General features: G+C 42.3%; 3 protein-coding genes and 1 long non-coding RNA gene across 4 annotated transcripts in view; 2 read left to right on the top strand and 2 right to left on the bottom strand.

Annotated features, from left to right (window-relative positions):
* The window catches only part of zbtb20 (zinc finger and BTB domain containing 20), a 64,040-nt gene extending 21,768 nt beyond the window's left edge, over window positions 1–42,272 (top strand). Inside the window, exons 4-8 of the mRNA XM_042091504.1 lie at window positions 13,461–13,633; window positions 21,438–21,650; window positions 23,650–24,256; window positions 24,752–25,579; window positions 28,231–42,272. Coding sequence (XP_041947438.1) covers window positions 21,477–21,650; window positions 23,650–24,256; window positions 24,752–25,579; window positions 28,231–28,958 — 2,337 coding nt within the window. The 5' untranslated portion in view covers window positions 13,461–13,633; window positions 21,438–21,476 and the 3' untranslated portion in view covers window positions 28,959–42,272. The remainder of the gene's footprint in view (window positions 1–13,460; window positions 13,634–21,437; window positions 21,651–23,649; window positions 24,257–24,751; window positions 25,580–28,230) is intronic.
* Window positions 42,273–55,726: 13,454 nt separating this feature from the next.
* On the top strand, window positions 55,727–79,734 carry si:dkey-251i10.3 (uncharacterized protein LOC553498 homolog). Its single transcript, XM_042091503.1, has 17 exons — window positions 55,727–56,011; window positions 56,182–56,278; window positions 59,735–59,805; window positions 62,437–62,501; window positions 63,139–63,296; window positions 64,552–64,707; window positions 68,937–69,056; window positions 69,241–69,335; window positions 71,136–71,259; window positions 71,508–71,585; window positions 71,843–72,108; window positions 75,251–75,399; window positions 75,526–75,806; window positions 77,932–78,093; window positions 78,291–78,475; window positions 78,586–78,685; window positions 79,136–79,734. Exons 1-17 carry the CDS (start codon window positions 55,968–55,970, stop codon window positions 79,418–79,420), a joined length of 2,436 nt encoding a protein of 811 aa, XP_041947437.1. The 5' UTR covers window positions 55,727–55,967; the 3' UTR covers window positions 79,421–79,734.
* A 5,118-nt stretch (window positions 79,735–84,852) lies between these two features.
* On the bottom strand, window positions 84,853–87,701 carry LOC121708719. The gene is made up of 2 exons (XR_006031745.1): window positions 85,213–87,701; window positions 84,853–85,136 (listed from the first exon to the last, which is right to left on the bottom strand). It is a non-coding gene; the product is annotated as an uncharacterized LOC121708719 (long non-coding RNA).
* Window positions 87,702–123,220: 35,519 nt separating this feature from the next.
* On the bottom strand, window positions 123,221–141,097 carry casr (calcium-sensing receptor). The gene is made up of 12 exons (XM_042092848.1): window positions 140,901–141,097; window positions 140,297–140,603; window positions 139,979–140,190; window positions 139,176–139,479; window positions 138,937–139,043; window positions 137,855–138,107; window positions 137,341–137,574; window positions 136,940–137,063; window positions 136,377–136,635; window positions 128,513–128,726; window positions 126,883–127,245; window positions 123,221–126,537 (listed from the first exon to the last, which is right to left on the bottom strand). Exons 1-12 carry the CDS (start codon window positions 141,089–141,091, stop codon window positions 126,256–126,258), a joined length of 2,850 nt encoding a protein of 949 aa, XP_041948782.1. The 5' UTR covers window positions 141,092–141,097; the 3' UTR covers window positions 123,221–126,255.
* Window positions 141,098–142,412: the final 1,315 nt, after the last annotated feature.

Genomic DNA, 142,412 nt, shown 5'->3' with positions numbered 1-142,412 from the left:
CGGAGCTGTTTTGTAGTTGAGTTGTCTAGGGCTGAAACGATTCATCGAGTTACTCGAATAACTCGATTACAAAAATTACTTGAGGCAAAAACCCTGCCTCGAAGCCTCGTTAAATTCCTATGACGCACACTATACGCGCAGGGATCTGATTGTTCCGGCATTGATTGCACGGACCGTTGTTCAGGAAGCACACCACTAGCGCGTGAATCGTGATACATTCTGAATTTAGCTGGCGCGATGGCGGAGTCAAGATGTCCATAAATGGTAGAGAATGTCTAAAGTTTTCAAGTTTTGGGATCATTACATAGTCAAAAAGGAAAAGAACAAGCATCTGAACCGAAAACATCCACTCCATGCTGTTTCACCAAGCGTCAATAAAGTAGGCTATCTATCAATCTATCTAGCCTATCTATCATCTATCTACGTAGCCTATAGCCTACATTGATGTTGGCTGATTTTAATCAGATACTGTATTTGTAGCGATGTCGTGATATAATGTTTAGCTTTGATGTTTTTAAGTAGTAAACTTATTCACGTTCAATTGCAAGACAGTATGCCTAAAAAAGAACCCCTTCTTATACACACATGCATGCACACTTATCTTCCCTCACGCACCGCACGCGTGCACACACATACACACACACACACACACACACACACACACACACACACAGGTTGCTAGGTTACCATAGCAAATAGGCTCACCCCAGGAATTATTTTTTAGTAGCCTAATGGTAGGCTATTTTTTAGTAGCCGAATAGTAAAATTATTTGTTAGTAGCCTAATGGTAAATGCTGCAGGTGTAGAAATCTACATAAAACAGATATTTACTTTGATGTCAGGTCTAGATTACAGCATGAAACTTGTTGTGCATATTAATACATCAAATTGCTTTCCCTCTTCTCCCTCCCAGCACTTCACAACATAGTATGAACAGCTTTGTTCATGCACAAGAGGCTGCAATTTTACAGGGAGCATTTTAAACATTATTTAATTGTTGGCACTGGCACTTATAAACACTAAATGGGTCAATTGCAATAAATGGGCTTAGTTTTGGAGCCAAATGTTAGAATAAATACCTCTGTGCCAATTGCTTGATCATTTTACAGCCATGTCATTTTCGTTATGCATTATTTGTTTTGGTTTAAAAATGCAAAAAAAAAAAAATCCAAATAATCGATTACTCGATCGATAAAGTGCTAGATTAATCGATTACAAAAAGAATCGATAGCTGCAGCCCTAGAGTTGTCTTATCTGGTGTTGTTTGTAGTTTAGCTGTTGTAGCTGGTAGTTGAGCTGTTGTAGCTGGTATGTAGATGAGCTGTTGTAGCTGATATGTAGTTGAGCTGTTTTAGCTTAAATTGTGAACACAAACCCATAGTGAGATCAGATTTCCAGTTATCGGATCGCCACCTCTGGCCCACTTTCGACCATCATGTTTTAAACTTGCCAGAATATTAAGATAATACCATTGATTGTTTTCAAAATATTTTTTGATAAAAATGGTCAAAACTGTGAGATGAGCACAACGCCATATCTGCCTTCAGACCAGCTTCTTGCTATGTGCATTTCTACTTTTATTTTATTTTATTTATTTCACACTACTTGGGCCAATGGTAACAAAAGTTCATCATGCCTATGATTCAAACATGCATGATCAAATAGTTAGGCCTACTTAAATTGTCTGGTATAAACCAAATCTCCACTATGTGTTTGCCGTTAACATTTATTGATGCAACGTTAGAACATATTGGCTTAACAAGTTACCAGTCCACAACCCACAGAAAATTGCAACAGAAAGTTACACATTGGCTAGGAATGTATAAAATGTATGTCAACTTACTATGTTTGCCTTCTGAAAAAAAGATGTGATGCATTTTTGTTTTTTTGCTGGATTCATTGTGATTCTCCTTACCCCAAGCTTCAAAGAACTCCTCACGTCTGTGACAGGCAGACGTAACACCGCTAAATTCTCAGCTTTAGGAACCCACAATGAACGCGTAACACCAGTAGGCCTGTCACTCTGGGGTGTGGTAGCCTACTCTCTGGGATTTATGCACCAAGAAAACTGAAGTAGCCAATATATTTGTGTCTTGAAATTATGTTTAAAAAATTTCTTAGAACAAAAACGTTGGGTAAGACTTGTATTTTATAAGTTAGTGAAAGCCGGATTTATAGCCGGACAAATAAAGGTAATAATTGCCTACCAGTAGGGCTATTAGTCCACCAGCACTAGAAGACATTGTTTCGATTTAACACAATGAAATAAGACCTATTCTTAATATTTTATTATATTGTTGGTTGGATTAATTCTGTTGGCAAAGAAAAGTCATTTTTCTACACCATGGGTCTCCAACACTCGCTCTCAAGCTCATTCGCTTGCCGCCCCCTTCGAGCTTGCCAGAGGCTGAAACATAGGCTACTACATTTAAACACTATTGTTGCCGCGACTCAAGGCATTTCAGCCTACGAATTTAATAGAAAGTAAATCATGCAAAATGACTACTTTTGCATATAAAAAACTACTTGGCTAAGCAAAAAGGTTTCCATTACAGCACAGGCACAGCCCCTGTTCAATGAACGGCTGCCTTGTCTCGCAATAAACAGCGGTGGAAATACCGACACTTTTTCAACTGCATGAAAGGTAAAAGTGAACCATCAAATACCCCCCAGATTTCAATGCTCATCAGTCCCAACATTTAGCAAAATATTCAAACAGTCCAAAAGTAAATTAAATCCCAAACCAAACCAAAAATGTTATGCTTTTGATAGCCTACCGGTATGCCACTCCAAACGAAACGCATGTCTTAACGCAGGTTAGAAATAATTTAAAAAAGCCTGCCTCGAATACCAGCCTGCCCCAAATAAAGGTGCAGTGCTTTGCGCAGCCTAAGTAATAAGGGTGTCACGATTTTGATTTTATATCGAAATCGATCGAAATTACATCTCAATCTCGAACTTCGAACTTAAAAGTAGAATCGACGATGCAGCCACACCACCAATGTCACATCCAGCATGTATGCCAAGACGCACAAATGCACACGCACGTACTACACTGCAGCGTCAACACTCCTCTAATTTTAGACTGCAGCCAGTTAAAATATACACATCAACCTATGGAAATCAAAGCCCCTCTTGCTACTTTGAAATGACCGGTGTGGAAGTATTTGTTCATTCACGTCAATTAAAACTAACTTAGCCTACTCAACTTAGCAAGTGAAAAGATGATCTAGTTACAGTCCAAAGTTACTTTAAGGCTTAAAATGCACATTGATAAGTACATATTCCATGAACACTAACCTTGGGTCTCTTCGGAGTGTGATGAAACGATCAAATTATCATTCTGTGTTGTTTCATTTCACTATGTTTACGTCTCTGTTTTAGCCTAATGTTGGTTCTGATTACATTACAAACTCGCGGTTGGAGCGATTTCAAAATAAAAAGCGGTTTCAAAATAAAAGCCCCCCGAAACAGAGAAGGAAAAGGCCAAAAAGAGTAAATAACATAAGTAATGCATTAATAGTAATATTAAAAAAAAGATCGAATTGTGACTTTAAAATCGAAAATTGCATCGAATCGAGGATTTGGAGAATCGTGACACTCCTAAGTAAATAAAAGACCCCAGCCATAATTTGAGGATTTACGCTAAGCAAGTAACCTGGATTATTTTATGATGGTTGTTAGTAGACAAACTGGCTTCAGAAATCTAACAGAGTGAATACAAGATTGTGCAGTCTTAGATGGCTGTTGTTAGTGATGTGATGCTGTTAATGGGGAGTTTTACATAGCTAGCGTAAACCTATAGGTTATTATTTATTTAGCGTTCCTATAAGGCTTTTTTTCCTTATCAAAAGTGAGGGGGACGACGGCCGTCTCTTCAGCACTGCGGGGGACATATCCTCCACGTCCCCCGTGCTGTGGTTCTGTTCCAGTGTGATTTTGGAGCTGTGAGAGTTGTGTTCTGTCACTGTGATGGGTGCCATCAGAACCACACACACACACACACACAGTACTGGCCAAAGATGGAGTGGCACCAGCCATGGAAGCTGTGCCAGTGATGCTAAACATATGCATTGAACATGGGCGTAGATTTAGGGTGGGACGCTAAGGACTAGTCCTAATCAAAATTTTAAGATGACAAAATTGTCCCCACCAATATTTTAGCGAACTTATTTGTACTGCTGATCATTCCGACAGCCAGCACGACAATACAAGAAACGTCAGGGTTATCTGACACGCAGGCTACACGCATGGAGAATGCCAATGCACAGGCTACTTTGCAGTGAAGCGAGCAGGTGTGTCAATGACAACGGTAAGTTACCAGGGCTGTCTGCCAATACATACCCCATAAAAGGCCAAAGTAAAACATTTTGATATTCCCTTTGCCCTTCAGCATGTACATGTTTGCCCCTTTTTGTGGTTTGTAGATCAGCTATGCCACCCAAGAAGAAAGGGGACATACAAAGCTTTTTCATTATGCAGAGTCTAAGTAGGCAAACTAGCCATACAAACTGGCGACTAGTAATCAGGCTTTCAAATTCGGATTTTAGCCTACTCTGTAAAATAACATTAGCTGTTAGGATTACCCAGGATATTGTCACAGCTAAACCTAGCTTCTGCAATCTTTCAACCAAAGTTAGGAGTCATGCTGAATATAGGTGTGCCGTACGGAGAGTCGCATAGGCTATAGCACAGAAAAGAAGCCACTAGGCTTCCAATCTTGCAGTGTATTTGTGAATGTACAGTAGCCTGCACAATGCAAAGAAATAAAAGATAAACTAAGTGCATTTCCATAGAAATAAAAAAAAACATTGCGAGACACCAGATATTTCTTCTATGATCTCATCCCATAAAGCTTTTCTTTGACTTGTTAGTTTTTTGAACATTTATTTTATCTAATGACATAGCAAACATGATTAATTGAATCCACATATCCTTGCACTTGTGAAAACTATTTTTCACTAGCCTAAAACAATGAGGTCGCAAAAACAATGACTTCAGACTTGACTTGCGACTCCACTCAAAAGACTTCAGATTCGGACACTTCGAGACTCCTGAACAAGCTGTATTTCATGCAATTATTGCTTTTTTTAATCTAAATGTATTCATGTATTTCTATTTTATTGCAACATACAGTATACTTTGGAAAACGTATAACGAACGGCATGGCCCCTTTGCCATAATGTGCAACGTAACACATGTGCGCACACTCACAGATAAAAAATGCATTGACCATGGCGACAAGAAGTCCTCCCGGAGTGCCTTTTATCATTACTTTCGGTTACAATAACTTCGTGCACAGAGGAAATAAGCGAACGGCTACATGCAAGGTGTGTGGCAACAACGTCTGATTTCATCAGGCATCTCCAAACGCACCCATATAGGTCAGTCACTTAGGCCTAGCATATATCGTCACAGGTGACAAGCTAACCATCGCAAAGTGTTGTGCTAATGCTGGGAACAGGCAGGGATGGGCAAAAATACATCAGAATGTATTTCGAAATAAAATACCTAATAGGCCTACCCTCATTTTAAATGTATCGAAATAAAATACTGAATTTTTGTATTTAGAAAATACTCAAAATACTTTTTTCAAGGAAGTATGAAAGCACTGGAAAAAAGCTTTTTTTTTTATCCCAAACATTGAGCCTATAAACTATACAGTAAAAAACAATACAATTTGGCCCCCGTCATGCCATTTTGGATATACCGTATGCAAGTTCATGTAGTGTGATCAGAATTAAGAATAATTCAAGAATTTCCATTTCCATTTAGTAATTCCATAATTTTACATCTAACTGATGCTTATCCAAAACGACTGACAGAGCTTTCAATTCGGCAGCCGTGGCCTACTGGTTAGCGCTTCGGACTTGTGACCGGCGGGTTGCCGGTTCAAACCCCGATCAGTAGGCACGGCTGAAGTGCCCTTGAGCAAGGCACCTAACCCCTCACTGCTCCCTGAGCGCCACTGTTGTTGCAGGCAGCTCACTGCGCCGTGATTAGTGGGTACCCCACTGTGTGTTCACTGTGTGCTGAGTGTGTTTCACTAATTCACAGATTGGGATAAATGCAGAGACCAAATTTCCCTCACGGGATCAAAAGAGTATTTATACTTATACTTATACTTCAGACCAGAGCTGATGCTTCAGCAAAGGCCGTCACTGAAAAGCTGTGAATGTCGTTGAACACAGCTGTTCTCACATTAGCTGATTGCGATAAACATTAACCATTGTTGCCTAATTACCAATTATTCATTACACCTGTGTGTAGTATCTACTTTTTTTAGTGTTTTTCACATATAGTATTTTGCAGTATTTTTAAAATACAAAAATACACACCAATAAAGTATTTTGATACAAAATACAGAGCCATTTCCTTCAACCCAATAAAATAAAAATGACAAAATACTATTTTGTATTTGAAATACATGTTACATGTTTCAGAAATCTTGACATGTCTAAGTTTTGGGCTGCAATATACAGGTAGTGGGCTCTCTGTTCATTTTAATGAGTAGGCCTAAGCCTAAAGTTACAGCATTTCTATCACAATTGACCAGACTTTCACCTTTGGTCTGCTTTTAACAAAATTCTGGCTATGATTGTTCCTTGTATTGCATCATGAGCCATCACTGTGCCTATTGCATTCTACTGTTGTTAGCCTTAAGCCTAGCTCAGTCATTATGTTATACCACATCGCCCTCCATTAGAAGTGCAATGAGCTGCATTGAGCATAATAAACTGCATTTAGAATTCCAAATTCATATTTCTAGTGAAAACTTTGGTGAAACTAACTCAAAAGTAATACAATAGTAGTGTAATGCCTTACAATTCAGATACATATTATAATGTAACAAATTACTATGACAGTAATGAGTAATACATAATACGATTTTGAAGTAACTTGCCCAACACTGATGACAACCATCACTTTCTATGTATGTCTGTGTTTGTGTGTGTGTGTGTGTGTGTGTGTGTGTGTGTGTGTGTGTGTGTGTGTGTGTGTGTGTGTGTGTGTGTGTGTGGAGGGTCAATCAAATTCTATGATTGCCACTGATGTGAATGATCTCACAAATCACACAAACCAAATCAAGTTTTAAAAAATCGCAAAAGTTTCGAAATTGAAATTCTTCACTTAGTATTGGTATTGAAACACTAATGTTGGTATTGTGACAACAGGAGTTGGGGATGTGTCCCCACCAAAGCTGAGACCAAACCTACGCCCTTGGCATTGAAACATGAACCTACACATTCACACGCAAAGTTGTGCCTGCACGCGCACAGGCACACCACACATTGACGTACACATACTTACTCACACTCACACACACACACACACACACACACAAACACACACAACTGTGTCCAGGACACTGGATGTGAGTTCACAGGTAGAACTGATGAATGTGTGTAGCTGATGAAGACTCAGACCCTCAGAAGGACAAAGGCTGGATCTGCATATGGATGTCACATGCATACTGCATCTCTGTAGTATGAGTGCATAGTGTCCATGCGCACATCCCCATCCAGACGCATGCATACATATCCATACAGATGCAGAGGTCCAAGCTAATGAAATATACATGACATATACACTCTCATGTAATGGGCTTTGTGTGTGCATGTGTGCCAGCGAGTTCTCATGTTGCATATCATTCTAATTCTCTGGGCATATGTGTGTGTGTGTGTGTGTGTATGTGTGTGTGTGTGTGTGTGTGTGTGTGTGTATGGGAATATAATTAGATTTTCATGTATGCAGGTTTGTGTGTTCTTTGTGTGATTTTTATGCATAGATGCAGTCTGAGTGTGTGTCTGAGAGAGAGAGAGAGAGGGAGGGAGACAGAAAGAGAATAGGTTCATCATGCATATATGCATATGTGTGTGTGTGTGTGTGTGTGTGTGTGTGTGTGTGTGTGTGTGTGTGTGTGTGTGTGTGCTAAGGGGTGGAGCTGTACAGAATCCTTTGTGTGTGTGTGTATGGATGGTGTTTGTGTGTGTGTGTGTGTGTGTGTGTGTGTGTGTGTGTGTGTATTTTTGCATTAGTTGCTTAGCGTGTGCTTTGGTTCTTCATGCATATATGCATATGGGTGTGTGTTTGAGACAGAGCTGTGCTTCTGAATTGATTCATATGTGAGGGTGTGTGTGTGTATGAGTGTGTGCCCGGGTGCGCGTATTAGTGCATGTACGCGTCTGTGTCTCCTTCCTTTCTTTTATTGTGGTAACAGGACGGGTGTAGGTGTGCACGCGAGAGGGTGTGTGTGTGTGTGTGTGCGTGCACACGGTAGGGGGTGTGTGTGCGCATGCGTGAGGGTACTTGCTTGTGCGCGTGTGTGTATGTGTGTGTGTAGCCATTGTGTCTGACCTCTTGTGAGCGAGGGAGAGAGGGAAAGAGAAGGAGAGAGGAGGGACGCGGATGAAAGGGGGGAGCACCAGATCAAAGCCTAATCCCAGTCTCCCATCACAGACACACGCGGCAGGCAGGTCTCACGGCGGAGAGCAGACAACATGGCCGACGCTGCTCCGATGCGGACGAAAGGATTTTAAAAAGAAAAAGAAAAAAATCTAATAAATCAAATTAATTTTTAAGGATTGCCATAGTTTGTTGTCTATGCACATATTTCATATGACATATTTCATTGAACATGTTAGTTTCCCCCATGAACATGCTTTACAGCAAGTAGATAATAGATATTAAATGACTCCAGCCTCTGTAATATTTTGCCAGTTAAGTCATTTGGAACATGCTTGGCACACACAGGCTCCTGAGTCTGTGTTCCTCTGCACAGCACACCTGCTCCTTTAGCGTTCCTAGTCTCATACAACATTCAGAGACTCCTTTAGCATTCCGAAACTCCTGTAACATTCAGAGGCTCCTATAGCGTTTAGAGACTCCTATAGCAGTCAGTGTCTGAGACTTTATAGCGTCAAATCTGAAGTCGGTTATGACTTTATGCATTCCAACAGTCCTGAAAGCCTGAGCTTTGTGCCGTTTTCATTTATGTGTTCATTTATGTTCCCATGGTGCTGTGTCACATTAATACAGAGGAATGAAATAAAACCTCAACTTTCGAGCAACATCCCCCCTTCATTGTCCTCAAGAGGTTCCACAGGGCTCTCTACTCGGTCCAATTCTATTGTATGTCACACTACATATTAATCACCAGGGTTGGCCAATAATTATGTAATGATTGTGCAATCATGTTACAAAAACAAGTGGCTATAATCAACCCAGATTACACATTGGGAAAAAAATTATAATCCTATGAATTTAAGTGACATGTTTGTATATGAAAGAGTTTGATTGAATTACCCAAAATTCACAGTTAATTCCCATAATTTCCTTTAATTCCATGAAAGTTTCCAATTTGGAATATTTCCAAAATTCCCCAGCTTAACCAGTGTTTCCCACAGAATTGGATTCAATTTGTGGCGGTAGCTGACTTGGACGGGGGGGGGGGGGGGTATTAAGATCGTCTTGGTAGTGTATACGTCTAATTGAGTGCCTGTCACTTTAAGACGTTCGTGATTAACGCAGTTAAAAGGCTGCTGATGTGTGGATGCAATTCATAACGTTTTCTAAATAGTTAAAATAAAGGTTTGTACTTCTCCTTGGGACAAGCACTTTTGAATTTTGGAAAACACTTTTCCATTTACATTGGGATTTTGCAAACATTCAGTGTCAGAGTCAATAAAATGAGCCCTTCAACGAAATTGACAAGCAGCTGTAAGTAGGCTAAGCATGCTAAATTCGACATCCAAAAAGTATTCTAACGTTAACTTTGAGATACTGCTTGATTGCATGACTTAACTTAGTTTAGTCTCTTTAATGTAGCCTACTATGTTGAGATAAGACCTTAGCAGAGTTAACTTCAATGCAGCAGTTTTGAACAAATTTGCGCAGCATGGTCACGATGCTAAGCGGATTTAATAGCAATTTAGCCGGACGTCTTCTATGCAATGCTTCTATGTGGCAACAACAATCATGAATACTTTGTTAAATGCAGAGGAGGGGCAGCGGGCTACGACAGAGAGTGGGGCGGGGTAAGGAAAGGCTGTGTGCGTAAAAAGCGCAACTCAATGGCAATGCAAGGATTTGATCTTATATTTAATTTAAATTAAATTAAACATAGAATATTAATCTGTGGCGGCCGATTTTGATTTCATGGCACCCCGCCACAGATTAGTCAATGTATGGGAAACACTGTTAACTTCCCATGGAAAGTGTCCGGAAATTTTCCGCCCCCTAGTCTCAAACGTTCCACATATGACTTGTGATCAGTCCAGCCATGTTGCATATCATCACACTGTTGGAGAGTTTCTAGTCTTCTACACAGAACTGTTTGAGTTTCTGGGAGTCCTCTACACAGAACTGTTTGAGTCTCTGGGAGTCCTTTACACATAACTGCTTCAGTCTCTGTGAGTCTACGCTGAACTGTTTCAGTCTCTGGGACTCTTATATGCTGGACTGTTTCCCTCACAAGGCTGTTTAATTCAGTTTGTCGCATGTCACTGAAAGCTGCCAGACATTAATGAGTGTTGTTACAATTTTAAACTGTCCTAAAATTGTGAGAATTGCACTTACTGTTTACCATGTTTTTAGGGAACTTCTTAGGGAAGAAACGCAACACATCATCAAACCATATCACCAAGTGGTATTGTATAATTATATATCTCTTTTGATAATATACCGACATTTTTTGATAAACCGATAAACCAAACCATATCACCAAGTGGTATTGTATAATTATATATCTCTTTTGATAATATACCGAAATTTTTTGATAAACCGATAAACCAAACCATATCACCAAGTGGTATTGTATAATTATATATCTCTTTTGATAATATACCGACATTTTTTGATAAACCGATAAACCAAACCATATCACCAAGTGGTATTGTATAATTATATATCTCTTTTGATAATATACCGACATTTTTTGATAAACCGATAAACCGCCTAGACCTAAAGGCGCTACACATAACTACCATTGGGGTGTCAACTTAGCTCAGCCTGGGCTTGACACGGCGCTCCCTCGGAAATATGACAGCATGCAATCTCAGAAATGTTTTCACAAGAGTTTGGGTAATTTGGTTAAGGCAAAATCTGTGGTGATCGCCCTTATAATTCGCCAGTTGGAATATTTTGACGGTGGTCGGTGGTGCCCCTTTACACACACAGACACACACACACGCTACATAAGTTTAAGAGTTGGACATTCTTTTGTGTTTCTTTTGTGTCTGAAAGATTCAAATAAATACATAGGAGAGAAACTGTGTGTGTGTATGTGTGTGTCACACAGGAATTGTGGTTACTTTATAAACTATAACTTTATAAACACTGAACGTGAAGAGAGACAGAGAGAGTGAGGTTAAAGAAACAGGACACTAATAGAGAATGAACGAACAGTGTGTGTTTATGTGTGTGTGTGTGTGAGAGAGAGTGGTGAGGTCGTTTCAGGGCACAGCGATCCGGCCTGTTTGTTTATCAAACTTGTGGTGATGAGGCAGAGAGAATTTAATGGTGTGTGTGTGTGTGTGTGTGTGTGTGTGTGTGTGTGTGTGTGAACATTTTGTTAATTCAATATATATAATATATATATTGAATATTGAACATATTGTCTGTGTGTGTGTGTGTGTGTACACGAATGTCTTTACCACCTGGCGTGTGTTGTGGAGTCAGAAGCATTTGGGAAGTTACTGGCCAATACTTAAGATAATAACCTCTCTCTCTCTATCTCTCTCTTTCTCTGTCTCTCTCTCTGTGTCAGTGCCAGTGTTTACAGTGACATACAATAACACATAACAAGATTTAAAAAAAGGTGTGGACCGGGCATGTCTCGGGCATGTCTCTCTCTCTTTTCCTCTCTCTCTGTGTGTGAGTCTGCTGTGCATGTGTGTGTAATAACATCTTAGTGTGTGTATCTGTGTCTGTGTGTGTCTGTGCTGTGCACGTGTGTGTAATTAACTCTCTCTCTCTCTCTCTCTCTCTCTCTCTCTCTCTCTCTCTCTCTCAGTGTGTGTGTGTTTTTGTGTACAAACCCTTGATGGCTATTATGAAGTTGAACTTGTGGTGTAATTCTTCATGTTTGTGTGTGTGTGTGTGTAGTATTTTGTGTAGGAGAAAATACAATGAAAACTGTGTGTGTGTGTGTGTTTTTTGTTTTTGTGTTTCTGTTTGGAAGGTATAATTGTGTGTGTGTATGAGGGAGAGCTTGTATGTATGTGTGTGTGTGGAGGGGGGGGGGGGGGAGAGATAGTGTGTGTACAGTATGTGTATGTTTGTGGGTATGGGAAAGAGAGAGAGAGAGAGAGAGAGAGAAAGAGAAAGAGAGATAGTGTGTGTACAGTATGTGTATGTATGTGGGTATGGGAGAGAGAGAGAGAGAGAGAGAGAGTTTATATGTGTGTGTGTTGTGGCTGTTTATGGTAATGTAAGGTCCTGTGTGTGGTTGTTTTTGTGTTTCCGTTCGAAAGGTATAATTTTATGGCCAACTGTCCATTCTACATTCTGATTGAGTGTGTGTGTGTGTGTGTTCATGTGTGAGTACGTCCACAGGTATAATTTGATATAATTCCATGGTGAAATGTCCATCTGAGAAGTGGACATAGTGTCTGTGTGTGTGTGTGTGTGTGTAGAGCTGTTTACGCTCATGTAAGGTCCTCAGTGTGTGTGTGTGTGTATGTGTGTGTGTGTGTATGTGTGTGTGTGTAAAGCTGTTTAATGTAATGTCCTTCTGTGGCCTGTTGGCCTGTTTGTGTATGTTTATGTCCATGGAACTATATGTACATGTATGTCAAACTAAATCTTAACCTATACCCTCCCCAACCCCTGTGTGTGTGTGTGTGTGTATGTATGTGTGTGTGTGTGTGTGAGAGAGAGAGAGAGAGAGAGCGAGAGAGAGTGTGTGTGTGTGTGTGTGTGTGTGTGTGTGTGTGTGAGTGAGAGTGTGTATCTTAACCTGCCTTCTCAATAGACTTTGGCCTCTGCTCATTTCCAGTTAGAACATATTTGCATACATTTGTGTACATTACACTAATGACACTAATTAGGAATGTCATTGGACCAGACACACACACACACACACACACACACACACACACACACACACACACACACACTCATATACACAGTCAGATACAGCTGTACAGATATGTATACTGTACACACACACACAGACACACACACACACACACACACACACACACACACACACACACACACACACACACACACACACACCGACATGTACACAGGCAGATTCCCATGGGGAAATTATTTATCTGATCAAGTTCTGAACCTGAGTTCTGATTCCGGGTTCTGAGCCTTAGTTCTGATCGAGTGCTGTCACGGAACCTGTAGAGATGAATGTATTGGATACACTACTATACACACACACACACACACACACATGCACACAGGTATGGACACTCTAACACTCCTTCTTTCTTCCTATTGTTTAGACCTTGAAAAGAACAACAGATCACCTGAGAGCGAGAAAGAGAGAGAGAGGAAGAGATGCTCTGATCAAAGACAAACACCGACTGGACACACACACATGCACACACACACACACACGTACATATACACCCTCACAGACACACACTCTCAACCTAACACCGTCAAACTGTAACAGGTAAGCCAAATGTTTGCTAATTCAAACACACACACACTCTTGGGGGCAGCCGTGGTCTACTGGTTAGGGCTTCGGGCTTGTAACAGAAGGGTTGCCGGTTCGATCCCCGATCAGTAGTCTATGGCTGAAGTGCCCTTGAGCAAGGCACCTAACCCCTCATTGCTCCCCGAGCGCCGCTGTAGCAGGCAGCTCACTGCATCGGGATTAGTGTGTGCTTCACCTCACTGTGTGTACACTGTGTGATGAGTGTGTTTCACTAATTCACGGATTGGGATAAATGCAGACCAAATTTCCCTCACGGGATCAAAAGAGTATATATACTTTCTCTCTCTCTCACACACACACAATTAAACACACATATTTACTCACGCATATTTTTCAGATTTCATCATTACAGATGTACATACTAAGTATAGTACCATTGTCTCTGAAAACACATACACACACACACACACACATAGAGGGAGGGAGAGAGAGAGAAACAGAGAATGAAAGATGTGCAAGATGTGCAAAATGTGTGCGTGTAAGTGTGTGTGTGCGTGCGTGCACATATGTCACTCTCTCTCCCTCTCAATTTCAATTAAATTCAGCTCATGTACATACACACATTAATAAAGGACAAATATGTGTACAGAATTTAAGATAGAACAGAAATACAAGATAATAATCAGATAATAATCACAAACATTTGTGGTATGTGTGGCCACACTGGCTGTCCAAGATGCTACAAATTTGGCAGCCAGGGGTGCGTTTCCCAAAACCATAGTTGCTAACCTGTTAGTAACTTTGTTGGTTGCAATGCAATTTCCCATTGCCAACCAAGTTGCTAACTTAGTTAGCTAACTCTGGGCAGCCAGGACTGCCTGTGTGAGCAGCACAGCCTCTCCTCTCTGGGCAGCCAGGTCTGCCTGTGTCGGCCTTTTTCTTTCTTTTTTTTTTTTTGAATGGCGAGGTTGTGCTCACAGAGTCTGTACATTGTTAAGGTTTTACTGAGTTTTGGGTCTTTTACTGTACTCAGGTATGAAGCTGTTTACAGAGTTTCAGGACAAGTTGGGTCAATGGGCTCCTTCCCATATCCAGCTCCTGGCTTTTGGGTGCCAAGCAGTGGAGCGAATAGGGGTCGCAAATCTTTATGTGTTGCCAGAATTTGAGTGCTCTTTTTTGAATATTGATAATTACAGGGTACTGGCCTAGTTCTGCCTTGCATGCATCGTTGGGTGTTTTCCTCTGTACCCAGAGGATACTTCTGCATGCAGGGCTTCATACACACACACCTCACAACCATTAAGTGTTCAACCATTCAATGTAATCGGTAATTCTAATTGAACTGATCTTTTGATGGCATAATGCTCGTTTGTCTTTTTCTTGAGCTCCGTTGTGTTTTCTTAATAGAAATGTATCAAAGTTACATTTGAATAATACTTGACAGGTGGATTAGGATCATCATGGCAAATGTAAAGAAGAAGAGAAGTCTTGAAATGACTGCAGAGTCTAAGACGCTATTTCTTAGTTGCAGAATAAAGTCGGTTGACTTGGCTCTCTGCAGAGGTGTGTTCTGGGTATTGGGTTCTCTGGCTACCGACCTTTTGATAATTTTCTGAGCTGCATTTGCCCCAAATATCACTGGGTTTGATTTTGTATATTTTTCCATGCTTTGTTTGTATCAATGTTGGGAATCTCTGTTCTGATAGACTGTTAGTTGACTGTGATCCAATAGTAATGTCAATGGCTTGATTGTGAAGGCTCTCAAAAAGTTAAAGTTTAAATCTGTTATATGTTTATATCTGCCATCTGTTATGGCATAATTCACAGTACCACTGCCTAGAGCTATAGGTATACCGACCAACGGAGTGCCACCGTGGCTTACTATTGACCGTGCACAGACCCAGGCTTCAGCAGAGCCACAGCAGTTCCTTTCCATGTGCATTTGTGGACTTGTTCTAGTTCTAGTCCTGTGGATGAACTGGGTGTTATCTCCTGTAATGAAATTATCACCTTGTGTGCTGACAAGCCCACGCCCAGTCTTACAATTGAGATCTCCACAGATCATACCTTGCCTTTGAGTCTGAAAGTGGACGATGTCTCTCTCGAGGTCAGAGAAGGTGTCCTCATTATCTTGGAGGACTATATTGGGGGATATATATAATATATAATACTATACTGGGGGAATATAAATGGCACAGAAGGATAGATTTTGAGTGATCAGTATTGCTGTTTTTTGTTATTGTTGGCCACAAATTATTTTCTCCCTCTATTCAATGTAAAAGCTATGATTTAAACTAAATGAGCACCCCCCACCCCCGAATTCCTACCTTGAGTTACGCCTTTTAGTTTGGTAGATGGGACGACTAGCTATTTGGGGAGCAGCCAGTGTGCTCATCTCTTCTACAGCATGTCTCCTGTGGAATGAAAACATCCTTCACTGATGAAATTAATTCAGGGACTCTACTCTTTAGACCAAAGACAGATAACCTTAGACCCTGGATGTTTCACAGAGAAACACAAAAAGATGTAATTTAGTCTCTGTACGTTGTTTTATTTAGATTGCATTTTAAAAAGAGAAAAGCACTGAGAGGTTAACATTTGTAATATACCATAATATAGAGAATAACAGTTATAACATATTGTAGTGTAGAGAATAACAGTTATAATATATTGTAGTGTAGAGAGTAACAGTTAAAATATATTGTAGTGTAAAGAGTAACAGTTATAATATAGTGTCATATTGTTTGGAATGAAGCATTTTGTTAATGAATGACAGAGTGAAACATTTGAACTTTAAATGTAAACTTCTACACTGCTCTGTAGATGCGCAGATATGAGGCTGAGCTGAGCAGGCTCCCCTTCTCTCTCTCTCTCTCTCACTCTCTCTCACTTTCTCTCTCACTCTCTCTCTCTCTCACTTCTCTTTCTCTCTCTCACTCTCTCTGTCTCCCTATTTCTCCCCCTCTCTCCTTTTTCTCTCTCCCTCTTTCTCTCTCTCCCTCTTTTTTTTCCCTCTATCTCCCGCTCTTTCTCTCTCCCTCTCTTTCTCTCCCTCTGCCACTCCTTCTCTCCCTCTTCTCTCTCCCTCTCTCTTCTCTCTCTCTCCACCCCCCCACCCTCTCTCTCTTAAGTCCATGTTTGTTTTTTCTCTGTCATTGATTATAAATTCAGTCATTATTGATGTTGGATGTCGGCTGCTTCAGAACTGTAAAACTGTTATGTTACTCAAGCATTGCAATCTTCCTCAGCTGAACTAAAACAGAAAGCAATAAGCTGTATGAAAGTCAGAATCCCAGAAGCAAACTGCTTGTGTTAGGTTCTGAGTTTACAGCGAGAGAACTGCGTCACCTAGGCCCTAAATTGACCTGAATTGACTCCTTGTAACGGGTTGACCTACATTTGTGTGGCTCCCTGATGCCACCCTGTGGCTAATGTAGGAATTGTGAAAGAATAACTTTTTGGCGTAAGACTTTCTGTTCAAATACCCCTGCTATATGACTTCAAATGTTACTATTGTACTATTTCTTGCTTCAGTACCAGTCATACTTGTTGTAAAAATGTTTTAGGATATTTAAACATGCATGCCCTTGGTAACTGTATCAAATGGGCTTGATTATTTAGTGAATGGACTTGCTGGTAGGGGGAACAGTACCAATACTGTATGTGTACTGCAATGCTAAATGCCAGACTGTCACTGTTGCCAAAACATCTAATGGAGCTGAACATATTGTTTATGTTCATTGGTGTGATGCTTAAAATTAAGTTGGTTATGATTGATCACTAGATGGGTTATGATTGATCACTAGATGGCCCAGAAAATGATCCCAACATTTTGTCATATTTGAGTCTAGTTTTTCCTCTACCGCACACATACCATCATCCTCTACCATTGACACAATCATCACAGATGCCATAACCACTGACTCACTCTATCACCTCTGACACCATCACCGTAGACACCATCACCATGGACGCCATCACCACTGACATCATCATCTTCTCTTGCCTGACACCATCACCACAGACGCCATCTCCACTGACTCCATCACTACTGACACCCTTATCCCCGACACTTGACACCATCACCACAAACACCATCACCACGGACGCCACCACCACTGAAACCATCATCCCCTTCGCCTGACACCATCACCACAGACACCATCACCATGGACGCCATCACCACTTACACCATCATCTCCTCTTGCCTGACACCATCGCCACAGACACCATCACCACTGACTCCATCACCACAGACACCATTGCAACAGACACCCTGTACCCCTAGCTGCATCACCACAAGCTCAGTACTGGCTGGCATGGCTGCGGCCTCCAGACTTTGGTCCTCATCACCCTGGAATGATGGAAATAGGTGTTTTTAGTTTTAGCCGAATGGCGGTTCACTAGCAAGCTCATTACCAAAGTGATTTAAAAGCCAAATGATGTTTCAGCAGCATATGCAAAGGATTTGCCAGTTGGTATGTAAAATCTTTGAAGCAGGCACCCCACAGATGTCTCCCTTACATACAGAGACACACACACATTCAAACCACTGAAATAACCATCTAACAAGTGGTGTTGAAACCAGCGATAAAGAGTAGACAATAACTGACATGCTTACTTGCATCTGTTGGTGATATTATTTTGGTGTTGTGCTACTGCCACTGGGGCCCAGGGCACCCAAACGCACCACAGAGCTACTCTGTGTGTTAGTGGGATAGTTAGTGGGAGTGACAGGCATGTGTGTCCTTCATATATATTATAATATTTTATTAACATTCATTTAAAGCTGCAGTTGGCAAGATTTTTTTGATCATATTCACTGAAACCGACACTATGCTCCGACAGAACAACAATAATCAGCCGGTTTTAGAAGGGGAAAAAAAGCACTTCTACTTCCACCTAGAGCCTGTTATTTGTTTTGCAAAAATCCACAGCTCCCGGTTCTTCTGGTCCAATCAGAGCAGGGCTGCGTGAGATCTGACTGTCAATCACAGTCTGGTGCAGTCTGGTGCACACCGACGAGCACAAACTCGATGAGAGGGTGTACGGTGGTAGTGGGGGAGGGGCATTCGAGTTGTAAACATTCAAAATGTTGGCTAAGTCCCCTCAATCTGTCAGACTTGCCAACTGCAGCTTTAAATATGAATTTGAAATTGAAATTAAGGTTGTAGACACTTCACCCCGAGGGGAAATACATGACTAAATGTATTACATGAATAAAGAAAATTATAGAGAAATAGAGAAAACCAAATGAGATACCAGGTGGTTGCTGATCAGAAACTCTTTAAAAAGTAATACAATGAAGGAATTGAAAGTCAAAGCCAGCTTTATAATCAATCAATCTGCTTTATGTGCAAGACATATAGAGGATTGAAATTGTGTTTCTCGCAGGCCCATGGTAGGATAAAACAACAACATTTTCCTTATTGTCAATTTTTAACGTCTCGGGCACACGCTAGTGCAGTGTTTCCCAGAGAATTGAATTCCATTTGTGGTGGTTGGTTTGCAGAATTGACAATGTATGGGAAACACTGTGGTGGTTACCGGGTTTGTTGCAAACTGACGTGAAGGGTTGTGTTCCTGGTGGGAACAACTACCAGACATTGTGGTGTTGTGGAAGTATAAGGTTGTGATGCTGCACCTATGAAAGTGTAACGTTGTCATGTGACTGCATTTATATGAAGGTGCAATCATGCGGCATTTACAGTGCCTATAAAAAGTATTCTCCCCCCTTGGATATTTCCCCTTTTGTTGCTTTAATAAATGGAATCTTTGTTAATATAATTTGGCCTTTTTTTACAATAATTTACCCCCTCTTTAATGCCAAACTGAAATGCAAATTTCTACAAAGTAATGTTAATTCAAAATATATGATGCAGTATAAGCATTTGCATAAATATTCACCCCCCTTAAAGTAACTGACCTAAATCAACAGCAGTCCAGCCAATTGGTCTCACAATTAGTGAAATGGGGATCGCTTGAGTGTAGTGAATGTGTATAGTATAGTAATATAAAGACACCTGCGCCTGGAAGGTCTACTCACTGGTCAATCAGTTTTCCTGGCTACAATTCCACCATGAAGACAAAAGAACACTCCAAACAACTCACAAGCATAAGTGAGGGGATGGATACAAAAAAATGGTCAAGTCATCCCCTGGAGTTCAGTGAAATTCATCATTAAGGGATGTAAGGAATAAGGCTGCCACCACAAACTGAGTTCAAGAAGAAGAACTCAGAAGAGGCCACCAAGGCACCTATGACAACTCTGAAGAAGCTTCAGCAGCTGACATGGGAGTTCTTCATTAGTCAAAGCTCTATGGGTAAGTGGCAAAGCTCTCTCGACTAATGTTTGCCCAAAGACATGTGGGAGACTCCAAGGTCAAATGAAAGAAGGTTTGTTGGTCTGATTAGATCAAAATTGAGCTTTTTGGCCATCAGATTAGGTGCATTTTTTGGCGAACACCGAACACTGCACATCACCAAAAACGCACCGTCCCTAATTTGAAGCATGATGGTGGTAACATCATGCTGTGGGAATACTTCATGACAGCAGGCCCTGGAAGGCTTGTAAAGCTAAAAGTTAAATTAATTCAGCAAAATATATGGAAGTCCTGGAGGACAATCTGATTCAGTCTGCAAGAGAACTACGATGTGGGAGAAGATTTATTCTCCAGCAAGACAATGAGCTGAAGCCTACAGCAAAAACTACACTGAAATGGTTTAAAGACAACAAAGTGAATGTTCTGGAGTGTCCGAGTCAAAGCCCAAACCTCAATCCTATGGAAAATCTGTGGCTGGACCGGGCAGTTCACACCCGATCCCCTTCCAACCGCTTAAGCAGTTTTGCAAAGAAAAATGGAGTAAAATTGAAGTATCCAGATGCGCAATCCTAATTGTGACCTATCCACGCAGACTTCATGCTTTAATTACAACCAAAGGTGCATCTACTCAAAGGAGACTTCAATGGGGTGAATATTTATGCAATTGCTTATTTTGCATTATATATTTTCAATTAACATTACTTTGTAGAAATCTGCTTTCACTTTGACATTAAAGAGGGTTTTTTGTAAATGATTGTAAAGAAGGCCAAATTAAATTGATCAAGATTCCATTTATAAAAGCAGTAAAAGTGGAAAAATCCAAGGGGTGGTGTATACTTTTTATAGACACTGTATCTGAAAGTGACATGTTACGATGTTGCTATTTATATGAAAGTGCTATATTGTGATACTGCATTTATCTGAAAGTGTCATGTTGCGATGTTGCTGCATCGTTATGAATGCCTGCTGTGTGTTGCGATGTTGCCGCATATGGAGCATCGCGTTAGTTCAGGCAGGCCACAGAGTCATGCCCAGCAACTTGGCTAACTGCTCAGCTGACTACCCAGCTAATTTAATCAGCTGATCACTGACTCTTATATTGGTGAACATCATTCAGGGCGTCCTTTTTAATCTGCTGTAGCCTGCCTACTCTGCTGCTTTCTCTGCAAGCCTTTTGCAACCCACCTCCACCCCATCTCCTCCTCATACATCTGACTTATCAATGTCTAGTTGATGACATTGATGTCAGGTCTGTCCTGTACCCAATGGGGGGGTTTATCTTGCTGCTCTCTCTGCCTTAGGCTTTCCATGTTTGCACATGGAAGGGCAGGGGGCTCCCAGAACAGAACCATACCGCCAAATGAAACATTATGCATTACCAATAGCAATCAACCTTCTTGACAAAGTGGTCCTGACTGAACTATAGTAATGTCTGCTGTATGTTGCGATGTTGCTGCATCGTTATGAATGTCTGCTGTGTGTTGTGACCCCTTCAGATCCTCCCCCCGGTGTCCTGTCTCTGAGCGAGTCGAGTGATGAGCGGCGAGCGCGTGCACAGCGTCAACCTGCACAACTTCAGCTCGTCCGTGCTGGAAACCCTCAATGAGCAGCGCCAGAGGGGACACTTCTGTGACGTCACCGTCCGCATCCATGGCAGCATGCTCCGCGCACACCGCTGTGTGCTGGCCGCAGGCAGCCCCTTCTTCCAGGTGGGACACACACACACACACACACACACACACACACACACACACACACACATACATACACACAGAGAGACAGACACACACACACACACACACACACACACACACACACACACACACACACACACATGGCACATATTACGTGTATGTGGGAGACATTTTGAGACTCTCCCTAAATTGCTTGTGCTGAACATTACATTTTGTATAATAATGTATGGTTTACATACAATATGTTACATTGGGGAAGAACTGGCATTTTTCTTCAGTATTTTGGGTGTCTCACTAATGCAACATACATTTCTTTCTAAAGTAGCATGCTGTCTAATAAGTATGGATACAAGGGAATAAATAACCATCAGATAAAATCTGAAAACTGGGGGGAAATGGGATGTTTAGGCTACTGCCTGGGTGCAAAAGACAGCATGCTACTTTAGAAATTCACATTATAATGGCAGGTATTTGTCGACGAACGACAAATGAACACTAATAATTAGGCTATACTTGGGTTGTCTATTGTCTCTACTAGAATTATAGCATGAAGGTCATGAGTGTGTATCCATTAAAAGCCTAGGTATTGTCATATGTCTCTATGTAATGGTTTTGTCTAGAAACAATGTAATTGTGTATGATGAACCAGTATAAGATGGGGCCTCGCCCCAGAGAACTTTAGATTTGCTGCTGGAACTTTGTGGTTGGTAACATGTTCCTAGTCTTGACATCCATCCCAGATTGAAGTTAAAGATGGTACATTTTCTTATATTTACCACACTAGTATATGCGTATGCTTAAGGTTTATTTCTCAATATATACATATACAGTTGTACTCATAAGTATACATACCCCTATGTTAAATTCCCATAGTGGCAGGCAGATTTGTATTTTTAAAGTTATTTCATGGGTCCAGGATACTATGCATCATGATAAAGTTCTCTTGGCTTTTTGGAATTAAAATAGCCCCACATCAACACATAGCCTTCACCATTTCTCACGATTGGCATGGGTTACTTTCCATAAGATCATCTCTCAATGCAAATCAAACCAGCTCTTATGCTAACTGAAATAAAACCATGGCAATCTCTAGGTATCTGCATAGTATACTGGATCCATGAAATAACTGGTCTTTAAAAATAAAAATCTGCAAGGAAGAACATTTATTTATTTACGATACATTATTCATTCACAAGAAAAATGGTGCCCTTAAAGGCACACTATGCAAGAGTTTCACCTTTATGAAGCTAATTTAATGATAAACAAACTTGTAATAAGTGAATCATTCACCTAGCATAGCTATACAGCATAGACGTAGCGAGTCCTTACCGAGAAAACCAGCCAAGAGTGGCGCCCCGCCAAAACTCGCGAGAATCTGAAACATTACCTTGTCAGTAGATATATTGTAAACGTACTAATTACCAACCATTTCATTCTAAAACAATTTAGTTTTTTTTTTAGTATATTTTTTGGGCTTTTTGCCTTTTATTTGGACAGGACAGTGAAGAGTGACAGGAAGTAAGTGGGAGAGAGAGATGGGGTGGGAATCGGGAAATGAGGTCTGATTCGAACCTGGGTCCCCGTGGACACGCGGACCAGTACGTGGTACAGGCGCTGTAGCCTGCTGCGCCGCTGCACCACAGCGCCCCCCACAATTATGTTTTTTAATACTTCAAAATAACATTTGATAAATGAACCTTATGTTTTTGAGTAGCCATAGGTGTAGCTTTTACTGCCTGAAATATCCGATTTTGTTTACCACGCTCGGAGTTTAGTGCTGGGCTGGTGGGTGCCTATTCCCAACCTTTCTCACGGCACATCAACGGTTAGCCCGTTATATAAAATACCTAAACCTGCATAGTATACCTTTAAAGGTTGGATTTTTAGGGCATTAAGATCAATTTCCAAAAGATGATTTTTATTGATCTTTTTGGCTTTAGCATGTGTACAGGGTATGTACTGTTAACTTATGGTCACAATTGTATGAATATGAATATGTGTCCTTGCCTCTCAGGACAAGCTGCTTCTGGGCTACAGTGACATCGAGATCCCGGCGGTGGTGTCGGTCCAGTCTGTGCAGAAGCTCATCGACTTCATGTACAGCGGCGTCCTGCGCGTGGCCCAGTCCGAGGCGCTCCAGATCCTCACAGCTGCCAGCATCCTGCAGATCAAGCGCGTCATCGATGAGTGCACGCGCATTATGGCCGGCACGCCAGGTGGCTTCGGGACGACCTCGGGCTCCACCGGGCACGGCGGCGACTCGTGCCAGGAGACCACGCCGCGCGGCACGCCTGAGTCGGGCACGTCGGGCCCCAGCAGCGACGCGGAGAGCGGCTACATGATCGCGGCGCAGCAGCAGCACAGCCTGGAGCGCGTCTACACCTCGCTCTACTCCGGCCTGAGCGTCCAGAACGGCAAGGACAGCGGCGGCGGGCATCACCAGGGTTACCTGCACACGGGTGGCGGCGGTGTGGGAGTGGGCACCCAGGGCCAGGAGCCCGCCTGGATCGCACGCATCCACGAGAGGTCGCAGCAGGCTGTGGAGCGCTACCTCAGTACCACGCCGGAGAGCTCCGGCCACTGCCGCAAGCAGCCTCGCCCCGTCAGGCTGCACCCGGGGGGTAAGTGGCCGCGGGTGGGGCAGGCAAGGGGGTAGGGGCGGGGCAAGGGTAGGTGCCATACGAAGGCTCCCAGTGAGCACGGCAGGTCCCAGGCAGCTTCCTCCGGGAGCCCAGCTGTATGCTGTTTACGCCCAGATGTGTCACAGAAGCTAAAGCTGAGGCAAGTGAGACTCACCTTTCATGTTAACCCATGCTGACATCTGTCTTTCATTTGCTCTCTCTCTCTCTCTGTCTCTCTCTCCCTCTCTCTCTCTCTCTCTCTCTCTCTCTCTCTCTCTGTCTCTCTCTCCCTCTTCTCTTCTTTATCTCCCCCTCTCTCCTCTCTCTCCCTCTCCCCCCTCTCTCTCTCCCTCTATTCCTCTCTCCCTTTCTATTCCTCTCTCTCTCTCCATCTATACCCCCCCTTCTCTCTCCCTCTCTATTCCTCTCTCTCTCTCCCTTTCCTCTCCCTCTCTCCCTGCCTCCACCTCTGTGTCCCTCCGTCTCCCCCTGCAGGGCTGCACATTAAGCAGGAGTCGGAGGATGACTACAGCAGCTACATGTCCTACTCGTCGTCTGGGGGCGGGGGCCTGGGTGGCGGGGACGAGGGCTCCGAGAGCGAGCCCAAGGGCGAGAGCTTCGACTCGGGCGTCAGCTCCTCGGTGGGCACCGAGCCGGACTCCGCCGAGCATCCCCACCAGCAACATCAGTTCCTGTTCGGGGGCCGGGAGGAGGCCTCGTCAGATGCGGGACGCCCCTCCCCCACCCACCACGGCCCTCCCTCCTCCCTCTCTATGGCGCGCATCGAGGTCAGCGATTCGTCGCCGGAGCGGACGCTCCACGAGTCGGACGGCCCTCTCGGGTCGGGGTCACTGGCGTCCGGCGCCAGCCCCGTGGAGACGCTGATCCCGCAGTCGCCGGGGGCAACGATGCCCTCGGCCCAGCTGTACCTGCGGCAGGCGTGCGAGAGCCCTGCCGGCGGTCTGCGGCTGCCCCTCACGCTCACCAGCAACAGCCCGGTCATGGGCACCGCCGGCAATGCCTACGTGCCGGCCATCTTCGCCGCTCAGCCCTCCAGCGCCTCCAAGCCTTTCCTCTTCAGCCTGCCCCAGTCCATGGGCTCCGGCGGGGGCGCGGGAGGGCAGTTTGTCACCGTACCCCCCGCGCCCCCCACCCACGGCCCGCCGGGGTTGTCCCCGTTCCCGGGGGGAGGGGGTGGCCAGCCCGGGGGTGCCGGGGGGGTGGCCGGGCAACAGGGAGAGAAGAAGCCGTACGAGTGCACGCTCTGCAGCAAGACCTTCACCGCCAAGCAGAACTACGTCAAGCACATGTTTGTGCACACAGGTGAGGGCCTCAGGTTTGTGCACACAGGTGAGGGCCTCAAGTTTGTGTCACAGGTGAGGGCCTCAGATTTGTGCTCACAGGTGAGGGCCTCAGGTTTCTGCTCACAGGTGAGGGCCTCAGGTTTGTGTTCACAGGTGAGGGCCTCAAGTCTGTGCACATAGGTGAGGGCCTCAGGTTTGTGCACACTGTCTGATTGGCTCTGTTTGGGCCTGGTGAGGTGTGGGGTCTGATTGGCTGTGTCAAGGCCTTGTGGGGTGTGAGCTCTGGTTGGCTGCGTTTGGATCAGTCAGATTGGCTTGTGTTTGAGCCTGGTGGTTGTGTGGGCTCTGATTGGCTGTGTTTGGGTCTGGTGAGGTGTGGAGTCTGCTCTTCATAGGCTGCTGTAATAGATTGTAATAGGCTGTGTGCTGCAGATGAGGTGGTTATCTGTAACATGCTGAATGCTGCTGATCTCGTCAGTGTCTCTCCCGGTTTGTTCAGTGGTACTGATTAGGCCCACTTTTAGTGTTACTGATTACTCTGGTGTTACTCAGTACGTTTACATGACACTCGGCGGGAAAAGAACGAATTATTGTGTCCGTGTGACCAAAACCGGACTTTTAAATGTATGTAAAAATGTTAGTCCAACTGACATCAGATAAGTTGTTTTTCTTGCTATCCGCCATGTTTGTTTGTGTTGTTTTATTAAAGATGAAGACGTCACAGTGAATTGTGTACATTTTTATTGGTTATTGAACTGTTCAGCCGCGAACTTGGGTTATGTTTATCGACGTTACTATAGAGATGACGATAGCTGGGGCTGGGGGACGTGAGTCCGAGCGTGTGCAGGCCCGAACTGCACTGTATCACCACTGAGCATAGATAAACAGTAAAATGTAGCTGGGACGGTAGAGGGGTTAAAAAACCCATGAATGAAAATAGCCTATTTATTTCCGGTAGCCTATTTTTGCACCAAAAATATGTGAAAACCATGAAAGTTTAAAAGGAAAAAAAAAAAAAACTCACGTTCCCAGCACCCCCCTAGGTTGTACAAACGCCCCGTTGAGAAACCTTTACCTAGATAATACAGTATAAGCTTGAATAACTCCTGCATTTATACACTCAATTGGACTAAGCACTCTGGGTAACACTACAGTTAGCACAGAGTTCAGCCTTTTTAGTTTTGATGGCAAGCTAACTAGCTTTATGCCACAACGCTACAAAAGTTGCACCTGTTTTCATACATATGAATATGAATTTACATCCCCCAGAATGTCCGTACGAAAATGTTAACTATTTAACACTATTTAATGTCAACTATTTATTTACCTGTTACACTCGTTCGCTAGTTCGCTATTAGCACGCTAATGATGTTAATGTGGAATGTTTTGGTGTTTGTGAACAGGAAGGGGGGCAAATCGCCGTCTAGTGTAACATAGTAAGACATACGGTCATTAAAGCAATTCCCCTTCAGTGAGTACTCATACTCGGATAAGACAGTAATTTAGTCAGATCACCTAGCCGAGCTATAACTGTAGCATGTAAACGTACTGACTTATTACTGGGGGTTATTGGTTACTGGTTACAACTGAGTGATTACTCTTAGATTGGTGTTACTGGTTACTTTTAGACTGGTTAACTGGTTACTCTTAGACTGGTGTTACTGGTTAACTGGTTACTCTTAGACTGGTTAACTGGTTACACTTAGACTGGTGTTACTGGTTAACTGGTTACTCTTAGATTGGTGTTACTGGTTACTCTTAGACTGGTTAACTGGTTACTTTTAGACTGGTTAACTGGTTACACTTAGACTATTGTTTCTGGTGTTACTGGTTACTCTTAGACTGGTGTTACTGGTTAACTGGTTACTCTTAGACTGGTTAACTGGTTACACTTAGACTAGTGTTTCTGGTGTTACTTGTTACTCTTAGACTGATGTTACTGGTTAACTGGTTACTCTTAGACTAGTGTTACTGGTTAACTGGTTACTCTTAGATTGGTTAACTGGTTACACTTAGACTGGTGTTACTGGTTAACTGGTTACTCTTAGAATAGTGTTACTGGTTAACTGGTTACTTTTAGACTGGTTAACTGGTTACACTTAGACTAGTGTTTCTGGTGTTACTTGTTACTCTTAGATTGATTAACTGGTTACACTTAGACTGCTGTTACTGGTTAACTGGTTACTCTTAGACTGGTTAACTGGTTACACTTAGGCTGGTGTTACTGGTTAACTCTTTACTCTTAGACTGGTGTTACTGGTTAACTGGTTACTTTTAGACTGGTTACCTGGTTACACTTAGACTAGTGTTACTGGTTAACTGGTTACGTTTAGACTGGTTAACTGGTTACACTTAGACTGGTGTCACTAAATTAAAAATGTTGTCCTTGTTGTTCGTTTTCTAAGATGTTCTTTCTCAAGACACATCTCAAGAAGGACTATCCATGTTTATGATTGGCTGAGTTGAGTTGATGACTCTGCCCTTCCCTTGTTTCTGACGTATGTTTAGCTGTTGTTAACTTGTTAGTTAGCTCTTCTGAGGTTCTGCTGTAGCTTGTTAGTTTTATTACTCCATAACACCTCTGCCAGTAAACACGGTTGGTCAGCGCTGGCGTCATTTGTTTCTGACCTGCTGGTTTGTGACCCTGTGTGTTTTTGTCTCCCCCTACAGGTGAGAAGCCGCACCAGTGCAGCATCTGCTGGCGCTCTTTCTCTCTGAAAGACTACCTGATCAAGCACATGGTCACCCACACCGGAGTGCGCGCCTACCAGTGCTCCATCTGCAACAAGCGCTTCACGCAGAAGAGTTCCCTCAACGTCCACATGCGGCTGCACCGCGGGGAGAAGTCCTACGAGTGCTACGTCTGCAAGAAGAAGTTCTCCCACAAGACCCTGCTGGAGCGTCACATGGCTCTGCACGCCGGCGGCGTTGGCGCAGTGGGCATGAGCGGAGTAGGCGGCGCCATCTCCGCTGGCGTGGTGGGGGTCACCAGTGGAATGCCGGGGTTGGGCACGCCCGGCGTTGGAGTGATCGGCGTTGGAGGAATGGGCGGAGCTGGAGGGGGAGGGAGCGTGAGTGTGGTGGGAGGGGCCACTGTGATGGGCGGAGCCAGTGTGAGTGGCGTGAGCGGCATCAGTGGAGCAGCATCGGTTGTAACGGGGACAGGGGGAGGGGCGTCCTCCGTGGCCATGACCCTCTCCGACCCTGGGGTGTCGGCCCTCGCCGTGGCATCCGGAGGGCCTGGGTCGGTTGGAGTCGGGACAGCGGTGGGCGTGGTGTCTGAAGGAGCCGCCTCCCACCAGGAGTCAACGACATACGTCTGCTCCGTCTGTCCTGCCAAGTTCGACCAGATCGAGATGTTCAACGACCACATGCGCATGCACGTGACGGATGGCTAAGAAGTCGCGTTTCACCAGCCAAGCAGACAACCAATCAGAATCCAGTCAGCCCATCTACACAACTGAGCAGCAGCAAACCCCAACAGTCAAAGCAACAGCAACAGTGTTCTCATACAAGCCCAACATTATCAGCTTACAGAAGACAACAGTTCAAACCCGGATGTTTTAACAGAAAATCAAAGAAAAGAACTTCAGTTTGTTTTGGACGAGTGGAGATGAAAAAAAATGAATGGAGGATATAAAAACATACCTAGAATGGCACTAGATTTTTTTTTCTTTCTTTTTATCTTTTTTAATTGTCTTAAGAGATCTTTTTGAAGGCAATGTTTGAATATATATATATATATATATATATATAATATATATATATATATTATATATTTATATATATGTTGTTAGCACATGTATGCTACTACTGGCACATTTTTGAAATATTTTGTCTTTATTTTATGATGTTTCCCAGAGAAAAAAACAATGTTTTATGTGTTTTATGTTCTCCTTACAATTTAATTTTTTCGTGTTAAGAATTCCTTCATTGTTGCCTTAAAGGCTGATGCACAGTAACATTGGCTGACCAATCCACTGGTTGGATTTTGTTGTCATCGTAGTTACTAGTCGGCCTCTAAACACACCGATAAAAAAAGGTAAATATTTGTTCATGCTCTGACTGAGCTTAAAAAGGTAAATATTTGTTCATGCTCTAAATGAGCTTAAAAATAAGTCCTATGTTTATTGCAGATTTCGTTATGTGTTAAACACTACCAGAATCTGGCGGGGGGGAAAAAGAGAAACCTAAGATACAAAACACCCACACCACACAAGAAGCCAGTTCTGCAATGCCCTAAAACAGTACAAAGCACTGTAAGTGCAACGTCCACACACACCCAAAGCCAGTTCTGCAATGCCCTAAAACAGTACAAAGCTGTAAGTGTGACGCCACGTTCAACACCTGTGAATGTGCCCAGACACACAGATCGACAGTGTCCATGATCTAGTGTCATAGTATTATTGTACAATACAATATTCCCAAAACATTGCCGTTTTAAAATTTTGCCGTGTAGAAACAAAAACGGAATAGCTAAGAATATACGTTTGGAATTAGCATCCTTCAAATTTTATTTGTAGACCGAACTTTGGATAGCTGAAAAGCATTCAAACATTACTGTGGTATCATGTTGACACAATTTTTTATTACGTTTTTCGACGACACACAAAAAAAAAAAAATAGTAGAAAAATATTGAGACACAGATATGCCTTGTTCATTTTTTCATCTGTGTGGGGATTGTAAAACGTGAGAATTGTCAACACTGGGTTTGTGATTATTGACGATTATTGTTATTGTTGTTACGATAATAATAGTTGTTGCTGTTATTTATTGAGCGTTTGCTGATATGTGGGAATATGTGGTAAAATGGAAAGCAATGTTGCAGCTGTTGTCATGACAATTATGATTGTCATTTTAAAAAAAAAAGTGGTACAATTCGGCTTGTGTTTGTTAGATGTTGGAAAACTACAGAAAAGACAAAAAAAAACCGATTCTTTCACGTAAAATTGAAAGAATTATGCTTTCACAAAATATTTTCATTTTGTTTTTATGTTTTAATTTTGACTTAATTTACAATTATTACCAATAATTAAGAATATTTTATAGTCACAAAAAGCTTGAAGGTCAACTCTTTCCACAGTGTGTGCTCGTTTTTATAAATATCCAAAGTAAAAAAAAGTGGAAAAAGATTCTACATGCTTTAACGCACATTATATTTGATTGGTTTGACGTTTAGTCCTGCATCGCACTGCCACAATAATCCTTTAGTGCAAAAAACACAACAACACAAATAAATAAATCATGACTGTTTCTGAAGACCTCTTCCACTGAAACCATACATGCACACAGTTAAATTCCAGAAGTAAACTGAAATATTTTCCAGCTTTAACCAAGAAACATGAACATCTTTTGAAAATTGTGTTCATATTAAAAAGTTTGATTATAATCAATAATAATAATACAGTTTTATTATTATTGTTATTTCATAAATAACAAAAAATTGACATGAAGTGCGAAGCTAAGCTAATGCCTGCTTTTATCATTTTCTGGCACCTTCTGAAAAATAATTTCTTTGTCTTTTATCCCAAAATAACTTGATCAAAGTGAACTTTTTTGTGTTGCACTTAGAAGTAAAGCAGTCGACCACAAAATATTTCCACTCTTTAATTTTTTTGCAAACATAACTTCTTCTCAACAAGAGATTTGGTCTGTTATCAAATTGTCCTCCATTATTATTTTTTGTTTCAAACACAGAAAATGAGTATCATCACAGGGGTTGGTTGTCCCGAAAGAGCCATTAAATATGGACTGTTTGTAAAATTAAATGTCATTGTCCATTCAATTTCCATGCTGTATTTCATTTGCCCCATGCTCTAGAGAGGCAATCCTTGTTGGAATGCTTTATCTGAACTGCTTAGCGATCAGGGCGACATTAACACATCGGGCCTCTGCCGTACTCCCACCCTACTCCTGTCATTAGAACAAACCCCCGATTCAATCAGTCACCCCTTTCAACAAACCCCCAATTCAATCAATCACCCCTTTCAACAAACCCCCAATTCAATCAATCACCCCTTTCAACAAACCCCCAATTCAATCAATCACCCCTTTCAAATGTTAATTAGTCAAGACATGGACAGCCCACCCCTGTGAAACTATATCTTGTCAACTCTTAGAACTCTGCAATTTTTTTTCTGTCTTTGTAGATTTGACCAAAAATGACCATTTTATGTCCAATTTTACTTTGTTTTTGTTGAATGTAAAACTTGAGAAATAATCCCTTTTCCTGCCTAATAACCAGCGAGAGAGTAGACAGGGCACTGCACCGCCACCCCTCTCTGGTGGGTTTCGTCTGCCCCCAACCCCAACCTTAGACTGTAATAAGGGAAGAGTCCTGTCTGTTTACATGACTATATGAGACGCCTAGACAAGGCAGTACTGATTTGGCTCCTATTTAACAAATGCACTATCGCTGCTTGTTCATTTCTTCCTCTTCAAACTGCTTGACACAGGCTGTCAGAGATGAATGTTTGGCATGCTATAACATATTCCCCCTCCCATAGCTCCACCACCAAACCCCCAATGATTGCAATTCTCATGTACGGCTGCCATTAAAAACATCAGCCAACATAACACTCCTGTATGAGGCCGATGCACCCCTGAGGAAAATAAATAAAATAAGATAAAATTAAAAAACATTCACAACAGCAACATACAACAAGACACTGTCAGATATGCAATTTAAAGACCACCTTCAGGAAATACAGCAGTGTCAGTCAGGCAGAGCAGCTTGAAGTACAGGAAAAGGTTGGCTGGTTTGACTAGTACATGCAGTAGTATTTTCATTTGGGCAAAACTCACATCACAAACCTTCTAATTTTTTTCCAGATGGGTGATCTTTTCTTGATTTTTTTTTTTGCATGCTTAGTGCTATCCCAGCAATTCATGTTTTTGTATTTAAAGTTTAAAGGTTAGCTTCATGTAGTGCACTCCTATCATTTTTTTGTCCAGTCTTGTCCAAACCTTTATCAGTATGCTGAAATTTAGATAGTGAATCATTAAAATGTTAAAAATGCACCTTCAGCAGTTTCATACATTCCTATGTGCAGTTTGGGCAGACTAGCTGAGAGATGTATGTTAAGCCTGATCACCCAAATGCTCAGATGGTCTGATCTGATCTGAGCCCTGGGCGTCCAGACTGCTGCCGCCGCCCCAGTCAGTGAGCAACGTGAGGCTACAGCCTGGGTTCATTGGCAAATCAGTGAGCAGCTTGAGGCTACGTCCTGGGCTCATTGGCCAATCCTGCTGCCACTCATTTTGCCTTGAAGGTGGCACATAAGAACTAGCAAAGACCCCCCCCCCCCCCCCCCTTCTCCAAACACACACATGTACAAACATATTTGGGCTTTTTGATACTTTAACCAATGTGGCTTCTGATACAACAATAATAGACCAATAAAATTAACCTTTTTTTTTTATCCAAAAGCAACAAAAAACACAGAAACATGGAAGATGCCAGATTGGTATCAACAAGGAAATGTAGAGTTAATGTGGGAGATATGCTACATTTTTGCTTTTTTTCCCATTTTATTTGCACATTCACTTCCTAAATGTTGCCTGTGCTTTTGTTTTATAAATGTAAGAAAAAAAACATGAAAATGTGTTGAATTGTTTTTAGTGTTGTCTTTGATTTTCTGCTTTTGTAACTTTTAGTTTTTTTCTGTGTGAGACAGTGAAACAGTGATTTTGTAATTTCTGTCAGATTTTGTTTGTTTCAAGTTCTGTTGTCGTTCATATAAAGGAATATTGTTTTTGAATGGATGAAAATGTAAAACATGAAACAGAACTGTGGCTTGAAAGAAAGACTGTCACCTTTCCTCCTGTTTAACAGGGGGTTCTGTTGCATATTTTTGCGGAAAGAAAATGTTGCATCTACATTGCACTGTTTTTTCGATAAATTTAATACCCCACGAAGTGCACTATTTACTGTTTTATTAATAATTGTGATTACTTCTTATTAATTATCATCACAATGCGATTTATGATGCTGTTACACCGAAAAAGATTATAGTGTTTAGAGATGAATAATTGCAAATATATATTTTTATTTGTTTGTTGTTTTGAGGTTGGAAATTTTCAAGTGAATTTGGATGGGTGACTAGGGGGAAGTTGAGAGGGTGTTTAAAATTATGCTCTTTGTTTAATTGATTTTACTATTTTGAAGCAGTGTAGTTTTGTTGTCAGAGCTTGTTTGTTGTCTGTTATTTTGTCCTTTCTTTGACTGATTTGCCTCTAGCATCACAATTGTTCACGTTTTCTTGCATCTCCTAAACTTACCTTTCCTCTACTTACTTTACAGTTACTTGTTTGGTGGCTTCCTTCTAATCCTGTGTCAAAACTTGTGACAGTAAAAAAAATTACAATGCAGAATAAGATAACACATAGCTTGACTTTGAACATCTTAACGTTAAAACACATTAAGTGTATCATCTTTATAAACTTGTGTTGCTGTTGATGATCAGTAGGGCAGGTTATGAGTGTCGTCGTTCTGGCTGAGTTCTAAACCCAAAGCTATCGATGGAGCTTCCAAACTACTGCCGCCGTAGAGGAGCACTGTTCCAGTCACCGTTGCACCCTCACATACACACACACCGGATCCAAGCCCTTCACCTGAGGGAAATGTTATGTGATCTGAGCATGACCTTAAGTCAGTACAGCCTAATTTAGTACTGATGTTAACTGATTTATCTCAAGTTTAAATGTTATGCACACATGGAGAATAGCCTACAGTTTTAATCCTGGCTAAATTAACTTAAGCTCCACACACACACACACACACACACACACACACAGACAGCTTGAGGTGATTAGTATTACCCTATGAGACTTGAGGTAGCACGCTTGGCTACAGTGCTAGGAGCTAAGTCAGTAACCCAGCTGCTAACTCTGCCACAGAGCCAGGTGACCAGGTGCTATCGAGACTGAAGCCCTGTAAAGTGGGTCCAAACTATGGCGCCACCTTCCTGTGGCTCAACAAAACATTACAAAATTTCCTTGAAAATGAGAATTTCTAAATTCGTGCTGGCAAACAAATGTACGACGAGCCGCACTTCTTGCTGTGGCACTGGTTATCACAGAACTTTGATGTTGTGAGCCATTCTGTACTCATCTGCGGCAACATGCTAAAACGCTAGCTAGTTAGCTTGTGTGAAGTTAACATCCTTGCAAATGTGCCATTAAGATGCAAGCTAGTTAGCTTGTGTGAAGTTAACATCTCTGCATATGGTGCCATCAGGATACTAGCTGGTTAGCTTGCTTAGATGTAGCTGTGCTCTCAGCTACCCTCTGTAATGATGCAATGGCAGGCAACAGGACATCAGAGATGTCTTAGCCCAGCACTCCCAAAGGGCCACCAGCTTCCTGCTTTACACTGGGAAAACCCTATAGGAAGATCAATCAGTCACTGTGCATGTATATATTCACACACATTTTCTCTGACACACACAAACACACATACACACACACCTGCCTTAATTCTAATTCCAGTAAATGCACTATTTGGTTGAAGAGGTGCTTCATTGCTGTCCTACTAGATATCATGAGTTTTATGTCAGAAGATATTTGTGTAGTATTATATAATGACCACAGTAACAATTCAGTGTCCACTTCAGAGGGTTTGGTTGTTGTGTGTTGGTTTTATGAACAAATTGGGTGTTGTTTCAGTATGAACTTCCTGTTCTCCTATTGGTAGAGGACTGGTCTGGTTGAGGAAAGAACGAGATAGAGAAGGGACTTCTTAATATGGCACTTAAAGATAATCATAATTTGTCTTAAATATGTCTCATTTGTAGTCATCGTCTCCTGAAGTTAGCCCCTTTTATTTGGTGTCAAGCGTTTTGCAGATTCACAGTCCTTTGCCAGCATTTAACATCCTATGTAGTCACCTTAATATCTTGTGTTACACCTCCAGCTATGCCTTCCTCCAATATATATGTCATTTGTATGTGTGGGTGGGGACAGGGGTGGGGGGTGTTGTCACGGTGATATGGTGGTCAGGAAAGGATTGTTGTTCCCTTACCTTAAGCTGATGATAATTCACATTCTTTGTCTGGTGTGGGTAAATAGAAGAAAAAAAATGACCAAAAAAAAAAACAAGTAAAAAAAAATGAAGCACAGCTTCTTTCAATGAGTCTGTTGGTATTTCGTATTCCAAGTTCCTTTGTGTTCTGCTGTTGATGACCGGTGTGGTTCAGCACTGTCCTCTGTGCATCTCTAGTTTAGTGTAGAGGCCGAGGTCCATACTCCTCACACGCCATCAAAATTTTCCTTTTCAGTAAGCTTCACAAGTAAATACTATAAACAGCAGTTTGCATACAGTCTTCTTTCACTTTGAAATCCGTCATTTTGAAAAATAATAATAGTAGTGTACACATATATGTACTTTCATAGTCACTCTTCTCATAATACATTTTTACAGCATAGTTTTTCTGTTTTATTTTTGTTCTGTTTTAATAGTAACCATAACAGTAGTTGTACCAGTACCAGCGGGTGTGTAGGGACGTAGCTTCTGTCTTGTGTGGGGTTTTTGTGTCAGGTCTCCTTTCTGGTATTTCATTGTGCTCCGTCGTGATTTTTTACTTCTCTCAGATTCCTTCCTGTTTTGTTGAGGTGATGCACACAGTGGACGTCTTCCTGGATGTTTTTGACTGATGTGGATTTCTGTGTTACCGGCCGTTGGCTCCTTGTCAGTCAGTCCGCGTACAGAGAGGCAAGAGAGGAAGGTGCAGGAGAAACAGCCATGAAAGATACACTTCTCACTTCTGTCTTGGTATGTCTCTTTAGTATACTCTTGGCTTCCAGATTTGCCTGAAACCAAATCCACAGCATGACGTATACCACAGATGTATTATGCCATGTTTGAGTTGGAGTCAGTTTTCTGTCAGGGTGAGTGCCGTACAGACACATACCACGGACGTATAGCGCCATGTTTGTCTGAGTTGGAGTTAGTTTTCTGTGAGTGGGTGAGTGTCGTATAGTCAGTGAGGTCAAACACTGTTCTTTGCACCTGAGATAGCTTGCCTTAATGTTGTTGCGTGTGATGGATGTGGCTTGAGTACGCAAGTGTGGCTTGAGTATGTTAGGTTCTTCTAATTGGCCTTTCTTTATAGCAGCAATTGGCAACTCATTGTCCGCTCACTGTCAGGCACTTTTGCAGCGTTCTGGAACTAAAGTTGGTGGGAGGGTGACCTAACCGTTCTTCTGATGCCTTCAGTGAACCACTGTGACATTAACCTGGACTCTTGTGCCATCATCAGACCAACCTGTCCGATAGGGCCATTCTTAAACTCCACATACGATTAGTTTTGTGACCAAATGTGACATTGTAGAAATGCTGTGTCATTGCGAGTGTTCCTGCAGTACTTCATCTCAAAACTGTGACGTTACACCCAAGGAAATTATTTGGCCATGCCCTGTAATTCCAACTTTATGCAACTTTCCATGACATCATTTTTGAGGAGAGAAAAATTGTTCATAGTAGTATTAACAATCCCACAATTCTGTGTGTCATAACTGAAAGCTCTGGTTTATCCAGTTCTTTTTCTTATTATAGAACAATTATATGTAGAAGCATAAATAATGAATAGCAGACAGTGGAATTTTAAATACTGCATGAGACCCAGACCTAGTCTGCAGACGCAAGTGCCTATGAGAAGCACAGCTATATGCAGGACCCCTAGTGTCGTCCTTCTGTAGCGGCTCCACCCACACCCCACTCACACCGTTAGCAGAAATACCGAGAGAGAAAAGCTGTTAGTATTACCAGTAATCTCCAGAGCCGGACTCGAGCACTGTCTGATCTCTGAATAAGACCGTTTGTGCCCTGACACCCAGGCCAGCTGACTCTGACACACCCCTGTGCTGAATGACCAGTCTAGGGTTACTGGTCTTCAGTGAACAGTTTGGAGCATACTGATCCTGATTGGCCAGTCTGGAGAGACCAGTTCAGAGTATATTTGTGCTGATTGGCCAGTCTGCAGAGACCAGTTCAGAGCATACTGGTGCTGATTGGCCAGTCTGGAGAGACCAGTTCAGAGTATACTGGTGCTGATTGGCCAGTCTAGGGTGAAACATTACTGGTGTTGAGTGACCAGTCTAGGGTGTAACGTTATTGTTGTTGAGTGACCAGTTTAGGGTATAACATTATTGTTGTTGAGTGGCCAGTTTAGGGTATAACATTATTGTTGTTTGAGTGACCAGTCCGGGGTGTCCAGAGTCAGACGGTTGCTGGGTTTCCACTGCCATTAATTGACTTGCTTTTAACTTCAAGAACACTTTTATATTCATCTAAAGAGTAGTGCAAGCAATAATGACCTAACTCACCATAATCAGCAAGCCCGGAAAAAATCCAATACTGTACATTAACGGTGTGAGGTTCTTCACTTACTGTAAATCTCACCTGATCACATGTAAACTAATATAATATCTCTGCCTGTCCTGACATTTAAATGACACCTCACCGACATCTTTCAGAACTATTCTCTTCTAATTCAGAGTATTACATACATACTGTTAAGCCTCTTAATATAATCACTGATATGTTCATATGTAATAATTCACTGCTTGCAATGTAGTAATATAACACATTAAAGGCTACTAACACAACATAATCCAAAGACTAGACAGTTAAAAAAAAAAAATACATATATTTACTTCATTACACATCATTATGTTGTATGATATTCTATTTTACAGTTGTACAATAATATATATTATACATACATATTTTACAGGCTACAGTCTATACCGTAAAGCAGTGGTCAGCATATACAAGAAAAAAATATAAGGTTATTAATGCAAATTTCACATAACTGTGGTGTTTTTTTATGATTATTTTATTACTTTATTTTGACATTGTTTTATTCAGATGAGAGTCTGTTGATCTGTTTCGCTCCAGCCACTTACAAACAAGACTAGTCCCAGCTGAACCCATGTGACGCTGTGGAGGTTTTACAGGAACGTGTCATTGTGTAGGTGTATTAGAATGGAAATCGTATCAGTTAATTAGCATCTGCATTCATGTTCCATTGGCGGTCTCCGTAGCTCCATCTATGTCTGTTATGCCCCTACTGTAGATGTGGTTTGAGAGCCTGACATTGAGAAGGCATTGCACCACTGCTCAGGTCACTAGAGAAGAGTAAGTCAACTAACACATACTGATACCAATTCAGTTTTGCACCCTGACCTTCTTAATCACACTTGCCTAAACGTTTTAGTAGACAATTTATAGTACAAACATTTTTGACATACAAAATCATAGACCCATACACACACACATATACACAGTATTCTAGAAAACACTGAAGAAAAATGCCATTTTGTAAATTAGATTGTTTACACTCCTTATTTCTAAAAAATAAATACTGCCAGCAGCATTTAAATTTAAAAATCTAAAAATAAAAAAATAGGAAATGTCTACTTTCTTAAACTACACTAACTTCCGCAACTTTGTAGTCATACTGAAAAACAAATACAATGCAAAAAGTAACATTTCCAGCATTGAAATCGCCAGCTTGAATTTCACTGCCTGTAGTATTGCTGATTAGTGATTACTGTTGTTGTTGCAACCAGCAATATTTTTGCAGCTTTAACTTGAAAGGCCGAATATTGGCAGAGACTTTAAAACGCTTGCAGAACCACATTTTGAGGGACAGGACGTCCCTAAAGTAAAGAAGTTGTTGAGAGTACTGTTAATTATCAATATAATTTCAGAATAGCCACCCCGTAATATTACTATTGTGTACAGTAATCTGGCCTGTCTTTACTCTACAAATGCTAGAGTAGAGTGAAGATGTTTCTCACATTGCTAGCACCTTGCTCTAATGAATGAGCCACAATCGGATGAAATGCTGCAGTTCTGTTTTTATTGTGTTTGTTGGGTTTTTCGTTTTCCCCTTTGTTTGAAAGATGTCCTATTTTGTCTACTATTCTGACACTACTGTGATGTGTTTTGCAAAACATTAAAGTAGAATGGAACATTGTTTCCTGGGTTTTTGTACCTTCTTACTTATTTTCCATAGGCTGAACAGATTGTGCCACTGTAGGCCTCTTGTGTCCACTGTAGAGCGTGGCTAGGCTAACGTGGCTATGCTAGTTGTACCCTTCAGCAAATATGATATAATATCTGGGTACGTTTCCAATGTAACGAATGCTCACCTGTTTGCTTTCCACCAGCAGATAGATTGCTCTGTTGATTTGCCAAAGGAAGTGAGAAACCTGACTCTTCTTTCTGTGTAATTTGTTGTTGGGACATTTGATTTAAAAAAAAAGAAACTAAGAAAATAGAAAGAAAAATACATGATGCAGACATTGGCTGTCCAGGTCAGATTGATATTGTGTAACACCAAGAATGTCAGAGTATAAGGAAAGTTTGAATGTAGACAAATTGGTTTGTGCTGTGACTTCGGTTACAAACACTGGAAATGATTCTTGGGAGAGGTCATACAATGTTTTGTTTTGTTTTGTTTGCTGTTTGTTTTATTTTTTGCAAATGACCACAAGAACTGCTTTTGCACTTTGGTTGACCTGTAAAAGTGGTGCTGCCCCTTTGAGCTGTTGGTGTTTTCCGGATTAGGCAATACACAACCACATACTTAACCCCCCCTTCTCTGTCTTTCAAAAAATTGTGACGTGGCGTCCCATGTAAGTCTTGGGAACCCGTGTGCTTTTTCAGCAGCCTACATGAAGAGTTTGGCCTTTAAATACCCCATTTACTTAGTCGCTATCTTTCGAAATAGTTCAATCTTTGTGTGACCAAAAGTAATAAACTTTATATTTTTCCCATAACCATATAATTCATAGAAATAAATATTTTTTACAACAAGTGGTAAAATTTTTGTCTTTTCCAACAGCTTTAGTTTACCCTTAAAAATCTAACAAAAATAATCTGACAAAATAGCTGACACACAAAATGACTCAACATTTTTTATGTTTCCAAAATTCCTTTAAAAAATTTTAAAAAAGAAATAAGAAAAAGAAAGAAAGAAATTTATACCCCTGGATAAATATGTTGAAACCACTGTCTAATGTGTCGTATAAACCACTACAAGTTAAACAAATCGACTTAAACACACTTTTAATGGACAGCCTGTTGTGGCAACATTGTCTCCAAAACAAAACACAAAATAACAAAAATTGATAAACAAAGAACTGCCACTTTTATGAACTAGACAAGAGATTTGCACTAAAGAAAAAAAAAATCTCCTGCCCATAACCTGGTCTCATTGATTGGGCAAGGGGGAAATATCTTCCATTTTTTTATTAAATAGCAATATAAAACCAAGAGAAATGTCGGAACACATTCATCAACCACATTCTGAATAAAAGAAAGAAATAAGTGTGCACTGATGATACTATATTACATGTTTTCATTTTGTGTGAAGGAACTGGTCTCTGAGGAGAATGTTTTTTTTTTTTTTGTATTTATTTTTATTGTTATTTACTGTTATTGGCCTTTTCTGAGTGTAATAGAAGTAAAATCAGTCTTTTCCTCGTCTCGAAATGGTGGTTGTCTTTCTTTTCTTTTTTTTTGTTTAACTAAAAAAAACAATCTCCCTTTGTAGGATTGATCCTTAATGCCCATGCTTAACACAGATCCTTGCTTAACACAGATCCTTGTGATATTAAGGGTTCCTTGTGCTGGCCTCAGCATATAGCTTATGTGAAGTTTTTCCCCACGTGCTGGTAATGTTCATGCAGCATACGTGGACATACAGTAATAGACAATCCACTGAATGTTGTTATGGAAAATAATGGAAAATGAAGTGACACAGTTGAGTTAAATTTGAAATAAGTAAACCAGCAGTTCTAGACATGCCACTACAAAAAGTTCATATTTTACCAGTTTTCCTGCAGGAGTGTTTCCAAAGGGAGATTGTATAGATCAACAGCCAAATTCATGTTCGAGTACCTTAATCAGCATGTTATGGACATAATCGGCCTTTCTGTGCTAACTGTGTTTATCAGGCCTGTGGGAAAGATGTCAGGTGAGAAAGGGGGCGAAGACAAATGTGAAATGGTAAAAGTTTTTTCCAGAAGATAGTATTCAGCCTCCTGTGCTTACTTCTTATGTTTCTATCACCAGAGGTATTTGTAGCTTGTGTTGTATTGTTGGTAATCCATCAATAGACTATTTCTAAACTATACGAAAAACTGCTGGAGTTAGTTTTGAGCGAATAAATAGCCCAGTATCTGAAATAATGTGCAGTTTTATTTTTACACCTTTATAGATGTTTGTGTTGGTTTTATTTAAGAGGGGAAGACTAGCAACATTCTTCAGATTTTTCAGTTCTGATTCCTCGGCACTTTTGTTGATGTGACAGTGTGTTTTATTTGTATCAAGGGATTTTTTTCCTTCCGCCGTTGTTTGTTTTTGTCTACGAAACAAAACAAAAAAATAGAACACGTAATAAAATGAATAATGTTTCTCTTGCCAGCGTGTGGTGACTTTTTTATATCTAGAGAATCATTTCAATGTGCCTTCTTCTCTTTTCTCTTTGTAACTCTTGGTGAAGCTATTCGTAGTTAAGATGCTAGCATATATATCTGTAAAATTAATGAGTACCATGGAAAAAAACATTTGGAAAACCAGCTTGAGATCAATGTTCTTTGCACTATATACCCCCCAAATTGCTTTTATCTGGTTGTTTTTTTTTTTTTGTATCGTGATGTGTATTTATAAACGGAAACAAATAAATGAATCAAATTAAAATAGTTGTTTGTGTTGCTTTTTACATTTAAAAATAACATAATTCTGCACAAACATATACACAAAGTCCTTAGATGCTTTTGCCTACTGTCAACTAGAGTTTGGCATCTTGATCTTGATTTTAATAATGTAATTTATTTTGCCTTTATCCTGTCACTGTGACCATACAGCAGCCTATGGCCTAAATGACAGTATGTAACTTGCATTGTGTATAAACAGCTTTAGCTCAATTTTTGATTTCCAAATAAGTTTGTGCAATAAGCATGAAGTAGAGCTGCGCCTTGTTTTTAAGTCCTCTTAAGAAAGGTTCTCTGGTGCAGTGGTCAAAAAGTCTTAGTAGATAGGCAAGGAGGACTACAAGTAATCACAAAAGGTTGGTTTTTAAACCACTGTATTTAGTTTTTTACATATTTTTTCAAAAGTGTTTTGTGGCAACACAGTGTGCAAAAAGTTCAAGAAAGTGCAAAAGTGCTGTACAAACATTTCAGTCAGTGAAGACTATCCTCAGTGCAAAAAAGAGCAGCAGCATAGTGAGGCAGCCTTTTAAACAGTCTAGAGCAGGTGCATCCAATTAGTGGCCAACAGGCCTAGTAGGTCACAGCTCATTCAGATCACATAATTGAACAATTACATCACAATTTCATTCAATGAGTCTACCTTATAGGGCATTGTGATCAGACATATAGAAAAAACAGTACAATAGACACACACGTCAAAAACAATTTACAGAAAACAGGACATTTCCAATTCTTCGTTTAGACCATTTGGATGAAGAGTCTTTAGATAGAAAATATATCTGCATTCACATTGCAATAAACATTTGTCTAAATTTCCACCACGTCTTTTGGGAGTCAAATGGTCAATGCCACAAAATTCCAGGTCCTTCATTGAGTGGTTTCCGCAAAATGTCTCGCAACAGCTGATTTGGGATCAGCCCTGCGAATAGAACTTTTATGCTTATTAATTCTGAATCTAAGTTGTCTAGTGGTTTTACCTACATACTGAAGGCCACATTTTAAACATGAAAGAAGGTAAACCACATTAGAGGGAGAGAAGCTTCACAGAAGAGAACTTCTGACTGCAAATTTGAGGAAAAGTTGGTAAACCACCCTTCTCACCTAATTTGAGGATGCTGATTCTGAATATTTTGTTTACCAAGCTCAATTCTGAGTTCGAAGCTGCATAATCAGCATTTTAACATAAAATAGCGATTATTTTTGCTGATTTTTCCCTAATTTGGGTTGATTTCAAAAGTAATCACTAAAACCAAATAAAAGTGTTCTCTAAATACATGTTTGAGCATTAAAAAAGCCATACTATAGTTTATTAATGTATTTAATGGGAACATGATTACAGTTAACATGTAATAAACTCGGAAATTCTAATCAAAACACAACCATATTTTTTTTGCTAACATAGTGTCACTCGTGGTGTTTAATGCATTTCATCACAATAACAAATTGCACAGATAACCTTCAACTCAGAATATATCCTACAGTACATATGAACTTAGACAGCGGGAATAAGCCTAATGCAGAACTGCATCTACCGTCAGCAACAACTGACAAGTAAATGTTGGTGGTAGAGCCTCCGATCCTCGACATTTAGAAAACAGAGTGGCTCTGGCATAGTGTTGTCATGATACCAAAATTATGACTTCGATACAATACCTGCCATAAATATCTTGATACTCGATACTGAAACGATATCCAAATCCTAAAATATCTGGAAAAGAAAGGACGCAGGTCATTGAGTCATTTGTGTTGAATTTGGTGCACTTTTGGTCAATTCTGGTCAACTTCTAAACTTCCTACATAATTGTGTGTGATTAAGTCCTTTATTGTTTGTTATAGCTCATTTATATTGTGTGATGTTTTGGCAATAAATTACCTTTAAATAGCCAAAGTAGGCTAGATCAAGGTCAGTGTTCAAATTACTGCATGCAAATCACTTACTGTAATGCTATGCAGAAGAGCCTAATCTTTAGGCCAGTGGTCCCCAAACTACGGCCCGCCACCTCATTTTGGGTGCCCCCCCAAAACATGTCCGCGGTATATAGTATCTGGCCCGCATGGGAGTACGACATCGTCAAACTATAACTTCCGTAATTTACTCCATTCATTCTCTATGGCGAGTCTTAACAGTACACATGCAATACTCTTTTTGTCCACTGGTGGTTGTTTTGGCGCTGTTTTGCGTTTGCCATCGAAAACGGAATGAAACATAGGCCTACCTGCAAACAATGCAAGAGGCTGACTGCATTGGTGCTCAACGTATTCTAGAAGTGTATCAATTCATTTTTAATAACTAACTAAGTCAAGTCATATTTCTGGGAATTTCTGGGATAATTATTTCTAATTCGTTCAAATGTTCATACAAATTCACAAGTTCTCATCAGGTGAGTGAAAGTGGTCATTTCAGATGTTTTTGCCTGCACTTCATAAAACTCTCATAGTTTGAGAACTTCAAATTATTTGTAGGATATTGCGTATATCTGAACGACATAACCTGTCATATGGAAGTCCGAATTTAGCCGGTTGTTCTACTACTCCCCCCCCTAGTATTTCCTCCGGACATTATGTAAATGTGCTGTGTCGGAACGACGCGTAGAACATGCGGTTAAAATTCACACCTAGTGAGAGGGCATGTTGGTGACGTTTCTTTTGTGCGTCCATGTGGTTAGATCTGACTTAAATGCCAGTGTTATGATGGAGTGGCATAGTGCTGTCCAGAAAATCTCCGACCTGGAAAGATGCAGACATCACGGAGCTACTGTCCATGAGGGCATACAACATTTTGATAGAACACATGAAGGGAACGGCACGTTGTAGCCTACAACTGCATGGCAAGGCCAAACGAATTCAAAAGACTGTGCGAGATAAGCAGAAGGCGCTGAAAAGGCAGTAGCCTAAAGCGACGTCGTTGACGACAATAACAGGAGTATTTAATAAATTGTTAGCCAACACGGTTTTCTGTTCATTGATAGCCTTCTCATGACCTGCTGAGCTCGCAGATATTTGTTGAGCATATATGCATAGAGAAAATGAAAACGAAGAAAACCCAACTTTGTTCCAAGCTCCTTACGTAAATGCAATAGACACATGGGGAGAGGATGCTTTTGGAAAAAATGTATGATGGCCTTGAAGTCTTGAGTTAGCCTGCTGAATTGGCTGGTAGCCTACCATAAAGTTTGTGCATGCTCTCTCTCTCCAATGCAAACCAGATTCGGGGTTCTATAGCCAAGTAATTCTGGTAGGCTACATAACGTTGAAAACAGATAAATGTGTTTATTCGAAGCACACATAAAAATACTTTAGGTCAATTTCAAGTGCGCACGTGACTAGCCTACTCAGCCTACACACAATAGATTTCTCTTCTTTAGCCTACATAATGCATAGGCTACACTTTGTAAACAAAAAGCAGCTGTGACAGGCAGCGGCCGCATATATTCTGCGTCATGTCTCGCATCTTGTGAACTCTACAAGCCCCCACCCCTCACTCGACAACCACACGGAGATTCTGTAATGTGCGTGTATGTCGTTCACACATACGTCCGTATAAGGTCAGTATTAGGCCCGCAGGTTAGCATCACATCTGAATCATCCGAAGGGTAGGACCTCCGTTTGACAAACCTCCGCATATACTCCGGAGGTTATATCTGAAAGCGCTTTACGTTTACTAATATACTCCGAATCTCTGGCCCTCTCTTAGAGCCAGGCATAGTGAGCTGGCCCTTGGAAGAAAAAGTTTAGGGACCACTGCTTTAGGCCATCTGATGTAGGCTACCCTAGGCCTTCCTGTGTTTATGGGATTTCTTTGACAGTTGCAAAGGGAAAAAGTGAAGATGGTCTCTTTGCTCCCAGTGTAATTTAATAAGTATGTAATAATGGCCTACACCATTATTACATTACATTTGGCTGACGCATTTTTAACCAAAGTGACTAACATGGTAACAGTTAAGTTTTAAAGCAATTCTCTCAACACTTTTAGGACAATTTAAAAACGGTAGAGTACAGTAAGAATAAGTGCATCAGTGAGTGCTGTTTTTAAACAGTTGGTAAGGGTGGTAAGTGCTAGGATCAGCAAAACTTGTAAGTGGTGCTATAAGAGGAGATGTTGTCTAAAGAGCTGGGTCTTCAGGAGTTTTTTGAAAATGGAGAGGGATGACCCTGCCCTTGTAGGAACTGGCAGTGTGTTCCACCAACGAGGAACAGAACAGATGAGAAAAGTTTGGATTGGCCTGAGCGTATCTGTTGCAATATCTGTGTGCATTCCTACATTAGTTCTATTTATTTGATAGTCATCATTTGCTACCACATAACAAATACCAAATAACAATACAAAGGTTTCTTACAATCTTTCCTGCATACTGTTCACAAATTTATAATCAGAGTGAACAAAAGGGGCAACAAAGTCACAAACAGTTCTCCTGGCAAAATTAGAATCCAACATGAAACAGCCGGAACTCCAAAAACAAAAGTATGTGTCTTCGGCCAACATCAGAAGTTAGGCAACGTCAAAAATCCAAAGTCAAGAGAACAAAAAACTCCAAAAAAAATCCAGACAGGCAAAATCCAAACAGAGTCTGTCAAAGATATTCAAACAAATCAGGAAAACTCACAAAACAGGACGTTCCTTGGTTTGGCAACAGTCAGAGAGCAAAGATGACCCACGCACAGCAAGAGACAATCTGACAATGAGGCACCAGTAGGGCAGGGTATAAATAGGGCATGTAATACAAGCAAATAAGAAACAGGTGAGTACAAAAATTGGCGGGAAAGAGAACAAAGACAGGAAGTGGGGGCGTGGCAAAAAGGCACATGGTGGGCCAAAACAAAACTATGCTGTGACAGAAGCAGACCAGCAGAGGGCTACAAATAAACAGAGTCCTAGGGCAGAGTACTGACAGTACCCCCCCTTCAACGTACGCCTCTTGGCGTCAGAGCAGGATGGTTGGGGTGGCGGCGACGGAACTCCTGAATAAGAGTCTTATCCAGCAACTGATGAGTAGGCACCCAGGAGCGTTCCTCTGGTCCATATCCCTCCCAGTCGACCAGGAACTGGAGACCCCGCCCCCGGCGCCGGACGTCCAACAGCCTCCGGACAGTGAAGGCAGGAGCCCCATCGATGAGATGGGGGGGGGGGGGGGGGGCCGCCACAGGTGGAGAGAGAGGGCTGTGACGGACCGGCTTGACCCGTGAGACGTGGAATGTAGGATGTACCCGTCAGAGGGACAGGGGTAACTGAAGCCGGACAGCTGAAGAACCCAGAACCCGCTCGATCAGGTAGGGCCCGATGAATCTAGGAGCCAACTTCCAGGAGTCCACTTTCAGAGGCAGGTCTCTGGTTGAAAGCCACACTCTCTGCCCTATCCGGTAGCGGGGTGCCTTGACTCTCCGTCGATCAGCCAACCACTTCATTTGGGACCCTGAGTGCAGCAAGGCAGCACGAGCTCGTCTCCAGGTGGACTTACAACGCCGGATGAAGGCCTGGACGGAAGGGACAGAGGCTTCTGCTACCTGGGAAGAAAACAGAGGAGGTTGGTAACCCAGGGAACACTGAAAAGGAGACAACCCAGTGGAGGCAACAGGCAAGGAGTTGTGGGCATACTCAGCCCAAGCCAGATGCCGACTCCAGGAGGTCGGATTCCGGGAGGACAGACCCCTCAGGACCCGCTCCAAGTCCTGGTTGGCACGCTCTGTCTGGCCATTGGTTTGTGGGTGGAACCCAGATGAAAGGCTAGCAGTGGCTCCAATGTTCTTACAGAACTCCCTCCAAAAGGTGGAGACAAACTGGGGACCCCGATCTGACACAACATCACAAGGCAGACCATGTATCCTGAAAACATGATTGACCACCAGAACAGCTGGCTCCTTGCCAGAGGGAAGTTTAGACAGGGGCACAAAATGCACAGACTTGGAAAACCTGTCAACGATAGTGAGGACAGTGGTGTTACCATCAGAGGGGGGGGGGGGAAGTCCAGTCACAAAATCCAGGGCAATGTGTGACCATGGTCGGTTGGGAATATGGAGCGGCTGCAGGAGTCCTGCGGATGGTTGATTGGAGGTCTTATTACGTGCGCAGGTTGAACAGGCCCCAATGAACGCACAAACATCATCCACCATTCTGGGCCACCAGAAGCGTTGGTGGAGACAGGCCATCATCCTCCTGACAACAGCATGACACGCCAAACCAGAGGAGTGACCCCACTGCAAGACCTGAGAACAAACAGATCTGGGAACAAACAGACAGTTAGCAGGGCAGTCAACCGGACCAGGCTCCTTCTGCACTGCCTTCTGGACCATCCTCTCAATCCCCCAGGAGACGGCCCCCACCAAACACCTAGTGGGCAGAATAGTTTCAGCAGCCATAGGTACCCCAGGATCACTGAACTGCCGGGAGAGGGCATCTGGCTTGATGTTCTTAGAACCTGGACGGAAGGACAGGGTAAAGTCAAAACGGTTAAAAAACAGGGACCACCTAGCCTGACGAGCGTTAAGACATTTAGCTGTCTTCATGTACTCCAGGTTCCTGTGGTCTGTCCAGATGAGAAAGGGCTTCTCGGCACCCTCGAGCCAGTGACGCCACTCCTGCAGAGCCATCTTGACAGCAAGGAGTTCCCGATCTCCGACATCATAATTCCACTCAGATGGGGACAACCTATGCAAGTAAAAAGCACAAGGGTGCACCTTGTTGTCCCAAGAAGACCTGCGACAGAACAGCCCCAACTCCAACATCAGAGGCATCCACCTCAACAATGAACTGACAGGAGGGGTCGGGGGTGGTCAAAATAGGAGCAGTGGTGAATCGTGACTTCAGTTCCCAGAAGGCCCCCTCCGCAGCTTCATTCCAGAGGAACCTAACAGAGGAAGACGTCAGAGGAGCCGCTATGGAACTGTAGTCAAGAATAAACCTCCTATAAAAATTGGCAAAGCCCAGGAACTTTTGGAGGTCTTTGCGAGACTGCGGTGTGGGCCATTCCACCACCGCCTTAACCTTCCCAGAATCCATCTCCAATCCACCCTTGGTGATGATCAACCCCAGGAAGGATGTAGTGTGCTGGTGGAAAACACATTTCTCCGCTTTAACAAAAAGTTGATTCTCCAACAATCTCTGAAGCACTGAGCGGACATGACTGACATGTTCTGGGAGAGATTTGGAAAAAATTAAGATGTCATCCAAATAAACAAACAAAAACTTGTTTACCATATCCCGTAGGACATCATTAACGAGAGCCTGGAAAACAGCTGGAGCATTAGTCAACCCAAAAGGCATGACCAGGTACTCATAATGCCCCGTGGGTGTATTGAAGGTCTTCCATTCATCCCCCTCCTTAATGCGTACCAAATGATATGCATTACGCAGGTCCAATTTGGTGAAGACAGTGGCTCCCTGCAATAACTCAAAGGCATCAGACATGGAGAGGAAGAGGATATTTGTTCTTGACCGTTATGTCATTCAGGCCCCGATAGTCAATACAAGGCCTCAAAGAGCCATCCTTCTTGCCCACGAAAAAGAAACCGGCACCTGCAGGGGAAGAGGAGGGGCGGACGATACCTGCAGCCAGGGACTCCTCGATGTAGTTCTCCATGGCTAGGCGTTCAGGGGGGAGATAAGGAATATATCCGACCTCTGGGAGGGCATGTTCCAGGGAGCAGGTTGATGGCGCAGTCATAGGGTCGATGAGGTGGCAGAGAGGTGGCCCTAGACTTGCTGAACACCGGCCTCAGATCCAAATACTCCTCTGGGACCCTGGACAAGTCAGGAGGGTTAGGTTTAACCTCTGAAATGGACTCAAGTTGGGCCTGGTGTTTTCCCAGCATAGCCCCATGTCTGTCCAGGACTAGCTTGAGCTGGATGGGATCTGCTGGGTCCATAACTGGTCAGATTGTACTGTCAGGGTTGAACATCAGAAACTGGACCCAAGCGCAGATACTGTTCACAAATTTATTATCAGAGTCAGAGTGAACAAAAGGGGCAACACAAAGTCACAGGCAAACAGTTCTCCTGGCAAAATTAGAATCCAACATGAAACAGCCGGAACTCCAAAAACAAAAGTATGTCTTCGGTCAACATCAGAAGTTAGGCAACGTCAAAAATCCAAATCGTCAAAAGAGAACAAAAAACTCCAAAAAAATCCAGACAGGCAGAAAACTCACAAAACAGGACATTCCTTGGTTTGGCAACAGTCAGAAAGCAAAGATGACCCACGCACAGCAAGAGACAATCTGACAATGAAGCACCTGTAGGGCAGTGTATAAATAGGGCAGGTAATACAAGCAAATAAGAAACAGGTGAGTACAAAAATTGGCGGGAAAGAGAACAAAGACAGGAAGTAGGGGCGTGGCAAAAAGGCACATGGTGGGCCAAAACAAAAATATGCTGTGACAGAAGCAGACCAGCAGAGGGCTACAAATAAACAGAGTCCTAGGGCAGAGTACTGACAGGCTGGAATTTGAATGATAGGAAAGAGCACCAGTGAGATGTTTTAACTAGGCAAGCACAGTCGCCTTTACAGTAAAAGAAAAATACAGTGTAAATCCTCTGTAAAGACTGACAACTGTTCATAATAGTTAGTGACAAAGTACTTTCTACAGAAAAATGAGCAATCACCTACTATTCTATCAATTTATTATCAAGGAATCTATTTTGCTTCTAAACGTCATACTGAATTTTAGCTATTATTTCAATTTATATTTTAATTTTAGCCTATTTTTATTTGCTACTTGAGGGTCATTGGGGTAATTCCTGTCCTGTCCTACAATCTGATACATAAAGAGTATATTAATGCCTTATTTTTTGCAATTCCTATGATATCTGATGGCAAAACCAAAAGGTATGTGAATTATGCTAATTAGCAAGCTTAAAACTCAGAATTGAGCTTGGTAAACAATTCACATATTTGAATTCAGCACCCTCAAATTGTGTGAAATAGCACCTTTACCGACTTTTCCTCAAATTTGCCAACAGGACTTTTTCTGAACGTTTGTTAGCCATCTGCTCTCCCTCTACATTGTTAGATCTGCATGTAATAAGTTTTTTAATCTTGTATTCTCTCTTTGTCACATAACTTGAAAAGGTGTTGACTTTTTTAGCATTGGACAGTTACGGCATGGGAAGAAACCTGTGGCATTGTCCAAACGCTCCTGACGGGTGGATGTTCTGTGTGTATCTGCATGTACCAGTATGTCACGAACATTTTTAGCTCTAGAAAAAGAGAACAGAGGGGGAGAATTAAAGATCTCTTTACCAACATCATCAATTGACAAGATATTCCAATGTTTTTTAACAACATCACATATAAAGTGGCCTACAGGTGAGAAAGTACAGTAGTATTGAACACAAGAGAAAGATTTTTGTCTCTTAGGTCTAGCTTTGTCAAAGAAAGTAGCTTTGTCATTAACCCTTAAAGGTGTAGGTTTTTGAACATTCTAAGTTCCACAACAATTGAAGGTTCTAAAATTCTATGTTGAATTCAATGAACCCAGATATTCTTTAGAACGTTCATTTCTCAACATTCACGTCACAAGGGTTAAGAACATCACGGGGATACCCTCTTTCCAACAGTTTGTTAAGAAGCTTATGGGCCTCTACCTGAAAGTCATCATCCCTTGCATATATACGTCATAGCCTTAAGAACTGACTAAATAAATGGTAAACCTTTTTTGAGGGAAATGGGATGATGACTAGTATAGTGTAAGAGACTGTTTTTGTCAATGGGTTTTGTGTAAAGTGTGGTGTACATATGTCCCTCTTTCAGAATTACCTTCGTATCGAGGAAAACTCACTTGGTGATCGTCATACTCTAGACTAAATCTAGACTGCTTTTTCTATATGTCTGATAACTATGCCCTATAAGGTAGACTCATTGAATGAAATTGTGATGTAATTGTTCAATTATGTGATCTGAATGAGCTGTGACCTACTAGGCCTGTTGGCCACTAATTGGATGCACCTGCTCTAGACTGTTTAAAAGGCTGCCTCACTATGCTGCTGCTCTTTTTTGCACTGAGGATAGTCTTCACTGACTGAAACGTTTGTACAGCACTTTTGCAACCTTTTGTGATTACTTGTTTCTCAGAGTGCAAGTCCTCCTTGCCTATCAAATAAGTTTGTGGACATGGCTCTTCAAGATTCAAGGTTTTTATTAGTTTCCACATGTCTTTATGATTATAGGATTATAGGTCAAAAGTTGAATGAACGAGTACTTACGTCCTTTCGATTTCTTACAGGTTGGGTCGTTGTTGCCCACAACACACTAGCTAATGAATGACGTCATTGACGCATTTGAAAGGCTTTTTAGATCAAATAAGTGACTCAAAAAATACAGTACTCAGCGGTATGTACTTTCTCTGCCCCCTCTTTCGCATGCAACATTCAAATTTCTGGGCAAAAAATTATATCCAGAGAAAAGTGGATTTGAGGGGTATAGCTCCATAGACCTCCATTCATTCTGCACTTATTCGTGAGCGCCCTCATGTGGAACCAGAAAAGGAACTGCAACCAGTTCAGAAACCGGAAGTTTCCCGAGAGTGGCGGTTCTCCCCTTATTAGACACTAGGCTTGTTTGAGATCGACTGAGTCTGACTTTGTCTGGCTTTCTACGTAAACGTGATCTTCAGAGGCTAGCCGGGAGGAGCTACAACAGAGGGCAGCTCATCCCGGACAGACAGGCTACAGTCTGCCTGACGTGACTCGCAGGAGATATCGCAGAATTTTATTTGCAATAAATACAGCAGAACTTTCATTCTTACTCATTAAAATGAGCATGATGACTGACGAAATAAATTCTTATGCTGTAGTTTAAATAAAAACCACTGTTGTCATACAGTTAACAGGCCTGCATTGTAGCACATAAATTTAATATCAAGTGTTTTCCCTATATGTGTGTATCTATTTAGCCAACAGCAGAAAATAACAGAATATCCAAACGTTTTCAGTAGGCAAGCCTACCATTGTTGCAGAAATCCCATATAAGAAGGTATCCCTTCAATTTCTGTTCATTTTCGCATATTCCAACATAAGGAAGCAGCATGAGACACCCGTCAAAATCGTCATGAGGAGATTCCTCCCAAATGGCCCTATCACGTCTTTGAACTGACGTCATGAGGGCGTGTTTCAGCTCGTGCAGATCGTGGAAGGCAGAGCCCGTTTACGGAGAGCCGGATCACTCCCTATTAACTCCATTGTACCTGCAATCTGTTGCAGTTCTGCTAGGCGTGATCACGAATAAGTGCAAAAACAATGGGGGTCTATGGAGCTAGACGGCTAAATTTGTCTCTTTCACCTGGTTGTCGTTGAGAAATTGAAGATTTGATTGTGGTTTCTGCAAGCTCAATATGGATTATAGGTCAAAAGTTGAATGAACGAGTAGTCACGTCCTTTCGATTTTTTTTACAGGTTGGGTCGTTGTTGCCCACAACCAGGGGGTCAAGAGCGTGCAGATTATCTTCGGCATGTTGGCATACGGCATTTTCAAATATGGTGCTGCATGGAGCATTTGGAACCAGCTCCATGCACGAAAATCTGTGTTGGGCACAAGCTCTCATGCGCGTACATGTTGGTGGGCGGTTACCTATCCGGCGGCTACAGCCAAACGTAATTCAGTGCGTATTTCTTGAGGAGCCTATGAGAAGACGTGCATATTATGGTTGTTTATCCATCATATGACAAATAAAGAAAATTGTATTGATCTTGTTTCGTTGTTGTTTGTCCCGAACAAACATAACCTAAACATGATTAAAGACAATAAATTACACAACAGCGGCATAAAGACCTTGTCTCGTTACACCATGGGTCTCCAACACGTTGCTCTCAACCTATAGCTGCCCCCTTTGGAGCTTGCCAGAGGCTGAAGCACTAGGCTACTACATTTAAAACACAATTATTGGCGTGAGGCATTCCAGCCTACGAATTTAATAAAAAGTAAACCATGCATAATTAAAAAAAAAAAACTCAATTTAGGCTACTTCACTATGCACTAAGGTTTCCATTAGAGCACAGCACACGTTCAATGAATGAAGGAAAGGCCTTGTCTTGCAATAAACAGCTGGAAATTCCAACACTTTTTCAACTACACGAAACTTTACAGTGATCATCAAATACCCTCTGGATTTAAATGCCCATTAGTCTCAACATTTAACTATATAATAAAAGTCAAAAAGTAAATTAAATCCCATACCAAAATCGAAAATCGTCTGAGTTTGATAGCCTGGTATGCCGCTCCAAACAAAACGCATGTCTCAATAACGTACAATGTAAGAAATAAAGGTCTGCCTCGAATAAGCCTACCTCAAATAAATACCTGTGCTTTGCAGCGTAAGTAAATAGCAGACCCCGGACATGCAATCATACAATGTTGGACGCCTGGCGATGCTCTGACCGTCTACTGTGCCTCTGACACCGCTGCCTCATTTGGATGGTAACTCCACAGGTGAGCGCGAAGATTGGATGGGCGGGACTTAGTCACTCTCTCCAGTTATATACCTCCATGGCCCACAACACACTAGCTTTCTGCTAATGAATGACGTCATTGACACATTTGAAAGGCTTTTTAGAACAAATAAGTGACTCAAAAAATACAAGAGCTACAAGAGGGGACAGAGAAAATACACACCGCTGAGTATTATATTTTTTGAGTCACTTATTTGTTCTAAAAAGCCTTTCAAATGCGTCAATGACGTCATTCATTAGCAGAAAGCTAGTGTGTTGTGGGCAACAACGACTCAACCTGTAAGAAATCGAAAGGACGTAAGTACTCGTTCATTCAACTTTTGACCTATAATCCCTAGTGAGCTTGCAGAAACCACAATCAAATCTTCGATTTTTCAACGACAACCAGGTGAAAGAGACAAATTTAGCCGTCTAGCTCCATAGACCCCCATTGTTTTTGCACTTATTCGTGATCGCCCCTAGCGGAACTGCAACAGATTGCAGGTACAATGGAGTTAATAGGGAGTGATCCGGCTCTCCGTAAACGGGCTCTGGCAACCCAAGATCTGTCTGCAGGCTAAGACTCCCGCGATATTTTAAGGTCATGTGACATGGTGACACGGTGGTAAGTCCCTCCCCGGTTGACAGAAGTCGGACAGGATTTCTAACCAGTAACAGAGCCCGTCTACGGAGTGCATTGTACCGAATTTTGGTTGCAGTTCCACCAGAGTTCCACTGGGTGTAATCGCCATGAGTGCAGAATGAATGGGAGTCAATGGAGCTAGACGGCTAAATTTGTCTCTTTCACCTGATTGTCGTTGACAAATCTCAGATTTGATTGTAGTTTGTATAAATTCAACATAGGTTATAGGTCAAAAGTTAAATGAACGAGTACTTATGTCCTTTTGATTTCTTACAGGTTGGGTCGTTGTTGCCCATAACACAGCAGTCAACAGCCATAGACATAATATACATATATTGTATATTATGTCTATGTCAACAGCAGTCGAAATATATAACTTCCGGTTTAATTTGCAACGTCATAATTTCACGCCGGAACTAGAGGAAAACACAGCATGGCAGCGTCGGTGCTTCGTGTAGTCAACTGAATGAATACATGTTAAAGTTTATAACCTTGAAAGGAATGAACTTAAAGAACCCTTGGACTTAGGGTGTTAATTTCTCCGCAACCATATTCAAATCAGAGAGGACAGTGATCGGAAGAGGTGCTACAGTTGTGAAGTTTACTTGCACACGTGTTCTACCATGGTCAAAGACAAGAAGAAATCCGTAAAATTCGACTTGCCTAGGTTTGAGACTTAAAGATATTGTAAATATGGTATTTAGATAATTACATTGTTAACGATACCAATTGTTATGGAAAATTAGCCAGAATACCATTATTTCTGGCAATTGCTGTTGTGGGCTAGATCTGGCTGTTTTGGGGATTACGCCAAATATTTTATTCATCTTTTTCCAGCAAAACCACCACTAGTAGGACGATGGACGAAGAATTGGAAAGCGACGAAGATTTCCTCCCAGACAACGAGAATATCATCAGTGCAAGTGAGGATGAGGTAAGTTAGGAAATGTCTTTATTTAACTTGCATACCTAACTGGCTGTCAGTCAGTCTGACTGGTAGTGATGTTACGGTTGATACCGAGGCTCAGAAGCGTGTGTCGAGAACGTCAAGCCATTCCCAGGAAAGCCCTGTATCGAGGCTTGAGTTGTATTGGTAATTTGACGTCAGGCGTGACGTTCGAGGCCTCGTTTGGCTCCACTGCTTCGAGTTGTGGTTCACTTCAGGCAGGACGCTTCGACTATTAAGATGCCCCATACTCGAATACGTAGTCTACTCGCGGGTAGTTGTCAGTTGTTGGTTGGTTGTAGATTAATTTAAAATACTACCCAGTTACCAAAGCACTTTCACTGCCCTCTATTCTTCAAACACACTCAGTTACAAAAGCACTTTGCTCTTTTCTGTGTCATTTTACCCAACGTTAACCTACAATTTAATATAGATTTTTTTTCTCTGAAAGAAGGCTGATTGTAGGATAGGACACTGGGTAAGGGGTTGGACTAGACATCGTGCGACATGGGTTCGATCCTTACTACCTCGAGATAATATATTTTCGCGGATCACCTTCTACTTCATTTGTTACAACTAAATATTTCACTGTAAGTAAGTTGCTCTTTGGGGCACTGGGCAAGGCGTTAGGTTAGGGATCTCGCAACCTGAGTTCGATCCTTATCTCGATTTTCATGAATTTTCACAGATCGCCTATTGACCTCTCCAGAATAAGTCCCGCCTCCGTAACTTCCGTATCCATCCAACTTCCCGGCGTGGTATCATACCGGTAAAACATCTGTAGGTAGCGAAGTTGAAAAAGCTGGTGGGCAGATTGGCCTACACACTTCTGCCATCTAGTTTCCACTGGATTTTTTTTTATTGTCGGTGCCGTTTAAGTAGTATACTATAGACTATACTACTTAAACGGCACCGAAAATAAAAAAATCCAGTGGAAACTAGATGGGAGAAGTGTGTAGGCCAATCTGCCCAGCAGCTTTTTCTACTTTGTCACCTACAGAGTTTGACAGGTACGATCTTTCAAAACGCCATGTTATTTCCCATAGACATTTGACAACCGAAGGTTGGATGGATACGGAAGTTAGGAGGCGGGACTTATTCTGGAGAGGTCTATAGCTACTACTTTGTTAGGCCACAAAGAGAGGAAATATTTCAATACGGGAATCGCTTGTATTCCCCAATGCCTGTACTTATGAATGTATCAAGCATTTGCAGACTAAATGGCGCTTTTTGTATTGCTCTTGTGTTTGGAATTTGTATTAGTGTTGTAATTTTATTGACCAGTAGGTGTCTTAGGGTGCATTCGAAGCCTCGAGAAATGAACCACTTTTTAAAGGGACACCAGGCAAGCCTGATAGCCTGGCGAGCCAGACCCACATTAAAATGTAGGGTCTGGGCACTCACCGTTCGCAGTGCTCAGTCCGAGGGGCGGGATAATCAGTTGTATTTCAAATTCCCTCTGGACGCAATAGGATATTTGTTTTCAAGTAGCAGGGAATTCAAGCCAAACCGTTGCAACTCTGCCATCAATCGTTATGTTAAGCCCACCAAACGACTCTATACACGATTTCAATGCCTGATTAAGTTTCGATTTCTGGAGCTCACAAGCCAACGGAGAGTTGCTAGACTATCCCTGGCAGCAAATTTAATTTGCTGCTGCTAGGGGCGCGTCTAGATTTCTAGGCTACAAGCCGGATGCTTTTTCTCTACGAAACTCCCCCTCGCTCGGTCTGAAGCTCTTTTCCTTTTCTTTGCGTCTTCCGTCAAGGGTTTTCGCTGCTTCTTCGCCGGCTCTGCCATTATACACATGTTTGCAACAATCTCTAGCGTTTCGTTAGCCTGCTTCTGTGCTGTAAACTGATCATGCTTCGGTCGGCGGGTAGGATATACCGAACTTGCAAGTGGGATATTCTTTCTACAGGCAGTAGGGGCGGGCGAGAGAGCCTTCATTCGCCCCATAATGAGTCATTTAACCATATACCGACTTACGAAGATGATTAATTAACACAAAAACGTTGCCTGGTGTCCCTTTAACACATTTAGCTGGAAAGCTTCAAGGTTTCAAGAAGCTTCATCTCGCCATCACTACTGACTGGCTCTCTCCCTTGCTCTCGTTAAACGGGATTTGATTGCTAGCAGAAACCAGTCATAACCAAGAGTTTAAAGAAAAATTGGAGGGTTTGACGAGTATAGTTTAGTGTCAACGTGGGCAGTAGAGGTATTGTGGTGTGTTTGAGGGTGTGCAGAGACCAGTGAAATAGAAAGACACGTCTGTGTATAAAAAAAGTGAAAGCATCAGCCTATGAGGTTGTTTTTTTTTTTTTTTTTTTTTTTTTTTTTTTTTTTTACATTTGTGTGTCTGAGGTCTTTGCTCTGGTTGTGTGGGTCTGCCGTTGTCAGGTGTGTCATTTGGCTGACACTTTTGTCCAAACAGTGTACCTTGAAAACAATCAAGGTACAGTGTGAATAAGAAACAGGATGGAGAAGAATGTCATGGTAAGTGCAAGTTAACTGTGTTTGGTTGCTTAGTGGTGTTAGGAGAGGAGGTACTCATGGAAGAGCTGTGTCGTCAAGAGGGTTTTGAAGAGAGAGGGACGCCTCTGCCCTGGGAACTGGTAGTGCGTTCCGCCATATGGGTGGTTGGTTGGTCAGAGAGTTAGGGTTAATCCCTGGGGTGGTGGTAGCGTAGTGGTTAAGGAGCTGGGCTAGCATGCAGTAGGCAGAAAAGTTGTGGGTTCAATTCCCGGCTTCCACTGTCGTGCCCCTAAGCAAGGCACTTAACCCCGAGTCACTCTGGGGACAATGTAACAATGCCCGTGTTATATAATTGGCATAATGTAAGTGGCTTTGGATAAAGCATCTGCTAAATAAATAAATGTAAATATAACCCAAGGTCAGAGGGTTACATTTTAACATTTTACATTGGTTGCACTGGTGCGCCTAACTTTTTCATTTAGATGCACGGCACATACTTAAGGTGCACCCAACGTTTTTTGTAGCACTGCATTAATCAGTCAGGATCAGAGCTACCAGAGACAGAGTACGGGCAGGTCTTCACAGAACAGGTGTGATTCTTGGACTCTGGGGGCACATAAAATGTATATAAATTGCTTTTATCATAATACAACAGAAGAAACATTACTATTGTCAGAAGGAAGAAAACACAAAATGAGAGAGTTGTGCAGATATCACTGTTATTAGGCTGCTATTGCATGTTGTGTCAACAACAACAACTTTTTGACACAGTGCCTTCATTTCTGCTACACCCCCCCCCCCCCCCTTTATTAGTGGTCACTCAGTGTATACTTTTTACATAACTTTGTTTCTCTGAAATGTTAGAATTGCTAACAGCTAGTGGAGGACACGCAGATAGATACATGTTTACGTTTTGTGTGTTGTGACCTGGTGCTTAGTGTGGTAACCGGGGTGTTTGTTTGTCCACAGGATGCCAGCGGTGACGAGCGCAAACATACCAAACTCCTGGAGGCCATCAGTTCCCTGGGTGGCAAGAGGAGGTGAGTGCTCGCCATGGCAACCACCTCTACACTGTCTGGTTTATATCATAGCATAGTGTTATGCATTACTCCAAAAAGACGGTCACATACCCCTCACCATATATCTCACGATTGGCATGGGGTACTTTCCATGAGATCATCTCTCAATGCAAATCAAATCAGCTATTAGGCTAACTGAAATGAAACCATGCCAATGTAGCACTTGTGTCACTGTGACCATAATAATTACGCTACTAGACCAGTTCTAGGTTCGTTGAGTGGTGTATATTATAGAGATGAGACATGAACGTTTATATAAATAAGTCTGCAGTTTACTAAACAAGAATAAAATAGGTCAGTTAGTAGGGTAGATAGAATTCAATAATATCAATATAAATGGTTCAATGAATATAAGCTTATCAAAGAATATATCAATAAATATTTACAGTACAAGATGTAGGTCAATAAATGGATCAATAAATAATTACAGTACAATATGTAGGTCAATAAATAGATCAATAAATATTTACAGTACGAGATGTAGGTCAATAAATAGATCAATAAATATTTATAGTACGAGATGTGTAATAAATACTTTCAAATCCTTTAAGTTTAATCTTTTCTTGTTTAAGTAAGTTTAAATGGGTTTAAATATGGGTTTATTCTGGTTAGTTTTTCTTTTTAGACCGGTCTTTTCAATTCTGAATAGCTTTTTAGAACAGTTGCTTTAGCTATTTTTGAGCTATTTGTTTCTAGTTTTCTTTCGAGTTATAACTCTTCTTTCTTTAGGGTAACAGGTAAGTATTTTTAGTGTCCTTAAGTTAGTGTGATTGTTTCACTTTACAGAATCTAACTCTTTCTTTAAGGTATAATGGAAATATTTTAAATGTTTCTTTGTGCAATTGCTTCACTTTTCAGTTTCACTTTAACAGGAAAACATAAAAGAAAAAACACAACACATTAACCAATCCACATTCATACATTCACCCATTGACAATCTATTCAGTATCTTTAAATAACTGTGTTGCAACACTTGAAATAATTTCAGTTCAGAGGATCCGTCCAATTTGATTTGTTCAAAAGGTCAGTCAATATCCAGTGTGAATAAAAGAATAGCTCAGTTCAATTTGTTCAGGTCAAACCGTTTCCGAATGCGGTGTTTCAGTCCTTGCCGTTAGATTTCCTTGGGTAGGCTCGCCATCTAGTGTCCACTTGAAATATCTCAGTTCGTATGCTGTCTCGCAATACGCTGAATCATCAAGGGTCCGATCCGTCGTCAAGCAAAAAAAAAAAACCTGGCCGAAACTGTCTTCAAAACCACCGCTAAGATGTTACTGAGTTGATTCTTGATGAACAATATTAGAGATTTATTTGGAACTTAATTCAAGGTGTCTGGATTTCTGTGTCTATCGTATTGATTTTCCGTTAGCGTCTGCTGTTTGTGTTCAAAACTAGCTTGTGCATAGTCTAGCTGGGACAGGGTCTTAAAGGGGCAGTGATATTAAATTAAATGGATGGTTCAAACATCATTGAAAGCATTGAAACTATTACAAAAACAATATTTTAACACGTTTTGTGGGTTCTAATAAATGTATACATAAATAACTTAATTTCTTATTTATATATTTATTGCTCTTTATTCATATAAATATTTAAATTATATTTATATCACTAAGTTTATTTATGGTTCTATTTGAGCATGTATTGCTATTTATTCATATAAATATTTATATTATTTATATCACTAAAGTTATTTACGGTTCTATTTGAACTGTGGGTTACATCAATCTCTAGATATGGTGAAGGGCATGTGATTATGTGGGGCTATTTTAATTCCAAAGGAAACTTTATCAGGATGCATAGTATCCTAGATCCATGAAATAACTGGCCTTATAAAAATCTGCCTGCCTCTATGGGAGTTCAACATAGTATGTATACTTATAAGCCCCTGTATTTAAAGGAAGAACATTTATTTATTTACGATACATTATTCATTCACAAAGAAAATTGGTGTTTTTAAAGGTTTTTTTCCTCATTTCTTAAATTAAGGCATTACGATCAATTTCCAAAAGATGATTTTTTATTCCTCTTTTTAGTCAACTTTAGCATGTGTATGTACAGGGTATGTAAACTTATGAGCACAACTGTATCTGCATTGTATGGTGATGCAATGATTAGCATGACTGTACAACAGTACAGGCTTTAATGCAAGTTCTCAGGTTTGTTTACCACATGAAGCTTTTACAGGCATAGCTTATTACCTTGATAATTTCTGTTGTTCTAGAGACTTTAGAATTCTTAGTTATACTCTTTAATGAAAGATAAAGTGTCATACTAGTTAGTTATACTCTTTAATGAAAGATAAAGTGTCATGTACATTTAGGAGCCTGTTCAGTGACTGTAACCATAGGCCAGTGGGCTACATTAAGTCTAATGCAAGCCAATTAAGATGGCCTAATCCAGACTACTAATGATTAAAAACGGTTCATGTGTTGTAGATCGCTCATGAATGTCAAATCAACTGTGTGCTAGTCTACGAAGTCAAGATTAGCCTATTAAATGACAAAATTGAAGCCATTACATTTCAGGTAATTTATATTTCACAAACACTTCGGCGGAACTATGAAAAGTGTTTTTGTTTGTTGCTTTCAGGAAGAAGTTGGCGGAGAGGTCAGAGGCCAGCCTGCAGGTGTCCGAGTTTGCCGTGAACGCCGAAGGTGGGCGCAGGGAGACATCTCTTCTCTTTTCTATTTTCACTTGAACCTGGGCTGATTTAAGGGGATGTGGGGAGGGAAGGTTTGGCATGTGACAGTGCTGTAAAGTGAGGATGCTGTCTAAAAGCATAACATGAATACTTTTGACTTGTTAAATATCATTAGAACAGAGAATGAGTAAGTGTGTCAGAGAACGGGAAGAAACTAGCGTATCCACCATGAATCACATGATTAAACTGACCCTAAAGCGAAAAGAAATCACATGACTAAACTGGCTTTAAAGCGACCAGGAATCACATGACTAAATCGACTCTAAATCCACCAAAGAACAGCCTACCTGCCAAGTACCTTCGAAAACTGGTCCAAGTTCACCTATAGGTAAATTGATGCTGTTTAGATGCTGTTTTTGTTATTTCGTCAGATAGCACGAACCATGTTCATCAACCTTTTTTCCATGACCAAGACAAGGCGACACTGACATTATTAACACTAACAGTCATATTAACATGCAATATTGTACCCAATGTTAGATTTAATTGTCTTAATTGTGACATTTGACTGTAATTGTAGCTCTTGTTAATCTTGACCTGTAGTTTGTTGAGATGAGTAAATTATGACCTGTGCAACCCTTCCCTGTTAGGCGCTGGGGAGAAGGTGGTTCTCTCCGATCTGCTCAGTTCTGCTACAGAAGCATCTAGAACTGATGGAAGCCTGACAAAAACTCAGAAACAGCTGAAGAACCTGGAGAAACGTCATGCTACTCTAGAACTCCCCCTGAGCCACCAGCAGACAGAAAAGGTAGTTATTGTCTGTCTGTCATTTTTTCTGACTGTCTATACTTAGGGTTGCAAAATTCCGGGAATTTTCCAAGTTGGAAACTTCCATGGGAATTAACGGGAATATATGGGAATTAACGGGAATTAATGGGAATAAACTGGGAATTTTTAATATGGCAAGTTGGTCTATAACAGGGAACTTAAATGTAGTGTTCAAAACCCTATCTTGCAGTCTAATATTAGTTAAAACAACCTGATTTAATGCAATTTAAGTCAAATTTCTACTGAAACTCGAAACTCTACATGCACACAGCAATCGGCATAGGCTGCTAGACATAAAGGAAACCTATGGTGCGTTTATATGCATGGGGGAAAAATGTTCCAACCAATCAGATTTTGTTGTTGAGTGGTGTGGTGTATCTTGGGCAGTTCAGTGTTGCTAGTTTAGCACTCTAGTAAACCATAGGCAGAGAATGGGATTCCCGCAGCATGCTAGCTAGCTTTGTATGTTAGGCTAAGCAAAAATACGAACATACAAATCATATTGCTTATTACGAAACAAAATGTTAATGTTTGTATATGAAACAGTTTGTATGAATTACCCAAAATTCCCAGTTAATTCCCGTAAATTCCCATAATTTCCTTTAGTCAAGTCAAGTCAAGTCAAGTCGGCTTTTATTGTCAATTTCTTTACATGCACTGGTCATACAAAGAATTGAAATTTCGTTTCTTACTTTCCCATGCAGACATAGACATGCTTTAAATACAGACATAGACATACTATGGACATAGCCATAGACAATAAACATTAAATTAAAGTGCAAGACTGAAATATAGAACATGTATGTATCAAAATAGAAATATAGGACATATATTAAAAAAAAATAGAGGTAGTTGTGTTGTATATTTCTTTAATTCCATGATGGTTTCCAATTTGGAATATTTCCAAAATTCCCCAGCTTAACTTCCCATGGTAAGTTTCCGGAAAGTTTCCAGAAATGTTCCGCCCCTTTGCAACCCTATCTATACTTATCTATTTCTGTCTATCTGTTTGTCTGTCTATATCTGTCTGTTAGTTTGTCTGTCTATATTTATCTATTCATCTATTTGCCAGTTTTTCTGTCTGTCTATGTTTATCTATTTATCTGTCTGTTAGTTTGTCTGTGTATATCTGTCTGTCTGTCTGTCTGTCTATTTATCTATCGGTGCTATGTCTTCATCTGCCTGGTTGGCTGTGGGTGTTATCTGTGTGTGTCTCCTCTGTCGTCCCCTCGCAGATCCAACGTGAGGCGGCCTTTCAGAAGGCCTCGAAGGAGGTGTCGCGCTGGGAGAGTACCATCATCCTCCAGCAGAGGGCAGAGCAGCTTGTCTTCCCCCTCAACCAGCAGCCCAATAGGCCCAGACGCATGGAGCAGGTTGTCACCAGCTGGAAGGTACACACACACACACACACACACACACACACGGATATACAAACACACACTCACACACGGATATACAAACACACACTCACACAAACACACACTCTTACACATGCACACGCAGACACATACGCACACAGACGCACAAACACACACAAGCACACCTACACATCCCACTGGAATTGACCTGTCGCTAAGCCCCGCCCCCCGTTGTTACCGTGTGAAAACAAACAAACAAAACAAACAAACCAGACTTGATTAGAAATACATTGTGGACAATGGCAGCTGACAGTATATGAAAACAGGCTTTGAGGACATTTTGATCGATAAGAGGATTTACTTTCCTCCAGAAGCTATCAAAAGGGACTTAATTATGCTATGGAGGGGTGTATTCAAAACTTTAGAATACATACAAGGTGACAAGCAGTTGTGGCGAATAGCCGTGCAAATCACCATGCAAAAACCACTGACGTTAATGCTAGCTAGCTAGCTAGTGGAAGATTGATACTAAGATATGTTAGGTTACGTTAATATTTGATGTAGTATGAATATAGTAGTTGGTTAATGACAGGGATGCAAACAGCGCGCCTTTTGGCGGATGCCGCCTTTTTCACGGCTGTCTGGGGGACTTGTGTGAATCGTGCAGATCCGACGAGTTTGTCTTTGGGGGGGGGGGGGGGGGGGGGGGGGGGGTTGAAGTGTCTGATTTATAATTTCATCAAAGTTAATTCTGTATTAAAATGACTACATAAACACATAGCCTACCGTTACAGTCCATGAAACATAGGAAGTGTAAGACAACACTAAATCAAAAAGCTGCGCACGTAAAAATCCCATTTGCTGCGCACCATTATCCTACTGCTACAAGGCTGCACTTCACTGCACTCACTGCAAGGATTTAAAGTTACATCTATCAGTCCGGGATCCAGTAATTTTGTGTCGCGCCTGGTCTTTTTTGCAAGAAAGGTAAGGTTAACCATATTTGATGACTTCTAATCACATAATTTATACCATTTGCATTGTGTAATGTTTAGGTTGTCCTAATGTGTCATTACAGTCTTTACAATAACTATGCCAGGTTAGTGCTAGTTATACAACAATTGGGTTCTATGGAACTATTTATTTGTTTCTGATTGGCCGAGAGACGTTCCATGAGTTGGAATATCCCTGGACATTTCAACTCAGACTTTGCACAGCTAATAATAAATCACTCCGCGATACAATGCGAAGATTTGACACAATGTTCTCATCCCAGCTCTCCACTATTTCAAGCAATGGGTTACTCCTTAGCAAACCATAACGAAACAGTGCTTCACCACATCTGTGGATTAAGCCACACAGTCAGCTCAATGTAAGTAAGATAAACGAGGATGCTAATTTCTCTTAACATTGCCAGCATTGTGTATAATATGATTGTCACTTGGAGGAGACTAACGTTAGCATAATTAGCTAACCGCTGCTAACGTGCTAGCATCGTCATGTCAGGCTGTGCACAGTAATATAACATTTATTCACCATAAATTAATAAAGTTGAGTGGTTCTGCAATGTAGACAATGTTTCCGCGACATTATTGCACTCGTGATCGTGGGATTGGTCATGGATATTCACACGGCTGTTGTTGCCTGCGCCACTCGGCCTCCGGCCTCGTGGCTATGGCCGAACAACACCCGTGGGAATATCCATGACCAACCCCACTCTCACTCGTGCTATATTGCTTAAGTAGCACACTAGCGCTACATTTTACATGACTAGCAAAAATACAGTTGGATTTTTTAACCTTGTTTGTTGCGTCAGTCAGTTTAGTTCAGTTCCGAACAGACTAGCAGTATTTTGTCCTGTAATATTTTAGTAGCAGCCTAACGTTATATCCAACTCTATCCCCTTTCCAACGTTTAGCCTAATGGTAACGTACTTGTTTAGACTAGCAGCTTGTTGACGTCTAGTAGCCTAATGAGCCGCTGGTCTAGGCTTTTTCGTAAATGCAACCCGAAGTGACAAGTGACGAACTGACTTATTTTCAATGACACCTACAACATAAGGGCGAGAAACTGATGTGTGGGCTTATCCTAACAGTCAGACCGCACTACTGTTGATACATTTTAACTGTACATTTTCGTGCAGAATAACGTTATTTTGGGGCGCATTGAGAAAGGGGGCAAAGTGAAGTGAACTATTTTGCACTCTGTTATGATACTGTCAGGTCTAGGGTAACACTATGGCTAATATATGCAACTTTTAATTTACAGAATGAGAGAATTTGATGAGAGTGAGGCACTAACAGTTAAGAAAGTGGATGAGGGTTGTAAAACAAATTGGAACTGGTCTTGGTTACAGGTTGAAACAGAGATTGAGGTCAAGACAGCCAAACACAAATTCAAAATGTCAGACTTTTTCAAAAAAATTGAAAAAAAGGGACATGCCAAATATACTTTCTGCATAAAAGAGATTAATTATGCTAACAAGGGAGTGCATGCTCTGTTGAATCACTGCCATACAGTGCTATACACACAGAGAGAGTGGCTACCATCATATCTACCCAGTGTGGCCCAGCTCCTCTGTCAAGACAAGCCAGCTACCAGCCAAAGTCAGGCCCCAGCAGACAGAATAAGGGAAGGAACTGGGACAGTGTATTTTCATATAAAGAACATTTTTGTGTGAATAGGGTGAGCCCTGGATGGCAGAGGTGCAGTGGTAATTCAAGGGTGGCATGAGGCAAAACAACCAGATAAACAGAAACAGGCTCAAGATGTGAAATTAGCACAATTAGGGAAACCAGACACAAACACCATACTCATAAATTGAAAGAAAAAAAAAACACAAATACCTTACACTCACATAAAATGTCTTTGTATTTGAATAAAATAATACAAACATATTAAAGTTAATTATCTAAGTTGTCTGTCCCTGGGCTATGCTGTGCTAAAACAAATTCCATCATGGGGACATTAAAATATAATCCATTTTATTCTATTCTATTAAATGAAGATATACAAATATACTCATCCAATACATTTCCCCCCCACAATAACTTGTATCTATGTGCATCTATTTTTGTAGCTGTTAAAATAAGTTGACCTGCTTTTTTGTCTATTTGTTTATTTTCTTTAAAGTTCTCAAGAAACTTGAGGGTGGTATGAAGGAGTGTATTGTGTATGTGAGCAATTTCATCTTTCTAAATCTCAATATTATGATCACAACAAGTGTGGGCAAATTATTAATTACATTTTCACGTGGGGTAACTTGTTGCAGGGCAACAACATAACCGGTTCCATGTCTTCCGATTGGATGATTAATGATCAGTAAAGTTCTCAAAAAACTTGAAACTTTAATGACCTATCAAATGTCGGACACTTAAGTGTGTGATTAGATAAATAGGCACTGGCAGATGCAATAGGTAAATAGATATCTTTGCGTGTTAGCACAAGCAGTAGCCTGTAGGCCAATAAAGGCAAGCGTGTTTGCCACTTACATTTCTGACGTCTGATACTTCAAACTGCTGCAAGTGCATCAAGAAAGGTCCTGCCTTAGACCATGTTAATGGCCAATTGTAGACTAAGATTTGGGGGTGGCCAATCGAATCTCAAGGGTGGCCTGTGCCACCCGGAGCTACCCCTCTGACTCCGCCCCTGCAGAGGTGGTGGCAAAATGTAATTATATGATATTTCCTGTGGGGGCGTGGGCTTCGATAATCTCACTCCTTTTTGACCATACCTCTGTTTGCATCCTTGTAATGAGCATTTTCATCTTGGGATTTAACAGTGAACCTGTGCCCACGTTATTGGCTTAGTAGCCTACATTACGTTGAGCTGTTGCAAATGCGAGAGACGTCCTGTAGGCTACTGCTGATGAAAATATACCCCGTTTTCTAGCCTCTCGGGGTACCAGCTATCAGTATTACACGTCTCCTATGCAAAACGTTTGACCATGGTTATCGTTTTTTTGAGTTAATAAACTCCATAAATAACCATTAATTTGTCATTTTATGCCTGCTCCCTGTTGTTTCCTATGGAGTTATCCGAGCTGATGTCCGAGTCCCATTGAAGCTGGACTGTCATTGGCTCATCAGCGTTCTAAGGGTGGCGCTTAGTGACAGGTCAATTGGTGTTTTTGAGTGATTAATTGGTGTATTGATTGATGTTTTCATTGATCAGACACACTGCTAGAGCAGGAGGTTATTTTTGATTGATTGATTTTGATTAATTAATGGATTGATTGATTGATTAATGTGTGCATTGCTCAGACTCAGACTCCGCTGGAGCAGGAGGTGTTTGCTGTGCTTCACGCCCACCGGCAGCCAACCCTTGACCCCGTGTTGACCCCCGTGGAAGAGGCGCAGCTGCAGGCCATGAGTTTGGAAGAGGTGAAGGGGGCGTGTGTCTGTGTGTGTGTGTGTGTGTGTGTATATGTCTGTATGTGTGCGTGAGTGTGTGTGTGTAAATGTTTGACTTTCTGTTTGCTGCTGCTGTTGTTGTTTAATGATTGTTGTTGTTGTTGTTGTTTAATGATTGTTGTTGTTTAATGGTTGCTGTTGTTGTGGTCCCCAGGCCCAGCTACGACGTGCGGAGCTGCAGAAGGCTCGAGCGCTGCAATCCTACTACGAGTCCAAAGCCAAGAGAGAGCGCAAGATCAAGAGCAAGAAGTGAGCTCCGCAGAGGTCAAAGATCAACCAGAGTACAGTTCAGTTCAGGGACAGGGAGACCTGCTAACCCTAAAGATATCAGGGACAGGGAGACCTGCTAACCCTAAAGATATTGGGGAGAGGAAGACCAGTGGGGTATACTACGAAGCAAGTTAGACATATCTAGACATATCGAAGTTACACAAAGACTTAACTCAGGGTATAAGTTAAAGGTTGTATCAGCGATCAATGTGATCATTTATGTTTGGGCCTTTTTTGGGCCTGAATCGCTGATACAACCTTTAAGTGATACTACGATAGCAGTTATGTGATATATTTGTAAAACTAGGCTTTCAGCTCATCTGTGCGCACAAGACGCACAAGATCGCCTATTAAAAACGATTTCTTCCGTATTTATGAGCAATAGCGTAATCTAGACTGCGGCCATTTTTAGTGTTTAGCCTATAACATCAAACAAATCGATTGTCAACAGATGTTGTATGGTATGCACGTTCATAGTGGCATATTTGCATGCACAACACTGTTAAAGCGCCTGCGAGATCCAAAATGTTTGGAGAGGCAGAGCTCCACCTGTAAGATATTCAAGATAATTGATTGGTCAGTAGGCGGTAGTTTTACACTAATTGAGCTATATCTTAGCACATAATCTGTTCCCGACCAGGTTTGGTTGGCAGCATAAGACACCATGGTGATATAGCGACGCTAAAACAGCCACTTTCGTGTCACAGCATACCCTGGCTTAGAGCACAACATACCTTGCTAACCCATTTATCGAGATTCGTAGTATAGCCTACTGCTAACCCTAAAGATATCAAGGAGAGATTTAAAATTCAAACAAATCTGGAATAGTGTAGACATGGATGTAGAAAATATTCAGGGTAGGGTGTATGAAATACACCCTACACATACACAATCACTTACTTTCAATTTAAACCTTTTTGTCAAGCAAGCGGGCTAGTTGAATAGTCTACTTCACAACTAGCTGTTGTCAAATTGTTAGGGAAGACATTTTGTGATTTAAAACATCACTGTTAAAAATGAGCAACAATAAACAAATGTTGAATGCTATTTCTTGTCAGAAATAATCTGTACAGCAAAAACGAATGTTGGTGGCTATTTAAACTATCTAGCGGGTGTTTTAACAGCTGCAAGAAATAGAGGCGTCATGGCCCATGGTTTGTAAATTATTTTCATAAAACTCCAAGTTGCCCTATCATGACTTCACTCTCCAAACTCTTCACTGCACTGTAGCCAATTAACTGACAGTATGACAGTATAGGCTATTTATTTTCTGTACAATAAACACATTTATTTTTTCAACTTTTGCAATATTAAGCACTTGGCTACGTAACGCAAATCTGCAGGAGGGAGAATGCACGTACGCAGCGATTACACAATGAAAGAATGGTAGCCAATTCACTAACTCAAGACTTCAATGCTCTGCACTTTCTGACATCTTCCATGTAAGTCAACTATCAGCAGTGACGCTGTGCCCAACAGTGCGACTCCTGTTGCAGCGCGCTCACTCGCAAAGCAGACCGCCGCGTGTTTTTCCACATTCGAATTTTCATTTTCACCTTCGAAATTCTGTTCTTTAAAACTATTCAAATATATATTCAAATTTAGAATATTCGTTGCCCTACTTCTTAGTCCATCCATTGGCCATCTACTCAGTGCTGCCTGGGTTTTTGCTGAGTGACCAGAAGCCAAGGCCTTTAGTGTGCATATGTTTTTAATGACCACATATTCATTGTCTATTGGTGCTTCAGTGCTAATGTGTGCGTGTGTGTGATGTGTCAGATACCATAAGGTGCAGCAGAAGGCGAAGAGGAAAGCCTTCCTGAAGCAGTTTGAGGAGATGTGCAAGAGTGACCCCGAGAGGGCCATGGAGGAACTGCAGAAAATGGAGAAAAACAGGATCGAGGTGAGAAACGGGAGAGAACATTAAGAGACGAGATGAATAAAGGTGTGTTTTTTGTGTGTGTGTGATGATGATGCAGATAACTGATAACTGTTTACAAGACTGCTTGTGGTGGGGTTTTTTTTGGTTTGCATTTAGTTTTGCCATTATTTCACTGTTATTTGTTGAACAGGACATTTATGTCCGCCCGTCTCTTTTTCTCTCTGTCTTTCTCTCTGTCTCTCTCGCTTTCTGTCTCTTTCTCCCTGCAGGAGAGGATGTCTCTGAAGCATCAGAACAGTGGGAAATGGGCCAAGTCCAAAGCAATCATGGCCAAATATGACCTTGGGGTGAGTGTGTGTGTATGGGGGGTGGGGTTTGGAGGTGTGTGTATGTGTTAAAGATCTATGTGTGTCTGTTAATGATGTGTGTGTGTGGTTGGGTGGGGGGGGGGGGTTTGAGTGTGTGTTAACCATGTGTATGTTAACGGTGTGTGTGGGTGGGTGGGGGGGGGGGGGGGTTAACAGTGTGTGTATTAAAGGTGTGTGTGTGTGTATAAGGGGTGTGTTTGTGTGTGTGTTAATTGTGTGTGTGTGTGTGTTCTCAGGCTCGTCAGGACATGCAAGAACAGCTCGAACTCAACCGCCAACTCACCCACAAGCCCCTCCCCTCCGCTGAACTCCACGGTGACAGTGACCACGACGATGACAACAACGACCCCACTCTGACCAATGATGACCAGACACTGCCCGACATCGCTAACGATGCATCGGCCAATCAGAAGGAGGGGGCAAACCCCTGGATGAAGATGACTGCTGTCATGCCAACAGCAATGGAGGCAGAACCAAAGAGCATCGTGGTCACGACCGACAGGTAGGGTCAGTGCCAACCGTTTAGGATGAGGACAAACGGTTAGGGTCAGTACCGACAGGTAGGGTCTGGTAGGATCAGGACCAAAAGGTAGGGAAGGAACAACAGGCAGGAACAGATGAGGTGATGACGGACAGGTAGGATGAAGACGAACAGATAGGGTGCGGACAGACAGGTAGGATCGGACAGGTAGGATTCTATCCGTCAAAAGAGGATTGCGTGCCATGTCCATCAATGACCACCACAAGACTGCACTGATAACATATTATATTCTGCGCGATGCGTCTTTTCAGTGAGGGTTTTTGTTAGTAAACAAGCTAGCTATTGAGATGTCTGCTGTCCAGAACCGTGAGGGACCCTGTAGTGTGGGACAGAATCACATATTTGACGTCAGCACAGTGTTAAGAGGCAGGATGCACACAAGACACAGTCACATGTCTGATATGTTCGATATGATCTGATGGGCTCTATATATACAAGGAAGTTTGTCACATGCATATAGTTACTGGAAGTAAGAAATGCAGTGAAATTAAGTATGTAGAGGAGGCTTACTGTAGCAAGCAGTGTGCTGTATGTATGAGGTGATGACAGTGATAGAAAGGCTAGGCAATCAAGGACATGGGTAGATGGAGGAGAAATCAAAAATAATAAATAAAAAGTTCTATGGAGATGTGCAAAAATTGGAGAAAGTCAGATGTGTGTGTGTGTTTTGACGTGTGATGAAATAAGAAAATAAATAAAAGGTCTGTAGCATAGGGAGAGAGATGTAAAAGGGCTAAAATTCATGTAGGTGTGTGTGCGTGTGTGTGTGTGGGTGTGTGTGTGTGGGGGGGGGGTCATGAGTGCTAAGGAGTGAATGAGTGCAAATTCAGTATAGTGTGAATTCAGAGTTGGGAAATGTTTGAGAGTGCTGAGGAGTGAATGTGTGCAAAGTCAGTATAGTGTGAGTTCAGAGTTCGGATGGCCTGGGGATAAAAACTTCTCCTGAGTCTCTCAGTTCTGGCTTTGTGACTACATAGGCGTCTTCTTGATTTCAGCGGTAGGAATAATCCATTGTTAGGATGAGAAGAGTCCTTCAGAATCTTTTGGGCTCTTAGGAGTACTCTTCTGGAATAGATATCTTGTAGAGCAGGGAGTTGAGTTCTTATAGTACGTTCAGCTGAGCGCACTACTCTCTGCAGAGTACTACAATCTCTAACTGTGGAGTTCCCATACCAGGTGATGATGCTACCAGTTAGAACACTCTCAACCGCTGAAGTGTAGAAGGCCTTCATGATGGATGTAGAAACTTTGAATTTCCTTAGCTGACGAAGGAAGTAGAGTCGTTGTCTGGTGTGTTCTATGTATTCTATATGATCTGATGTGTTCTATATGACCTCAAAGTCAAAGTCAGCTTTATTGTCAATTTCTTCACATGTTCCAGACATACAAAGAGATCGAAATTACGTTTCTCACTATCCCACGGTGAAGACAAGACATATTTTACCAATTTAAGTCCACAGACAAACATAACATTCAAGTAAACAAAAAAGTAAGTAAATAAGAGGGCACATATAATAATGAAAAAAAATAAGAGCAGCAAAATTTGGTTGAAATTGTGCATAGACAGTCAATAAAATACTAGTGCAAAGTCAGGCCAATAAAAGGCTTGTGTAGTTCTGTTTGACCTAAGTAAGAAAGTAAGTGACATAGTGGTGCAAGTTATGTAAGAGCAGCAGATGTGTTGTGTTTTCAGGACAACAACAACAAGTTGTAAAGTGTACAAGTGTGCAAGTGTGCAAGTGGAGTAGTGCACGCGGCCATTGTGGGTCCAATGTCCAGGATGTTATGTAGCTGAGGGTGGAGGGGGGAGAGGAGGGAGAGAGTTCAGCATCCTTACAGCTTGGTGTATGAAGCTGTTGGTGAGTCTGGTAGTGCGGGAGCGCAGGCTTCTGTACCTCTTCCCAGAGGGCAGTAGATCGAACAGATTGTGAGCGGGGTGACTTGCATCACTCACAATTTTGGTCGCCTTGCGGGTGAGGTGGGTGGTGTAAATGTCCTTCAGGGAGGGGAGTGAAGCACCAATAATCCTTCCAGCTGTGTTCACTATGCGCTGCAGGGCTTGACCTGATGGTGTCTACAGCGTGTTCCAAATTATTATGCAAATTGGATTTAAGTGTCATAAACATTTATTTTTTTGTGGATGGTATTGTGTCTCAGGGCTTTTTGGGTCATTGAAATCAATCTCGGACACCTGTGATGATTAGTTTGCCCGGTGAGCCCAATCAAAGGCAAAATGTCATTGCAAAGCAGCAAACAGGTACTTGAAGGTACCGCTGGTGCCTCTGGAGTCCCGCAAACCTCAAGGTGTAGGATCCTCAAGAAGTTTGCAAGTGTGCATAAACCTACTATTCGGCCACCCCTAAACAATGCTCACAAGCAGAAACAGTTGCAGTGTGCTCAGGAATACATGAAGACTAATTTTCAAACAGTTTTGTTTATGGATGAGTGCCGTGCAACCCTAGATGGTCCAGATGGATTAGTAATGGAGTAATGGATGGTTGGTGAATGGCCACCATGTCTCAACTGGGCTGAGACGTCAGCAAGGAGGTGGCGGAGTCATGTTTTGGGCCGGAATCATGGGGAGAGCGCTGGTAGGCCCCTTTGGGTCCCTGACGGTGTGAAAATGACCTCGGGTGGGAGGCAGTTTACATCCAAGCAGCAGCTCTGGGAGGCTATTCTGACATCCTGCAAAGACATTAAAGCAGAAACTCTCCAAGAACTCACAAGTTTAATGGATGCAATAATTGTGAAGGTGATCTCAATGAAGGGGTCCTATGTTAACATGTAACTTGGCCTGTTAAGATGGTTTTGATTGAAATAACTTCTTATTTAATTTATATGTACTCCTAATGCTGCAAATTCAACCAATGACCATTTTTAGTTCTTTACAACCTATAAAAGGTCTTGAAACTCTAATGTGCATAATAATTTGGAACAGTGCATTTTTTGAGTTTTTTATTTTTGATAAAAATACAAACCTCATTGTTCAATAAAATGTGTTCTATATGACCTGATGGGCTCTATATGAGCCTCCCGTTTCCTGCTGTTCTGCTGTCGATTGTGTGATCTGACTTAGTCTGTCTGTCTGTCTGTGGTACTGCAGTGAGCCTACAGAGGTGGCGGCGTCGGGAGGAGGAGAGGGCGACGCGGAGACTGAGGAGGAAAGGCTGCTGGGAGAGTTCGCCCGTCGCAGGCAGCTCAGGAAGACGAACGAGGAGGAGGAGGTCGACGAAGAAGCCAGACAGAAGGATGGTGCGTGCTGGAGTGTGCGTGAGTGTGTATGTGGTTATGCGTGCATGTGTTTGAGTGTGTGTAGGTGTGCGCGCATACCTGTATGTGCTCTGATGTAAACCAGTAAAATCTCCACCTCTCCTGCAGAAGAGTCTTCCCAGGCTGCTGGTGGTCCCAGCATCTCTTTCACCATAGCGGAGACCAGCGAGGAGGAGGAGGAGGAGGAAGACCAGATGGATGAAGCAGCTGCATCCGAGCTTAATGCGCTCTTCGGACGTCTGGCCAAGCAAGGACAACAAGATGCTGCCCCCTTGGCAACCGTAGGAGTCGCTTCCATGGATACACTGCTGGATGAGGACACAACACGAGTCCGCACGCTGGAGGAGACGGAGCTACTGACAGAGACGCACAGTGACACCGCCCCCATGGTATGATTGGCTGATTTACATGTCCATCTGGCACCCCTCTAGTGTGGTGTGTGTGTGTGTGTGTTTGTGTGTGATTATTGCTTCTGTGTTGATAGGTCACTGTGTGTCTGAGTGTTTGTTTGATAGTGTATAGTGATTGATTATTAGTGTTTGTGATGAGTGTGTGTGATTATTGATTGTGTATATTGATTATTGCTCTGATTGTTAATCATGTATATGTGTGTATGTGACGTGTACACGTCATTGGCTCAAGCTACTGTTCCAACATGCCACTATTGTACCTATGCCAAAAAACAAAAGCCCATCATGTAATGCCTAAATGACTACCGCCCAGTGGCCCTGACATCAACAGTGATGAAATTCTTCACAAGCTTTTCAAAGCACTTCATTTGCTCATCTTTACCAAGTTCCTTCGACCCCCCTCCAGTTTGCCTATAGAACAAACAGGTCCAGAGACGATGCCATCTCCAACCTCCTGCACACCACCCTAAACCACCTAGAGGGAGGAAAGGGGAAGTATGTGAGAGTGCTGTTTATTGACTTTAGTTCAGCATTCAATACCATAGTCCCCCACACTCTGGTCACAAAGATGAAGACTCTTGGATTAAACAGCACCATTTGCAAATGGGTTCACCGCTTCCTCACTGACCGATCACAGGTGGCCAGGATGGGTGGTCTGACATCTGACACCTTAACCATCAGCACAGGCTGTACAGGGCTGTGTTTTGAGTCCTCTGCTGTATAACATCTACACCCATGACTGCAGAGCCAGCAGCAGTCACACCTCAATCATTAATCAATCATTTGCAGATGACACAGTGGTGGTGGGCCTGAACACCAACAACAATTCACCTTATTCACCCGGCGGCCAAAACGAGGCTAAAGGGTACACTTGCCATTACACCTCAGTCCAGCAGATGGTGGTGGCAATGCACTCCGTTTGCAAACTGCCAAAAACAGGCCAGTGAACCCTTCTTTTTCGGTGAGCTTTTTTTTTTTTGGCAGTTTGCAAATGGAGTGCATTAGCACCACCATCTGCTAGACTGAGGTGTAATGGCAAGTGTACCCTTTAGCCTTGTTCTGGCCGCCGGGTGAATAAGGCGAATGAACAGGCCTATCTGAACCAGGTGGATGAGGTAGCCCAGTGGTGCCAGTCCAACAACCTCACTTTGAATGTCAGCAAAACAAAGGAAATGGTGGTGGACTACAGGAAACAACAGAGCAGAGATTACACTCCACTAAAGATCAGTGGGCTGCCAGTGGAGAGAGTCACAAGCTTCAAATACCTGGGAGTACACCTCACTGACGATCTAACATGGACTGTTAACACCCTAGCACACACTGAGGAAATCAAGGCAAAGACTACTTCCTACGTCATCTGAGGAAGTTCAAAGTATCAACACCCACCTTGAAGGCCTTTTACTCCTCAGCTGTGGAGAGTGTTCTGACAAGTAGCATCATCACTTGGTATGGGAACTGTACAGCCCGTGACTGCAGTGCCTTACAGAGAGTGGTGCGATCTGCCGAACGCACCATCAGAGCACTTCTCTCTACCCTGCAGGAGATCTACAAGAAAAGACTATGTACCAGGGCCCAATGTATTGTAAAGGACTCCTCACATCCTGATCATGGACTTTTTAAAAGACTGAGGTCAGGCAAACGTCTCTGCTGCTACAAGACCAGATAAGAGACTGAGGAGGAGCTTCTATCCTCAAGCAATCCGTACCCTGAACAAGACTATATAAACTACTTTTTTACACACTTGCACATGGACTGTACACACACCACTTTTTATTCTCTCTTGCTATTTATTATTTCTTGATCTTTCTTCTTTCTTCACACTTGCACAGAAAAAGCTGAACACCAAACGAAATGTCATACTTTACATTAGTATTGCTATGTATGTGACAAATAAACCTTCTTGTATCCTTGTATGGACCCTTTCAAGATAGTTCCATTATCAGCATCATAGTTGGCCCCACAAGGCTTCCGTTTTAACATTCCATATGTTATCTTAATGCAGAGGAAGTAGATTGGGGCCCAAATAGAACGTTCAAGCATTGTTTTTGTTTTTATTGTTGAAAGGGTCCATATTTATGGATTATTGCTGTGTCTGTTGGCCCAGGTGGAGTCAGAGGCAGTGGCAGCGAGTGGTCATGGGAATAAGCATGCCCCTAAGGTGAAACGTCGCCAGAAGATCATCGACCTAGAACAGGTGCTGACCAAGCAAGCCAAGAGCATCCGTGTTCCCATGACGGCACCGGCTGTTGAAGACGCCGAGGATGAGGTGAGAGACTGATCCGACGACCCTCTGTGTGCATGTGCGTGTGTGCAAGTGCTGTATGTGTGTAAGAGAGAGTGAGAGTCGGTAATCCGATGGGTACACAGACCTGTAGCTCGTTCCGTGAGAGAGGTGTTGTCATGGTTCCCAGGGAGAGGTGTTGTCATGCTTCACGTGATGACGGTTTTTCTGTTCCTCTAAAGGCCCTGGACGAACAGACGGACGTGATCCGCGAGGCGTTCGCCGGAGATGATGTCGTGTCGGACTTCCTGAAGGAAAAACGGAAGCAGGAGGAGGCGAGCAAACCTAAAGACGTGGACTTAACACTGCCCGGGTGGGGCCAGTGGGGAGGGCTCGGCGTCCCGGTTAAGAAGCACAAACGCAGGCGGTAAGCCCTGTGTGTGTGTGTGTGTGTGTGTTTGCTTCCTTCAAGTTGGCCTACAGGAAGTGATGTCAGTTGACATGACTTGTTGACACCATGGTGATTTTGTATTTTAGCTTCTTGAAGAAAGCTCCGCCTTCCGTGCCCAGGAAAGACCGGAAGCTTCCAGCAGTCATCATCTCAGAGAAGCGAGACTCCTCTGTCGCTGCCCACCAGGTTAGAGATGGAACTACAGGAGGGGCACACGCTCTTCACCTGCTCACCCTGCTACACTTTATCAATCTATGGGAATAGGCTCAGATACCCAAATACCCAGGACTAATGTATCACTAATACCTCTCTTCTTCCTCTCTCCTCACTCTTCCTTCTCTCGCAACTCTCTATCCCGTCTTTGTCTCTTCCCTCTTTCTCTATTCTCTATATTCTCTCTCTCCCTCCCTCTCTGCCCTCACCTCTATCTGTTTACTCTCCCTCTTCTCTCTCTCCATTCCTCTCTGCCCTCACCCATCTGTTTTCTCTCTCTCCATTCCTCTCTTCTGTCTCTCCATTCCTCTCTGCCCTCACCTCTATCTGTTTTCTCTCCATCCCTCTCTTCTCTCTCTCCATCCCTCTCTTCTCTCTCTCCATTCCTCTCTGCCCTCACCTTCTGCCCTCTTCTGTCTCCAGGTCAGCCAGCTTCCGTTCCCCTTTGAGAACCCTGGCCAGTTTGAAAGGAGCATCCGTTCTCCTCTCGGTTCTACATGGAACCCGGAGTTGGCGGTACGAAAGCTGACGGCGCCGCGGATTGTGACAAAGGCGGGCGCCATCATCCAGCCACTTTCCAAGGACGACGTCATGTCCAGCAAGAAGACGCCGGGCAAACGGGGCGCCCCCGACCTCCTCCTGGGCAATGTGGAGCAGGGCAAGGCGGGCCACAGACCAACGGCCAAGAGGAAGAAGCACAAGAAGTGAACCACTTCCCCGCGGCGGAAACACGCCGGTCACCAGATGAGGAAGCCATAGACCTGGCCTGGACTCTAACTGGAGCTCAGAGGTTGACCTTGACTTTGACCTTGCTCTTGCAGAGCCCACTCTTACACCTGACTCCCCCAGACACCGCCCACAAGAGAATGGTAGCTACGGAAACGCCGGATTGAGCTCAGCGTCTTCAGAGGAGGGATTCTTTAGCCCCAGAAACTGTATAAACTGTTTAAAGGTCATGTTGGGGTGGCTGTGGTGGGCTGGGTTTGCGGCAACGAGTTTATTAAACAGATCATAAGATGTTACGTTGGCTTGGTGTCTGAGTTCTGTTGGGATGAATCCACTAATGAAGTTGGCCAACTGCTGATGGCTTTTAATCATTGGCAGGAGTGTATGTGTCTTATGTTAAATCTAGTGTGTGTGTCTTGGACTGATGGTAATGAATCTAGTGTGTGTGTGTGTGTGTGTGTGTCTTGGGATGGTGATGTTGAATCTAGTGTGTGTGTGTGGTGGGTTGGTGGCGAGGCTGAATAGTGTGTTTCGGGATGGTAATGTTGAATCTAGTGTACATGCCCCTGGTTCGCCCCTGAGCTGAGGCAACTAAAGGCCGCTGGCCGCTGTCTTGAACGGCTATACAAGAAAACTGGCCTTACAATGCACTCCATGCTCTACACCGAACATATTCAGACATATAGGGATGCACTCAATGCTGCCCGCTCAAACTACTACTCATCACTCATAACCTCCTCCATGTCCAGGCCAAAAACCCTATTCAGGACTGTGGACAAACTCCTAAAAGGAGACCCCTGAGCAGTGCCAGGCCTTCTTACACTTCTTTGATGATAAAATTAGCCAAATCTACCACTCCTTCAACCCCAATACTATCTCTCTCTCTCTCTCTTCTTCTCCTCCTTCTCTGGGCCCTCAGCTCTCTCATTTCACCGCTATTGACTCCCTCACCATCACTGACATCATTACTAAGTCCAACTAATCATCGTGTCAGCTTGACTCTGCCCCCACCCCTCTACTTAAAGCCTGCTCCACATCCCTGTCTGAACCCATTACATTGATTGTTAACACCTGCCTCAACTCGGGTGTGGTGCCTGCTGCCCTAAAGACTGCTGCAGTTACACCCATTCTCAAAAAAACCTGACTCCGACCCTACATCACTAATAAACTACCGCCCTATCTCCAACCTCCCCTTCCTGGCCAAGGTACTGGAAAGAGTGGTGGCCTCACAACTACACACCTTTCTTAACCACCACGACCTGTATGAGTCCTTTCAATCTGGCTTCCGCTCACGTCACAGTACAGAGACTGCCCTTCTACGCATAGTTAACAACCTCCTCCTGTCTGCTGACTCTGGTTCACTTAACATTCTCATTCTCCTTGACCTTAGTGCTGCTTTCGATACCATCAACCACAATGTTCTAATCTCCCGTCTGTCTGCTATTGGTGTTTCTGGCAAAGCCCTCAATTGGTTTCAGTCATACCTCACCAACAGAAAGCAGTTTGTAACACTTGGTCCACATCAGTCCCCCAAGTCCCCGGTCACTCGCGGTGTCCCCCAGGGTTCTGTACTTGGACCTCCTCTTTCTCATATACATCCTCCCTCTTGGCCAGATTATTCGCAGCCACGGTCTCAACTTCCACTGCTATGCAGATGACATCCCACTCTATTTTACCTCTCCCTCTGACCCCCCACCACGCTCCCTCACTGAATGCCTCTCTGACTTAAAATTATGGATGCAAAACAATTTTCTCAAGCTCAACACAGACAAAACCGAAATTCTGCTGATTGGCCCTAAAAGCATCCTCACCAAATCTCCCCATCACACTCTCAACATTGATGGCTCATCTGTCCACTCCACCCCTGTTGTTAAAAACCTTGGCATTCAGCTTGACTCCACCCTTAGCTTTGATCCTCATATCAAATCACTCACTAAGATTGCTTTTTTTCACCTCCGTAACATTGCACGCCTCCGACCCTTCCTCTCTGATAGTGATGCACAGACTTTGGTTCACTCACTCCCCACTAAAACCCTTCAAAGACTACAATATATTCAAAACTGCAGCCAGGCTCCTCACCCATACCAGACGATCAGCACGTATCACCCCCATTCTCCATCAACTCCATTGGCTACCAGTTCTGTCCCGGATCAAATACAAAGTACTACTACTCACCTTCAAAGCCCTCCACAACCTTGCTCCCCCCTACATCTGCGACCTCCTGACCCCTTACACTCCTTCCCGCTCACTCAGATCCTCTGACCAAAACCTCTTGGCTATCCCCCGCTCCAGACTCTCCACCCTGGGTGGCAGGTCCTTTAGTGCCTTGGCCCCCAAACTCTGGAACTCCCTCCCCCAACCCCTTCGTGCCTGTCTTTCTCTTCCTTTCTTCAAAGCACATCTTTGTTGTATTGTTTTGTCTGTTTGTTATTGTGTTTCCCTGCCTTTGTCTCTGTTGTATTGTTTTGTTTGTTTGTTATTGTGTTTCCCTGCCTTCCTACTATGTAAAGCGACCTTGGGTTTGAGAAAGGCGCTATATAAAATAAACGTATTATTATTATAGTGTGTGTGTGTGTGTCTGTGTCCTTGTTATGACTGACGTTTTCAGCAAATATACGCTTGCCATTCCTACCAACCGACTAAATAACCCACCTCCCGCTGAAAGAAAGCACATTTCTCCAACTTGGCTTTTAAGCCCTCTTACTGCAGCCGGTGGACAACCACCTCCAACCGCTGTAAATGCTGCTCGACGGAGGATGAAAAAATGACCACATCGTCTAAATACAATAGCAAAGATTGGCACTGCTGGTCTCCGAATAGCCGCTGCATAAGCCGTTGGAAGGTGCTAGGGGCGTTGCAGAGCCCAAACGGCATCCTGTTCCATTCAAACAGGCCGAATGGCGTGCAGAAAGCAGTTTTAGCTCGATCGGGCTCTGCAACGGGCACCTGGTTATACCCACTTGTGAGGTCAAGCGTGGAGGCCCCGGAAAGAGCATCCAGCGTTTCCTCGATGCGAGGACGTGGAAAGGCATCTTTCCGAGTCTTGCTATTCAACTGGCGGTAATCCACACACAACCGTGGACTCCCGTCCTTCTTTTTAACAAGGACAATGGGGGACGCATTTGGGCTACAGCTTTCTCGAATTATTTGGTTTTCCAACAATTGTTGGATGTGAGACTTCACCACGTCATATTCTGAGGGGGGTAACCGACGGTAACACTGCCTGACGGGAGTGTTATCGAGCAGAGGAATCTCATGAGATATAAGGCGGGTACAACCCAAGTCCCCCTCATGAGTGGCAAACACAGATTGGTGCTTTAGCAGGAGGGAACGGGCGTGACCCTGTTCATGATCACTCAAGGCTGACAAATCAAGGCCCTCAATTTTTGACACAATGGGATCAGGTGCTTCTTGGTCGTGGACCAGAGCATGGGTTACTCTAACCTCAGCTATCCCCAGGGGCATGCTAGTAACATACACCTCAGTCAAACTACCCAGGATAGAACGTGGGTATAAGAGAACATCACTTGTACCAACATTGACAACAGGAATGTACGCAGTGCCATTAGAAACCTGAACTAAAGCAGGAGATGCCAGAAGACCACCCGGCAACCCAGACGACAGGGGCTCAAAGAGGGCTGACTGACCAGTGCTATGACTAGAACAAGTGGCAGCCTCAAATTTTAGCATCCCTCCCCCAATCCGATGTGCCGACAGTCGACAAAAAAGATACATTGGCCTGGTGACATAGCTGCAATGCTTCGAAAACTGGACTAGGGACCTGTGCAACAGAAAGAGATTCAAAAGGCAAGGTGGCCTGTGGACCAAACAGTTCATAGTAGCACTTACTAATGATATTCATCCCCAACACACCTGGGACATAGAGCGTCCCGGAGGATCTCTCACTACCAACACCCCACAGCCTGGGATATCTTTGTTACAAAGCCTGACATCCAGCTCCAAGTAGCCTAGGTATGGGATTGCCAGACCATTCGCGGCTCGAAGTTGCAGCCACTGGAACTGCCTAAGGCGGTCTTGCCCCCAGGGTTCAAAGTGCTGCCTAAAGAAGGTTTCAGTAATGGTTGACACCATAGAACCGGTGTCCAAAAGACATAGTACATCCACACCCCCCATATTCAGCTGTATGTTTGGACAAGAGGACATTAACTGTGGCACAGTCCCTACCCCTCCCCTTGCTCCACCTGAGCCCGGTTGGCTTACGACGGACTAGCTGTTTTAATTCTCTACGTAGCGCACCATCCATCACATACTCGATGAACTGATCTCGTAACATTACCTCAGAGTTGGGTACGGCGTCGGGTGCAACCTGTCTGATCTTCCCCATCAAACTCATCAGGCCCAAGGAAAACTCCAGTAGGCTCTCACCCTCCTGTTGCTTCCTCGAGAAAGGCTTCCTGTAATAAAACATGCGACTGAGAGCAACCGTATAATTCACGCAAGATAGCTATAACTTTCTTTGAATCTTTCCGTTCATCGGTAGACCGATATTTAATCTCCTCTTTTGCTTCCCCCTCAAGATGGTAGAACAAAAAGAAAGCTTGATAAGCAGGAGCAAGATGGCGAGCCCTCATACAGGCCTGTACTTCCTCCTCCCACTCATCAAAACCCAATCCTGTCTTGCCTGAAAACATAGGACATTTCTTGTCGCTAGGGATAAAAACAAATTTCTCCGTTACTACCCCTGTAGATGGTGGCACAGCTGCAGGTTGAGAAACCGTGGCCTGCCCGGAAAGCCTAGTCTGCTGCTGCAGCCAACTGTCTTTCTCAGCCTGGAGCTGCGCAACCCTATCTCGGAGTTGTTGCATTTCTGCGTCCATATTTCCAACAATTGGTCGCTGCCGTGTTTCCTCATTCATAGCCGCCCCCCCCCACTAACTTACCACCAACTCTTATGCAGTATACAACCCAGTTACCTCCATCAATTTCCCGTCCAGACTGTTGCTGTTTTGTCTTAGTGTTGCTGCCCACCGTATCACCAAAAATCACACACAAGATAATACAACACAAAATGAATTCACAAGAAAAAATAAATAAGTAAAGGAATCCACGTCTTACTTGAAGTGTGCAATCCTGCCGACTGCGCCAAAAATGTGGCAAAGCGGTAAAGTGAGGGGAGTGTAAGTCCCCAAAAGATAGTCAACTACGCCCCCCCAGAGCATTATTATAAATTGCCACCCAGGGACAGTATTACCATCACAAGTATTACCCACACAAGTTCAATGCAATGACAGTAGAGATGAGGCCGTGTCACAATCTAGACAAAACAGCAACGCCTATTGGAATGGACTTGAGTCCTGTGGGATTATGTGACCAAGGGAGGGCGCTCAAGGCCCACTATGACGGTTCTGCACCAGGGAACACAACACACCCACACAACACACCGGGACAAGAGATAAAGTTAAAATCAAAAAATCTTTATTGGGGGGTAAAATTTATACTAAAGGGAAGGGGGGGGGTTCAGTCGTCGTGGCCCAGGAGAGTGTAGAGGCCGGGGGGATAGAAGCTGGAGGGCACTGGGGCAGCGGCAGGTACGGTTCGCCCGGCGGGAACCTCACCCGTGGCTGGACAGCATTGGGGTAGCGGCGGGTACGGCTCGTCTAGTGGGGGCCTCGTCAGTGGCTGGACAGCGGCGGGGCAGTGGTAGGCACAAAACGTCTGGTGGGGGCCTCGTCAGTGGCTGGACAGCGTTGGGGCAGTGGCAGATCTGGCTCGTCTGGTGGGGGCCTCGTCGGTGGTTGGACAGCGGCGGGCACGGCTCGTCTAGCAGGGGTCTCGTCAGTGGCTGGACAGCGGCGGGTACGGCTCGTCTGGTGGGGGCGAGCAAGCTAGTCATCAGTGGCCGGGGCACAGGGCTTAACGCCCAGGGGTTCGGCCCAAGTGTGGGTAGCGGCTGGTGGGCCTGGGGCTGCAACAAGGTCAAGAAGAACACCACAGCCGGTCACACTCATGAGATTAACAGAGGTTGCTCTGACAGACACTTCAAGGCACAGCACGTCACAGCAAGGTCAGAACAATAGTGTTCAAAAACAGCCCAACTAGCATGCAAACAGGTTAGCCAGCACAGCTGAATGGTACACTGATAATACTGTTCGATAAAGGGACCACTTAGCGTCACTGCCTTCGCTTCTCACTCCTGTCTGCCGAACTCCACCCACGCGAAGGCCAGTGTCTCATCCGAGTGCTCAGCGGGGCCAGCTTCGGGGACAGGCTACTGGAGGCTGTATTCAGTGCAAAATACACAACACTGCAATCTGTGAAAACTCACTCAGCACTGCAATCTGTGAAAACTCAAACTCGCATGCACATTTCTTAGTGGGCACAGCAACATGATTATACAGGGGAACAATGCACAAATACAGGCAATCCCAGTAGCCTACGATCACCCAGGCAGCACCGAAGGCTAGCCGATAGCAACGATACACTAGCAGCACATCTCCATGGGTACTTAGCTGTAGCTGCCCTCTTGATTCTCCGTCTTCCAGGGTTCCCGGTTTCCTCCACTGAATGCCTGTCTCGGTAATCGTCTTTTCCTCCGGTCTCCAGTCGCTCGTCTTCACCGTAGCCCAGCCCGCGTCGTCTCCAGTCTCCCGGTCGTGTTGTTTGTTGAATACCTGCAGCATAGTGCTCCCCCTCTAAAAGCACACCAATCATTGAAACGAATTCCTCCCGCCATCCAGCTGAGCTGCATTGGAACAATAATTAAATTAACACAGCGCAAACAGCCTGTGCTACCATGTTTACATTTTGGGACAGTGCGCCGCCATCTTAATCCCGGATGGTTTCGCTAAAACTGTTCCCTACGGGGAAAACTAACACAGATTAGTTCCGCCCCCCATTGGAATGTAGTCACCCCTGTGACAATTATAGCATATCACCTGAAAGGCAGAATACAGTTTAAAAAACACACGCCATTATTAATCTATTATCTCTATTCAAATATTGTATTACATACCCACTCCGTATTGGCAGCACGATCTGTAATTCACGGCTGGGAAATGCAATTATTAGTCCGTTAAAAATCAGTGTATGCAAACAAGCTGGAATCTATGTATGCAGTTAATAGAACATACCTGAGCAAGCAGGGAGGAATTTAACGCAAGGCAGGAATTAGGAGGAGTCGAACGACAACCATTCATGAATCCCTCTACAAAGACACACGCCTACTCAAGCGAGTAGGACGCATTTCACACTGCTCCTGCTTCACCTATCCTTTTAGCAATTTCCATTCTTTTTCATTCTTTTATTTCATTTACAAGCTAGTTTAGCAAAAACAGTGAAACCAGTACATTTAAAATCTGAAACTTTAGTGGTTAGTTTTTTACTTTAAATGAGCCAGCCAAGTCAACGAGCAAAAACTGAACGGCAATTCACCTTGAAGTTGGATTAAAACAAAATGCGCTCCTCCGGCCAGAGACCCAGGAGATCATACCGAAAATGTACTGAGCTAGAACAGAGGATTTCTACTTTTGGAATCAAAGATGCATGCCCTTCCATCAACGACAGATGAACTACGAGAGGCATCTCATGAAGTGAGTACAGCAACTACTGGAAATGCAGAGAATGTAACCCAGCAGTCTAATATCACTGCTAATAGAGCAGATGAATGCATCGACCTCACAAAGGGAAATGTGAGTACAGAGCCTTGGCACAGGCAAGGTGCCAGACCAAAAAACAAAAAACGTAATACAAGAACAGTAATTACCTCAACACCAGTAAATTCAGAGGTTAACTTCAGGCCTCATATCAGAAATACTGACAGATCAGCAAACTACTCCAGGGCTTGTGGTCCTAAGGGAAGCCCACAGCCCCTAACACTATGGAACACATTTGAATGCCTCCGGGACGTGAGAAAGGAATTTCCCAGGGAACAGACCCAAAGCAGGCAGCGATCAAACCACAACAATAGAAAGATGGGCACAGACATGAAGCAGCACTCGACACCTATTCATCCCACAACCCTCGTTCTAGGCGACTCTGCTGTGAGACATATAAATGGGGAAAGGATGATTGTATGTTGTTTCCCAAATGCTTCTGTGTCTGACACAAAAAACAAGCTTGCAGAACTGGTGTCAAAATATGCAACTATCAAGCATATCATTGTGCATGTTGGAGCAAATGACATCTACAGAGAATAGCTGTATGTAAAAGAAGAAGATTTCAAGGAACTTTTCTCGGTCCTATATGAGCTTGGAATACAAATTTTCATCAGTGGCCCACTCCCAGCAGAGGGACGCTTTGTATTTTCCAGACTATTCCGTTTAAACACCTGGCTTGCAAAAACATGCTTTTCAGTTAGGATGAATTTTATTGACAATTTTAACCTTTTTTGGAATCGCAGGGAATACTTCAGACCAAATAGCACAGAGCTGAGTTGGACTGGGGCCAAGATCTTAACCGAATACTATCACCTCTCTCCTGCACCCAACATTTTTTCTGCCAACCTTGAGCCGAGCCTCTGATAAGCGCTCAGTGGCCATACAAACGGAACAAGCGGATGACCTCAACAACTCAGCTAAACCAAAACACTCTGCACAGGCTGAAACAGAGATATGCCCAACCTCCCCTGCTGTGGGGCCCTCTGATAACCACCCGCTAGCCTCCACTGAAATGCAGACCTTGGAGAAACATAAACAACCAGCTCAACAATGCCAAGCCATGTCCACTGGACAAGATCCAGTGGACATCAGCTAAGGAGGCCACAGAACCCAAACACTGCAACTACAAAGCTACAAAAACAGGACACAAAATAAGCCCAGTAGCTATTAAAGGCAACTCAAAATACAGATTGAAGTACACCTACCGCATAAAGACGACAGCCACATCAACCGAAGGAGGAGGGGCACAACAAACACTGCCGTCGCTCCCAGCCACGTAACCGGTGCTTTTTATACATACCTGCCTAACAGCTGTCCTCTATTAGATTGACAATCAGTGGAGTGACGAAATCAGGAAGCCCGAGAGTGTCAACAGCCACTCTACTACAATCAGATAGACTATACATCTGTACAACTAATATTGGATGATACAACATGAAGATTCCATTTCTATGGATTCTTGTGAATATTTCCGTACCCATGTTGCATCTCCTTATTGTGCTGCAGCTACACTGCAGCCAGAGGTCAGGGTAGCGCCAAAAGCGGAGGAGGGGGAGGGGGGCATTTTGGATCAAATTTAGGCTAGCTTTACACGACAACGATCTGAACACAATCCGCAAAAGTGATGTTGCGTTCCCACTTTTTATTTCGCGTTTAGACGAGTGTCTTTGGGTGGAAATCTGCATGCACACGGTGACGCAAAAGTGTGTGAAATAGTATGCATGTCAGGTGGTACTGTGAAGCACTGCCATACAACAACGCCAAGAGCGCACGCATGCGTTGAAACTTCCTTCTACTTCTCTCCGTAGTAGTGCTTCACATCCCAGATTTCTGTTTTCCCAAGGCGCCTGCCTGTATGTGAACCAGACGTGAACGGTAATGTGTTTCTTTTTAATAAACTGCCTGTACACTTACAAAGTTCTCAATGCTTCGGTTTACATGTAGAGACACTCATTATGCTACTGAAAGGACTCCTAAATAGCTATCATAAGCTAACCTAACTCTCGCCAGATGAATTTCGTTCCATTTAGCTCCGCCTAGCTTCACTCACATCCCTCTGGGACCTCTTCCATTGAGAGTGATTTCAGCACGAGATTGTATGGTTGAGCCAATCAGAACGCAGGGCGGGAGTTTCATAGATGTGACATAGCGTAGAAGCGACTGTGAGACTGTCATCAGCGTCACAGGTTCGCTTCAATGTGAGTGGTTGAAGTAGCACGTCAATAGATGACGGACAAGTGGCTTATTCAATCATATACAAGCATTTTTTTGATTAGGCCCAGCCTTCTGAAACACCATTCCAATGGATCGGTTCCAGATGGATGAATGGAGCTAGGCGGAACGAAATTCATCTGGCGAGATTCAGGTTAATCATAAGCAGCTAAGGCAACTTGAATGTCCGACCGATGGAAATAATCCCGACGTTTGTTGTTGTTTGGCTGTATTGCACATGGATATGACGTCAACGCGTATGCGAGGATAGCCAGCGTAAGCAGCTCAGAGCACACTTTTGCGTTTTCAACCCTTTAGATGGGAACGCGACGGTGGAGCGTCTTTAAGATTTCCACTCTGGAGGGTGGGTTCATTTTTTTTGTGTTTTTAAGCCCCCAAAACGCTGTCGCCGTCTAAACGAAAGGCACATCTGATAAAATAGTTTGTCGGTTTCACCCGGGAGCGTTGTCGTGTAAAGCCGGCCTTAATTGAGACTTAATATGGGACACACAATAACAACAATTGTAATGATGGAGGAAATCGGGGATTTTCTTTCTGATTCTTGGTATGTGGCTGTTTATGTTAATGTCAAATTTTAATCTATGAGAAACCGTAGAGACAGAATGCTTTTTTAAATTGCAGAGCGTTATTCCATTATCAGAGTGCTAGATTGAATTTACGAATAGACCTGTTTTAAATAACAATGTCATGTAATTGTAACTGCTTGTCAATCTAGTACTGACAGTATGGCAAAATTATTGAAAATGCCAGGCTTGTTCAGAATGCCAGTATTACACAGGAATGACCATAGCGACCAATCAGTAACCAGCAATACTTTCACTTCCCCTTTTAGTATTGCCTCAGCTCGCTTGGAACCTTGACAGAGGTGATACTAGTACCTGGTACAAGTTTTTCCTTATGGAAAATCAAAAAAGGCGAGTAAAGTCGAGGCGAGTTGAGCAGATACCATTCAGTGGGAAAACCAGCATTAGACTGTTAAATATGTCATGTTTCAAGCCATCCCATCATATACGCAACAAGAGACATCAGTTTAAAGAGATCAACCATATAGAAATAAAAACATAACATCATTCAAGGAAAAATTAAACAGGAATGCAGAACAGCTAAATAACATATGTATTTCCATAGCTAACATTTTGTAGTGTCGGAAGCAATCCAGTTCAGTTCCCCCATCTGAAGGATGCGGCCTTTGTTTAGTTGCGTTCCTCGATCAACGGTGAAGTGTCCTCAGCATCAGAGACTGATATCCTCGGATAAGGAAGCATCCTCAGCATCAGAACGGATAGCCTCAGATAAGGAAGGTTCCTCAGTAACGCTGAAGCATCCTCAGCAACTGAATCCTGAACAGATTTGAGGATCTCCTCTTAGCTGGACATACCTGGGATGGTAGCTGTGTAGTGTTAGTGAAAAGGGGGTGTGGGTGGGAGGAACAGCTGATTTATGACGTTGATGGGGATGGTTCTGTTCTTTAAACAATGGAGACGGCTGGATATGGTGTGAGAAGGCTGCTGGGATAAGTATGGACCAACACACACACACACACACACACGGCAGCCTAGGGATGGCCGATGTTGACTGATGTTGACAGAGCAGGGAAACAAGCACACACGCACACACACACACAGACGTGTCTAGGGATGGTCGATGTCGACTGTGATGTTGACGTAGAGCGGAACTCTCTGGATGGAGACGGGTCTATAGGAACAGGAGTTCAGCCCATTTGAACGCCACATACGTCTGAATGTGTTTTGTGTTTCTGTCTGCTTGTTCTCTTTGTGTCTTGTGCTCTGTTAATTTCAGACTGTCCGGTGGGCAAACCTACTCCTAATTGCCATGCACTGTGATTGGGTTTCCGCCCTTTAAAAGGGGGCCTCCTACGTCACAGGAGGAGCGTTCTTGGATTCTGGGTTGGCCGCTACTACGCCACGCTACACCTCACCGCTGCGCAAGCCACGGGCTCTGGTTTTTGCCCGTCGCGGTCGCTCCTGCCTGTTTCCCGAGTGAGAGTCGAGGATAATGCTGGGGATTACCTGGGCCTACTTTTGAGGCCTTTCGTTTGAGCAGCCTTATTTTTAGTTCGTCCATATTTTTCTTAGTGTTATAATTTTTTGTAAATAAATATTTTTGAATTATACTTCGATTTTTGGCCGTCTCCTATCATTTGCTCATGTCCCATAGAACCCCTAGACTGGGACGTGACAAATTGGGGGCTCTTCCGTTTTTTTTTACTTGTTTCTTGATTAATCGTTCTCTACATTAAATGCCTTTTTTTTCTTTCAGAAAAGCACTGTGATCGTGGAACTCTGGTGAGTTAGACTTTTGATTATTTGTTTGTTTGGTTTGTGGGTTCTGAAAGCAACTCCGGGGGGAGGTTCCTTGTGGACCTTCAATTGGTACGCTTTTGAAGCTACGCCAGGTTTTAGTTCGTTTTCTGAGATTTTTTGGTTAAACTTTTTTTGGAGATGGCATTTTTGTTAGGCTAGTTGCAAGGCTGTTTTTTTACTTTTTTTTCGCTGTGTGCATTTTTTCTGTGTCCAAATCGTTGTTCGGGTTGGACAAAAGGACGTGTTTTTGCCGTGGCTTTGTGTAGCAAAAGCTTCGTTTTTTGTGGCTTTCGATTTGTTTCCCTCTTCCTGGTTAATTGTTTTTGAGCAATAGGCCTGTTCTTTGGGTGCGGAGACTGGACATTCTGTCTATCACAGACCTTTTTGATTTCGTTAGTGGCAATTAGTCAAAATGTCTGTGGTAGAAGAATTTATGGCGAGTCCGTCAGATGTTCTTTTGGCACAATGCACTAAAGAGCAATTAGTTGAGATTGCGGCTCATTACTCAATTTCTCTTTCGAGTGATGATAAAAAGCTTAAGGAGTCTTTATATAAAGCTGTTGAGTCAGGCCTAGTGGAGAAGCCATTTCTCTCAGTGAAAGCTGAAGGCCCTGTTTCTCCGCTAACTTCAGAGTCATCAGCTGCAAGCAATGAGCTCAAACTTCGGGAATACTCATTCCAAGAACGGAAAATGCAGTTAGAGGCAGCAAAATTACGGGCTGAACGTGAAAGCAGAATTGTCAGAGAAAAGGAAATTGACAAACAGATCGAGGTTAAGAAATTGGAGCTTGATTAGAACATGATGAACAAGAGAATGAACGTAGAAGGGAATTTCAACATGAAGAGCACGGTTTCGTGTTGAGAAAACTTGAAATGGACTTAGCTGTTAAGAAACTTACCATCGCCACAGTCCCTTCAGGTTCTCAATCTGATGGTTCATTGTCTAGTTCTCCCGTTCGCTCCAGTGTCAATTTTACTGTGCCATTGTCTGCCCCGGTGAGAGATTCTGATGCCGCCGCTCTGTTGTCTGTTCCGTTGGACGCTTCCGATAATGCTGTCCCGTTTGCTCCTTTGGCTCCGTCTGTGCCTTCGATTCCGCCGAACCAACCTTTCGATGTAAGCCGAAATATTCGTATGGTTCAGACCATTTAGTGACCGCGAGGTGGAAAAATATTTCAGACATTTCGAGCGAGTGGCAGTTACGCTGAAGTGGCCTGTTGAGTTCTGGACTTTGTTGTTACAGTGCGTGCTTACAGGAAAAGCCTACGAGTTACGTAACTGCCACTCCTACGCCTACGAGTTAGTTCCTGAGGCATACAGGCAAAAGTTTTGCGGCCTTCGAAAAACCGCTAGGCTTACCTTCGTTGAGTTTGCGAGGGGGCTTTTGATCGGTGGTGCACTTCCCAACGTGCCCACACTAAAGAACAACTCCCGAGAACTTATCTTGCTGGAAGAATTTAAAAACTGTGTCCCAGACACATTAACCACTTACTTAAATGACCAAAAAGTAACAACGTTACAACGCCGTAACAACAGCGGCTATCTGTGCTGATGAATTTGTGTTGACACACAAAAGTTAATTTTCGTGATTCAGCTCAGTCTTCCAGTGCGAGGCAGAACTGGAGAACTGTAGAGTTTACTAAGTCCCCTTCGAAAACTGAAAGTCGTGAATGTTACTATTGTCATGAGTTTGGTCATCTCATTGCCGTGTGTCCGGTTTTGAAGAGAAAAACTTTGTCTCCAAAGCGGAGAAATTCTAAAAGTGTTGGCTTTGTCCGCACTTTTAGTTCAGCGTCTCCATACAGAGACATCGATTCAGTCTATGAACCGTTCATTTTGGAAGGAACAGTGCCTCTCTCCGGTCGTGAGGAAGACGGTGTTCCTGTCGAAATGTTGAGAGATACTGGCGCTGCCCAGTCGTTTATTCTTACTTCTGTCTTGCCGTTCTCAGATAAAACATACTGTGGCTCCGACGTGCTTGTGCAAGGAATTGCATTAGGACTTCTAAAAGTTCCGCTACACAAAGTGTATTAATGGCAATCATTTTTTAATAAATAATTTATGACAACGCTGTTGATTTGTCCGACACATTGTCACTCGAGAGTCCGTCTTTGTCTCAAGCTTCGGCTAGCGCCGCACCTCGGTCACTGCCTATGTCTGGTGGTGCTGAAGTTCCTTTGTCGCTGTCCGTTGACGGGGAGCTGATCCGTCGTGAGCAGAAAAGCGATCCCTCTCTAGCCAGGTGTCATGCAGCCGCTGCTGGGAAGGGAAATGTTGTTAAGTCTGTGACATATTTCTGGGAAAAGGGCTTTTTGACATCCAGTGCGCATCATCCGGAGTCCCAAGGAGCCCTAGAGAGATTCCACCAGACCCTGAAGTCCATGTTTCGCACACACTGTTTAGATTCTGCAAAGGAGTGGGATGAGGGGCTTCCACTGCTTTTGTTCACGTGCGCGAGACTACTCAGGAGTCGCTGGGTTTCAGTCCTGCCGAGTTGATTTTTGGACATTCTGTTCGTGGTCCATTACGGCTGTTGCGTGAGAAGTGGGGGTCAGAGACCACTGATTAACAGCAGAATATCTTGGACTATGTTAGTTCGTTTCGTGAGCGCTTACACAGGGCATGTGAATGTGCTCAGAGAGCATTGTCATCTTCGCAATCAAAAATGAAGAGTCGTTACGACCGGAGGGCTGTGTGTAGGTCATTTCAAGCAGGTGACTTGGTGCTTTTGCCAATTGTGGGCTCTGCTCTGCAGGCCAAGTCTTCTGGGCCGTATGAGGTCGACTCAAAACTGAGCGAGACGTACGCCTGACAGGAGGCGTAAAACCCGGGTGTGCCACATCAATATGTTGAAATTGTATGTGTGTAGAGAAACTGAGAAGAGTGCTGATTGTCCTGTGCCTATGGTGTCTGTAGCTCCTGTGCTATCCTCCTATTCTCCTGAGGAGGATGGTCTTACCTTCCGTGACGTGCCTGTGTCCTGCCCAAGACTAATACAAAATAATCTAAAATAACGCTGCGTTGCAGGTATAACGTTAGATGAGCTTCAAGGCCCCATTATACTTGCTGCTAACGATGCATACTCATTATGGCTGCCATGCGTATTCTGCATTCGTAGTTATATTTTGATGAGATGCTTATAATTGTACCCATGCCGCAAGTCATAAGTCAACGGGAAAAAGTTCGAGTCAATAGCATGGAAGTCCAAGTCGAGTTGCAAGTAATTTCTAATTTCGTCAAGTCGAGTATGAAGTCATCAAAAACCAATTGACTCGAGTCCACACCTCTTCTTCATACCCACTCCTCTACTGCCCCAATACCCTATACCCACTCCTCTACTGCCCCAATACCCCCTCCTCTACTGCCCCAATACCCCATACCCACTCCACTGTCCCAATAGTGGTGGGTATGTAGCCCCACTAGACTTCTACTGAAAAAATTGGTTTGGTCCCCGGGGGCCACTTCACTCCCCCCAAAATCCTAAATAACTACCTGAACCGTGGCACTGAGGATGAAGACATTTTTATGGTATGTTGGTCTCATGGGCCAACATCAACCTAGCCCATAATCCCCCCCCCCCCCCCCCCCCCCGTGCATTATCATTCTGCTTTAATCGCCCCTATCTTCAGTTAAGATGTTCAGAATTGCACCAAATTTACGTGTATGATTAACCTGACATTCTCTGGGGGTATTTCAACGAAGAATTGGAAATGTCCTGTTTTCTTTAAATTGTATTTGACATGTGTGTGTCTGTTGTACTGTTTTATATGTCTGATCACTATGCCCTATAAGGTAGACTCATTGAATGAAATTGTGATGTAATTGTTCAATTATGTGATCCAAATGAGCTGTGACCTACTAGGCCTGTTGGCCACTAATTGGATGCACCTGCTCTAGCTCATTGCTAGGTTACGGGGACGCTGGCGAGACACGCCGCTCCGTCTGGCATCATACTTTTGTTTGTTTTTATGTAATGTTCGTAATTTTATGTAATGTCATGTTTATTTTTTGTATTGGTTTGTCTAGTTAAATGTTTTCCCTATTTATTAACGTTATTCTTAGTCCTTTTTACTGCTTCTAAGTCAGCTGATGTCGTTGACGTTTGTCCATTGGGAGCTTGCTATGGCTAGCTTTTGCCCTAGCTGGGCATCGGACAGCCTTCCATCCATCCGTGAGCGGTGCTGCACTTCACTGTCTGGTTGAGGGGATCTCTCGGGACAGCTGGACCTAGGCTACTCTGCGAAAGATCTGCCGTGGCCACCGAGCTGTTGCTGACCTGCGAGCTGCCATGCCAACTGCAGACTAACGTTAATGGTGAAGAGCTGCAATCTCACGGAGCAACAAAAGGTCGCTGTTAAAAGTCCACCGAATTGCGGATCTACACTATGGCCCACTACTTTAGACTGTGCTTCCAGTGATCTCCAGACTGCAGTCTACAAGGCCTAACATTAACGTTATCTCCAGACTGCCAGTGAATTCACCGGGTTGGTCAGTTGCTAAAGAACTTTGTTGGCATTGCATTGGTTGTGAAGACAGCTCTGTGCGCAGTTTTCACGGATCATCATTGCCCTTGGACATTTTCAGCTGGTTTGGAAATTGGACTAATTTTAACATCACTTTTCCCCCTTTTTAAATATATTTTCATTTTTTTTACTTTTTATTTGTTTTGTTGTCTGTCTTGGTGTCACGGGTACGCTGGCGACTACGCCGCTCCGTCTGGCATTTTTTGTATTTGTTATTTTTTAAATGTATTTGTCATGTCTTGATGTCATGGGCACGCTGGCGACTACGCCACTCCATCCGGCATCTTTTGTCTTGTTGTTATGGGTCTTGTTTGTGGAGCGCTTTGGGTTGCATTATGTGCATGTTAAATGCGCTTTAAAAATAAAACTGACTTGACTTGACTAGACTAGTTAAAAGGTTGCCTCACAATGCTGCTTATCTTTTTTGCACTGAGGATAGTCTTCACTGACTGAAACGTTTGTACAGCACTTTTGAAAAAAATATGTAAAAAACTAAATACAGTGGTTTAAAAAACAACCTTTTGTGATTATTTGTTTCTCAGAGTGCAAGTCCTCCTTGCCTATCTGATAAACATAATTTGCCACAGTTTTGTTTATTATGTTCACCAGAAAACATTCTATGATGCAGAATTTGACTACAGAAGTTTGTATTGTTTTTGTCAATTATGTGTCATAACTGTCTCTCAGGGTCTAGAAGTAGCAGTTTGCCGTCATGGCATTATTCTTTGCGCATTGAATATGTACAGGGAAGTATTTCCATTTCAGTACATTGCCACATGCTCATTTATTTATTTAGTTTGATACAGTTAAATTTATTTCAAACAACATCATCTTATAAGGTTAGCACTTACAGTAGGGCTAAGGTATTATGCCGGCATTGTTCAAAATGTCAGCATCTACAATGGCGGAGATGACCATAACAGTTAACATCTCCTTCCTTTGGTGAAAAGTATATGAATTTATCTTGTACCTCATTTCTTAATGTGATTTGTATCAGTATACCAATCATCAATGTTTAAATCGGCATACTAACCCAATGTTTTAATAAAATCCCATAGGGGTGAGATATTCACTTATCCAATGTTCCTCCAGAAGGAAGTTGCAGCCATAAGTAATCCAAAGTTTTTCTGCATGGATGTTGTCTGCAAATACTGGCTCTATGTCAACAGAATTGTTGAAGCTTGGCCAGATTACTTGCATATTTTAGCCATGAAGCCCTTGCTATCAGCGCTCCATGCCAAAGCACATGGGATCAAGTGTGAAGTATGTGTTTATTTGTCTATTTATGTATCCTATGTCCTATACTTTACAGGGTAGATGAATAACCCTGTATATAGACTCAAATAGATAAAATGGGCAGCAGGCAACCAGGATGGTGCTGGTTCCACCTTGGGAGAAGTTGAAATGGTCAACTCCTTCCTTTCCAGGACAGCGATAAACACAAAGTTCATTAGCAAAGGAGGTTGGTTTGGACAGGTTATAATTTAAATATTCAGAGAATCCAGAGAAACCTTTTGAACAAGGGACAAGGCTGAACAAAATATTGTATTTAGTACTATAATGCTATTCACCTTATTCAGCCTCGCACATTTTTTAAATTCCACGTTGTCTTGTAAACTTCCGGTCGGCTAGCTACGTCTAGTTAGCTTCATTGGGATAACACGGCAGAAGAGGATAGAGAGGCTAACTTACAGAACGGCAGACGAGGATAGAGAGGCTAACTTACAGAACAGCCGCTCCAAAGTCAGTTTTTTTCCTAACTTCAGATAGGAAAGCTGTATAACAGAAATGTCTTAAGTCACCAAAATCCTAAATAAACGTTCCTAACTTTAGGATGACCCATAATCATAATATATGATGCAAGTCATCTCGATAGAGCTGCTATCTCAATGTATCGCAATGGATGTACTGCTCAATCGGAAGTTCGGAGACAATGTAGGCAAAGCTAGCGCCCCCATGTTTGCGCGCGGAATAAGGTGAATATACTGCATTAAGACCTTTTCCTGTAAAAAATAATTATTATGGGCTAAGAAACTTCTGATAACTATTGTCTGTGAGTACAGTTTAAAGAAACTATTATGCAGGCCCTCCAGGAATTCGCGATGTTGCAATCGCAACAATTAACGTAAATTCAGCAAATCCTCGTGAATTCTGGGCGACCTCGCAAGAGAGATATAACATCCACCTTCTGTCAAGATGATGGATGGGGGGCCCCCTAATTAAGGTCAGAGGTCAAATTATAAATTCGCTGATTCAGGGGGGCGTTACCTTCCAGATCATTCTTGATCACGTGAGGTAGGCGTATCTTATGACGTCATGATGGGGAGGTCTTATTTTCTGCAGGCGTGTCTTATGACATCATACAAAGGGGCGGGACCGTTCTTGTTTTTCTGGAACTTTCAGCAACATCGGCGTAACTTTGCTTTGTGCCTTGAAACCGTAAAAAGTGTAGAGTTTTTTTGTAAAAATGTATAAAAGAAGTAATTTTTTTTAGTTTTTAAAATGTATTAATGTATAAGAAGTTTTTAAAATGTATTATTGAAAAATAAAAAGAAATTAAAATAAAAGTCTGTAAAGCACAACCCAGAGTGTGAGAGGGACAACCGTGTTGAACAGTTAACTTTTGTTGCCGGGGGCCTGTGCAGCGTGCGTGGCTTGCGAGGGCTCTGAACTCGGGGGAGCTTGGGATTCCTTAGGATTCCTTAGGATTCCCCGGGCCTAGTAGCGGGCAGAGGCAGGCAGGCAGGCAGACAGACAGAGTCCCTGGGATGGGACTCTGCGCGCGCGCGAGAGAGAGAGAGCCTGAAGTCTGGAGCTCTTAGTCGCACGTCTTCTCCCTCCGACGGTTTGGCTGAAAGTGACTGAAAAAGCGGGAAGGATTAGGGGCGTGATCAAACAAATGGGGAGGAATCAAAAATGCCTGTGGGCCGGGCTAGAGGCTGACTGTACAGGCACAGCAGGGGGTAGAGGTTGACCTTGCACATGCACATGTATGTTGCAAACGTAGGGGCATTCCTTAACCATCGAGTCACGCTACGTCATCAAGCACGAGGTTCGCAAACACAGAGAGGATAAAAGGAGCAGGTGCAATCGAGCCCCGGTAACCTTTTTAAAATTCTCCTTCTCTGCAGCATCAGCGCGCATAAGAGGTGAAACCTAGGCTAGCCATTGTGTGAAAATGGCTGAGCAGATGCAAACGGGCACTGGGTAACCTTTTTAAAATTCAGCTTTAAGCCTTATGCCCTGCGATTGAAAAGTTCAAGCACAATAGGGGTAGTGTAGGATTACATACATGTAGCCTATGTTGCAAACGTAGGTATTCTTTAAGCATTAAGACACGCTAGGCCAAGCGCAGAGGCTCGTAAACACAAAGAGGATAAAAGAGCTAGAGAGAAAGAGCGGCAGTGCTAGCGGCAGTGAGGAAGAGGCGCTCACTATTGATATGAATGCTGTTGCGGGGCCGTCTAGCGAAGCAGTCACTCCTCAAAACAGGATTTCTAAACCTGACGAAGACCTGGCGAACGCTCCGGCAAGGAAAAAACCGAAGCCCATTTTTACCTCCAGATATCAAGATCCTCCTCCCAACGAGTTAGGAGGAAAAGAGAGATGGTGTAATATCATTTTAGGCTACGACTTTCATTTTCAATTGGGCCAACTGAGTCTGTAGACCTATAGTCTACTGTGACGGGACAGATCGAGGGAGCTCCTCCAAAGGACCCCATCATTTTGAGATCTTATGACTTTAAAACGTGTCAAGGAATCATCGGTAACTGTTTGAAAGGTAAAACGGAGGGAGAAGAGAGTATCTCTGCGGTGTGGTGCTCTGTACCTACAAATGATGAGAACGTTGTCTATCAGGTGTTTTTGTTGCCTGAAGAATGAAGCTCCGCCGTCTTTCTTTACACTCTCTCGTCAAGTGGGTGACGATGAGGAAAAGGCTACAGTGTAAATTGTGATTAGTTCACTTTACTTAAAAGTAAGTAAATTAACTTGGTAAAGTTTGTTGTACTGTATATTGTATAATATTCTGAGTTGTAAGTTCATACGAAAGTTGTTGTTACTCACACACTCACAAACAAACACACACACCCATATGTACATGTATACAGACACACACACAACAAAATGTAGTCATTCAAACTAACTTGAGCTTCAAACTAACTTGCTTGCTTACTTAAAGATTATTAAGTAATTATTCCAGTTGTTAATACACCTTATATAGCACATTAACTTCCACAATTTTGCATTGACATAGAATGTAATGCTAAACTGTTTTCATTCATATAATGACAAGATTTACCACAAACATTACAGAGTGTGCACCCTGCATGTATGAAACTCAGGCTTTTAATACACATTTTTAGTTTGTGCAGAAGGTGATGTTGGAGTTAGCCTTAAGGGGTTGCATGAGAAATGTATGTTAGATTGTGTAAAATACCCTATAGGGTTTATAGGCATATTAAGGCCTGCATCTGCATAATCTATCTTTAATAATCAATTTTTCTGATTTTTCATAAAGCCAGATTGTATTTGAGTATATACTGTAGACATATCAGCCTCACTACTTTAACTAAAGCAAACATTTTATATTCAACAGTTAATATTGAGATTGGATGTCAGTTGTCAATAAAAGACTGCGTCGTTACATTCCTTGTGTCACTGATTCCTTGTGTCATTGTCTTCTGCCTCACACATTCTTTATACATAGCACCGAACCCTCATTACAGCCCCAAAATGAACACGGAATTCCACTAAACGTAGCATTCTACCTTGTTTTGAAGGGACTGGTTGTTTTTGAATGGTCTGTCACTTGCCTAAAGCTAGCCTCTAGTGTGAATTTGGTGAGGTTTCACGTGTACTCTTCAGTTTAGAGATTGAGGCGTCTGATGCTCTGTGTTTCCGTGTGATAGTGAGGCCTTGCTGTTCCGGACAGTATTATTTGGCGACCTTCAACATTTTATCCATTCCTACTTGTGATAATAAACTGTATAAAATAATAAACTCTCTCGTTCAATCCTTAATAATAAGTCTAATAAGGCTCATTTCCATAATGTTACACTTTCTTCATGGAATGGTGGGCATTTCATTCATTCATCATTGCTCTGTAAGCATTCTTGCGTGCGTTCATTTCTGAACAGAATTCACAATCAAATTGACAGATTCACATTGTCAGATGTTTTTTTTTTAAATGTTTATGTGCACTGAGTAATACTTACTTGACTTACTTACTTAGTATAACTTAGATATAACTTAGATATAACTTACATAGATAAGTTCCTTTACTTGTCTTTTCCAGGCAATCGGTTGCCAAATTGTTTAAAGTGTAGTTGTATAGTTAACACATCAGATTTTACAGTGTACATTACTGTGTGTACATGATTCAAGTGTAATCGGATCATTTGGTGTGTTTGTGATTTGACAACAAAATAGAGTTTCATTTTAAAACAAGTGTTTCATTTTGTAAAAGATCCGAGGGATTCTGTTATTTGGCTGTGGCGGCTGTGTGTTAATTGTGTTTTTCGAAAAAAATTGAATTTGAAATTTCAAAATTCTGCTTAAGCAATGGAAGGAAAAAACAACTGTAACAACAGTTCTGCTCACACCGTTCTCTAAAAATTTGCTCCACGATCTTACGAAGCCCCCTTTAGTCAAATAAATCTCCTCAGGTTGTAATTTTAGGCTATTCTCTTTTGACAACTCAACTGTTTCCACAACTTTTGTTTTCTGGAGATTTTAATCATTTTACATCTCTGAATGACAATATATCTTGTTTTATACTTTGAGAATCCCCACATTTTTTTGTTTAGACCAGAAAACCGCATCGGAAATCAGTTTCCGTCCTTTAATAGAGCATTGTTCAATTTCCAATAACCTCATAGTGATGGAAAATCTGAGGGGTCTGTTTATCCGGACAAATAGCAGACTGGGGAAACGTAAGACATGATCAATCCACGATCAATCCACGATTTGAGCGTTACGTTTTTTATTTGACATAGTGATGTCCAAACCTCCTGCACATATCTGTACAGTACTGTGCATATCCGTCTATATGGTTTTCTTATAATCATTTCTTATAATATATTCTGTAAATAAGCTGCAAACATCTATAGTATTCTTACTACTATTATAAAGTTACTGCTACTTCATTGCACATATCTGTAGCCTACATGTTGTTCATACATTGTTCATATGCTATATAGGCCTGCTGCTAATACGCTGCACATATTTACCTTCTGGGTTTACCTTCTGTAAACCAGCTATTCTTTGCAGCTATTTCTTGCACAAACTTTCTTTTCAAAATGGCGGACATAGCATTTTTCTCATTTTTATAGCGACGCAAGGGGTGATTGATGAAATTTTTGGGGGTGTGTCTTACATAGGCATGTTAGTTTTTAACAGTGTTTCATTGGTTGATAACAGTTCAGAGTGTTGTAACATAAAGACATAAAAAGCATCGGGTAGGTGTGTACCGAGTAACTAACTTTCAAGACAGTCAAACCAATAACTTGTCAAGAGTTTCTGGACCTGTATTTACAAGGATGGCCGAATCGCATACACCAAGAGTATCCGTTTCCAAGAAAAGAGTTACGCTCACGTCGGTTAGCAACAGGCTAATGGATCCTGAAATAACTTTTGCACCAAAAAGAGGAAAGCCGGAAACATTCGTAAACTTTTTTCATAAACCGAGCAATGCTCTGGAATACCAATGGATGTTGAGTGATGGTCGCATAGGAGGCTATGTTTTTGACAAAGAAGAATGCAGTGTGAAGCTATATGTTTTGGCTTCACCGTATTTGGTGTTTTCAGAGGGGATGCTACACATCTCATTTTGTGCTGCCGATTGGATAATGTTTAGGGATATTTGGAGTGATCTTGAACTACCTGTTTCGGATAGCACCTTCACAGCATCATGGAATAGTTCGGTCTATACCAAATGTTACCATATTTATGCTAATTGTCTTGAAATAGAACCACAGGGGTTCATTCATCTGTGTAGTGATGACTACAGAATAGCAACATATGCTGAAGCAATATTTACTGCAGAAAATGATGTAGAGAAATTCGTACAAGGTCCTAAAGTGAGGTATCTATGGAAAGACATGCTTGTTTTAAGTAATGTTTTCAAAAAGGTTGATAGATTGTTCAAATGTAGTGTTGGCTTGGATAGATACCAAAGGATCAAGAGGCGTCTTTTCCCGATGCGTTGCCTTGATCTAGCCAACAATTGTGAATCGTCAGCTTTGGAATCAACGCCCCTCGTTTACGAAGCTTAAACAGTGAGCATGCAAAGGGTCACTTCAGTCTCAGCGATAACTTGAAACTTGAAATGGCTGAAGAATATGTTTGACTTAACGAAATGACAGACATACAAGAAGAAGAAAATGCTGAAACACCAATGATTGTCTCGTCAACAAATACCTGTGAATCCTCTGAAGCTACCGGATTTGGTTGTCACTACCTTACAACATCCTAAAGGCGTGTGTGTGCAGCATTCTACAGCATATCATCGCTGAGAAGTTATGTGAAAATTGTTTCGGCGGTGAAGTCCGGATGCCTACTACTAGCAGAAGCACATAGGGGATCTAAAAAACAGAGACTTTTTAAGCCAGAATTGTTACAAGTCATCACAAGTGTTTTCCAGACGTAAGGAATTCATGCAAACCCTCAAAATTCCTGGGGTGCTGCAGAGGCCCTTGTGTATGAAACATTACAATCAAGGAAAACATTGCTGAAGCTCTGGATTAAAGCTCTGGACTGTTGGTGTGAAAAATACTTTTTTCAAAAGATCATTGTGTTAGAAACAGGCAATCAAAAGATTCTGACTTTTCAAGATTCTGTTATAGCCTACCATAGAATTTGCAGTGCTTAATGCCCTTAAAAACAAATAATGCTTGCTAGGTCATTGTCTGAAGACTGCTCTAACCTATTGTATGTAGAGTAGGGGCCTCCATTAACAAACCATATCACGTAACAGTATGTGAAATTTGAAAAAACATATCATAGACAACATATAATAGCTGTATGTACATATACTGTAGATGTTTGTATCATTAATTTGTATGAAAATGTGTTTTTTGTATTTATAGATAGCTTTTAAACTAGTTTGATACTTTACCATTGTAAATGTGTTTGTGTGGGTGACAATAAATGTTATCAAAATCAATATTTGGTGAAAAGGTTATCATGACGGACCCTCTAAATGCGGTTTACTATACACCATCCAGTGAGGGGTCTTTCAACGATAAAACAAGATTAAAAGAAGCTGTATTTAAAGATACAGGTGTACGTTTGTCTGACAAAGATGTCACCGACTGGTTATCTGTCGAGGATTCTTATACACTTCACAAAAATATGCATGTTAATTACAAGATAATTGTTTTGAAACAGTTTCAAGCAGACTTGGTGGATATGCCTATATACTCAAAGTAGAATGATAACTTTAAATATACGTTCACACACATAGACATTTTTAGCAAATATACCTGGGTATGTATGAAAATAATAATTGTATAAATAGTTGAATCCATTTTAAAGGAGGAGGGCCTCAGAAATTGCATGCAAACGGACCGTGGGGCAGAATTCTTCAACAAACATATTTTTTGTATTAAAAGAGACTATTACTTTAATAACTCAACAGCACTGAAGAAACATATTGTAAGCTTATTCATTTAAAACAAATAAAAACTCCCTCTGACGGTGGTGACTTTAGAACTGACTGTGGGCACTAATCTGATGGCGGTGACAGTGGCCTCATTACAACATACAATTCCAAAACTTATACCACTCAAGTCAATAGCTTCTTGCTTAACAACTTTGTTATTTTTTTGGACCAATGGTTAAATAATCCTGAGCACTGAGATAAACATTTTTCAAGGAATATAAGGTACAATTAAGCAATATCATTATTAAAAGTACCCATCATCAAATATTAAATCATCATAGTAAAAACTAAAGTCATTACCAGTAGGAATTATGCATCACTGACATCATCTTAAACCGTCATCTAGTGCCCCTACTCATGCTAATTCATAATAATACATTGTATTGTTCTGAAAACTGGATTGTAAACTGTATTTATGACGTGAAGAACAGATAACAAATAACAATTGTGAGCACTGTGGCAAACATTCAATAAGAATCATATTGGTTCAATTAGCAATAGGTTATCATTAAATGGTGTTCAAATGCTATTGTTCAAATGCTAATTGACTATTGTTATAGATGTTAAGGAAAGGATGTTTTGTGTGTTTTATCTATCTTTTCCCATGTAAATGTTAAGTTTTTTGTGGAAGCCAGCTTTCACAAACATTAGCTATCATTTTCCTAACTAGCAGTGTTAGCTCATAGATATGAGCATAGACTAACATGGTAAGCCAAACATATGCGCTAATTCAAAAAGGATGGTAACGTTATAACATTAGTGTTGGTGAAAGAAGCCTGGTATGTGGATGCATGCAGTAAGCATGATCAGGGCTGTACGTTAACTTTTTTGCAAGTAACACTGGTGCTACAGAGGTTAAAAGTTTTGTAGCACCAGCCATAAATTCTGTTTCATCGGAATAAAATCAATTCAAAATCATCAATTGTGGTTGGGATCTAGGGCTACTGCAACTGGATTGATAAAAGGTCATGTAGTTGTAAAAATCTCACCCGGCTACATTGTGTTTGAGAAGAGCAAAATCTATCAGTATGGTATGATATGCCATGCTATTTTGTTGTTGAATTTATAAAAAACAAAAAAATAATCCCTGTCAGTTCCATGCAGTTCAACTTTTCAACGGGTATCAGAAAGAGAGGTCATGCTACTCCGTCTTCAGTGTCCCGCTGGCGAGACGGTTATCCCCCCTCCCCCACCTCCCCCAACATTCTAAACCAATTGTATGCACCGTATTGCTATGTAGCATGGTAATGGTATACACCATTTGAAAGCTTGGACTCTTGGGAATCCAAACATGACAACTTTTCATGTACAATCTGTATAGTGCTTTACATTGTCAGATTAATCTTACTATGTCTCACTTAAATTTCATCAAAAATGCCCTCCTCCCCCTCTATCACCTTTGGTGCTTCCCTATCTTCTAACTGCAGTGTATATCCTTAGCAATAAGTAGATTCAGCATATTGGGTCTTGACATATTCACAGGAATCCATAGAAATGGAATCTTCATGCTGTTTTATCCAATATTCGATGTGCAGATGTATAGTCCATCTTATACACACCCATTGAAGCAACAAAGAAAATGGAACAAAATGAGACTTTTGTGTAATTGTTCCATATTTTGCGTAGTCATTCTATATCAGAAACCCTGACATACAATTCAAATAGTCTACAAGAAACTTCAGAGTGTTATCTTTCATTTGAGACCAATATTATGCTTCTACACAAAAGGGGTTCATATGCATGTAAGCATTTGATTGTCAGTATGCATTTTGGATAACCAATAGTCCTATGGGGAGTTTCCATAGGGCATTTTACGAAACGCATGAGCATACCTTGGCAAATAATGGTACCCACATTTTCATTCTATATTGATCTACTGTTGCACACAGCTCCACAATACCTGGTGCTAGGGCTCAGTTGTGTTTCTAAGTCGTATCAAGTGACCTAGAGGGTTGAAATGTGGTCAGTTCAGAGATGCTTGTAATCCGACAGAAAAAAAAATCTATATTCTAGCCTTTGTAACTCTGTGTCAGTACAGTTATTCTGATTGTTTCCAAAGAAACTACAGTGTCCAAAGAGGTCAAGCATTTGGATAGGCCCAACTAGGTGGCCTCTGAAGCAGGCGCTGTGCAATTTCAGACAAAAATTTGAAATTGGTATTGAGAATGAAGCGGTTCATTTTTCTTATACGCATTGTAAGTCAGTTCATATATTTTTGAGTAAGTAGAAGATGTGCTGAAGATTTTGTTCCACTAAGATTAAATTCACGTTTAGTTCATATTTCTAAGTTTTTAGATTAGAGTATGTTCAACTTTATTGTCATTGCACGGGTGAAATATTATTTTTCATCTAACCAGCGGTGCAAATGAGAACTGACATGTCAAACATTTGCCAATATTTTTGAGACGGTAAAAAGCTGATTTACACTAGTTATTGCTTTCATGTGGCTGTTGAAATTTATATCACTGTCAATTAATACACCCATATTTCTAACAGTATACTTTGCTTTCAACCCTTTTGTGTCAAGGAGTGTGGCAACCCAAAGTCTTTCCTCCATTTTACCAAATATTATTACTTCCGTCTTGTCTTTGTTCAGCTGAAGAAAATTTTGAGACATCCATTTGTTCATTTGCTCAATACACTGACAGAGATTCTAGGGAACCATAGTCATTTGGCGACAGAGCTGTACCGTTTTTTTCAAGTGTTTTGTAGTCTAAGCTGAACTCTGTTCTCTATCAAGTTAAGTTTCCCTCTATTTGTAGCTGGAAATTCCTGATGTTGAAGTAGTAATTGAGCAGATATGTTTACTGATTTTGTCAATTTTACCTTTGAAAAAGATGACTAGTTGAGAGAAGTTCAGGCATTTATTTTGAGGGGGGATTTGTTAACTTCTTGACAGTTGAAAATAGAAAATAGTGTTATTTTAACTTCTACTGATGATGTTAGAAAAGAAAGTCTATCTTACTTTGCATACGTCAGAGTTATACTGTATGTGCGGAGCATCTCTTTATGGATCTCAATGCGGATCTGAAGTTTGTATTTACGCCATTTTCTTTCGGTCTTCCTACACTCTCTTTTTAGAAGTTTAACTGCTGGATTTTGCTTCCATGGTGCTTTGTTTGTCCTTAACTTTCCTGAATTGTAATGGAGCAATGTCATCCATAATGGTTGCCATTTTTGTGTTAAAGTCATTCAATTAGTCTTCTACCGTCTGAAAGTAGACTTGACGTCTGTGAAAGTGCTTGCTCAAAGAGAGCCATTTATGATTCTCCTTTTTTTGTCATCATAGAAATGTTATTGGGAACATAGACATTATAAAAGAACACAGAAATGATCGGGTAAGGTCAGGTCTTTAACAGTTGTAGAGACATTGAGACCCTTTGTGATAACAAAGTCGAGGGTATGGCCGAGAGAGTGTGTTGGCCCCCTGTACATTAATTCCTTGGCATAATTGTTTTCAGGATTATCCACATGTAAGTTTAGATCCTCTGATATAATCTGATAAGACTGACTGATAAGACAGTCAAACTCTATGCAAATGACTGACAGCATATCACCTAGCTCTTCAAGAAAGACTTTAGCTGAATGTTTTGAAGACATGTAAATTGTCAATAATAAAATCTGAGGAGAAGACTTGCAGTAATGTGTGCACACACAGGTATTCAAATGATGTAAAGTCACCGATGATGACTACCCAGTTGGAAGGATTGGAGTGTGTTTTCTGATTTATTTATTTATTGGTGATGGTATGAACATATTGTATGTTTTTACAGGCTTGCTCATGTTTCCCAAGGCTTGTGCATTGTTTTCTGAGATACTACTCTAAAATGTTGCTAAATGACTCATTACATCATACTTAAAGAAACACATTGTTCACCTAAATTCTATGGTCTATGGCTATGAATCCAAACATGAAAATAAGATAATAGATAATAGCTTCTGCAAAGTTACTGCAATGACTTTGAAAAGTAATTTTGTAAAATCAAGCACAAGATGCAATAGTGCTGGGAGCTTTTCTCTGTAACATTCTCTATGCATTTGTAATGGTGACGGTAAGCAAAGAGTGTATTTTCATCACTCATTGACATGAACTTGAAAGCATGCAAGGTTTTTTGTGTGAAATGTCACTAAGTCAAATATTGCTGTAATATAGATAAAATAAAAGTGTTATTAGTGTTGACCACCTATCATGCATTTTTTTTTCTTCTGCATATACACAATGTGGCTACTCAGGCAAAATATTGTAAATCAAAGTGTTTTATTATTTACACTTACATAAAGAGCATAAGTATATTGATATGAATGCAAAATACTTTGATGTTTTGATATGAATGTGTTTTTAATATGAAGATGATTTAATGTTATCATTTATTGTACCTGCATTCATGCGTAGTATTGTGTATAATGTCACTGAAAGTGATTTTTCTCCCATATAATGATATAAATTTACTTATAGGAAAATATAAAATGAGGAGGTTGCACCAGTACATTGCTGAACAGCCAATACCTTGGTCTATAATGATGTACCTTCAGATTTTATAATTTCACAAACTTTTTATTTTCAAAATTAAAACCTGTTTTATACAAATTCCCAAGAATCAGTGAACTGTATTAGGGACCCTCACAGTCTGACCTCTGCACGATGGACCACAGAGATGAGTGTGGGGGGCACTCTAGGATGGCAAAAGTTATTTCAGGATCCATTAGCCTGTTGCTAACCGACGTGAGCGTAACACTTTTCTTGGAAACGGATACTCTTGGTGTATGCGATTCGGCCATCCTTGTAAATACAGGTCCAGAAACTCTTGACAAGTTATTGGTTTGACTGTCTTGAAAGTTAGTTACTCGGTACACACCTACCCGATGCTTTTTATGTCTTTATGTTACAACACTCCCCCCTGAACTGTTATCAACCAATGAAACACTGTGAAAAACTAACATGCCTATGTAAGACACACCCCCAAAAATGTCATCAATCACCCCTTGCGTCGCTATAAAAATGAGAAAAATGCTATGTCCGCCATTTTGAAAAGAAAGTTTGTGCGCTCCGTTAAGTAAGTAAGTAAGTATTTATTTATATAGCACATTTTACATGCACAGGGTGCAACACAAAGAGTGCGGTAGGACTCGAATACATGCACTGCAAATTTGCCAGTGATTTGTCAAGTAGATTCAACTTGAATTGCTGGGTCTTAGATTAGATTCAACTTTATTGGCATTATGCAGAGTACAAGTACAAAGTTAGCGAAATGCAGTTTGCGTCTAACCAGAAGTGTAAAAAAAGCAGGAAAGTGCAATGTGATATATAAATTATAGACGGACAGGACAAGAAATTGAAAAGAATAGCTGGTTTACAGAAGGTAAACCCAGAAGGTAAAATATGTGCAGCGTATTAGCAGCAGGCCTATATAGCATATGAACAATGTATGAACAACATGTAGGCTACAGATATGTGCAATGAAGTAGCAGTAACTTTATAATAGTAGTAAGAATACTATAGATGTTTGCAGCTTATTTACAGAATATATTATAAGAAATGATTATAAGAAAACCATATAGACGGATATGCACAGTACTGTATGTACAGATATGTGCAGGAGGTTTGGACATCACTATGTCAAATAAAAAACGTAACGCTCAAATCGTGGATTGATCGTGGATTGATCATGTCTTACGTTTCCCCAGTCTGCTATTTGTCCGGATAAACAGACCCCTCAGATTTTCCAACACTATGAGGTTATTGGAAATTGAACAATGCTCTATTAAAGGACGGAAACTGATTTCCGATGCGGTTTTCTGATCTAAACAAAAAAAATGTGGGGATTCTCAAAGTATAAAACAAGATATATTGTCATTCAGAGATGTAAAATGATTAAAATCTCCAGAAAACAAAGTTGTGGAAACAGTTGAGTTGTCAAAAGAGAATAGCCTAAAATTACAACCTGAGGAGATTTATTTGACTAAAGGGGGCTTCGTAAGATCGTGGAGCAAATTTTTAGAGAACGGTGTGAGCAGAACTGTTGTTACAGTTTTTTTTTCCTTCCATTGCTTAAGCAGAATTTTGAAATTTCAAATTCAAATTTTTTTTTCCGAAAAACACAATTAACACACAGCCGCCACAGCCAAATAACAGAATCCCTCGGATCTTTTACAAAATGAAACACTTGTTTTAAAATGAAACTCTATTTTGTTGTCAAATCACAAACACACCAAATGATCCGATTACACTTGAATCATGTACACACAGTAATGTACGCTGTAAAATCTGATGTGTTAACTATACAACTACACTTTAAACAATTTGGAAACCGATTGCCTGGAAAAGACAAGTAAAGGAACTTATCTAGATGAAGTTATACTAAGTAAGTAAGTCAAGTAAGTATTACTCAGTGCACATAAACATTTTACAAAAAAAAAAACATCTGACAATGTGAATCTGTCAATTTGATTGTGAATTCTGTTCAGAAATGAACGCACGCAAGAATGCTTACAGAGCAATGATGAATGAATGAAATGCCCACCATTCCATGAAGAAAGTGTAACGTTATGGAAATGAGCCTTATTAGGCTTATTATTAAGGATTAAAGGAGAGAGTTTATTATTTTATACAGTTTATTATCACAAGTAGGAATGGATAAAATGTTGAAGGTCGCCAAATAATACTGTCCGGAACAGCAAGGCCTCACTATCACACGGAAACACAGAGCATCAGACGCCTCAATCTCTAAACTGAAGAGTACACGTGACACCTCACCAAATTCACACTAGAGGCTAGCTTTAGGCAAGTGACAGACCATTCAAAAACAACCAGTCCCTTCAAAACAAGGTAGAACGCTACGTTTAGTGGAATTCCGTGTTCATTTTGGGGCTGTAATGAGGGTTCGGTGCTATGTATAAAGAATGTGTGAGGCAGAAGACAATGACACAAGGAATCAGTGACACAAGGAATGTAACGACGCAGTCTTTTATTGACAACTGACATCCAATCTCAATATTAACTGTTGAATATAAAATGTTTGCTTTAGTTAAAGTAGTGAGGCTGATATGTCTACAGTATATACTCAAATACAATCTGGCTTTATGAAAAATCAGAAAAATTGATTATTAAAGATAGATTATGCAGATGCAGGCCTTAATATGCCTATAAACCCTATAGGGTATTTTACACAATCTAACATACATTTCTCATGCAACCCCTTAAGGCTAACTCCAACATCACCTTCTGCACAAACTAAAAATGTGTATTAAAAGCCTGAGTTTCATACATGCAGGGTGCACACTCTGTAATGTTTGTGGTAAATCTTGTCATTATATGAATGAAAACAGTTTAGCATTACATTCTATGTCAATGCAAAATTGTGGAAGTTAATGTGCTATATAAGGTGTATTAACAACTGGAATAATTACTTAATAATCTTTAAGTAAGCAAGCAAGTTAGTTTGAAGCTCAAGTTAGTTTGAATGACTACATTTTGTTGTGTGTGTGTCTGTATACATGTACATATGGGTGTGTGTGTTTGTTTGTGAGTGTGTGAGTAACAACAACTTTCGTATGAACTTACAACTCAGAATATTATACAATATACAGTACAACAAACTTTACCAAGTTAATTTACTTACTTTTAAGTAAAGTGAACTAATCACAATTTACACTGTAGCCTTTTCCTCATCGTCACCCACTTGACGAGAGAGTGTAAAGAAAGACGGCGGAGCTTCATTCTTCAGGCAACAAAAACACCTGATAGACAACGTTCTCATCATTTGTAGGTACAGAGCACCACACCGCAGAGATACTCTCTTCTCCCTCCGTTTTACCTTTCAAACAGTTACCGATGATTCCTTGACACGTTTTAAAGTCATAAGATCTCAAAATGATGGGGTCCTTTGGAGGAGCTCCCTCGATCTGTCCCGTCACAGTAGACTATAGGTCTACAGACTCAGTTGGCCCAATTGAAAATAAAAGTCGTAGCCTAAAATGATATTACACCATCTCTCTTTTCCTCCTAACTCGTTGGGAGGAGGATCTTGATATCTGGAGGTAAAAATGGGCTTCGGTTTTTTCCTTGCCGGAGCGTTCGCCAGGTCTTCGTCAGGTTTAGAAATCCTGTTTTGAGGAGTGACTGCTTCGCTAGACGGCCCCGCAACAGCATTCATATCAATAGTGAGCGCCTCTTCCTCACTGGCGCAGACACTGCCGCTAGCACTGCCGCTCTTTCTCTCTAGCTCTTTTATCCTCTTTGTGTTTTTACGAGCCTCTGCGTGTCTTAATGCTTAAAGAATACCTAGGTTTGCAACATAGGCTACATGTATGTATTCCTACACTACCCCTATTGTGCTTGAACTTTTCAATCGCAGGGCATAAGGCTTAAAGCTGAATTTTAAAAAGGTTACCCAGTGCCCGTTTGCATCTGCTTCTTTTATCCTCTCTGTTTTTACGACCCTCGTCCTTGATGGCGCAGCGTGTCTTAATGCTTAAGGAATGTCTGTGTTTGCAACATAGGCTACATGTATGTAATCCTACACCACCCTCTATTGTGCTTGAACTTTCAATCGCAGGGCATAAGGCTTAAAGCTGAATTTTAAAAAGGTTACCCAGTGCCTGTTTGCATCTGCTCAGCCATTTTCACACAATGGCTAGCCTAGGTTTCACCTCTTATGCGCGCTGATGCTGCAGAGAAGGAGAATTTTAAAAAGGTTACCGGGGCTCGATTGCACCTGCTCCTTTTATCCTCTCTGTGTTTGCGAACCTCGTGCTTGATGACGTAGCGTGACTCGATGGTTAAGGAATGCCCCTACGTTTGCAACATACATGTGCATGTGCAAGGTCAACCTCTACCCCCTGCTGCGCCTGTACAGTCAGCCTCTAGCCCGGCCCACAGGCATTTTTTGATTCCTCCCCATTTGTTTGATCACGCCCCTAATCCTTCCCGCTTTTTCAGTCACTTTCAGTCAAACCGTCGGAGGGAGAAGACGTGCGACTAAGAGCTCCAGACTTCAGGCTCTCTCTCTCTCTCGCGCGCGCGCAGAGTCCCATCCCAGGGACTCTGTCTGCCTGCCTGCCTCTGCCCGCTACTAGGCCCGGGGAATCCTAAGGAATCCTAAGGAATCCCAAGCTCCCCCGAGTTCAGAGCCCTCGCAAGCCACGCACGCCGCACAGGCCCCCGGCAACAAAAGTTAACTGTTCAACACGGTTGTCCCTCTCACACACTCTCTGGTTGTGCTTTACAGACTTTTATTTTAATTTCTTTTTATTTTTCAATAATACATTTTAAAAACTTCTTATACATTAATACATTTTAAAAACTAAAAAAAATTACTTCTTTTATACATTTTTACAAAAAAAAACTCTACACTTTTTACGGTTTCAAGGCACAAAGCAAAGTTACGCCGATGTTGCTGAAAGTTCCAGAAAAACAAGAACGGTTCCCGCCCCTTTGTATGATGTCATAAGACACGCCTGCAGAAAATAAGACCTCCCCATCATGACGTCATAAGATACGCCTACCTCACGTGATCAAGAATGATCTGGAAGGTAACGCCCCCCTGAATCAGCGAATTTATAATTTGACCTCTGACCTTAATTAGGGGGCCCCCCATCCATCATCTTGACAGAAGGTGGATGTTATATCTCTCTCTCGCAATTTTGTCCAAACACCGCAACTTTTTTTGCAAATTTGACCAATCATCATGGTTTCCCCGTGAAATTTCACCTACCACAACAGTCCCTCGCGCAGAATATTGAGTCAGATGCCACACTCACTTCTGCAGACACCAGAGACTGCCCTATAACTTGTTCACTCCTCTGCAGTTTTGATGACAATACATAGAAGGCTAACGTTAATGATCTGCTTTACTTGCATCTCTCAACCTGGTGTTGCTAACCTACCTAGGCTATGAAAGTAAGTTAATTAAGGCCTACTTGGTTTACTGACATTTGAGTAGGCTACAGTATGCAACCCATTGGCAAACGTTTCACCTGGAGATGTATTACAACATATATGAATGTATTGAAACATAGTGACATGATGCCATCTCTTTAGGGGGCTGTCTTTTTTGGACAGTTCTACGAAAGGTTATACTGCTTTGTGAATTACCCCAGTCAAAGAATTTACACAAATAAAGTAGCCTAGGCCTACTTTGATTTTCTGTAAACCATACTATTTACCTTTACTTATCCTTTTTAATAAGCATCAAGATGATCAGTGTGATTTTGGTCTTAGGCTACTAACCTTAATTGCCCTCAATTCAATTTTTTATGTTTTTAAATCGCAACTATTTTTGCAATTTTCACTTCCTCCCGCAATTTCTTCGCAACAAACAGCTAAAAAAACATCGCAACTTCCATCGCAATTTTTTAGAAAAGTTGTCGCGAAATCAGGCATTTTAGATCGCAACAATCTCAAAAAATCCTCGCGAAATCCTGGAGGGACTGATTATTTATCCTGTAGTATAGCAGCTATTTTTTGCAACAAAAAAATATACTAAATACAATTTCTTTATTCATCTTTAACTGTCCACACAGACATGTTGACGGTGCAGGTCATGGATTGGAATAGGAGAAAGGTGGAAAACATGTGCAACACCTTGTGCACAAGATTTCGTAAGGTAGGTCATGAACTTGAATTTGGACCATATTGCAACCCAAGGGAGAATTGGATAATGTTTAAATGACATCTTTTCCCCTTTTTTCCCACAGACACAATTGAGTCTTCAGAGGGAGAGGCAGAGTCTACTGTAGACCATGGAGACAGAGTTCTCTGCAGGTGATGGAACTGTGGAGCAGTGGGCCAGAGATGTCCAGGACTAGGCTGAACATGGTAAGTATACCCAGCCATCTTCATGACCAAGCTCATCTACTGTAAACAACTGTAACCATGGTCATAGATTTGCGTGGGGACCGAAGGATGTGTCCACACCAATGTCAAATTCCGACTGAAATGTCCCCACCAATATTCAGGTTGAAATGGGGGGAAAGCGCTCACATGTGCGACACAAAGAGTTAAATCATTTCTCACTTCAGTGCTGCGGATCATCTTGTACAGATCTTGTAATGTGCAGCCTAGCCTATAAGGGTAAATCACACTGATTTGAAGTTAACTATAATAACTACCAAATTCGAGCAAATTCGAGATTCGCTCTGAAAGTCCGTCTGGCCAAGAACCCATTCTAGCCCATTTCCAATTTTCCTAGGTCGAGGCACCAATCAGAACCCTTGAGGCGGGCTTTACACGATGACGATAGTGCACCCTGTTGAAGAAGCCGTTTTTTATTTATTTATTTATTTATTTATTTATTTATTTTTAAACAACCATGGCTGCTGCCGCTTGTTTGAAGCTGATATCAAGTTGGTTTAAAGGGACACCAGGCAAGCCTGATGCTTTTTCTCTACGAAACTTTCCCTCGCTCGGTCTGAAGCTCTTTTCCTTTTCTTTGCATCTTCGGTCAAGGGTTTTCGCTGCTTCTTCGCCGGCTCTGCCATTATACACACGCTTGCAACTATAAGCGTTTCGTTAGCCTGCCTCTGTGCTGTAAACTGATCCTGCTTCAGTCGGCATGTAGGATACACCGAACTGGCAAGTGAGATATTCTTTCTACAGGCAGTAGGGGCGGGCGAGAGAGCCTTCATTCGCGCCATAATAAGTCGTTTAACCATATACCGACTTACGAAGATGATTAATTAACACAAAAACGTTGCCTGGTGTCCCTTTAAGACAGGGAGTAAGAAGTTTCTTAACTGCTTCCTTATGTTGGAATATGCAACATTGTACAAACATTTATGTAAGGAATACCTATGTGATATCTGCAACAGTGGTAGGCTACTGAAAACGGTTTGATATTCTGTTCATTTATATGACTATAGTAGAGGGAGGGACAGAGGGCAGATGTAAATTGCTAGTGACAAAATATTAGCTTTCAGTGTGGCACGATGTCTTTGTAAATTAGCCTACGTTTAATTAAAAAGTGGTTAATTCTTCCTGCTTCTCCCTACAACCAGACAGTGTTGCAAATTGTGTTTCCGTCACTGTCTCTTTCGTTGCTCTGATTGGTTTTTGGCCTGTCCTATTGCGTCCGAGGCATTTTGATCGGCGTACAGTACGTTTGAGAACGCCCTTTGGAAATGGGCTGTGAACCAGAGAATGTCTAATAAGGGGACAAATGCCACTCTCGGAAAACTTCCGGTTTCTGAACTGGTTGCAGTTCCTACTGTGGTTCCACATGAGGGCGCTTGTCCACGAGTGCAGAATGAATGGAGGTCTATGGAGCTGTACCCCTCAAAATCCACTTTTCTCGGGATATAATTTTTTCCCAAATTTGAATATTGTATTCGAAAGGGGAGGCAAAGAAAATACACTTGGTTGAGTATTATATTTTTTGAAGTCACTTAATTGTTCTAAAAAGCCTTTCAAACGTGTCAATGACGTCATTCATTAGCACAATGCTAGCGTGTTATGGGCAACAACGACCCAACCTGTAAGAAATCAAAAGGACATAAACACTCGTTCTTTCAACTTTTGACCTATAACCCATGTTGAAGTTATATAAACTACAATCAAATCTGAGATTTGTCAACGACAATCAGGTGAAACAGACAAATTTAGCCATCTAGCTCCATTGACTCCCATTCATTTTGCACTCATGGCGATTGCCCTCAATGGAACTTTGGTGGAACTGCAACCAAAATTCGGTACAATGGGACTTAAAGCAACACCAAAGAGTTTTTTGTACCTTAAAATAATGTTTCCAAAATCGTTTCAGTGGTTCATCAACTCGTAACAGGGTGAACGGCGCTTAACGGCCCTCTATCGGCTATAACCGCACTATGTAAGTTTGCCAGATCGGGTAGCGGATCTGTAGTTCGATGGAATGAGACATAAGAAACTACAAATTTGACTTGCATCTGATGTCGCAATACATCATACTTTTATAAGTCATGCAAAATATTCTACCTTGTCTGTGGACATCGTTATTTGCAAAGCCGGTGCTGGATAAACACATAGCGTGTGTGCGACAGAGGGAAAGTTCTTTGGTGTTGCTTTAATACGGAGTGGCCAGGCTCTCTAGACGGACTCTGCTGTGAACGAACCTTCCCCAGACCCACTCTGTTACGACTGAGAAGGGTCTGGTTTTAACCGAGCTACACTCTATACGCAACACATGACAAACCATACATCAGAATAAACAGCAGACCTTACCGAACACAAAGGTGTAACGCATTCCCGTGTATAGTTAGCTGTTCCAGAGTAATCTGGTTTTGAAATAAATTGTAGCAAAATTCAACATGGTCTTTTGGCTTTAAGCATTTCTTAAAACTGAGCTGTGCTTACATCGCCTAGATATCTGTAAATATTAGAATCAGAGAATATACATGCAGCTCACGGTTAAGAGTCTGTCAATTAATGATTTCTTTTCACAAAATGCTAAGCATGCATGTATTTAAAGGGGTCATAGAATGCAAAACCGAGTTTACTTTGTCATAGATGAATAGTGATAGTTCAGTGGGTGAAATGGACATACAGAGAACTTCAAAACCCCACCGACACCTCCTTCCTATGCAAATCTCACAATTCGAAACTCCCGCCATAAAACGGGCGATTCCAAACGAAGCTGCGAGTTTACGCAAACTCGCAGGTGGTACCTTATTTGGCTCTGGCCTGTACATTTGTCACGCCTCAAAATTTACATACAGACCAGCCCACTGATGCTCTGAGCCCAGGAACGTGAATGGAGAGCGAAGATGAGACAAACACTAGTTTAGCTGCCTGCTCGTTTACTTCCACAGGAATTATAAAGCAGACAGTTCTTCAAGGATATCGAAAATGAGCCACGGTCGTAAATGCAGTGTTCCAGGTTGAAACTTAGGCTACAAAGAAAGCTGAGACTTTCCATAGTCTTCCCAAGGATTCAAAAGTTCGAGGGGCATGGATAATGTTTTTCTACCAGAAGAAGATCCCTGCAAAGTTTGACACTTCGTTATTAATTTGCAAAACATTTCACCGAAGGCAGTTTTCAAAACCTTGTACAGTTAAGCAGGATTTGCTTTTCCAGTGCCACCCTCGCATAGGATTTGCCTCATGAATTTTATGAAGTGTAGGTGATGTAAATATATATGGTAGCCAACACTATAGTACACTAAAGTACTCGAACCCGGGGGGGTCAGTCTGTGCTACGTATATTTTCCTTTTTTTTTACCTTTGCCAATCACACTCCTGATAATTATTAGTAATTGTGTCTTTTGATTTTTCCTCACCTAGATCCCAGAGACGAATAGTCCTAAACAGCAATCTAGTGCAAAAAATGTGAGGGTGCAATCATCGATCCCAGCAGCGTTCACCTCAGTAACAAAATATAAAACTGACTCACTGGAACAAAGTGTTAAAGAAAAAGTGATTGCGCAATGGATTGCACGCACCGGTCTACCAGTCCGCAGTATTGAGGATGAAGATTTCGTCTTCATGATGGAGACCATAGACAAGAGGCTGACCATTTCGGAAAAAAAACAAAATAAACAACTTGATTGACCAGCTTTATATTGATGAAAAACAAAAATTTAAAGAAAGACTCGCCACGGCACGCAGAACAACAATTGGTCTGGACACAGGGCCGTTTTAAGGAATTTGGGGGCCACAAGCAAAATGGACATGGAGTTCTGCAACACTCCAGCTAACCCACACCGCACGCTAGTGTTAATTTCGTCAGACGAGACGAGAGGAAATATGTTCGTCAACGACCTTTTTTTTCATGACTAAGACGAGACGATGACGAGACGGCAGTAATGTCCTGAAACACTGACTAAGACTATCTTAAGATGCATTATTGTTGACGAAAAAAGACAAGACTAAAATGTTTTGCATGAAATAAAAACTAAGATAAAATCTCCCTTTATGTTCGTCTACAAAATGAGAAGACAGAATATCTAGCTGCTATGTTTTCAAAATATTCCGAATGAGTTCATACGCAACAGCTTTTCTGTAGGCTAGTCTACGTGCTGCTGCTTCAACCCTGTGGCTGCAACACGAAACTACATGGAACAAGAACACTGGAGATTTCTGCCAGAGTTAGCAAGCTAACTACCTAAGCTTTATGCCACAATGCTACATACCCAGAAGTTCAAGCTTCGCTCATACAAATTAACATCCCCCAGAATGTCCATACGAAAATGTTCCGCATGTAATGTCAACTATTCATCTAGTTAGACTGATGATGCAAAGTTTGCTAGCAAGTAAGCTAATATGGAAAGTTCGCTAGCAAGTTAGCTATGGCTAAGATGGAGAGTCTGTTTGGGGAATGTGTTGTGTTTGGGCGGATATCGCCATCCAGCGAGGCGGAGTAAAACATTAATAGTTTGGCCTACGACAGTGTTTCTCAAATTTTTTCAGTTTCAGGACCACTTAACTAACCCTAGCTAAAGACCTACTTCAACAGTAGCCTATAATTAGTCTACACAATAGGCCTACTCACTGAACCACCTTGCTTATTGTATTTGCACTTTGCTTATTGTGTCAGAATATTCATACTGTATGATATAAACTGGCATATCTTACATAGACAGTGTTGCAGAACTGTTTGGATTTACATACAAGTTATATTGCAAACAACTCATATATACACTGGTCTACGAATCAGAAATAATTTGTTATAAAAAAAAGACTAAAATGTGTTGACTAAAACTGACTAAGACTAAGATACCTTTAGTTTTCTTTTGACTAAAACTAGACTAACAAAAATGATATTTGAATGACTAAATATGACAAAGACTAAAAAGGACATTTCGTCACAAGACTAAGACTAAATTAAAAATAGGTGACAAAATGAACACTACCGCACGCAAAGCCTACAGGAACCACAGCATTGCCATACAGTTTAAGTTCACCCACACTTTATATAAATAAACAGTTTTAAATTGACAGTGCAAATACTGCTGTTGCATATATATACTGTGCATTAGTTTTGCAAAAACACCACCGTACCATAAAATCCAATATAAATTGAAAGTGCAAACGATAAACAGTGATTCTGGAACAGATTTGCGTCTTCCTTATCCCGTTAATAAACATATTACAGTATGTACTGTAACCACATTCCGTCTGTTCGGGGAAAAAAAGTTGCACTAACTATTCTAGTTTGTTACAAGCAGCATGGGCCGTCAGGCAGGTAGTTAAGTATTACCACTATCTTGTTTTTTCTTGTCATCCTCTTCCTTTCTCTTCTTTCTTTTCTGGCTTCCGGACGCATAACTCCGCTTCATTATGACTGCCGAGGTTTTATATTTTGCCGGCAGCAGAGATCACGAACCTGGCTGGCTGGCTGCTGTCAGCGACTACTGAGTCCAGTATTGCCGGTAACGGTGTCGTTGCACTTTACTGCATTGACTATCAAAGGAGCACTCACAGTTTGTCATTGCATTTTATTCTTAACCAGTCGTTGTCTTGGGGCCCCTGGCCAGCTCGGGGCTCCAAGCAATTGCTTGGTTTGCTTGCCTTCTAGCGACGGGCCTGTCTGGGCCAGAGGAAATTCTTTGTGTCAGTTATCAGTGACTGGGCCATTGTTGGGCCGGAGGCCCAGCCTTGAACTGGGCCAACACTCACGCAACCCTGAGGCAGGTAGTGGGCCAGGGGTGGGCCGATCAAATTTTGCTATCTGGGTGGTGAGTGTACATACACATAATAATAATGCAGCAAAAAATCACTGACTCAGATGGTGTATATCTGTCAGTACACTTTCATGCTGTGCCGAATCATTTCAACAATAGTAAATGCAACTGTATTAGTCATAATAAATTTCAGGACTTTTACTTTCAATACTTATGTACATTTGAAGGCAAGTACTTTTGTACTTCCACTCAAGTGGAAATGTAAAAGGAGGACTTTTACTGGAGTAACATTTGACCATGTTTGTCTCTACTTTCACTCAAGTACAGGATTTGTGTACTTTGTCCACCACTGCCCCCAGGTGGATAAACATTTATTTACCTTCACATTTCTTGATATTTATGTTGCAAAACACAACGCTGATATGTGTGTAAGTTTGAAATGCCATCAGTCATTGATGATGATTCTGTGATAGTTTCAGTTAGCTCTGTGGAACAAATTCAATTGTTTACTGTAGGCTATTGAAGATCGAACCACATCAAATGGATCAGAGGATCCATCAAAATATCACATGATCCAAGTCAGATGACAAACGGGAGCATGTTCAGTGATGATCATCCCTTTTCCTTTCTCATACTAGATAAGAGAACTGCATTCCATGCAAAATAACGTTTGAAACTAACAATGAACTTGAGGCTGCTGAAGTTTTTATAAGATACAAATAATTTTACATTCTAACAGAAGATTCTGTTCCACAACGTATTGTAAGGTTTTAAAGTTCCATGTTGAATTCAATGAACCCAGATATTCTTTAGAATGTTAAATTTCTAACATTCCCGTTAGACCGATGTGACCAAAGATTCTAGAGCGGTTCTGTTCTAGAATGTTTGGGTGTGACGGTACTGGCTGAAAGATCTATTTTCTCAGCTGTCATCCCAGGGTTAATTATGTATTTGGAGTGTGGGAAGCTGGGATTACTCTCTCTCTCACACACACACACACACACACACACCGCTGCTTGGGATCACTTACACACAGATGCTGCTGTCTGGGATCACACACACACTGCTGTTTGGGGATCAATCACACACACCCATATACTTAAAGGTCCCATATTATAGTTATTTTTCAACAAGTCAAAATAGACTCATGGGTTGCACAAAGCATTGCCCTAAGGCTGTTTGCGCAAAATTCCCCTCAGATTACACATTATCAGCAGCTCCATTCTTGTCAGTTTCCGTCCCTTTCAGAATAGGCTGTTTCTGGGGCCTGTTGCCTTAAATGCAAATGAGCTGTTGTTGGCCACGCCCCACTCCGACACTAATAGACCTCTGAAGTTCGCCTACAAAAAAGCTGCCATCTTTGACATCCGGTATCTGGCGATTTTTCCTATGGGAAAATAACATGGGGATTTTGAATTACCACACCTGTTAAACTCTCGCAGGGATGGAAAAAGTCTGAAATGCAGACGTTTTCCTGAACACACTTTTGTCCTCTGCCTTCAAGTGGATGAACTCTATTAGGCTATTTTTGTAATAGTGAACAAATGAAATGTTTTCTTTCCAGCTTTTGAAAATGAAATCAAACAATAGGCATATTGTTTCAAATTATTCTATTCTCCAAAAATTGGATAGCTGTGAAACCCTTGAAAGTGTGATGTCAAATGTGATTTATGTATTGTATCTCTTGACATTGTCTTCCTCATTACTGTTTACCATTCTTTTTAGCAATATATTTGTCAATATAGCCTTGTTTAGGCCTCATTCTTTCTTTCATAAGTAAATTAGACTACTGTTTGCTATGCCTTGTGCAAATATGGCACTGCCACTGCTGAAGATTGAACTATATAAACAGACTGGTTTATTTGGCTATGCTTTGTGCATCATACAGACAATTTCAGAGCAGAGAAACATAATCATCCAGGAAATTCACTTAAATTGCTATCAAGAATAATAATGACAGAGCTTTACAGAAAATGATGCTCCTAGTTACACTAATATTCACATACCCAACAACACACACAAATCAACTTAGCCTTCACAATAGGCTTTACAATAAACCTACAGTAGTCACACAAAAATAAATTGTGTGCATGTTTGTATGTGAATATGTTTACAACTGTGAAGAACTGTTGGTGTACTGTATTTTTGTGATGACTGAACATGTTTTTCATATATTTATGTGTGATTGTGATCTAAAGGTTTCTGCACGGTGTACTCACTAAGGATTTTTTTTACCTGCGGTCTTATCAGGGAAAGACCTGGATGTGTTGGAGGTATACATTGTGCTATATTCTTTCACTGACAAATCATAAAAGACCACTGGAGTCGGCACGATAATGCAGCATAACAATCAAACACCAAATTACAGAGAAAAAGTAAACAAGTAAACAAAAACATCTCTGCAACCAAAACAACCATAACAACTGCACAACAGTATAGATAAACAGCACATATGTAATGTGTGCGTCCTGAGGGGAGGAAGGACACAGAGTCCTATATGAAGTGATGCTGGGGTGGTGGAAGTGTATGAAGATCAGTATCATCCAGTCCAGATGACAGAAATCCGGTCATTATTTTCTTGGCACAGACTTATTCCCTTAAAAGCAAGCGGTACACAGGATAAACACGAGGACAATTTCAAAGGGTCTTCAAGGAGGACAAAAAGGGGGTTCAGGTGTGTGCTCATAGAATCTCAGGTATACAGGTGTGTAATCACAGAATCTCAGGTACACAGGTGTGTGCTCACAGGCATGTGTTGATAGCTTTCTAGCTTAGCATCTGTGGAACAGATGGAGTTAAGGTTGACCTATTGTGTGCACATGTGTTATAAAAAGCCTTGCAGAGACAACAATGAGGAAAACAAACAGACACACAAGCGATGCTGTCACAGAAAACATCTGGAAGCAGAAGCACAATCCATATCCTCCTCTTAACAAAAACATGCCCCACACCCCTGTTCAAACAGACCAGCATCCCCACAGAGTAGTTTACCCACTTTCTTTCCCACTTGGTTGTGAACTCCAATAAAATGTCTCTTCACTTAATACTGGTGGTGGTGTGGAGTCCCTCGTAAATGTGCAAAGTCTTTACAAAAGCAGGACATCATGTCTTTTGCTGGTATAGTTGAGGCACCAGGGGCCTAGTCCCTCTCCTGACCAAACCGTCCGAGTTTTGAACATTCTAACAGAAGATTCTGTTCCACAACGTATTGTAAGGTTTTAAAGTTCCATGTTGAATTCAATGAACCCATATATTCTTTAGAATGTTCAATTTCTAACATTCCCGTCAGACTGGTGTGACGGTGCTGGCTGAAAGATCTATTTTCTCAGCGCTGTCATCCCAGCGTTAATTAGGAATTTGGAGGGTGGGATTACTCTCTCTCTCACTCACACACACACACACACACGTACATGCTGTAGTCTGGGAATCACTCACACACACACTGCAGTTTGGGGATCACTCACACACACCCACATACTTAAAGGTCCCATATTATAGTTCTTTTTCAACAAGTCGAAATAGACCTACTGTATGGGTTGCACAAAACATGTCCCTAGGGCTGTTTGCGCAAAATTCCCCTCAGATTAAACATTATCAGCAGCTTCATTCTTGTCAGTTTCCGTCCCTTTCAGAATAGGCTGTTTCTGGGGCCTGTTTCCTTAAATGCAAATAAGCTGTTGTTGGTGGGATGCTCCCAGCGTAGGATAGGCTACGTTATATGGCCTTCGGCCTTGTACCTATGGCCAAATGACAGCTGCGGGGATATTGTTTACTAACTCCGCTCCCACTCGTGTCATATTGCTTAACTATTTTAACAAGAACGAGACGTGTCCTGGGGAGTTTCGGTTTGTATACTTGAAATATGGATGATATCAGGTGCGTAAAAGACGTTTGGATATCTTGTGTAGCCTACTACAAAAAATGCTGTTGATACTCTTTCGCATGGTGCTGGTTGGAAACGATAGGCTACGACCAAAATGGAGGATCTTCGACAGGAAGTTCCTAACCTAGTGGGTGGGAATTTTCAGATGGGGGTGGGTAGTCAGTGCATTATATGGCTCTGGGTGTAGTAATATTCAAATTTCCCTTATTGTGACGTCTCAATAGAAGAGATTTCGGACATCAACCACCCTTAACTCACCCACAAAAACTCAACGCACGGTTTTGTTTTGAGTGTTTGTAAAAGTATCAGAGACTCAAATGGAAGTACAAAAGCACAGAGTGTTTTGCAAAAATTTAGTTTTTGCATAATATGGCCCCTTTAAAAACACACACACACACACACATAGCCAGATTGCCTCCAGTCAGCTGCTGTCTGAATGTGGTCCCCAAGCCTGAGGGTCCATCACTGGGCAGACAGAAAGGCATAAAACCTCCTATTGTCCTGCCTCTCTCCTGATAAGTTCAAATGATAAGGGTCCAGGTCATCAGGCTCGCTCAGCTCTCTGCACTGGTAGAATCTAGTACTGAAGCTGGTACTAGATGCCTTGATTGTATCGTCAGTCCTGTCCATCAACATCATTAGCTCATAGACCTCTGAAGTTCGCCTACAAAAAGGACCCAAAGCTGCCATCCAAATCCGGATCTCCTTAAATAGGCAAAGATGGTACCTGCATCTCCTTATATGGGCAAAAATGGCAGCTTTGGATCCTTATAGTAGGCGAACTTCAGATGTCTATTGTATTCGCCTTATTCTCACAGCGGCCATTGTAAACCAAAACGAGGCTATGGGTTACACTGACTATATCATTAACACGTTCTCGCCACCTACTGGCAAATGCATAGAACACAACAATACTGGTTTGTGTACCCCATAACCTAATTTTGGTTTACAATGGCTGCCGTGTGAATAAGGCGAATACAGGTCCCATCAGGGTTTGGAGCCCTCCTTTGGACTCTTCCTGTCGATCGTGGACATGGACACCCGCTCAAAGCTAACTCTGGGGACCCGCCCTCTGTCCAGCGAGCCACCCTCCAGCTCAGGCTTCGAGGACGAGGACGAGGAGAGAGAGGGTGACGAAGAGCGCTTGCGTGAGGCGTTGGAGCCGTGGCGCAGCGTTGCCCTAGCAGCTGCTTTGAAGGCGTGTGCCGCCGTGCTGCACCGAACCTCCTCCACTGTGTTCCGTGACGGCTTGAAGAGCAGGATGTAGACCTGGAGATCCGGCACAGAGATTAGCATTAGACCCGGACCTGTACAGAGATTACCATTATGCCTGGACCAGCACAGAAATAAGCCTTAAACCTGGACTAGCAGAGATTAGCATTAGACCCGGACCTGTACAGAGATTACTATTATGCCTGGACCAGCACAGAAATGAGCCTTAAACCTGGACCAGCAGAGATTAACATTAGGCCTAGTTTATCAAAGATATGGGTCTTATAAACATAGATATATGTATGGACATCAGACTTAGTTTATTATAGAGATTGACATAAGACCTGGATCATTACAGAGGTTAACACTATGATGATCTAACACAGTGACAGTTATACATACTTTGTTGAAGAACAGGCAGGCCAGCATGCTGAAACTGGAGGCCAGGATAGCGATCACCTCCACCGCTGACACGTACTTCCCGTGGGTGCTGACGTATGCCGGCACAAACGAGCCCCACACGATGAAAAAGATGAGCATGCTGAATGTGATGCACTTCGCTTCTGTGAAGTTCTCCGGAAGCTTTCGCGACTTGAAAGCAAACAGGAAGCAGGCGGCAGCCAGCAGACAGGTGTAACCAATCAGAAGGCCAAGAGCCATGGCTGACCCCTCATGGCAGGTCACCACAATGACCTCATCGTCCAGTTCATGGTTTTCATAGCTGGCCGGGGGGGCGTTGTACAACCACACCACACAGATGGCCACCTGTGGGCACATGAGGCACCCGTGAATTAGCATTAATAAGACAGAACATCACAAGTGTGCACTTTACCATTCATCTTTATCAGTGCTTTACCATTAACAATTATCAGCAGTTTAACAATTAGCTACAGTTTACCACTATTATTTATCAATAGTTTACTATTATCATTTATCATCAGTTCATTTAGCCTAGAAATCTAGACGCACCCTAGCGGCAGCAAATTAAATTTGCTGTCAGGGCTAGTCTAGCAACTCTCCGTTGGCTTGTGAGCTCGAACAATTAAACTTCTATCAGGCCAATCAAATCGTGTATAGAGTCGTTAGACGGGCTTAACATGATTGATGGAGTTGCAACGGTTTGGTTTGAAATCCCTGCTACTTAAAAACAAATAAGATAATGTTGCTGTTGGCGAACAGTGTGACACGAGTTAAGCTTTTATTAAGTTGGCAAAAGTTTGAACTAGCCAACTAGCTCCGCTGGTGGGAAACGCATGGGACTCATAGTGCTGTCCTATTGTGTGCAGAGAGAATTTGGAAGACAACTGATTATCCCGCCCCTCGGACTGAGCACTGCGAACGGTGAGTGCCCAGACCCTACATTTTAATGTGGGTCTGGCTCGTCAGGCTACAGTTCATTATTAATTGGCACTGAATGGCAGCGGATAGGAAGCACGCGGTTGGTCCTGCTCTGTACAGGGCACATTCCAGTCAGACCAGCTCCCCTGATGGGAGTGTGAACCTAATATTGAAAAGGCTATGAGAAAGTGTCACCCCACCCTCTTCACAGGAGCTATATATTCCTAGGGTCATATGTTCCCAGGGTCCTTTGTTCCTAGGGTCCTATGTTCCCAAGGTCGTATGATCCCAGGGTCCATGATCTCCTGTTCAATTTTCTGTTAGCTGGGGAACATAGGACCCTGGGAACATATGACCCTTTTTCATGTTCACATTATCTACCATGTTAATCTGGGGAACATACTGTAGGACCCTAGGAACGTAGGGATGACCCCCTCTTCACTACGCTTCAATTACTAAACTATGAGGATGAAATTTGCACTGTTATCTTTGCAGATTGAAAGTGTCTTGTCTGGGAAAGTCACTAAGACCATTGGTAATTCTTGTTTTTTTCGTTGGGAAAGTCACTAAAACCATTGGTAATTCTTGTTTGAGTGTGGTTTTGAACATCAGCAGCATTGTGGTTGCACACACACACACACACACTCTGACACTCACACAAACACATACAACATGGCTGTCCACCTGTCCTCACCTGAACGAAAGTGAAGAGGAAGACCAGCAAGAACTGTAGGTTGAGACCCCACCACTTGCGATGGACGCTGGTGGGGATCTTGGCTTCGAAGACCAGCAGCACCCTGTTGGTCTTGACCAGGATGCAGGAGATACACAGGACGAAGCTGACGCCAAAGGCTGGTTGGCGCAGACGGCAGGTCCAGTCTTTTGGTTTGCCGATGAAGATCAGAGAGCTGGTGGCACGAAGTCAGAGGAAACCAGAGGTGATGAAGGTGCAGAAGACTGTGTTCATGTCTGCATATGTCTGCTTGTTCACGTGCATGTCTGCATATGTCTACATGTCTGTGTGCATGTCTGCTTGTCCACGTGCATGTCTACATGTCTGCTTGTCCACATGCATGTCTGCATATGTCTACATGTCTGCTTGTTCACGTGCATGTCTGCATATGTCTACATGTCTGCATATGTCTACATGTTTGTGTGCATGTCTGCTTGTCCACGTGCATGTCTACATGTCTGTCTACATGTCTGCTTGTTCACGTGCATGTCTGCATATGTCTACATGTCTGCTTGTTCACTTGCATGTCTGCATATGTCTACATGTCTGTGTTCATGTCTGCATATGTCTACATGTCTGCTTGTTCACGTGCATGTCTGCATATGTCTACATGTCTGCATATGTCTACATGTTTGTGTGCATGTCTGCTTGTCCACGTGCATGTCTACATGTCTGTCTACATGTCTGCTTGTTCACGTGCATGTCTGCATATGTCTACATGTCTGCTTGTTCACTTGCATGTCTGCATATGTCTACATGTCTGTGTTCATGTCTGCATATGTCTACATGTCTGCTTGTTCACGTGCATGTCTGCATATGTCTACATGTCTGCTTGTTCACTTGCATGTCTGCATATGTCTACATGTCTGCGTGCATTTCTGCATATGTCTACATGTCTGCATATGCCTGCTTATCCACGTCCATGTCTACATTTCTGCATGTGTATGCATGTTTGCATTTTCACATACATGTCTGCATACATGTTTGCATACAGTTATGTCTGTGTCCATGTCTGCATATGTCTACATGTCGCATGTAGGTTGCATGTCTACATATAGTGAGGAAAAGTAATCTCATCGCCTTCTACTGGTTGCATTCCTAAAATGTGGAGAAATGAATGGGATTCTCCATAGCTCGTTTTTAGAAAAAATATATCTTGCTCCACATGGGAAAGTTAGTGGAATGGCTTCCGCATGATATGCATTGGGGTCATCTCTATTGCTTCTGGTGATCATACTTTATTTGTAGGAGCTACAATTACATGTGACATCACCAATTTGGGAGTTTCATCTCAAAATGGCAATTTGCTTGACTGGCTTAACATTTTTTGTAATGGCGGAGAATAATGTAAACCACGTGGTGATTATCTTTATGTTTGGTTTACTTGTGTTGTGCTTCTACTCACATGAAGAGCTGACAGTCACGTGACTTCTAGTTGTAGTCCATTTTCCAAATGAAAGGAGCAATTTCATTTGTTTAAGTAAATTTCCCATTGAAATGAATGGGATTTTATGGATTTAGGTGAAGAAAGTGTACACATAATACATGTTGGTCTGTACCATGAAGGGAAAACTGATTCAACTATATAAACCATATATTTTCTGAAAGCTTAGACCCCTGAGGATGTGATCTAACATGACATGAAACATGTCCCACCCTCCTCATTAGTATATCATACTAATATCATACCTACACCATAGGGATATCAAGGTATCTGCATAATTAGATAGATAGATAGATACTTTATTGATCCCCAGGGGAAATTCAAGATTATTATTATTAAAGGAGGTGCAGGGATACGAGAGGATTTCTCGTGGGTTCAGAACTAGCGCACCACCACTCACCAGCCAAATCAAAAAAAAAAAAAATAGCCACTGACATCCAATCAAAAAACAGAAAATCACAAAAATAAACACTTTTTAGCGCTGTGTTCATCAGGTCCTGACACCCGTCTGAGCCTCCATGGACCATGTCAACAATGAATGAAAATTAGCTTATAAAAACACAAAGGGTTTCCCCTTGATATAAAGACTGAAATAGGACCCTATCATGACAGTCTAAAGCGCATCGTCACTCGTCAAAAGCTTATTCAAATTTAGTAGGATGTCCAGTCCACATTGGGAGTTTTTTCGTTATTAAACGTCGAGCGCATAGCACAACAAGGTGTTCCTAGGTTTCTTAATCAGTCAAGGGTGTGTTTGGGGCGTATCATCCTTTAAGCCAATGAGAATGACATCTGTCATTCCAAATGTGTGTCAAAGAATACATCAGTATTTTGACAGTCAACGGCGCATTTGAAGGAGGCTGCTTGCGAGACCGTATGGAATAGTCATTCCACTAAACCATGCTTTACTAAAACCTAGCATAGCCTTCACACATTTGCACTCGTCTATTATTTGAAATCATTGGCAAAGTGGAACTAACTTCACCATGGTGTCAGTCAATGACAAGACAGTTATACGCAGTAAGTTACTTTCACTATTGACTGACAATGGGTTACCATCGAAAACATAGGCTGGAAAAAGCAACTTACCCTAATATTTATTGAATGACTGAATAAAAAAACGTTTATCCTGTAGAGGAGTTGCTTATATCTCGTGATGGTGCGTCTTCAGCTGTGCTCTTTCATAATATCTTTATTCTAATTATGTTTCCCATTGTAGCCTAATCGTGTAATTTCTAATGTTTTGCATGGATGTGCGCTGGTGCGCGCGTTCATGGAGGATAGAAGGATGGTGCGTTGTGCACCCGCCAATATGACAATGCGCTCTTAAAATAACATATAAACAACTCGCCGTAGACTTCTGACCAGGTTTCTTTTGGTCAGTGGCGTAATGCGTTTTAGGTGGTGTACAAAAGCGATTTTTAGACAATGCGTGGTTTTTTTTAGACCCCTGGGCGCATTGTTTAAACGTGCAAAATAAGAAAATAGACTTTGCGCCAGGTGGAAAACGAGTTTTACGCCATGCGCTAGGGTGCAAAATAGGGCCCATAGGCTATGCAAGTATCACTTTCCCAGATGGGTACAAATCCCAGACTGTCCTGAAAAATAAACAAAAACAAGATATAGGATGTATAGATTACAATGTCAAATTCAAGGTTAATGCTTCTTTCCAAAAAACTTGCCAGAAGTCATTATTTAAAGGTGCTCTAAGCAATGCCACACGTTTTTTAGGCTAAAACATTTAATGTCACTTAATGCAAACATCACCTAACCAACCGCTAGGCGCTAGCTGTCTGTGTCCTGAATACACTGTAAAAAAACGCGATCTCTGTGGACAGCCCAGGCTCCAAAAACGGCAACAAAAACAACCTGGGCAATCCTAGCCCATAAAAACATAACAAACTGTTCCAGCAAATCACAGACGAGAGAGTTTCAATTGCACAAGAGCAGCACGGGAGGGAGGGGGAGGAAGTAGCGAGCTAGCTCTCTGTTTTGTTTGAAAGTCAACAGAAGTGACGCGACCCAACATCACTTAGAGTACCTTTAAGGGGTTTTTTTTTTTTTTTTTAAATCTTCTGTGGGAGCATGCCCCCAGACCACCCTAACTAAGCAGAGTTACCAACCTTTTAAAGTGGCCAGGGGGACTCTTTTCACATCTGTGCCTAGCAAAAATATTTTTTTTCTATTTACACATTTAAATGTTAAACACATTTAAAAGTCTCATAATATTGGCTTCAAAGGGCCTAATGATTTGTTGATAAGATCAGGCGGCACCTGCGGGTGTTACAGATCTCGATGGGATTCAGCAGGAGAGAGAATGCGCACGCACGCTACCGAAATTGTAGGCCAGGCTACTTGTTGTTTTCTTTTACTATGCTGGTTATCAGCACACAATGTTATAACCTAATTCACTAACTCGAGACTCATCATGGACATAACACGTTTTTTTTTCTTTCTTACACTTTCTTGACGTGAAGAATTATCTTTTAAATTCACACATCATATGTGAAATTCATAATTAGAACAAAGTCACGCCCTTCTACTTCCGGTCCCATGGGACCTATCTTTCAAAAAAATATGAACGGGAGTCAATGGAGATCCCGTTTGTGCCACGATTTTCACATTTGATGTGTGTGAATTTAAAAGATAATTCTTCACGTCAAGAAAGTACTGTTGTTTGATAGACTTAAAAAGTTATGTTGGTTTTGTGTGAATCCGCTCAGTGGACTACATCTCGTCTCGAACGATGTACGTCACCAACGTAATATATAAAATAAGACTAGATGTTATGCTAGTTGACCGGATTACATGGTTATTTTGACATAGGTTGCGGCCCGGGAGTTTGAGACCCCTGCTCTAAGCACTTTGCTTTTCAAGACTTGTGTTCTGCATAGCCTATAGGGGTCGGCAACCTTTTTTGCCTGGAGAGCCACTTTTACCAAATTTATTTTAATTTTATTTATTATTTTATTTATTTATTTATTATTATTATTTTTTTTTTTAAGAGCCACATAAAGACGGTTACAAGAAAAAGTTTGGATATTTAACATACAGTTACTTTCATTCAACAGAGGATTTTTAAATACACTTTCTACTAGTTTTAAAAGTAGGCCTAATGTGCAAGTAACTTGAAATGTAAAGTGGAATGACAAGTATATTTTTCCCTATTTTTCCAGTGCCCTTTGGTATGCAAAGTAACATCACAGTTAAAGCGATGGTTCGGAGTAATTTCACCCTAGGGTCCTTTGCACCATGACCCCGAGCCAAACACCCTCCCAGAAACTTTTTTCCCTTGGTCAAACCCTGGTCGAGTAGCGCTGTCAGAAACTAATGACATTCTGCAGTCGTAATGGAACCAACTTTTATCTCGTAAATTACCCTACTAATGGTACGGAACTTCTACAGTAGTACAACTATGACCTTTAGTCCAATAACGAGGCATGAGAAAGTTTGTAAGTGCAAAGAGTAAGTTTTAAAGTCCGCACATCCAAATGTCTGACCTGGGAGCAGGACAAACAAACGACCAGACAAAAAAGAGAAAAAGTCCGCTTCAACCAGGGTTTTCTGCTCCCACTTGTTTTTATTTTTCTGTGACGTTTCGGGTAATCACCCTTCACGGAAAAATAAAAACAAGTGGGAGCAGAAAACCCTGGTTGAAGCGGACTTTTTCTCTTTTTTGTCTGAAAGTTTGTAAGTGCACCAGGAGTTTTAAGGAGTTTATTTAAATAACACTTGCCTCTGCATCTGCTACTATACCGCTGCGTCGACGTTTCTTCCGTGATTTGGGAAAAGCCCGTAAAAGTCCTGGCAGGAAGCATGCATAAGGATGTAGATCCAGGAATGCACTAATATTTTGTTTGTAGTCCAGTTTGCAACAATTATTAGTTAACACTAAGTTGTAAACACTTCGGGAAAAAATTTTTAAAAACTGGATATACCAAAAAACGTTGATGTAATCGCTTCCTGCCAGGACTTTTCTCACATGCAAGTGGAACCGAACAGGGTTAACACAGCAATACTAACTCGTTGCAGTGTGCGATATATAACAGGCAGTTCATTTCGAGTTTTCAGAATCAGTCTTCTTCGGATGGAAGCCTGCGTGTGTTCGCGCTCGCAAGCTGTGGTCGCTGACGTTTCCTTATCTAGCCTACAGCAAGCGCACACATCAACAATAACAATTAAAGTGTTCTCGTTGACTGAAATGGAGGGAAATTCGAACCGCGAATGTAACAATATTGTGCAGGCTACGGTTACGGAGTCAAGTTAGGTGGAAAGTTATATAGGCTAAATTACAGATAGACACAATATTACATTTTGAACGAACTAAAATAAAATACATTTTAATTAAATAGACTAGGCCTAGGCTACTCATGAATTATTTTTTAAAAGCTGAGCCGCATTAGAGGGATCAAAGAGCCACGGGTTGCCGACCCCTGGCCTAGCCTAATCCACACAATCGCACTTTATTTAGCGACACTCACCTCCAAAATGGAGATAACGTTACCCTGTTGGACAGGCTAGAATAGGCTAATAAGCTAGAGAAAAGTAATTTCGCTTGTTGTTGATTCAGATGTTAGATTAGGATATGCATGGGAAGTGATCCACAAAAGCCTATATGGTCGGCACAATGGGATGTCGGAGCAGAGGGTTTTTTTTTTTTCGAAACTAAGGGATGTCGGACTACTGGGCTGTCGGACCAAAGGGAATTATTCGGATTATTGAGAGGTCGGAACGATGGAGCGTCGGAGAAATGGGCAGTCCCCATCCCCTGCCCCCTCCTCCTTCTAACCTCTGTGGGTGAGACCTCAGCAGCAAGCACACGATGCTGTCCTGTACATAATATACGGCCCCCACTCTCCAGACACTAACATATGATTACGGAAGCATATTAGGGCCACATGAAGAGAAAATATTTTTGAAAATTCCGAGATAAAAGTCAAAATTTTCGAGATAAAAAAGTCAGAAATATTTTCTGAGATTAAAATTTTTACTTTTATCTCAAAATGTTTGACTTTTATCCCGAACATTTTGACTTTTTCTCACAAATTTTGTCTCAGAAATTTAATCTCAGAAATTATTTCTGACTTTGTTTCTCGAAAATTTTGACTTTTATCGGAATTTTCATGTGGCCCTCATATGCTTCCGTATATGATTGACTTGACGTACAAATGAGTGATAGAAAACCGCAAATGAAATCTACGATTTCCCCCCCACGAGCGCTCATATCACACACATCAGGATCCGCCACCATAGTTATTTCTAAAGCCTTTGCACTGCACTCTTAAAATGAATTCCAAACTATATGTTACTCCTGTCCAAGTAGCCTACAATTAGCCTACATGTTATGCCGTAGTTTGGTCGGACATGTCTCATGTCATGTTAGATCACATTCTGAGGGTCTAAGCTTTCAGAAATATGGTTTATATAGTTGAATCAGTGCCCCACACCCCTGTTAAAACAGACCAGCCAGATCAGCATCCCCACAGAGTAGTGTCCTTTCTTTAAAGGAGGCAAAATAGGGTCTGACCTTTTCACAGTTAGTAGCCTAGATTATTACTGGATACACACTGAAATAACTTCAATAATTTAGCTGATATGGCTTTATAATATATTTTTGAAAATTAGGTCTATGAGACGTTTAAAGGGACACCAGGCAACGTTTTCGTGTTGATTACTCATCTTCGTAAATCGGTATATGGTTAAATTACTCATTACAGGGCAAATAAAGACTCTCTCGCCCGCCCCTACTGCCTGTAGGAAGAATATCCTACTTGCAAGTTCAGTGTATCCTACCTGCCGACCGAAGCAGGATCAATTACATCCTCAAAGGCAGGCTACTAAACGCTAGCGATTGTTGCAAACGCGTGTATAATGGCAGAGCCGGCGAAAAAGCAGCAAAAACCCTTGACGGAAGATGCAAAGAAAAGGAAAAGAGCTTCAGACCGAGCGAAGGGGGAGTTTCGTAGAGAAAAAGCATCAGGCTTGCCTGGTGTCCCGTTAACACTGCAACTACTCTCTGATAGGAACAAAACCAGGGGTGCTGGTTTTCACTTTCCCTCCCTATGTCTTTATGCATGTCTGCATATGTCTGTATCCATGTGGGCATATGTCTGCATGTCTGGTTGCATGTCTGCATTTCTGCATACAGTATGTCTGTCCATGTATGCATGTGTCTACATGTCTGGCTGCATGTCTTCATTTCTGTGTCCATCTCTGCATATGTCTTCATAATATCTGTGTGCATGTTAGCGTATGTCCTTGATTGTCTTGATTTTAATTTGCCCCACAAATTAAATAAATGTTTATTAGTTAAAAAAAAATACTATTCCTATGTATGTAATTATCCATCTCTCACTCCACCTCCATCCGAAATCTCCACACCTTAGGAAGCAGCAAATTAGAGAGATCAGCAACAGGTACGAAAGCTCTCGATTGGCCGCTTTGACGATGGGCGTGTCCCTGAACTTGATGAATAATGCCAGGACGAAAGCCGTTGCCATAACGCCCAAGGATGCCAGGATGGCCAGGGTTACCCCAAAAGGCTCCTCCCACGACAGGAAGTGGATCTCCTTGCGGAAGCAGCTGGTGTGGTTCCCATGTGACCAGGAATCACTGGGACACTTGGTGCAAATACTCGCATCTGAGAAGGAAGGGGGCGGGGGGGTTATTACTTAGGAAACTGAGGTCTATAAGGCCCTGGACAGGAGCTCTCATCTAAGGCTGGGAAGCTAGATGGACACACACACACACACATAGGTAGGACACAAAATTACAAACATATGACAACCTTTTTTGTCACTACACAGTAATGTCTGGCATCCAAAAGTGCCTTGTAATTCTCACAGATAGAGTAAGAAAAGACAAAAAGCTAGCTGCAGATGGACTAAAACACTGGGCAGACCCACCAGAGGGGAGGTAGGGGACGCCCTGGCAGACATGATTACCTTTGTGATCACTGTACTCGCCATCGGAACACTCTGTGCACTCAAAGCAGCAGGTCGGCATCCCGTCGATGATGCCCTTCCGGGTGCCCGGGTCGCAGTCATCACTGCAGTTGGAGAATGGCACCTAGGAACACGGGTTGAAGAAAACGTGAACAAAAATTAATTTGTGAGCAAGGGCGTGGGTTTGGTCTCGGCTTTGGTATGGACACAACAACCTCCCCTCCCCCACCACTCTGCAGGGTGAATAAGCTTTGGATAATACGAACAAGGTCGCTAAAATATTGGTAGGGACAATTCTGTCATCCCAAAATATTGGTATGGACATGTCCCTACAGTCCATATATGCAAACCTACACCCTTTTCTGTGAGTCTTACATTTAGAGAAAAACACTAAAAATCACCTCGGTCATCTGTCCAGTCCAGATGATCTTTGTGCGGTCGATGTGCAGCTTTCCTTCTCCTCTCCCGTTGGCGCTGACATGGAAACCGACCTCATGGAACTCCACTGAGTTGTCACTAGGTGACCGATGCCAGTTCATAATTGTATAGTTGCCATGGAGCTCTGCCCCTTCATTAAAGCTGACAAGTTCTCCCAAGCTGTCATGAAAGCGAAGATGACGAAGCTGCTTCAGGACCTAAAGATCGTGAACATGGTGACATTCATTGCCATTAGATTGTTTCCTGCATGAGAAAAGATAGATCGATAAACTTCATTCAATACTTTGGAAGGCAACATACAAAGATATGCTTGTTATGCACAGTTTCTACAAAGATATTAAAGATAGCACAATAAAGCTAAAAAGCTTATTTCCATTGTGGTTCTTAACGAGGTGGGGGGTTGTTGGAGGGGCCTTCTCCCACTAACTAAAACACAGCATCATCATGAGTGGGAACAGAAAAGATCAAGAAACACACCTGCCATGCCTCCACCCTCCGTATGTCAGCGCAGGAGTTGTTGGCAAACAGCCCCTTCCCCGGTTTGCATGTCAGAATCTCCTGCAGTGCATGGGCGATGGCATATACAGCCACGTAGACATTGTAGGATATTCGCAGGTGTGTGTAGTCCAGGTATGGAGTCTCCACGCTGGACACATCCTCATCTCCAGAGCAACGGGGACGAAGGCTAGCGCCCTCATCCTCACCATCCACATCGCTCCCCTCCTGCTTTCTGATCAGGGATCAATATAATTTCTGACTGATCAGAGATCAATATCACAAACACATCATTCCCTTCTGCTTTCTAATCAGAGATCAATATCACAAACACCTCGCTCCCTCCTGCTTTCTGATCAGAGATCAATATCACAAACACCTTGCTCCCTAGTAGGACGACGGTTGAGCCTGGAAACAGGCTTCGCTACAATGGAATCAACTGTAAACAAGTTAACTGTCCATGCTATCGCTGTTATAGGGACAGAACGGAGCGGACAGTTTTAAACTTGTTTCCTTTGTGTGCTACAAAGGCATGGCTATTGCCTATAATGGCAACCGGGTGATAAGCTGGCGCTGCGCGTCAGGGAGTTCTTTGGCTCTCGCCCTCGTCCATTAATTCCGTATAACAAGACACCTCGGTGGCCATTATCCCTTACTTAATCTGAACCCAATCTAAACTTTCAGTAACTGTAAGATATCACTTTAAGAAACAATTTAATCAAAATTGCTGCTCTCTTGCTTTGAAGGAATGGAAGGTTTTGTGTCAGACAATTCAACGCAAAATGCGGAGTGATTACTGGCAGTGAAGAGTCAAGAGTTGGGATGCCCTCATCATGACTCATGGAATACCTCTTTTCCAATCACAAATTAATTAATAGTTTGACCGAACTGTTGTATAAACACACACACAGCAACAACTTCAAAACGTCAGTGTTGTATGTGACTGGTGCTTCACAGTGCTAAATGGAATTGAACATTAATTGAGAGGACAGAGTACGTTTAGCTCAGTATTCCGAGATGGACTAAGCAGCAGGTCAGCAGCACTGAGGACATGCAGTGCTCACCTCTCCCTCCGGGTGGCGCCGTCCTGATCGTCCAGGTAGCAGTTAAAGGTCTCCTCCCAGAACTCCCGGACAAACTCGTTATGGACTAAGCTTGGACCAGGACGAATCTGCCGTCATAAATAAATATCTTTAGACACTTTCATGTTGGGTCGTACAGAGTCACGTTTCAATTGAACAGACACCTGCAGTAAAAACTAATGTTAGCACATGCTAATTAGCATGAGATTCAGGTCACGCACCTGCCGCAGAAAGTCCCGGAAGCCTGGTATGGGTCCGGCCCTGAGGGCGAAGCCCAGCGTGCCCACCATCACATCCAGGTAGTCGGGCCGGGCGATGAGCGAGGAGGTGGCCCAGGCCTCGCTGGCCAGCCACACGCGCCCTGTCAGGTTCCGCCGTGCCAGCTCGCGCACCAGGGGCTCCAGGTCTGGCGCTGTGGCAAAGGCGGCGATGACGCGAGCAGACGAGTTCTGTATACGATCGGCCAGTGCCTGGACCTCGGCCTCAGTGGCATACTGTGATATGAGCTCGTTCAGGTCGATGCATCTGCACAGAGGAGCCATGGAGACATAAACAAAGTTTTGATGGAAGAAATAAACAAAGCAGCTCTGAAGAAATGAACGAAGCAGCTCTGGCTTCGAGAAACTACGGAGATTGGTGAGGAGGTCGTTCTGGACATACCATCACTTCCTATTCAAAATGAACTACTTTTGAAGTACTTTGGGCTAATACAGTAATTACAGAACTGCAGCAGCAAACTGGAAGTGATGCAGGTGATACCACACAGAATCCCTCTCTCGCTCTTTTCCTCCATCGCTCTCTTGTTTCTTTCCTCCATCACTCCCTCTCTCTCTCTTGTTTCTTGAGTCTTTCTCTCTCTCTAGTCTCTTTACTCTATCTCTCTATATCTTGTTTCTTTAGTCTCTCTCTTTACTCTATCTCTATATCTTGTTTCTTGAGTCTCTCTCTCCCTCTCTTTAGTCTCTTTACTCTATCTCTCTATATCTTGTTTCTTGAGTCTCTCCATTTCTCCTTTTCCTCTCACATGTCTCTCTCTAGCATCTCGTTCTCAAACTTCTCCACAGCAGGTCTCCCGTAGTCATCATCGGACGCCACAGCAATCACCCAGTTCCAGCCAAAGTGGTCGATGACCGCGGCCATGGCAACAGCCTGCTGTTCATCTGAGGGGATGGTGCGCATGAACGACTGGAACTGCTGCCGGTTGCTAAGGAGACGACTGGACGAGCCGTAAGAGATCTAGAAGAAACCAAATGAACGTTCTCTCTCACACATTTTTTACTAGAAAAAGAACAACAACAATAACAAACACGACAATAATAATAATGATGATAACAAGACCAACCTGTGGGATGTAGAACAATCCCAGGAGGTTTGCCACAGAGGTAGAGACACTTGACCCCGTGGCGCCAACAACTGCGATTGTAGATGGAACCTTTCCAGAACAGTTACAGAACTCATCGAGGCTTAACGAGTCGATCTTGTTCTGTGCCACAAAACTCAACGTGGCCTCTAGGGCCTTGGAGACGGTGTTGCAGGTATCATGGATACGGTAGCCAAGAGTGACATTAGGAAGGAGGTCAGTGCTGTTGTTGATCTGGTCCACTGCAAAAACCATTGCTTGGAGCCATCGGAAACCACGGAAATTGAACCTGTGAACGTGGAAGGACAGAAATTAAATCAGAGTATAGCTGCACACTCTAATCTCTTAATACATTTATAATGGCCGACGTTTCCGCACACAGCCTTTATCAAGGAGATAAGAGCGTCTACTCGGTTTTTAATCTGATGACCTCCTGTGTGTGTGAGCAGAGGAAGGATGGGAAAGAGAAGAGATGGCCTGGGGTTGTGTGTGTGTGGGTGGAGGAAGTGGTGAGAAGTGCACCTGACACACTCGGTTGTGTGTGTGTTTGTGTGGGAAAGAACATAGGAGAGGGTGAGAAGCGTACCTGACACACTCGGTCGCCTCGGGTCGTGCTGCCAGGTCCTGGTCGTGGGACTCAACGCCGAGGTGGATGGGGAAGAGTCCCCCCAGCATGATGTCACCACTCCTCTGGGCACGCTGCTTGGGGCCGTACCCCCCCACCGGGAACACACACCACACACACACCAACACACACCTCCACACACACACCTCCATCCTCTCCTCCACCTGTTTCAAAAGGGTCACTCATCAGAGACACACCTTCACACACCAACACACACACACACCAACACACATTGCTACTCACACACTAACACACAACTATACACACCAACACGCACACAGCAACACGCACCAACAGACACATCTCTACACACACACCAACACACATCGCTACTCACACACCTACACACATCTCTACACACCAACACACTAATACATACCTACACACACCAACACACATCTCCAAACAAACACCAACACACATCTTCACACACTAACACACATCTTCACACACACCTCCACACACAGACATCTCCACACAAACACACCTAGAGATACATACCCAATACATACCTACACACATCAATACATACCAACACACATCTCCACACACACACACCTGCACACGCCATCTGACACACACTATCAGAGTGGGGACTTCTAAAGGCACACACTCACATCACAGTGGGGTCTAGCTGCAGCTATACGTCTCCATGGTGATGTCAGCGTGTGTTTCAAGGTGGTACAAGCAGCATATTGAGCACACGTTCAGGTCTAAGTTGCCACAGCAACCACAGTAGTGTGTCTGAATCTAAGTAAACTCATTTCCTGTCAACCCTTAAAGGTTGTATCAGCGATTTCAGTCCCATAAATGATCATATTCATCTAATCTTTCCTAACGATCCGCTAGCTGCCTGCCCCATAAGCAGGCCGTCAAAAAACACGTCTCTGTAGGCAGTCTAGGCTCCGAGATCTGTACACAAAAACAATTGCTACCAACAAGGGTTGGCAACCCCTCTAAAGCAAAATAAAGTGTTTCAACCAATAAACGACGAGATGCGCGTTTCGGAGAGTTTTAATTGCATTGGAGGGAAGGGGAGGGATTTGCGATCTAGCTCTCTGTTTTGTTTGAACATCAACAGAAGTGACATATCCCCGCTATCGCTGATACAACCTTTAATGTCCTATCACAAAGACTGAACGTTTTTCAGTGCTTCTACACATGCATTTGGGTATTTGGGATGGCAACCAATGCAAAACTAGCATGATGTAGACACTGCTGCACATGTGACACTGGTCCTCTGGGCGCACTGCTTAGGGCCGAACCCCCCACTGGGAACATCCACCACACACACACACACCAACACACACTTCCACACACACACACCAACAGACACTTCCACACACACACACCAACACACACTTCCACACACACACACACCAACACACACTTCCGCATACACACCAACACACACTTCCACACACACACCAACACACACTTCCACACACACACACCAACACACACTTCCGCATA

The sequence above is a fragment of the Alosa sapidissima genome, chromosome 5 (genome assembly GCF_018492685.1).
Source record: "Alosa sapidissima isolate fAloSap1 chromosome 5, fAloSap1.pri, whole genome shotgun sequence".
In the NCBI taxonomy this organism is placed as follows: Eukaryota; Metazoa; Chordata; class Actinopteri; order Clupeiformes; family Clupeidae; genus Alosa; species Alosa sapidissima.
This window is presented reverse-complemented; position numbering and strand designations above follow the sequence as displayed.

Coding starts and splice junctions, on each gene's coding strand:
- si:dkey-251i10.3 (XM_042091503.1), top strand. CDS start 55,968: ATGGTCAAAGACAAGAAGAAATCCGTAAAATTCGACTTGCCTAG. Junction 62,502..63,138: donor GTTTGCCGTGAACGCCGAAG/GTGGGCGCAGGG, acceptor CTTCCCTGTTAG/GCGCTGGGGAGAAGGTGGTT. Junction 71,260..71,507: donor TGGAGAAAAACAGGATCGAG/GTGAGAAACGGG, acceptor TTCTCCCTGCAG/GAGAGGATGTCTCTGAAGCA.
- casr (XM_042092848.1), bottom strand. CDS start 141,091: ATGGAGGTGTGTGTGTGGAGGTGTGTGTTGGTGTGTGTGTGGTGTGTG. Junction 140,604..140,900: donor GAGGCGACCGAGTGTGTCAG/GTACGCTTCTCA, acceptor CCACGTTCACAG/GTTCAATTTCCGTGGTTTCC. Junction 128,727..136,376: donor CTAATTTGCTGCTTCCTAAG/GTGTGGAGATTT, acceptor TCGTGCCACCAG/CTCTCTGATCTTCATCGGCA.